Source organism: Dryobates pubescens, chromosome 8 (genome assembly GCF_014839835.1).
Source record: "Dryobates pubescens isolate bDryPub1 chromosome 8, bDryPub1.pri, whole genome shotgun sequence".
Classification (NCBI taxonomy): Eukaryota; Metazoa; Chordata; class Aves; order Piciformes; family Picidae; genus Dryobates; species Dryobates pubescens.
In genome coordinates, this window is record NC_071619.1 from 40675314 (window position 1) to 40816707 (window position 141394).

The following is a 141394-nucleotide window of genomic DNA, read 5'->3' on the forward strand; positions in this document are numbered from 1 at the left end:
CACAAGGCAAAGTCTAAGAAAGTGAATGGAAGTGCTGAACCTGCACCACTACTTTCTCCCACAGTAAAAGACCACTTCCAAGGAGGAAACAAAAGCAAAGTCAATGCATGTTAAACACCAGACAATGGAACCACTGGGTGCAAGCTCACAGCAAACCTCAGTTCCTTAAATCCACCACTTCAGAAACTACTTATTTAGCTTAGGAGAAGTACAATACATGAGCTATCAAGGGATAAGTAAGTAGTTCTGAAAGCACTACAAAAGAGGCTACTGTAGAAATTTAGCACTGACCACCCAGCAGAAATGGGAACCAGATTTCCAAGTAATTACTTTGCAGAGGTCTGAAAGGAATGGGTAATGGGATGGGACAGGCTGGATGTGAGGAGGAAGTTCTTCCCCATGAGAGTGCTGAAGCTCTGGAATGGGTTGTCCAGGGAGGTGGTTGAGGCCCCATTCCTAGAGGTGTTTAAGCCCAGGCTGGATGAGACTCTGGGCAGCCTGATCTAGTGTGGGGTGTCCCTGCCCATGGCAGGGGGGTTGGAACTAGATGATCCTGACTGATACTATGATCCTGCAAGTCCCACTTCATTGGAAAATCATTCCACACAAACTACAATGCCTTTCCTCCATCTGCTTTTCCTATCATTGTCTGAAATCACTTGCCTGTTGCCATTTGAGACTGAAGAGGGACCTGTGATTTGTGTCCCTTAGCAAGGGACAGCACAGTTCATTTTTCAAGCTAATACAGACAAGGTCTTCCCATCCCTGCCCAGAATAAAACAGAAAAGCCACAGACAAAGTGACTGAGATAGACTGTGACACCTCTTGAGACAATTTACTGCTAGGACTCTTGCTAACTTGCCAATACCTTATTCCAAAAGTCATGCTTTCATTAGTACCAGCTGCAATGAACTTTAAAAACCAAACAGAATCATAGAATCAATTAGATTAGAAAAGACCTCAAAGATCATCAAGTCCAGCCTGTCACCCAAGACTTCATGACTAACTAAACCATGGCACCACACATACTCTGCCCACAAACACAACCAAACAAGTGAAGATCATCTATTCCAACCCTGGCCTAGATCATCTAGAGTAAATATCTGTACTGATGATCTGGATGAGGGCATTGAGTCCATCAGCAGTAAAGCTGCAGAGGACACCAAGTTGGGGGCAGAAGTTGATCTGTTAGAGGGTAGGAGAATTCTGCAGAGGGACCTTGCCAGGCTGGACAGATGGGCAGAGTCCAAGGGCATGAGATTGAACACATCCAAGTGCCAGGTTCTGCACATTGGCCACAGCAACCCCATGCAGAGCTACAGGCTGGGGTCAGAGTGGCTGAGAGCAGCCAGGCAGAGAGGGACCTGGGGTACTGGTTGATGGTAAGCTGAACATGAGCCAGCAGTGTGCCCAGGTGGCCAAGAAGGCCAATGGCATCCTGGCCGGCATCAGGAACAGTGTGGCCAGCAGGAGCAGGGAAGTCATTGTGCCCTGTACTCAGCACTGGTTAGGCCACACCTTGAGTCCTGTGTCCAGTTCTGGGCCCCTCAGTTTAGGAAAGATGTTGAGTTGCTGGAAGGTGTCCAGAGAAGGGCAACAAAGCTGGGGAGGGGTTTGGAGCACAGCCCTGTGAGGAGAGGCTGAGGGAGCTGGGGTTGCTTAGCCTGGAGAAGAGGAGGCTCAGGGGAGACCTTCTTGCTGTCTGCAACTCCCTGAAGGGAGGTTGTAACCAGGTGGGGGTTGGTATCTTCCCCCAGGCAAGCAGCACCAGAACAAGAGGACACAGTCTCAAGCTGCACCAGGGGAAGTTTAGGCTGGATGTTAGGAAGAAATTCTTCATAGAGAGATTGGCCATTGGAATGTGCTGCCCAGGGAGGTGGTGGAATCACCATTACTGGAGGTGTTTAGGAGGAGACTGGATGAGGCACTTGGTGCCATGGTTTGGTTGATTAGATGGTGTTGGGTGATAGGTTGGACTCAATGATCTCAGAGGTCTTTTCCAACCTGGCCCATTCCATTCCATTCCATTCCATTCCATTCTATATCACATAAGAACATATCTAGGCAGGTCTGGAATGCCTCCAGAGTCAGAGACCCCACAACCTCTCTGGGCAGCCTGGTCCAGTGCTGTCACCCTCAAAACAAAGAGGGAACTTTTTTGTTTAAGGTAAGCTTTCCATAATACCTTTATGGTGCTTTTAGGAGCATCAGCAGCCTAAAGAGAAAAGTGATCTCCTCATGGCACTGCCTATCAGAGCAATGACTTAGGTGTTCAAGAGGGGATTGGACGTGGCACTGGGTGCCATGGTCTAGTCATGAGGTCTGTGGTGACAGTTTGGACTTGATGATCTTTGAGGTCTCTTCCAACCTTAGTGATACTGTGACTTTCAGATCACAAGATCAGAGGAACCTGCATTTAGGCCTAAAAGTTAATAGATCCATACTCAGACAATTCCAGCTTCAGTAGGGATGGACCATGTAGAAGTTACTTTGATAGCAGACTACTGGCATAATTGAGATGTGCACTCAGATGGCATTGGTCTCATTTCATGGCCTTCATCTCAGTCAATGAACCTGACAGAAGTTCATACTAAGGTACTTGCTAGCAGGAAGCACGAAACACTGCAGTCTGGTCCTGTCTGATCTGAATCACATCGGCACACAGTGTGGCTGATGTAAAAGATGTCATGGTTGCAAAAGCCACTCACCTCAGAAGACTAATGCCATAGCTTGTGCTGCAGGAAACAAACCAAGTGTACACACAGCTGGTCAATCCTGTGCATACAGCACAACCACTTCTGTGCTTACTCAAACCATGACAGCAGTGCTGCACTTGTGCGGTCAAACCAAAGTACACTTTTGACACGTGACATGCATATATAAAAGCTGGAATTGTATTTTAACTGGCAAGTTAGGTCAGCATTATATAACCTGGGCACTGCCCAATGTTTCTTAACTGGGGACTGGTGACCTTTACACCTTTTACTATCACCTTACACAAAGGAAGCTCTACTGCTCAACCACGCAGCTCGGAATGGGCAACAAGGTTGGTGAGGGGTTTGGAACACAAGCTCTATGAGGAGAGGCTGAGGGAGCTGGGGTTGCTTAGCCTGGAGGAGGCTCAGGGGAGACCTCATTGCTCTCTACAGCTACCTGAAGGGAGGTTGTAGCCAGGTGTTGGCCTCTTCTCCCAGGCAAGCAGCACCAGAACAAGAGGACACAGTCTCAAGCTGCCCCAGGGGAGGTTTAGGCTGGAGGTTAGGAGGAAGTTCTACACAGAGTGATTGCCCATTGGAATGTGCTGCCCAGGGAGGTGGTGGAATCACCATCACTGGAGGTATCACAGTATAACTAAGGTTGGAAGAGACCCCAAGGATCATCAAGTCCAACCTGTCTCCACAGACCTCATGACTAGACCATGGCACCAAGTGCCACGTCCAATCCAGGACAAGACTTGCTAGAGTGCTTGGTTTAGTTGATTAGGTGGTGTTGGATGATGGGTTGGACTCGATGATCTTGAAGGTCTCTTCCAACCTGGTCTGGTCTATTCTATTCTATTCTATAAAGTGACAGGCAACAGAATCACAAATCATTTTGGTTGGAAAAGACATCTAAGATCATGAGGTCCAACCATGACCTAACTGTACCAAGACTGCTCCTAAACCATGAGTCTCAGCAGCCCATCTCTGTGTCTCTGAAATACCTCCAGAGATGGGGATTCAACCACCTCCCTGGGGAACCTGTTCCAGTTAAGAAGTTTCTTCTAATATCAAATCTGAGCCTCCCTAGGAGAAACTTGAGGCCATCCTGTCACTCCATCACTTGTTACTAGGGACAACAGACCAACCCCCACCTCACTACAATCTCCTTTCAGGTAGCTGTAGAGGGTGAGGTCATCTCCTCTCAGCATTCACAACCCTAGTTCTCTCTGCTGCCCCTCACCAGACCTGTTCTCCAGACCCTTCACCAGCTTCATTGTTCTTCTCTGGACCCACTCCAACACCTCAATGTCCTTCTTGTAGTGAGGACCCCAAAACTGAACCCAAGACTCAAAGTGTGGCCTCACCAGTGCTGAGACAAGCCCTTCCCTGGTCCTGCTGGTCCCACTATTTCTGATAGGGGCCAAAATGATGTTGTCTTTCTTGGCCACCTGGGCACACACTGGCTTGTGTTCAGCTAGCTGTCAACCAACACCTCCAGGTCTTTATTGGCTGGGCAGCTTTCCCACCACTCTGCCTCAAGCCAGGAGTGTTCATGGGGTTGTTGTAATTCAAGTGCAGGACCCAGCTCTCAGCCTTATGGAATCTCATACCACTGGCATTGGGCCATTGATCCAGACTGTCCAGGTCCCTCTGTAGAGCCTTCCTACCCTCAAGCAGATCAACACCAGCTCCCACCTTAGTGTCATCTGCAAACTTACTGAGGGTGCCCTCAATCCTCTCATCCAGATCATTAATAAAGATATCAAAGAGAACGGGCTCCAGTACTCAGCCCTGGGGAACACCACTTGTGACTGGATCTAACAGAAAAGCATCCACCCATCCAAGCCATGTGCAGCCAGTCTCTCCAGAAGGATGCTGTGAGACAGAGTGCCAAATGCACTATGCATCCCTATGTATTGATTTCTTCCTTCTACCCTGCACAATATCCAACTGCAGTCCATACACTGTGTTAATTCACATCCAAACTGGACAGGGCTGGCTACAATGCCACAGCACACTCTGCAAACTAAAAGCATGCTTCATTATTTGGAATGCACTTTCCAATATCTCTTTGTTGCCCAATCTGTTGTACTTCAGTATCTGGAAGTTAGAGATCTTATGATTTCAGCACATGGGGGAGAAGGTAGGGAAAGGCCAAGGACCACCACCACCACCAGAACAACCCACATAAAGGTATCTCTTTGATTCCTCCCTTTAAAGAACCCAGAAGTATTCTCTACATTTACCCAGGAAGACACAAGGTGAAAAAAGCTGGAGCAGCCTGGTCAGCAGTGTTGGCAGAACACCTTCACTCAAATTTTGTCCTCATACAGGCATCCTGGCCTGTATCAGGAACAGTGTGGCCAGCAGGAGCAGGGAGGTCATTCTGTCCCTGTACTCAGCACTGGTTAGGCCACACCTTGAGTCCTGTGTCCAGTTCTGGGCCCCTCAGTTTAGGAAAGATGTTGAGCTGCTGGAAGGTGTCCAGAGAAGGGCAACAAAGCTGGGGAGGGGTCTGGAGCACAGCCCTGTGAGGAGAGGCTGAGGGAGCTGGGGTTGCTTAGCCTGGAGAAGAGGAGGCTCGGGGGAGACCTTCTTGCTCTCTCCAACTACCTGAAGGGAGGTTGTAGCCATGTGGAGGTTGGTCTCTTCTCCCAGGCAAGCAGCACCAGAACAAGAGGACACAGTCTGAAGCTGTGCCAGAGGAGGTTTAGGCTGGATGTTAGGAAGAAGTTCTTCATAGAAAGAGAGATTGGCCCTTGGAATGTGCTGCCCAGGGAGGTGGTGGAGTCCCCATCATTGGAGGTGTTTAAGAAGAGACTGGATGAGGCACTTGGTGCCATGGTTTAGTTGATTAGATGATGTTGGATGATAGGTTGGACTTGATGCTCTCAAAGGTCTCTTCCGACCTGGTTAATTCTATTCTGTTCTAATAATGATACATCTAGGTAGAGCCTAACAGAAGGTCAGACTATTATGTGAAAGCAAAAATGAAGATGTGTGATTTTCTATGTAGTTGTGGTCAGTGAATCAATGCATCACTGTTCATTTCTTTTTCATCTTACTTCCACTTTTCCCCTACAAGCTGCCCTGGATAAATGGCAGCATGTGCTCCAGCTGCATTCAGCCACGTGTATGCTGATGGACTAAGGTGACCCCATGGTACCTGCAACAAGGAGAGGGATTCGAGGGGTCTTGTCCTTATTGTGAGCAAGAATTACAATCTTCTATGTTTTGTCAGGTGTTGATTTTCATGGAACTAAAGACTTCAGTCACTGGAAGAGCTCTGTAGTTAGCACACTTGACTGAAATCAGCCAGGGAGGGGAAAAGAAACAGACAGAGCACATCCATAAGCCTTCTTTCTTTAGATCAAACTGCAAACACACCCAAGAGGAAATGGCAGTTTACAGGGACCAAATTCTAATTTAAAGAGCTGCACTTTCACACTCTACTCTGAAGCTGACTAACTTCCAGGTGGAGATGTCACACAAGTGCATGCAGAGGTGATGCACAGCACGTTCCCTATGCTGGACTACACTGGAAAGATGCTCCAGTAGCAAAACAGTGCCCACCTTTTGCTCTTACCAAAGCCAGCTTTCCCAACAGCCATTCATAGCCAATTGTCTCACATCATCAAGATTTCACTCTCCAAACCTCAGACACCTTCATCTTTATGCTCTCCCCGATTACATGCACCAACACTTCGGGACCTTACCAGCGCAGCTCGAGGAGATCCTAACCCTCACAACTGAAGCAACAAAAACTTCTCCAGAGCAGAACCTCGGCCATCCTCCCTGTGGTGGTGCCCGCAGAGAACCCATGGGGCAGGCACCAGCCGCACCACAAAGGGCCGACCGTCCCCTTGCGGGGCTGCAGGGGTCCGGACCGTTCCGGCTACGAGGTCCAAACCCCAGCAGGAGGACCCAAGGCCCACGGGGAGGCCGGGCCAGGCACACCTGGACACACCGAGCAGCACCAGCAGACAAAGGGGCGCCGGCTGCCCTCCACAGTGATGCCGCCACGGACAGCCCAAGGGAAAAAAGGGGGGGGAGCGGCCCCCGGCCCAGTCCGGCTCCCCGTTCTCCCCTCACGGCTCCGGAACCGGCGGGGCGTAGAGGCCAAAGCTCCCCAGGGCGCTGCGGGCCCGCGACCCCGCCGTCGCTACAGCGACAGGTCCGAAGCCCCGGGCGCGTCTTTTGCCAGCCGGCTTCTCATAGCAACAGTAGCCCCCAGGGAGGGGAGGGGGAGCTGGGCCGCGACCGCCTCCAGCCCCGTCCCGCGCCCCCTCAACCCCGGCACCAGCTGCAGCGCCACGGCCGCTCCTCGGCCCACCCCTCCTCCTCTTCCCCCCTCCCGCTCACCAGACTCCGCTCCGAGCGCAGGCAGCGGGTCCACCCCCGCGGCAGCGCTCGGCACTCACAGGGGGGGTGAGCGGCGGCAGCCCCACGGCGGGGACCATCCTCCGAGCGGACAGCCGGTGTCAGCGCCCCGCCGCTGCCTCCGCTTCCATACCCCCGCCTTTCCCCGACCTCCCGCGCAGCCCACCCTGCTGCTCGCACGCGCGGCTCGGGTCAGCCAATCCCAGCGCAAGTGTTGCGCCCCCCAGGCCAATCAGGAAGGGCAGAATGAGAGGAGAAGGCGTTACTTGCAGCAACTGGACGGGGCGGAGCCGGCACGGACCAATCGCCAGCACAAACATTGGCGGGGCGGCCCAATCAAAAAGCAGGGAGGTTGAGACTGGCGTGTGCGCCATCAGTAAGTTGAGGTGGCCGAAAGAGGAAGTGCCGGAGAGCGGCACCTCAGCCGACCAATGGAAGCGAAAAGCCGAGGGTCGAGAGGCGGGCGGGAGTTGTTAAGGGGAAGCAGCCGCGTTACTCAGCGCCGGCTGGAGCTGCCTTTTCCCCGGCCGCTGATGATCCGCCCGCTCTAGCCCTCGCAGGCTGCCAGCGCTCCTTCACTGGTGGCCGGGCCCGGTCTTGCTGTCCTCCTCGCTTGTTCCTTCCCCGGGGGCCGCAAGCCGCCCTGCCGGCGGCCGTCTGAAGCCGGGACCTCCCGTCGGGGATGGAGCTTTAAGGAAGTCCTGCCGCGGCCCCGGGTGACCTCTGGACGGCTTAAGCTCAGCGACGGGAGAAGAGGCAGGAACGGGCAGGGCTGGCCGGTAAAAAAACCCAAACACACACCCCCGCCCCAGAAAATAAAACAAGAAAGCCACTAGACAGCGGTGCAAAGTTCAGGGGTAAAATGTCATTCTTTCAGAGCAGCAGCGTGACAGAGATGGGATTTAAGGAGAAAACTTCACCAAGTGGCCGGCGGTGAGGGCTGAACGTTGAATGCAGCTACTCAGGCGCCGAGGAAGCATCCACAAGAAGCTGATCTCCGTTTTAGCTCCTGGATAATAGTACAGTCTCCCTTGGAGGCGTGGGTAGGTGTTCAAGAGGGGATTGGACGTGGCACTTAGGGCCGTGGTTTAGTAGTCAGGTCGTCTTGGGTGACAGGTTGGATCTGATGATATTTGAAGTCTTTTCCAACCTTGTTTAATCTATGATCCTCAAAGATAAATGTTACTGTTAAAAGCATTTATGTTGAAGGGGGGCAGGGTCAAAACATTTGAGAGAAAACCAAACACAAACAAGAAAACCCCACAAAGCAGCTAGCTAAAGATTGTCCAAATCTTGAGAGCAGCCAGCTGTTTATTAGGAGGAGCTGTAATTGATTCATTAACAGCAGCAGCTGTTCTCAATGCAAGCTTTGGGACACACTGTGCTCATTTACGTTCTAGCAAGTAAGACTCCTCATTCTTCTTCCTCATAAAGTAAATGAGAGCTTAAGCAAAGTGTTATTCCTTGGCTAAATTAGGGACTCCATCACAGGTTGGACTCAATGATCTTTGAGGTCTCTTCCAACCTTGGTGATACTGTGATAAAAAAAATTCCCAGTGCCTGAACTGGTATTTCACTCTAACTCCTCTGTAATTCAGGTGCAACTCCTGAGGTAGGTTCCCATTTGCAAGCTCAATAGTTCCTTCCATATCCATTCTGCAACAGGTACTTTGTGGAACTCCTCAGACATATTTTACATGTACTCTGTAGGTGATGTTGAGCTTGCAAAGCTTTTTCTCTCCACAAGAGTCAGAGCTGTGATGTTCAGGCTTTAAAGCAAAACATAGCTACCTTTTCCCTCTCAGCACCCTGAATCAAAACACTTTATTAAAATACAACTCAGAGCAGGGACAAGTTTCTGAAGCAGTGTAAAGAGAACCTTTCTGCTGCTGAAGTGTGTCACAGTGCCAGTTAAAACACAACCCCTCACACATTTAATTTTGGATAGCTGCTGCTTCCCAGATAATCTTGTACCTGACATAAAGTGGAAGACCCCTGGGAAGAAAGCTGAGTCTGTGGCTGTTGTGCAGTTGCTGCAAATACCAACTTCACACTGTTAAAGTATAAATGTAAATGCACATTTCTCTAGCAATCATTTGTTCTTTCAACCTGACATTAGACAATCAAACCAGAAGACAAATCTGACATACCTGCCCTGTGTCAATGTATTCAAACATCAACCATGCTTTGTAAGTCTTTTTCTTCTCCTTTTAAAGGAGAGTGTACTTTTTCAGTGTAAATTTTGACTAATAAGTTACAGCCCCTGCCCAAAGCAGCCAAACTAAATTTACCTTCTGCCACCCTCCTCTGCTCTGGCCTGTTTGAGCTCAGTTTTTCAGATTACTAGTACAGTGTTAGATACTTGAAGATCTAATTCTAACCTCCCCTCCACCTCCTCAGGCAGGGACACCTTCCACTAGATGAGGCTGCTAAAGGCCTCATTCAATCTGGCCTTGAACACCTCCAGGAAAGGGGCATCCAAAACCTCCCCTGACCACCTGTTCCAGTGTCTCACCACCCTTACTGTAAAGAACTCCTCCCTAATATCCAGTCTAAATCTACCCTTTTCAAGCTTCAATCTATTCTCTCTCATTCTATCACCATGAGCCCTTGGAAAAAGTCCCTTCCCAGCTTTCTTGCAGGCCCCCTTCAGGTACTGGAAGGCTGCTGTAAGGTCTCCCCCAGAGCTACCTATCCTCCAAGACGAACAGCCTCAACTCTCAGCCTGTCCCCATATGAGAGGTTCTACAGCCCTCTGATCATCTTCAGGGCAAGACAGCTTTTTAAACAAACAAAACCCCCAAAATAAACAAACCCAACCAAACAAGCAAGCAGGTTTTGCACAAATATTGACATGAGCTTTAAACTGACTAGCTGAGATGTTCTGCTGCTTAGTGTGACAGCTGAAGAGGAAGAGCTTCTGCAGCTTCATTTTACGTTGTCTTAACTATTTGAGAGTCTTTTTTGAATGAAGGCATTAATCTACCTGGCTGCAGCACAGGTTTGGATTCAGATTTAGTGGACAGCAACAGCCTAAGCCTGTGCACAGCAGCTGTTAGGACAGTGATCAGAAGACTGGTCAGTGCTGCTTTCCCCATGTGCAGAGGTTTCTTGGACTACAGGCCATACACTCAGAAAGGGCAAAAGGGTAATAAAACTGAATGCTTTTATAGCACTGGGGGGGGGGGGAATTAGCACTGGAGGAGGAGGAAGTCAGGATAAAAAGATATGGAAAAGGTGACCTTTCCATTGCCTAGTTTCAGTGATACTTTTCTAGAGGCAAAAGCACATAAGCAATACTGAGCTTCCATACAAAGTATGTTCCATACAATGCATCTGGACTAGATGCACTGAACAGACTTGGAGAACTGTTACAGGGGGAAAAAAAATATTGCCAGGAACAGAGTTCCAACACCCAGGTCACAGACAGGTTGGACAGCTATTCAAAAGGACTTCAAATAAAAGGTGCCTGTCCCAAAGCTCTTCAGTAATCTAGGCTACTACAGGATCAGAGGACAGCATCCACACAGGGATAGAGTGCTGATAAGAGAGAAATCACAGGGAAGGGGGCAGGGAAATAAAATATCAGTCTTCACACTAGGGGAAGGTCAACCATGGAGTGAAAGACTGGGGCTGGGGTCTATACTCTCAACAGTGCTTTATTAAAAAGGAAGTAGTGAGAGGAAAATTAGCTGGAGATCAGTCAAGATAATGAGGAATAACCTGTGACCTGTGTGTAACTGCATATTTTATCTAGTGCAGGTAAACAGGGTGATTTACACACTGGGGAAAAACCCCACCATCAACCCCAGTGAATGAGTTAACTTGCCACTCAACAGATCCTGGCATTGTAACTGTTCTTTAAATAATCATCTCAATAAGATAAAGCAGACTTTTAAGTAACAGACAGTAGCTCATCCTAAGTTATTACATGGATCCCATAAATAACCAACTTCAGAATACAGTGAGAGGAATGGAACAGCCAGTCTCAAAACCCTATTAGGACCAGCAAAGCTTTGGGAAAGGGCAACAAGAACAGTCAGGGGTAATCTGCTAGTTTCCCTATGAAGGAGTAACTGAATTGCCTAAAACTGTAGGTGTGACTGGGATGGAGGTGAAGAAAAAGCAACATGAGAGATCTATGAAAGCTGAGTGGTTTGGAGAACAGCTGTGGCAGTTTAAGCACAGCAGAAGTTTTCCAGCTTCTACAGCTGCTTGTGAGGCCAGGGTGATGAAGGCTGCACTCCTGGTAGCAGTTCTCCAGCTGTTCCTTCCAGGCCTTCCAGCAGAGGTCACAGAAGACTGATGGCAGCAGCAGTTTAAGACCACAGTCAAGTATGAAGAGCCCAAGCTCTGCTTTTGCATGCTGTCCTAATGAATGCAGTAACTTCATCTATTGATAAAACAGCTTCCAGAGCATTTTCAATAAGCTGATAAATATGCTACAGAATACTTAAGGCAATGTATCTTTTTCCCTGGAAACTGTATCACAGTGTGAATTTATCACTTCATAAACCACACTTCCAAGCAGGACTGGAGCAAAGAGAAACTACAGACAAAAAGAAAGAAGATTGAAACAGAAGAGATTGAAAGAGAACTAAGTTTTACTTAAATACCCTTCTAAGGAAAGCCAGCATGGAAGAACACTTGCACATTTAACACCAATTACTTTTACAGTATCACCACGGTTGGAAGAGACCTCAAAGATCATTGAGTCCAACCTGTCACCACAGACCTCATGACTAGACCATGGCACTGAGTGCCACATCCAATCCCCTCTTGAACACCAAAATAAAAAGCATAGTTTTTCAAAGACTCTTACCAAGATTTGCAACAGGGAGCAATTCATTTGAACACTTGGAAAGAGCATGTGAAGGCCAAAACACAGGGCTCTTGATGATGCATCTGTTTGAAGGCTGCTCACTAGCTGAAGCAAAAATATTTCAGGACAGTTCACTTTACTCTCCTCCCTCCTTTACACAGAATCACCCAGGTTGGAAAAGACCTTTCAGATCGAGTCCAACCCATCACCCAATACCATCTAATCAACTAAACCATGGCACTAAGTGCCTCATCCAATTTCATTTTAAACACTTCCAGGGGTGGTGACTCCACCACCTCCCTGGGCATCCCATTCCAATACCCTACAAGACAGAGGACCTCTGAAAAAAGGCTCCTAACTTCAGGGAAAACAGATGGACCCCGGTCTCCTCAGCTGTCAGACACCCACAGCATTCATCGCAGTGGCCCAACTCACAGTTCATGTCAGACATCTTTTGAGTTACAGTTTAGGAAGCATCTGAGGAATTTTCTAGATCTGATTTCAGAGGGCTGCAGCTGGACTGCCAAAACCAAAAAGAAGCAGCACATGACAAGTCGTAACTGACATAACTCAAATAGTGCACGTTTATTCGGAACGGTATTTCTAAAGAGATTGAGAAAAACAAACCCATGCTCCTGATGTACAACAAGGGCAATGAGAGAGATCAAAAACGGACCATCTTGTTGTTGAAGAATTTGCTCCCCCCCTGCAAATGAGCTTACAACACTGAGAATGCATCTGTGAACTGCGTACAGCATACCTTCCACTAAACCTTAAAGAGACCAGGGGTGGTTGTAGCCAAATTAAAAATCAGGAAGCAGCTGCAGATTCAAAAGAAACACCAAAAAGTCAGCAAACACTTTACAGAACACAGACTTTGTGCATAGCAGCTGACCCTGGATTACAACAGAGGGGGAAGGAAAAAAAAAAATAAAACAAACCCAAACAACGTGGGGGATCAAATTTTTACTGGACACAGGGCACCATCAAGACTTAAGGAAATATCACATCAGTTTGTTTGGATTGTAACAGTACATCCTATTCAGTTGGCAGGTTTAACCATTAGCTGCATCATGTAAACTCAGCCAGTTTCTGCATACACAAAATAAAGTCTCTCCCTTCCCCTTCCCAAAAAATGAGGGATCCCTTTCCTGGATGATTCTTTTTTTCCACCCCACCCCCCTGTACCATGGTTTCCTCTAGTAGGAGTCTTTTTGTAGATGCTATCTTCATACTTCAACAGATGTATGACCAAAAAAAAAAAAAAAAAAAAAGAAAGGAAAACAAATCAGTGGCAGAGATTCAGGAATAACTCTTATATACACAATTTAAACTCTAAAGCCTGTTAATTGCATACAGTTTTCTTGCTAGATCTCCATCCAGAACAGGAAGCGATGCTGGTGGTTTGGTTTGTTTGTTGTTGGTTTTTTTTCCCCCCCACTGAAGCTCTCAACTCTAAAATAAAAAAGAATAATTAGTTGCTCCTAAGATGATGTTTCCAAGCTAAAAGGAGGTCCTGCTGCAGCAACAACCAAAAGTAACTGAAGTTCTCTGCAGTAACTTCATACTTCGCACAATCTCCGTGTCTCTGGGGGGAGCGCTGCACTAAGATGCAGCATTCTCCTCCCACACTCATAGCTGATAGATGAATAAAATACAACTCTGTCACTGGGAACTACTGTCCTTCACTGTCTCTCATCCATGCACAGGGAACAGAGCTTTCTACAAGATCTAGGTTAAACCTTGACTCCAAGATTCAACAACCGTTCTCCAGGATTAATAGTCTGGGGAAAGGAGTCTCAGATTTGTGGTGACTCTCTTCCACCTCCTACAAAACACTTCATCAGAAGGTACACCGAGGCAGGTTTGCTGTGAAACAGGAGCTTTAAGAACTGTTTTCAGGGATACATTCATAGAATGATGGCAGCCCAAAGCAAAAAAAAGAAAGAGACAACATAAACAAAGGTTAATCCAAGTAAGTTCAGACATCAGACTTGTACTTTTAAACCTGAAGGAAAACTGTCTGTGAAACACACTGATTTGTGGAAGCCTACGACAACAGCAAATCCTAAGAGTTCATATCCCCACACCCATCTACCCCACCCAAACATTTACCACTTAGTTCTAGAAGAATGAAGAGCACTTTGCTTGGCACCAGAGGCAGCTATGGTCTGAGTTACAGCTGTGCTGCATGAACATCCCGGGATACAAATATTATCTCTCTCCCTCCACATACTTCTCTCGGTCTACAGATGGCCAGGGAAACTATGTTGGCATATGACAAGCTAATTGTGCTTCAACACATCCCCCTTCAGAAGGATGCTGGAACTGACAACATAACCAGCACGAGCCGGTCCTAGCAGTACTGAAAAGAAGCTTTTGTCAAAACTAGGCTGCCTCTGGCTGAGGAAACCGTTTGCACCTTTCTAGCCAGAGTCTGCCACTGAGTGTTGCCAACAGAGGTGCTCAGGCCATGCAGGAGGGCTTTTGTTGTTAACGATCTGCCCATCTGCAAGACTCAATTAGTGCAAACCCAGCAAATAAAGTAACTGTTTTCCAGCATAGGTCTGTCGAGATGCACTCCAACAAACACTGGGTAAGGACCAGTAATTCTGGAGCAGCTCATATAGTCACCCCTAGGGTATCCAAGACCACATAATGTGCAATGAGGGGTGCCATCACTTGCCTCACCACAACTCCCACCTCGAAATCCTTGGTTCCCGAGTCACCCTCAAACGACTGGACAGCACCTACTAACCAGATGTGCACTGCAATGCGCTATAGGTTGGAGGCTTTCAAAACAGATGAATTCAAGGTGCAGATTGAACTTGAAAAAACAAACCAGGAAAGGAATGCAGTTCAATATCTACTTGGGGGATGGGGAAGCTTGGTGTTGTCTCAGCTCAGTGCACTTTCCCAGGTGCTTGGAGAAGAGTCCCAAGCTCGAGTTGGTATTTGTATTGGCATACATAAAAATCGCTGGCAACAGTGCCTAGAAAGGAGCACTGATATGCAGCAAACAAAGCATGAAAAGATGCAAAGCAGAGCTTAGTAGAGTTCACTGTTGCTTTGAGGTTACAGTACCAGGAAGCAGCCAGTCAGCCTATTTCCCAAACTCATAAAATGCTCTAATATATTCCACTTTCTCTGGTGCTCCATGGACACCCTCTCATGAGATGAGAACTGCATTGTTACCATTGAACGAGGAAAGGGAAAATAATCAAAAGGAACAAACTGTGCAGCTCTTCACCACCTCCTCCCAAAGGAGCACATAAACACAGCAAACCAAAGCCAATCCCAAGCAGATCCAGGAGACCCCTGCAAAACTATGTGATTAGGGGGTCAGATTCACGTTTGCCTTTTCAGCCTTGCTGCCTGGTTTCCTCAACCCTTGCCTCATCTCAGAGGTGTCACAACAGATTTAGGAGCTGTTAAAATTCATCTGGAGATAGGTGCTTGCCCTCTGTAATCAAAACATGTAAGGTGGTCACAGTCACTTTTCCTACCCCAACAACACCTAAAAAAAACCCCTAACTCTCAATGAGCCCTACAGCATTTCACCCATTTTTAAAGCAAGGCTCTTGCCTCAGGATTCCTATTTTAACCATGTTACTCATGCCAACACCAGGTCTAGCTCTTACTCTGGCAGAAGTCTGCTGGGAGTTAAGTAAATGAAAAAGAAAACAAAAAAATCAAAGACCACTCTAAACCCTCCTCTCAGTCAGTTAAGAAGTGTAGCACCAGCTTGGGTGAGGAGTATTTAAGAACAACAAAAAAGCATTCAAAAAAGTCAGCCCAGGCAGAGTGAAAAGGTGTGGTAAAGTAGTCCACCCTTCTCGGCAAAAGATAGAGGGGGGGGAAAAAAAAAAGCCATACTCAAAAATATTGGGAAGAACTAAACATACTTCTTTGAGGCAGGGGAAAATGAAAAGGAAGAGTGGGAAGTACTGAAGCAACATTCAAAAGATGGGGGGGGGGGGGGTAAAGTACCCTGTAGGTTATAAAAAAAACAAACACACTCAATGTAGGAGTCAAAGGACAAGATATTGCTGTTCCTTTTTGCCCCCCACTGGATTTACATTCTGCTTACCGAAAGAGATCGTTCGGAAGGACGCTTGTCGTCAGGACACCCTGCTCAAGCCCTCCACACCTCAAACTTAAAAGTTCTCTCCACACCTCTTCCCACCCCATCAGAACCACAAAAAAAAGAAAAGCCCCCAAAATAAAACCAAACCCCAACAGAACAGAAAGGGGAACTCGAAAAGAAAGAACAAACCCAAAACCCCCAACCACGATTGGACAATCCTTGGAAGAAGCGTTACATTGTTGGAGAGAGGTAAAGAAAGGAGGAGGAAAATAATCAAAACACAGAGGATGAAGGGGTGGAGTTAAAAAAAAACAAACCAAACCAAAACATAAAAGAACAAAAGTCAAGAGGCCTCTCTTTCCTTATTTGGCGACAAGCAAGTGCAAGAAAGTGTTCGTTGGGGTTTTGTTCAGTTGTCGGTCTTTTGCACCTCTGCGTTCTGGCCGAGACAAAGGGCTTTGAGGTTCTTCTGCAGCACGTGAGCGTCCGCCGGCTCTATCCGCTTGTAGTAGTTCTTCTTCGTCTCGATGATCTCAAAGCCAAACTTCCTGTAGAAGTCAATGGCGGACTCGTTGCTGATCTGGACGTGCCTGGAACAGAGAGACGGGCGTCAGCGCGTTCCGCAGGACAGGTGTTCCGCCTCCACACTCGGAACGGTTAAAGACAAGATAAAAGGAGCCATCTAGACAGAGACAGCAACAATGCTGTAAGCTCGGGACTGGAAATTTTAGTCTGCCCAAATCAATCCTGAGCTAACACAGAATAGAATTAACCAGGCTGGAAAAGACCCCAGAGATCATCAAGTCCAACCTATCACCAACACCATCTAATCAACTAAACCATGGCACCAAGTGCCCCATCCAGTCTCTTCCTAAACACTTCCAGTGATGGTGACTCCACCACCTCCCTGGGCAGCACAATCCAATGGCCAATAGAATAGAATAAACCAGGTTGGAAGAAACCTTCAAGATCATCATGTCCAACCCATCAACCAATCCAACCCACCTAAACAACTAACCCATGGCACCAAGCACCCCATCAAGTCTCCTCCTGAACACCTCCAATGGTGGTGACTCCACCACCTCCCCGGGCAGCCCATTCCAATGGGCAATCACTCTCTCTGTGTAGAACTTCTTCCAAACATCCAGTCTAAACCTCCCCTGGCACAGCTTGAGACTGTGTCTTGTTGTTCTGGTGCTGGTTGCCTGGGAGAAGAGGCCAACCCCCTCCTGGCTACAACCTCCCTTCAGGTAGCTGTAGAGAGCAATAAGGTCTCCCCTGAGCCTCCTCTTCTCCAGGCTAAGCAACCCCAGCTCCCTCAGCCTCTCCTCACAGGGCTGTGCTCCAAACCCCACCCCAGCTTTGTTGCCCTTCTCTGGACACCTTCCAGCAACTCAACATCTTTCCTAAACTGAAGAGCCCAGAACTAGACACAGGACTCAAGGTGTGGCCTAGCCAGTGCTGAGTACAGGGCAGAATGACTTCCCTGCTCCTGCTGGCCATACCGCTCCTGATACAGGCCAGGATAATGCTGGCCTTTATCAGCACAGCTCCTGGATGACCAAATGCCATCATTTGAAGAAGTGGCAAATGCTTCCCCTCAGTAAAGCTCTTTTAAGGAACAGCAGAGACAGTGAAGCATTTTCAGATCAGCAGTTTCCATTTTTCTTAATCAGAGTGGTAAATGTTTTATGGAAACATATAGCAAAATTACACTGTAGAGATTTTAACTTCCTGTAGTGACACTTCTCAGATGACCATATGATCGAACACAATGTTAACTCCTTGCTCACTTTTAACTACACCTCTCTCCTCACAAAAAGCTACAGCAGCAGAAAGAAGCTCGATGAGCTCTATAGACTTATGACGTTGGTCAGTTAGAGGGCAGAAGGGCTCTGCAGAGGGCCCTCGACCAACTGGACAGATAGGCAGAGTCCAATGGTATGGCATTCAATAAGTCCAAGTGCCAGGTGCTGCACTTTGGCCACAGCAACCCCATGCAGAGCTACAGGCTGGGGTCAGAGTGGCTGGAGAGCTCCCAGACAGGGACCTGGGGGTGCTGATTGACAGCTGCCTAAACATGAGCCAGCAGTGTGCCCAGGTGGCCAAGAAGGCCAAGGGCATCCTGGCCTGTATTAGGAATAGTGTGGCCAGCAGGAGCAGGGAGGTCATTGTGCCCCTGTACTCTGCACTGGTTGGGCCACACCTTGAGTACTGTGTCCAGTTCTGAGCCCCTCAGTTTAAGAAGGACATTGAGACACTTGAACGTGTCCAGAGAAGGGCAACAAGGCTGGGGAGAGGTCTTGAGGCCGAGGGAGCTGGGATTGTTTAGCCTGGAGAAGAGGAGGCTCGGAGGAGACCTCATTGCTCTCTACAATTACCTGAAAGGTGGTTGTGGCCAGGAAGGGATTGGTCTCTTCTCCCAGGCAACCAGCACCAGAACAAGGGGACACAGGCTCAAGCCGTGCCAGGGGAAGTTTAGGCTGGAGGTGAGGAGAAAGTTCTTCCCTGAGAGAGTCATTCGTCATTGGAATGGGGTGCCCAGGGAGGTGGTGGAGTCACCGTCCCTGGAGGTGTTCAAGAGGGGATTGGATGTGGCACTTGGTGCCATGGTCTAATCATGAGGTCTGTGGTGACAGGTTGATCTTTGAGGTCTCTTCCAACCGCAGTGACACTGTGATGAAGGCCTTTTGCCCTTATGTCTGTATGTGCCCCGCTGCCCAGTTTCACAGATCCTGCTAGCATATTCCAAGAGTTTCAGGGCCTCCAAAACAAACAGTGACTAGTTCTTCATTCTAAGTGACTAGGGCTTTTTTTTTTTGCACAAGTTCTATCAAACAGAGGAAAAAAAAAGACAAAAAAAGATGCTTGCCTCAGCAAAAGGCATTCATTACACACTCAAAATTCAGGGGATGCTGCACAAGCTTATGAATCACTTTGTCATGACAACATACTGCATAACCAAAGTAACTCTGGAAGCAACAGCAGAACAAAACAAAAGATCTTAGTGTTAAGCCCCACAAGCAGCAAATAGCTCAAAGGGTACTTCATGGTAATGGCAAATGTAAGCACCGATATCAAATCGGCTAAGCAGCACAAGCCACTCAAATAGAGGATGCACAAGCAACAGATGCAGTAATAAATTCAATAGGCCACTAAAAGAGCTGTGTTATAGCCAGCTTTGTGGGCTATTTGTCATCTCAGAATCCTGCTCTGGGAAGTGGAAAGAAAAACTACAAAGGAAATGTTTTCTGCTTTAACACCAGCCAACAGTTCCTTCACTGTGCACACAGTATGTGCAAAAGTGAAAAGGAAAGCTTCTGCCAACTAGCAGACATCTGAGAGGGAGTTTATTACTACCTCTTCTGAGGCAGAACAAATACAAGTTAAAAGCAGCTTCATGCAAATTCCTCTTTAAAACACCTCTTCCTCCTGCAGGGACAGAACAAAGCTACAACATACAGGGCTTGGAAGAATTTTTTCCTCCTTGGCAGAAGTGGGCTAAGCTTGAGGAGGAAGTCACTCCATTTATAGTTACATGAGTGTGTGAAACTCACTAAGCATCTTCAACGGTCCTGGCAGGGTGCAGTTCTATAGCAGCATAAGTTCATCCAAGCTGTACCTGCTGTGGGAGTAACCCTAACAGTGTGCTGAGCTTGCACTCGTGTAAAGCTGCATCAGCTCACTTAGTAATCACAGACACTAATGCACAGGAGGAAGTGTGCAGCCAGCAGCAAGGGGAGGCCAAGCTTTAGTATGTGTGGATTTCAAGCTCTATTTCCATAGGATTACAGTGCTCCTTAAAGCAGCCCTGTCTTCTAGCCCAGTGCTTGTTCCGATGCCTGCCAAGTCCTTATGCAGTTGATTTAAAACAAACAAAACCCCAAACAATCGCACATGAAGCCAACCCCTGTCCCTCTCACCCCTCCAAAACAAAAGAAACAAACAGGGAAAAAACCACCACAAGAAACCAAAGCCACAACAGGGAGAAAAAAACAACAAAGACAGACCCACAAGAGAACAGCCAGAAACAAAACTGAGAACACCTTCTCCAGCTGAGTCAGGTCATTGACCTAGTTTACTGTGTTGCTGCACACAGCTGACCTGGCAGAGTGTAAGAAAGGGAGTAAGCACCAGAACAAGAGGACACAAGAGGAACAAGCTGTGCCAGAGGAAGTTTAGGCTGGAGGTGAGGAGAAAGTTCTTCACTGAGAGAGTCGTTCGCCATTGGAATGTGCTGCCCAGGGAGGTGGTGGAGTCACCATCCCTGGAGGGGTTCAAGAGGGGATTGGACGTGGCACTTGGTGCCATGGTTTAGTCATGAGGTCTGTGGTAACAGGTTGGACTTGATGTTTGAGGTCTCTTCCAACCTTGGTGATACTGTGAAGCAGTTGGGCCTTGCTACTGGATGTGAACAAAGTACTTTCAAGCACCTCTGATCTGATGTTCTATCCCACAAAACACTATTGTAGAAACACAGCAAATGCATCAAAACTGCACGAAAGACTTGGTGTCATTTCCATTCTGAAGATGTCACTATATGGACAAACCCCAAAACCACCCAAAGCCTTGAACAATTGGGGTTTTTTTCAGTCATATTGTTTAATTCTGCTGTGGAACATAGTTTTCTAACTAAACTACTTTCAAATGCAGCAAATTTGCAGGAGTCCTAAAACATGCAAGCTTTTGGTTTTCTGAGCATCACACCACAAGCCCAGGACATCATAGTATCAGTCAGTGTTGGAAGGGACCACAAGGATCATTTAGTTCCAATCCCCCTGACATGGGCAGGGACACCCCACATTAGATCAGCCTGGCCACAGCCTCATCCAGCCTGGGCTTAAACACCTCCAGGGACAGGGCCTCAACCACCTCCCTGGACAACCCATTCCAGGGCTTCACCATTCTCATGGGGAAGAACTTCCTCCTCATGTCCAGCCTGAACCTCCAGCTTCATTCCATTCCCCCTAGTCCTATCACTGCCTGATATCCTGAGAAGTCCCTCCCCAGTGTTCTTGTAGCCCCTTCAGATACTGGAAGGCCACAATTAGGTCACCTTGGACTCTGGACACGAGGCTCAGCTTTCTTCCTTGTACTTTACAAGAGGTCCCATGACCCCACTGAAACACATACTTAAATGTTCCTGGATCCCCCTCCTTTTGCTCCCATGTATTCCTCTATGATCTCTCCAAAAGCAGATGAAATTTGTTTACTTACAGATAGATGTTGTCAAAAGTGCCATCTTTTTCACAGATGTTTAAGACATGATTCAACATTTTAGTTCCTGCCAAAAGGTAGAGAGATAGTTAGGAACACAAGAAATGCACAATCAAGCCTGTACTTAGCTAATGGCTTTCTGTAGGAGAAGCAGGCTGGCCACAGGTAAACTAAAATGACAGAGCCTGTGAGAACTAAGAATGGTAAATAAAACATGGTGTGGAAGTATTTTGCCATCTTTCCAACTGCTCACACAGTTTAATTCATTCTTTCTTTGGAGGGGAAAAAAAATTAATAATCCAATGGGCCAGAAGCATAAAGCAGCTTATTTAAGTACTACCTAGTAAAATAGCTTTAAACTGCTATCTTTTCATTCATTAAAGCAAATAGGTGACTGTACTGTCTTGATTAATCTGGCCTGTGGGTTTGCAAAATGAAGAGAAGTGATTGCAGCATAGCCAGAAAGCAGGTCCTACCTTTGTGCAACAGAAATCAGTAGTGAGAAAGACAAAAATACATTGCTCTCTACAGCTACCTGAAGGGAGGCTGTAGCCTGGTGGGGGTTGGCCTCTTCTCCCAGGCAACCAGCACCAGAACAACAGGACACAGTCTCAAGCTGTGCCAGGGGAGGTTTAGGCTGGATGTTAGGAAGAAGTTCTTCACAGAAAGAGAGATTGGCCATTGGCATGTGCTGCCCAGGGAGGTGGTGGAGTCACCATCCCTGGAGGTGTTTAGGAAGAGCCTGGATGAGGCACTTGGTGCCATGGTTTAGTTGATTAGATGGTATTGGGTGATAGGTTGGACGTGATGATCTCAAAGGTCTTTTCCAATCTGGTTAATTCTATTCTACTCTACATGGAATACCAGGACATTTAGAAGAGTAAAGTGATAACCCAATGAAAGAATGTTGTGTTCTACTTATCCATGACTTGCACACTGGCTGCATGCCTCTATTTCCTATCTCTGTGCATCAATTCTCACATCTATGGAAGCAGAGTATTTCCATCCCAGATTAAAATAATCTGAATTAGAAACTCTACAAGAAATGCATTTCTAAAAGGCAGGTTAAAAACAGTGAGTGTGTCATCAATGACATTCTTTCCCCAGAGTCCCTTCCAAACAAATAAGTGGTGTAAAAGTGCACCAGCTTGGTTAAAAATCCAAAGAAGAGCATTTAGAAGGCTGCACAGAAATGTGGTTTCTTGCATGACCTGGATACAAAAAGGTCTTCCTTACCTATTCCTAGCCTTCGGTAAGGTGCCAGGCATCCAAGTGTCATGATGTACAGTCTCTTCTGGTTCTGGGAGTGATCCACCCTACAGCACACTGCTCCCACTGCAATATCATTGAAATAGGCTGCCAGGGAGGGAAACAAAATGTTACCAGTCAAGTCTCAAACTGTACATAGAGCTTCTTCATTTACACCCTATACCTTCCTTCCCTCTTGCCAATTCTCCCATCCAGGTAAAATATCATCTATTGTGGCTTAACACAACATGTGCTCTGACACAGTGGTTGGCTTACTGTGACTGAAACCAGCTAGCAAAGACATCAGGAGGTAAACTGGTAGCACACATTTCAAGTTCCCTGCTGTAACAAAAAACATGCCTATTCTCAGTAAAATGGAGTCCATTTGGAAGACAAACCCTGAGTTTGGGACTGTGGTTTCTGAAGTTCCCAAATAGTTATTTTTGATTATACAGAGCAAGAAAGCAGAAGGATCTGCTCTCAAGCTGTGCCAGGGGAAGTTTAGGCTGGAGGTGAGGAGAAAGCTCTTCACAGAAAGAGTGATTGGCCGTTGGAATGTGCTGCCCAGGGAGGTGGTGGAGTCACTGTCCCTGGAGGTGTTCAAGAGAGGATTGGATGTGGCACGTGAAGCCATGGTTTAGTCATGAGGTGTTGGGTGATGGGTTGCACTTGATGATCTTTGAGGTCTTTTCCAAGCTTACTGATTCTATGATTCCAAACCATTCTGGCTAGCAAAGATGAGCACTTCTGTCACCAAAGCCCACAGTTAGTGGCAAGAACATTTGTACCTAATTTGGCTAGCTCGCCAACCTCCAGTACATCCTTGTAGAACTTGTCATTGTAGCTGACAGGGAAAATGACCTGGTTTAGCCTCTTCAGCTGCTTAATGTTGTGTGGTGTCACATCTCCCAGCTCGATCCGGCTACTGGAACAAAGCAAAACATGCTTAGCATCTGACACATGGCAAGTTGTGAAAGGACAACCACCTCACCCCACCCCCCCCAAATGTAATTTCATTCATGCTTAGAGAACCATAGTGTTCAACCCACAGAATAAAGTCTTCTGCTGGTAGCTGATTTAACTCCCAACCCAAATTTCAGTTGGCACTACACAGCTGGAAGTTTCTCAGGCCACACCAATGCCTCACCACAGCACGTGTGCTGTTTGATTGGAGGGGAGACAGCAGAACACAAACCTGTGTAGGAGTATAGCTTTAAATTTTACTCCACTAATTTCTGCACCAATCATCAAGATCAGAAGGGAGGGGGAGGGAAGATGGGAGAGACAGGTGAGTAGGATAGAATCCCCCAGAATGAAGCCCTTATCCATGCTTTAAAGACAGGCCTGCTTTTACCACCTATCAATACAAAGCTTATGCTCAAAGACTAAGTCATTACCAGACATCTGTCTCTAGAACGCAACAATACTGTATGCAAACTCATTAACAGGCTTAATATGCAAGAGAGCCACTGTCAAGGTGATATCCACCTCTGTTGTGATCATCACTGAAATCATTCTTCCTGCTGTCTAAACAGAATCACAACCTTAAATCACCAGTACTACACTGAATCCTACTGAAAAGAAATTGACCAAGCTTCTCCCTTTCCTAAGGCTAAGTTCCTGGCAGAAACAAAAAGCTATTAGGTATTCATCTTCCCTACATCAGTTTCTTGGGTGCACATAGTTTTAAGGATGACTACAAGAATGCAAAACTAAACCAAACAAACCCAAGATAATCAAAATGCTTTCCCAAATGTCACCAGAACCAGCAGGCACAAAGCCAATGCACATTTGAGCTTGAAACACGAATGCCAGGTTCACCTCAGCCTTCTTTTACCAAATACATGCAGACAACCAGATTGTTTTCTGCCCAAACGCTGTGAAGACAATGCTTGCTTTTTTAAAGACAAACACAACAACAAAAAACTGAAACAAAAGAGGTCGACATTTTGTTTTCAGATTGGCAGCTTTCTACAAGGGTAAGTCAGGCTTCAAAGTCTGTTACTGTAACATGCAGGGGCTGTTCTCTACCAGCAGTGCCACTCATACCTAGGCAGCTTGTTTTCACAACTAGATTTGATTCCTAGGACACAACTGCTCAGTTGTGCTCAGTTATTCTGAGAATAACTCAGAATAAGAGAGAACCACCAACTTTTTCTTGAAGATCTGTACCAGACAATGTGGAGTATAACCTGTCTCTGCTTTGTTAACTGAGCTTGATTATATACCAACCCCCCTTAAATTATTAATACCCCAAATACTGTATCAGTTTATCCCTGCCAGTAAAGGGCAACTGCATACAATGCTTTCTAGGCATTGTATTGTGGCCAGCAAAGCTACCACAGAATCACCCAGATTGGAAGACACCCCCAAGATCATCAACTCCAACCAATCACCCAACCCTAACTAATCAACTACATCATGGCACTGAGTGCCTCTTCCAGTCTTTTCGTAAACACCTCCAGGGACATCAACCCCAATGCCTCCCGGGGCAGCCCATTCCAATGGGCAATCAGTTTCTGTGAAGAACTAAGATTAAGCCTAAACTTCCCCCTACATAGCTTGAGGCTGTGTCCTCTTCCTCTGTTGCTGGTTGCCTGGGAGAAGAGACCAACCCCCACCTGGCTACAACCACCCTGCAGGTAGCTGTAGATGGCAGTAAGATCTCCCCTGAGCCTCCTCTTCTCCAGGTTAAACAACCCCCCAAAAAAACTAAGAATGCAACCTTTAACATTTACTTCAAGAAGCATAACTTGCCCTCACACTTGCTCTTTCTTCCTTTTACAGCCTTCAGGCCAGCAAGGACATCAAGAAGCACCATTGCCCCCTCTCCGGTATGATACAGATCAGATAATCCACCTGGTAAACACTGAAGAAGTTAAAATGTCAACATCAATTGACAGCCAGCTGAACATAAGCCAGCCATGTGCACAGGTGGACAAGAAGGACAAGAGTTTCCTGGCCTGCATCAGGAACAGTGTGACCAGTAGGAGCAGGGCAAGGATTGTCCCCCTGTACTGCCTCACCCCCCCACTGGCGAGGCCATATCTTGAATCCTGGGTTCAGTTTTGGGGCTCTCACTACAAGAAAGATCTTCAGGTGCTGGAGTGTGTCCAGAGAAGGGCAAAGAGGCTGGTGAAGGGTCTGGAAGGGTCTGTGAAGAGCACCTGAGGTCATTTAATCTGGAGAAAAGGTGGCTGAAAAGAAACTTCCTTGCTCTCTACATGGAGGAGGCTGGATCCAAGGGGGTGCTGGTCTCTCCTCCCTAGTAACAGCAGGAAATGGCCTCAAGCTGCATCAGGGGAGATTTAGATCAGCTATTAAAAGAAACTTCTCAGCTGAAAGGGTTCTCAAACCCTGGAACAGGCTCCCCAGGGAGATGGTTGAATTCCCATTCCTAGAGGTGTTTCAAAGAGGCAGAGATGTGGTGCTGAGGGACATGGTTTAGCACGAGGCTTGGTAGAGTTAGAGAATGCTTGGACTCAATGACCTTAAAGGTCTCTTCCAACCAGAACAATTCTGTGATCCCACAATTCTAAACAATTTGTAAAGAGGGGCTACCTTCTAGAGAAGCAGCTAGCACTAACTAATGAACTACCAATGACTTTAAAATTCTGTCTTATAATACCACACTGAACATATTGATCTTTTTCATCTCTCACTGCAGAGGCAACTGCCAAGCAATAAATCCCCTGAGCTCTGCCCAGTTCTACAGAAACCTCTTGAGACACCCTTCACTAGAGCTTTCACAGCATGTACCCCAATAGTGATCCCAAGAATGACAGAAGCAGCAACAGTCTACATATGGGCAGTGGCATTGAGTGCACCCTCAGCAAGTTTGCTGATGACACCAAGCTGTGTGGTGCAGCAGACACACTGGAAGGAAGGGATCAATCCAGAGGGACCTGGACAGGCTGGAGAGGTGGGCACAAGCCAACCTCATGAGCTTCAACAAGACCAAGTGCAGGGTCCTGCAGCTGGGTCAAAGCAATCCTAGGCACAAATCCAGGCTGGGCAGGGACTGGCTGGAAAGCAGCCCTGAGGAGAGAGCCTTGGGGGTGCTGGTGGAGGAGAAGCTCAACAGGAGCTCTCAGTGTGCACTTGCAGCCCAGAAAGCCAATCAGATCCTGGGCTGCAGCAAGAGAAGTGTGGCCAGCAGGGCAAGGGAGGGGATTCTCCCCCTCTGCTCAGCTCTGCTGAGACCCCACCTGCAGTACTGCCTCCAGTTCTGGAGCCCCTATTACAAGAGGGATCTGGAGGTGCTGGAAGGTGTCCAGAGAAGGGCCACGAGGATGAGCAGAGGGCTGGAGCACCTCTCCTGTGAGGACAGACTGAAGGAGTTGGGGCTGTTCAGTCTGGAGAAGAGAAGGCTCCCAGGTGACCTCATTGTGGCCTTCCAGTATCTGAAGGGGGCTACAAGAAGGCTGGGGAGGGACTTCTCAGGCAGTGCTAGGACTAGGGGGAATGGAATGAAGCTGGAGGTGGGGAGATTCAGGCTGGAGGTGAGGAGGAAGTTCTTCCCCATGAGAGTGGTGAAGCCCTGGAATGGGTTGTCCAGGGAGGTGGTTGAGGCCCTGTCCCTGGAGGTGTTTAAGAGCAGGCTGGATGAGGCTGTGGCCAGGCTGATCTAGTGTGGGGTGTCCCTGCCCATGGCAGGGGGGTTGGAACTAGATGATCCTTGTGGTCCCTTCCAACCCTGACTGATACTATGATATTTCTGCATCTCATCCATGTCAAGATACTCAGGCATACTACAAGCAACATAAAGGGATATATTTCCAAGTTTCCAAGCTGTAAATCATTCTATCATGCTTAAACAGTCTGCAGTGTCTCTCTTCCACAGCTTCTACCTCCACCAGCCCTTTGTTTGACAGCCCTTTCTATCTTGTACATTATTCTTGCTCTCAGCGTTCCTTTCTTCATGCATCACAAGTCTCTTTGATTCTGTTTCCAACACAAAATAAATAATGGGCTAGTACAGATGATCTCCTCACACCACAGAGCTACACCCACTGTAAACAAGCACACTATTCAAGTTACTAGACTGTGGGATAGCTGTACTATTTGTTTTACACCCATCTTAGCAGAGCTATTCAGCCTAGCATGGCAGGACTTCTTCAGCCTCACAAAAAGCAAGTCATGCCCTTTTCTAATCCCAGTCAGACATGCTGCTAGCTCTGCCTCACAAAGAGTAGGTATAAAACTGTGGCATGTGGGATCACAAGTTTATTTGTGTCTGGGAAAGAGTTTTGCTGGACTAAAGCACCTCAGTAATCTCAGGCAAGAAGCGAAGACTCAGCAGCCTCTTACTCTGCAGTCTGCATCGAAGTGGAAACACAAGGGAGCAGCTCTCAACTGCCCAGTTAGAGCAAATTAGCTACAGAGTAGGATGCTTAAGAGTTGAGAAGAACAGGAACAAGAAGGAGGACAACAGTATCCCGGCCTGCATTCACACTTAGTCCCTTGAAAGCCTAGACCTTGTTCCATAGTATATTAAGCTGAGTGATATTTTCTTTTGATCAGTAGATTTCAGCTTCGGTAGATCAGTAGCATTAGCACAAACATTTACCATCAACCAATCAGCAAAAGCCTCCAACAGAGTATTACCAGGTCCTTTATTTCCTAAGATTATCTTTCAATCAATTAGTTACTAATGAAGCAAGAAATCAGGCATTAGAACACAATCACTATGGAAGGTTTCTGATGGCAATGCAGTAAGACAAGGATATATTGGAAGGGGCAGCCAGGACAAGATGTCTGAGAAAGGGCTCATGGCCAGAAGATAGACCTTCACCAAGAAGATTTCAGACAGGGAATGAATAAGTGCAGAAGCAGAGTCTAAGCCTGCTCATAGTTGCTCAGCCAAGACATCACCTCTGGCAGCTGGCGTTAAGCCAGAGAAACAAGTTCCAAGTAGATGGATAAAAGGTGTTGAGAGATCTCCTACAGCCCTTGGGCTCCTCCTCTCTCTCTCACCGCTTGCACATTCATTGCTGCTTCCTGCCATCTCCTGGTGCACTGTCACTAACTGTTTTCTTATTGCTTGAGAGCTGCACCAGGGCCAGCAATTTATCCTGGAGGATAATAGGAAAGAAGTTTGACAAACACTGCAGGCAGCATAACTCAATATGCTAAACTTGTCTTTTTAAAGAGCACGTACTCAAACCATAAATTAATGCATAGCACTAGCTGATTAAATCAGTACCACATCTATTACACAAAGATATTGACTAAGTAAACTAAATGAGGATGTGAAAAGCAAAACCCACATCATGAGAGTTCATCACTGCCTGAGGACAGCAGGGCAAAAAGTGCCACTATGGCCTTGAGTGAAAAACCATCGGAAAGCCAGCATAAAGGAACTGTTTCCAAGCCACTTATTGCCACCCTCTCGCTGGCACAAACAGTTGTGCAACAATGTGGTGAATCAACCCAAATTAAAGCTAACCTTGACAAAAAAAGGGAAAGTTTAATTTAAACCCACATCAGTCCCCTGATTGAGTTCACCACACAAGTCTTCTGCCAGCACAAAGAGAAGGAAAAACATTGCCAGAGGCAGAAGCAGTTGGTTCTTAAGCAGAGGTGCCAGCCTACCCCAGTTTAAACTGGAAGTACTGTGCAAGAGGAGGAGCTCAGGGATCAGAGTTGAGATGATTTTGTGCTACACCTTCTTACTTATGGAACCCAAGGACTTAAAACCTAGCCTCTAAAGATGTAAGATAAAGCACCTGTAACAGAAGACACAAGATGGTCACTCCTTTCTTTTAGCTGGAGTAGTGGAAATAGAATAGAATAGACCAGACCAAACCAGATTGGAAGAGACCTTCAAGATCATTGCATCCAACACCATCTAATCAACTAAATAGCTTTGGGGGTCTTTCTTGTTTTGTTTAATAGTTCCATGGTTTAGGCATGAGGTCTGTAGTGACAGGTTGGACTTGATGATCTTTGAGGTCTCTTCCAACCTTGGTGATTCTGTGATTCCTCATAACTAGACCTGCTTTTGCAAGTTACCTCTCAGCCATATCAGTAACATAAGTTCACTGTATCAGCTCAGATCTGTTAGGCCAGTCCTGTGCATTCCAGCTCATTACAGGCTGTACCAGAGAAACCCAGCCCCTGCTGTTGCAAATGGAAAGCAAAAACCTTTTCAAATCATGAGCTCAAATTACCAGATGAGAGAACATAAAGATATGCAAAGAACCTGAAGTGCCCTTCATTAACAGATTATTATTCCAATAATGCTCTCTAGAATATACATCTTACTGACATTCTACTTTGCAAATAGCATTCCATGGAGCACACTATTCAGCTCTACTCAGATGTGAAAACCCCTGGACCTTGGGATGGAGTCAGCCACCCCATCCAAGGCAACTGTTTTAAATATGGCAGGGTGAAAGACTCTTGGCTCTTACTACTACAGTCTTCTACAAAACTGAGATGGAGAATCAGTCCTCTGAAGTCGCTTAAACATATTCCATTGCAAGGTTATTCCCAATCTGTCATTTTCATAGTTAGGCTTTCTTCTGATTTCAAGCCCAAATGTACTCAAGTCTACACACATGCCGCCTCCTGCTGCTCACGAGCTTTGGCAGTTGATGGGTACCACTACAGCCTATTCCACATGCCTTTTCAGAGAGCTGCATGACTCTCCTAACTAAAGCCAAGCTCTTGACCTCCTCCTTTAAGACAGGCTCTTAATACCTACTATTGTCATACTATTGCCTTCTTTCCATTCCTTCAGATTAATTTTGCTAACCCAAACTGCGTACAGTACCCTAAATACTCCTGCCCTGTACAAAGGCACTAAGTTTTTCCCCATCTCTTCTGGAAGCCTTTTCCTGACATATCCTACAGTTATGCTTGTGTTTCTCACAACTGCAACACACCGTAACTCAATTGCAGGTGAAAAAAAATGCCCTAAACCTTCACTGATTAAGAGAAATGGTTTGTGTTGTGTGGGGGTGCTGTTTGTTAAAAGCACACAGTGATGCTGCCCAGCAATGTAAGAGCGGAAGAGAAAAGAGTGAGCCACAAAATCTGGATGGAAGTGGGACCTTACTGAGGTGACATGCATCAGTTATTGAAACTGGATAAATGCCCAGAATATCAGCATTAACACTCCTGCTCTTGCATGCCAGTGCCCTAAGATACTTCAGGCAGTTGCCAGAAAACCCCCCTCACGTTTTCTGTAGGACCAAATGCAATCCAGTTAGTCCTATTGCAGCTGCATTCCCAATCTGCTACAGCACTGCAATTAGCTCTGTGTTTCCCATAATGTCTTAAATTTGTTCTAGTGAAAATAACAGGCTAAATGAGACACAGCTAAGGCTGTGTTTTGCCCCTCATGTACTGAAGGAGCACTGCTACACACAATGAGACCTCAAGAGGAAGCAAATTCCCAGAGTTACACAGTTCAAGAGGAACACAGATTCAGTCCCAGGAAACAGCAAGTGTTGGACACTAGTTTAGAACCAACACCAAGGAGAAAAGGGGGTGAATTTGCAGTTTGACACACTAAGAATCTCAGTCTCATTCAACTTTAAATAGTGCAAGCCTCTCCCCAGAGGGATGTGCCTGGCTGAAACAGATCTCAGTGTAACCGATAGCTGAGCTCAGGCTTATTGAAGGCATCTGGCATGCTAAATTTATCAGAGCTGTATTTGCAACTCACAAAACTTACCAAGGTAGCCTCAAACACGCAGGAGAGAGAAGAGGGAAGAAAAGGGTGACAGCAAGTCAGAGGACTTCAGAGAAGATTTGTCACCCACTAAGCAGCCAGCTCCCTTTATTGCTTCTACTTTGGCTTCCAAGTCAATGCAGGAGTCTAGACAGGATAATCCACTCATAAAATAAAACCAAACCAGAACTATAGACCTGAAGGGTGTGGCTTTGTTTAGATTCAATTCCTAAGCCAGAAGAGTCTCTATTTTTTTGGGATTGGAGTTGGTTTTGTGTGTCTTTTGGTTTCTTTTTAACCAGATGAGCTGTCTTGCTAAGCACACAAGTTAATCTATTTCTTGCGGGGAGACCGTTATGTTTTCAATTACCTCGAAGATCTGTGGGCTGCAAATCTACTCTGCTTCACTTGTCAGAAACCCAGAAGGATAAACACAAGCCTAGCATGCAAAAAAACCTTACCAACTTGCTTCTGAGCCCGCCTGATCTTCTTCAGCTCCACTTGCTACTGCAAACCTATTTGCCTGACACCTGATAGCCTGCTGGAAGTTCTCCCCAGCTGTGTGCTTCACTGCAGATCTGCAGTGGTGTACAACACTAAACAATTTTAGAGTCATCGTTAACACAAGACTGGAGATTCAAGTGGATCTGAGCATGAACAGGTTTCACTGGCATGCATCATAACTTCAAGACATACTTCTGGCTCTCCTTTGTAACAAAAAGTGTCTCTCAATCAAGGTTTCTTCATTATATTCAGGTAATTCATTCACTCTGCTTCAACCTGGAAAACCTGACCATTGCACAAAAGTGGCCAGTCTTCATATATACAAAGGAAAGTTATGCTGGCATAGCCTCACAATTTGCCCAACTCCAAACTGCCAAGTTGCACTAAACCTGAAATCCAGACTCAACTTTGAACTTAATAAAAGGCAACCCTAAAGCTAAAGTAGCAGTACAATCACCAAGCATCTCAGCTGATTATGCAAGGGCACGGGGGGAGGCAGTGAGGTTAATTTCAACAAGTGTCTAATACAAATAAACTTTCCCAACGACATTAAAAGCTATCTTATTTTGCAGCTGGACACAAACATCAGGAATCCCCAATGCCCAGCTGACAGGATTTCCAAATTCCAGAATACCAGAAAGGGATAGAACAGGGAAGCATCCATACACGCATTGCTTAGCAGACTGCAACACTTTGGTGCTTCAAAGCACCTCACTGAGGTAATGGCTTAGATATTAGATCTGCCTATCCCAGGTGCTTCAAAGCCAGGCAAGAGGAAATAAACATGCCCATGATCAGACAGCAGATAAAGAGCTGCCAGAAATCTTAACTCTCCACTGCTGGTCTAACCACTTTTCTTTATTAGTCAAGTAACCTCAAAAGAACATTGGGATTTTGAGCCATGATTGCAAAGAAGTACTTCACCAGAACGAAGCAGCTTAGCTCAAAACCACTTTTGTGCCTCCATCACCAATATCCTGAGACATCTTACAAGTTACTGCCCCTTTCCCTATCTCCAATTTCCCCTCTGTAACTATTCACAGTTATGTCCCCAAATACAACAGCTGCAACCCTTAATTGCCTCCCGGGAGATCATGAACCTTTGCTAATTAATGTTGATGAAGTACCTGATGATCCTCAGGTGAGGAGAGAGGCTTACCTTCAAATTCAAAATACAAATGACACTGGGTTCACAAAGTGCCTTATTTACACAAATCTATACAGCTCAAAGGCACTTCTTGTACTTGCATTAAAATCTGTGCTGAAGAGCTACTTATTAAAAAGCAGATCTCCTTTAATTTCAATTTTCAACCTCATTTGTGACCTTTACTGACAAAAAACTTCAAGTGCCATGTAGCGAACTCTCACAAGCCTTCAGTTGCTGCTCTGGGTCTCACCCCATACTCTCAAGAGAAGTTAAGTACAATTGTCAGATGATGAGAACAGGAAACGTTTTCAGGGATTGAGATTCCAGTCTGCCCAGGGCCAAAATTCACATGGACCCTGGAAAAGCACAGGGAGAGGGAGGAGGAAGAGGAAGGCCAAGTGAGTTCAGGAAGTACTTCATGCATCAAGGTCTTACCATGAAGCATGGTACTGTCCATACATTAATAAAAGTTCACTTCTCCCCTTTAGGGAAGGATAAAATAATCTTGATACTGCTGTCCTCACTGAGGGCACAAGAGATGCAAGGAAGCATGGCACTTCTTTTATTGATTCCAAAGCAAAGATGCAACTTGTCCTGTTCTCTCCTCCTCCTCCCTGTAAAAATACCTTCTCAGATTATTGGTCTGAACACTTCTAGTGCTTGCCAAATGGCAGGCTCTTCAAGGTTTAAATCACTTCCACTCGAATAAAAGTATTTTTCTGGCTCAACCATCAGCCATTATTCCACATTTCAGAAGAGATTTCATGTAGCAAAGGAGGATGTATCATTTATGTCATTCTCAGGAGATGGCAGCAGAGTCTGGCTTTTGGTGATACTACCATTCTTCACAGAAGAAATGTCCCAACCCAGCAAGCCAATCTAACAAGGCACACATACATGCAGCAAGAACTGGATGTCCAAATACCACCCAAAAGCAGGTTCTACAGCATTTCAATAAAATGGCTGCAATCCCTATGCTACCTTCCTGTTCTCCCAATCCTACTTCCTGGAATGTCTTAAATCTTGTTATGGCATTAAACTCAAAGTGGTAAGAGTTATAAACCAGGTTAAAGTCCCTATAGTAAACCACACTGAGTTCTTATAAAATAGACACTACTAAGCCATTTGTAAGTATGGATATAGGCAAAGTCTAAATTTACTATCCATTAATGCAGGAAGTAGAGCTCATGCTTTAACATTTCTATGTTCAGAGAATTCCTAAAACCAAACAGGAACTTTCAAGCTCAGTTGCCTTTTCTGCCTCACCACCAGCACGTAAAACAATTCAGCAGTTCTCAAACTTGGAACTTCCTCCCATACACGTTAAAGCTTAGCTCTCTGCCTTGCAAATGGAAACAAACCAAAGGTTCTCTACAAACTCTGTGCTACTAACTCAGAAGTGGAGAGAAACTTTCCTGTTCTCCTAAGAAACACACACAGCTTCAGAACTCTGAAGCATTTATTTAACAGAATTAACCAGGTTGGAAAAGACCTTCGAGATCATCGAGTCCAACCTATCACCCAGCACCATCTAATCAACTAAACCACGGCAACAAGTGCCTCATCCAGTCTCTTCCTAAACACCACCAGGGACGGCGACTCCACCACCTCCCTGGGCAGCACATTCCAGTGGCTAATCACTCTGTGAGAAGCTTCTTCCTAACACCCAGCCTAAACCTCCCCTGGCACAGCTTGAGACTGTATACTCTTGTTCTGGTTACCTGGGAGAAGAGACCAACCCCCACCTAGCCACAACGTCCCTTCAGGCAAAACAAGCAGAGACATCAGAGCTTGCTTAACCACACTTTAAAAACACTATTGTTATATCTCTGTGCTCAGCATTCCCCAACTGTAACGTCTCTTCTACAAAGGCAGCTAGAATAGCACCAGCCTGCAAAGTCTCTGGGTTCTGAAGTGCTCTGTGGCAGCAGTTACCCTGTTGTGTAGCACCTAGTCTGGAGGGCTTTTCCACAGCAAGTCAGGACTCTTAAAAACTACAATGCATAAGACTTAACTGCAAATCCACAGACGTTTAGAAGAGTTTCCTGGAAGTTTCTTACACAAAAGCAATGCACATTGCTGTCTAAGCAGTGTAACACAGCACTCTGCTCCCTGTTTCGATCACTTCATCATGTGGCTCAATTTGTGCCACCACCTGACAATGCCACAGGTGTTTCCCACCGAAACTGGAGAGGTGTTTGATCAACTTGACAAAACACAATGTACAGGCACTGCTCTCTACTTAGGCCAGAATACAGAATTAACCAGGTTGGATAAGACCTTCAAGATCATTGAGTCCAACCTATCACCCAACACCTTCTAATTAACTAAACCATGGCACCAAGTGCCTCATCCAGTCTCTTTTTAAACATTTCCAGCGATGGTGACTCCACCACCTCCCTGGGCAGCACATCCCAATGGCCAATCTCTCTTTCTAGGAAGAATTTCTTCCTAATATCCAACCTAAAGCTCCACTGGCACAGCTTGAGACTGTGTCCTCTTGTTCTGTTGATGGTTGCCTGGGAGAAGAGACGAACCCCCACCTGGCTACAACCTCCCTTCAGGCAGTTGTAAACAGCAAGAAGGTCTCCCCTGAGCCTCCTCTTCTCCAGGCTAAGCAACCCCAGCTCCCTCAGCCTCTCCTCACAGGGCTGTGCTCCAAACCCCTCCCCAGCTTTGTTGCCCTTCTCTGGACACATTCAAGCAACTCATCTATCTTAAACTGAGGGGCCCAGAACTGGACACTTGTACTGTGCACTACCCTGTATGATACACACTCTATATACCAGATATTCCCAGATACATAGCAAGTAAAAGCATATGATGTAGCATGCATGCTCTGCATCACACCCCAGAATAATGTGGGGTTTAGGCAAGAGCACCACAGAAAGGCTGAATGAGCTACTCCCACAGGCTTCATCTGAAGTGAAACAACTTAGAAAAGCATCGTTACTGCAAGGCAGCAAACGCTTAAGAACAAAGGCATGATTTTGTTTTCTTTCTTTAAAGCCAGTAACAACTATGTTAAAGAGACAAACCCACCGAGCTGCAAGTGAAAACACTGCTAAAACAGTAAAGCACAGGGAGTATTGTTTACATCTGCTCTACAAGAGCAGGCAAATTATCACAGACAGTAGAACCAGAGTCCCTCCCACCGCTATTTTTCCTAGTGCAAAATCGATTTTCAAGGTCCAGAACTAACAGCAGCAACATTTAGGAATACAATAAAAGATATTAGTTGCTAGACAGTCATGAAGTTCACCAGCAGAACCACGCATTAGCTCATATTTAAGGAAAAGAAGTGAAATAGAAGCATCTAAACTATTAAAATCACTCAGAAGACAAGGATACAGTGAACATAAAGCCACGTCTCACGAAAGTAGGTAAGAGGTAATAGCAATAGCAAGTTCAGAAGCTGGTATTTAAACCACCACAAAATTTTAAGCAGCTGAGAAAGTGATTAAAAAACACCCCAAACAACACACAACCAAGAACACAAAAGACCCCAAAACTTTCACCACTTCTGAAGCCAGAGGTCCTCTGTAAAACGAGTCGCCTGATTTCTAACACCCTGATGACACACTACATCACCCCGTGCTTTAAGCCACTTTGAATTCAGAGGGCGAAGAGAAGGCTGCAAGCAGTGAACCTTGAATCCTTCACCTCTGAAATCTCAAAACACAGTTGAACTCAGTAGTTTCTTTTTAAATCCTCCCCCTGCCAAAGCAGGCTGTTCATAATTACAGACGATGTTACAGGTCTTGGTGCTCCCAAAATGAGCTCTGCACTTTGTGGTGTGGGTTACTATGCAACACACACTCCGCCAGAAAAAGTACTCAGATGGAGTCATTTTGTTCAGAAGAACTGATCCACAACTTGTATTCAATACCAAAGAAGGATCAAATCCCTTCAGACACCACACTAGTTTCTGCATGGCGAGAGTTGAAGCTTTAGATCTATTTTAAGACCTATCTTCTGACGGTACTTGTTTTTTAGGGGATCTTCTCCAATCTTTGTAGCCTGACAAACAATTTGATTTTGTTCCAGAGCACCTCTATGTAACTTAATATATTCCTTATGAAATCTTTGTTTAGACCTTTGATTCTCTCATTGTACTTAAATCAGGTTATTTCTCAATTTGACTTCTATTGGCCTGTTTGCCTCAATCAGAATTTTTAGAGAGCACCTGGATTCAATATGAAGATTTTATTCTGCAAAAGAACTTGCTGCATGGCACTCTCAGTGCTTTGAAAAAAAGAAATATGCCGCTCTTCAAAGAGAAATACACAAGAACAGAACCCAAAGGGATCAGTAAAGCTGTCTCTAAGTGAAAGAAAAGTAACAGAACTGAAGTTTGCTGTTCTCCAGAAGCAGAAGAGGGGTATATGGATTTGTTGTGGGGGTTTTTTTGTTTGTTGTTTTTGGTTTCTTCCCCCACCCCCCCTTAAGAAAAAAAAAATTACAAGAAGTAAAAACTCCCCACAATGAGAACTCCTTCCCAGCACAAGCAAAGCCAGGGGTCAACCCTTCAGGGAGTGCCACAGCACGGTGGACAGCTCAGGCTGTGTGACCTGTCAGGAGACTTCCACAGCTCTAGCCTGACACGCCTGGGCTACTTTCCACCTCATGCATCCAGGTTCCAGTGTCCCTACTACTCAACTCATGCCTGGCATACATCCAAAGCAGAGCTAAGCTGGAGAAAACCACAGAACAGTCAACACAGTATAAAAAGAAATCTAAGCTCATCAGGAGCCCTGCTGAAAAACAATCATAACCACTGCCACTTCATCGTGGACTGATCACTGCCATCAGCCTTCCTGCAAATTCCGTCAGTCTCACTGTAGAGTGACTAAGAGGTGGGGTGCCCTGTTTCATGTACAGGCAAAGAGAAGATTGGCTGACACCCAACACACCCCTATTTAATGTCTGAGAGTCAATGCCTTCGCAATCAGCAGAGTCTCTACAGACACCTGCCAGCCTCTCACGATGCTTGAAGCTGGTTACATATTGTAAGAAACAGCTAAGTATATGTTATAAAGCAGTCTTGCCATGTGACCTCATCCCAATTGCTAATGAGCTAAACCCCTTACCATTTCTTAGTAAAAGCTTAAGTGCTTCAGCTTCCATTCACACTGCCTTAAGCTGCCAAACTGGAATAATACCACCCAGCATTGCATAACACCAGTTTCAGGAGGACTCACTTCACACTCCTTTGAGAAACAACCGTAGAAAACTTCTCTTGTAAGCAGGAAGAAACTCAAGCACGGGGCAGAAAGCTCACATTCTGTGACACCGAAATCAATAAACATTAGGTGATTTAACCAACTCTGAAAAACCTGTTCCGAAGTGACCTGTGCAAGGTCAGGCAGGTCATCTGCCTCAAGAGCCGAGCAGGCACTCCGAAGGCCTTTAGTCTTCTCTTCAAACACTGCACCACGTTGCCTCCACCACGCAGGAAATCCGAGTGTCTCAGCCAACCACACCTGAAATCTCTGGCTTTTCCAGAGCCACTGAGAAGTGAAGCCAGGCCCAGAGCAACGTGCTACAGAAAGCAGACACGAAACACAGCTCCTTTTCATCTCTCCTCACCGTACAGCCTCTATGTAGACAAACGCTTAAAACACACCAGAACAGCGTGAGGACGACATCACGAATAAGAGCGCGCAAAACCACGCATCCGAGGCCGGCATTTTTGTTTCCTCACAGACTAAACAGTGCTGCTTTACTTTCACCAGGCAAGCACGACAGGCCAGCCAGCATCCCCACAGCCCGCCGCCTTCTCCCTTGGCTTTACCGGCTCCGCTCACGAGCAGAAGCCCCTCAGAAGCACCAAGAGCCGCCACGTCCCGCGTCCTCCTGGCTCAGCGGAGCAAGGCTCAGCGCTGACAGAGTTTTGGCTCCGGCACCAGAAAACATTTTCCGGTGAGGAGGGAAACTCCTGCAGGGAGCTTCTGCTCAGCTGAAAGCCATCACCGGCTCCCCACCCCCTCGGCCGCCAAGAGATCTCCCCCAACACCAGACTCCACAGACCCTCTCCCAGAGACGCAGCAACATCCCGCAACAGTCGCTCCCCACCAGCAACTCTCACACAGCGGCGGCACCGCTCAGCCCCCTCCACCTCCCGCCGAGCCGCGGCACCGCCCGCCCGGCCGCCCCGCTCTCAACCCGCCGCGCCTGGGCTGGGCCGCGCCGCCCGGGCCCGCCCCGCTCCCCATACCACCCGCCGGCCAGCAACGAGAAGGCGCGGCCGAAGTGGGCCCCACCGTTCTGACACGACCGGGCCCGGGCCAAGCCCTCCGGGACGCGCCAGGCCCCGTACTCACCCCTTCATGGTGCGGCCGCGGCCTGGCCAGTATCCGTGCCGGCTGCGTACAGGACCCGATGATGCGGTTCCGCCTTCCCTCTCCTCTGCCCGGGCAGCACAGCCTTTTACTCCCGCGCCCGCTCCACATGGGCCTCCGTCCGCCCTCCCGCCCGCTTGTCCGTCCGCCTGCCGCCCCGCCCCCGTGACCCCTCACCTCACGCCGCGCGCGCGCCCCCGCCTGCTGCCTCAGCGCCATGACTCCCCACCCCCCACCCTCCCTCTGCCGCGCACGCCCCTCGCCTCACCGCGTGACATAGCGGGAAGGCAGGGCACGAGGGAAAGAGGCGGAGGGCTCTGATCACGTTGGCGCGGTCCAATCGCGCGGTCCCTGGGCCCTGACGGGCAGCTAGAAGTAACTAAAGGCCGGGGGAGGGGTGGGCGTTAAAGCGCCCAGGAGGGGGCACTTCCGGTGTGGGCTGTAGTGCATGCGTGCGTGTGGCCGGCATCAGCTGATCCAGCGCCGCTGCCGGGGAGGGAGGAGAGCTTCGGGTGTGCCGGCGCCGGACAGGTTAAGACATCTCGTTCCCCTTTTTCTCTTGCTCAGCTGTGCTCTGCTTCATCTCCCTTTCTTCTTCCTGAGGCACTGCCCGGTGAATCGCGATGTGATGGCGGCGTGGGGGCGGGGGGGGGAGAGGTACCTCACGTTCCCCTTTGGCAGTTCCCTGCCCAGGAGAGGTGGCGGTCTCGTCTCTGGGGTGGCCCTCAACGGCCACACGCGCCGCGCGGTGCGCTGGGGGTCGGAGGAAAAACGACAGTTAGTAGTATTTCTTGGGCGGCGGACAGGGCCCCTAGGGCTGCTGGCCTTCATCTCCCTCGCCGCCTGCCCCGGCCACAGTAAGGGCAGGAGGCTGCGATACGAGCGGAGACTGCCTGCCGCCTCTTGGGCTCTGGCTGAAGCGCAGCGCTGCGTGCGCGGTCGGTGCGGAGCCGTTTCACAGCGGGAGAGCCCGCTGACAGCGGCCATGACCTTCCTGGGCTTATTTCCCAGAGAAAAGGCCTGGAAAGCAAAGCAGTGCCCCCTGAATAGAATCATAGAATCGCTGTGGTTGGAAAAGACCTTCATGATCGAGTCCAACCATTATTTGACTCTGTTAAGGCTGGTGCTAAACCATGGCCCTCAGCACCACATCTTTGCGCCCTTCAAACGCCTTCAGGGATGGGGATTCAACCATCAGCCTCGGGAGCCTGCTACAAAGTCTGAGAACCCTTTCAGTGCGGACGTTTCTTCTAATGTCCAATCTAAACCTCCTCTGGTGCAGCTTGAGGCCATTTCTTCTCATCCTGTCACTTGTTACTGGGGAGAAGAGACCAGCACGCACCTGTCTTCAGCTTCCTTCCAGGGGGTTGCAGAGAGCAAGGAGGTCTCCTCTCAGCTTCCTTTTCTTCAGACTAAACAATCCCAGTTTCCTCAGCTGCTCCTCACAAAACCTGTTCTCCAGACCCTTGATAGGCTTCCCCTTCCTGGATCTGCTCCAGCACCTCAAAGCCTTTCTTACAGTGAAGGGGTTAAGAGTTTTGTCGAATAAGAAACCTGCTGAGCAGTCTGAAAGATGCCCAGTGAGATATGCTAGGGATATGCCAGAATCTATTTTAAACAGAAGTGGTGACAGTGGCTCAGTTCCTGTATTGGGTCACTCCACCATCTTGAGCTGGTGGAAATGAAGCTTTGTCTTCACTGTATCCTTGCAGTGAGCAAGCAGTGAGGCTGTAACACAGGAATGCTGCTATGGGCTTCTAACTGCAACTCTTCTGTAGTGAAAGGGCCCAGCTGTTTGTTTGGGGGTTTTTTTTTTGCAGGTGAAAATACTAATGGGAAATTAAATGTTTCCTGTTCCTGTAGCCAGTGACAAAATCTTGATGTAGAAGAGGTGTTCCAAAGGTCACACTTAGAATTGGAGTGAAAGGCAAGAAAAATTTAGTGTGACTGGGTTCTGGATGATACTGTGTGTGTTCTAGATGGCTGTGACATTGGAGTATATGACACATGTCAAGAGCTATCCATTCAGTACAGTTGCCCAAAGTCATTTCTTCTGAAGATTTTACTAGCTTCACTCAAAGCATTTGCACTCCAGCTGGGAATAAAACCAATTTGGTGATAATTTTATTCATTGTAATGCAATACTTCAGCAAAGTGCATTGGCTATTTGATCTAGCACGGTATTTCAAATGCTAATACCATGTCCATGAAGTGGAGAGCAGGTGGAAAAGGAGGAAAACCTGCTCATAGCCTGCTACAGGTTGGTTTGTTTGCCCACCCGTTTGTAGCACTTAAGTATGTGCCAAGGGTAGGTTGGCATTTGCTAGTGGAAGTTTGAATGAGACAGATCCTTCATATGTATTGTAAGTTGCAAAAGCCCTACAAGGAGAGGCTGAGGGATCTGGGATTGTTTAGCCTGGAGAAGAGGAGGCTCAGGGGAGACCTTATTGCTCTCTACAACTACCTGAAGGGTGGTTGTAGCTAGGAGGGGGTTTGGTCTCTTCTCCCAGGCAACCAGAACAAGAGGACACAGTCTCAAGCTGTGCCAGGGGAAGTTTAGGCTGGAGGTGAGGAGAAAGTTCTTCCCAGAGAGAGTTGTTAGCCATTGGAATGTGCTGCCCAGGGAGGTGGTGGAGTCACCATCCCTGGAGGTGTTCAAGAGGGGATTGGACGTGGCACTTGGTGCCATGGTTTAGTAGTCATGAGGTGTTGGGTGACGAGTTGGACTTGATCTGTGAGGTCTTTTCCAAGCTTACTGATTCTATGATTCCAAACCATTCTGTCTAGCAAAGATGAGCACTTCTGTCACCATAGCCCACAGTTACTTATTGATTCTATGAATCTATGATTTGCTGACTTGGGCACTCTGCAGATCAGCACCTGAATGTTTAGCTTCCCTGTGCAGTGCTTTTCAAGAGGTAGCTAATCACAAACTATATAATACTATCTATATTTTTGTTTTTTCTACTTAAGAATATATGAAGTGAGATCATTGTCTCCAGGTCTTTGAATGACCAAAAATATTACAGATTTTTTTTTTATGTGCTTGTCAGTTTATTGTGAAGTCCTCTTAAAAACACTTCTACACTCTTACATAGGCAAAACAATAGTCTTAAATCTGTAATCAGGGGGCAGAGCATGGCATTCAGAAATAATAAGCTGCCATAGACATCAGCTTCAGAGGAAGAGGAAGGAGAAATTAAGGCAGTGCTGGAAAATGACTGCTAGCATCAGCTGACTGTTCAAATGCAGGCTGAAGTCTTGTGTTGCAAGAAGTAACACAAGAGCTCTTGTTTCCTGTCAATGTAACTTTTCCATTTTCCAAACCAACAACGATTTTCTAGTGGTAGTGCTAATGTTGGCTTTGAAGCCTGAAGGATTAGTACTGCTTCCTTAATTTTTATCCAGCATTAACTTAAATTTAGGGGTTTGGAGGGGTGTTGTTTTTTGGTTTATCTTTTGTTCTACATATACATATTCAGTGTTGTATTCCTCATTCATCCTGACTTAGAGTCTGCAGGCTTCGGTGTGCTCCTGTTGTCTAAATTTTTTTCCCCTCAATGTGACTCTGTGCATTTATCTTCCAGACACACATGGCTACTGGTATTGCACATTATCACCCAAAGCCTCTATAAACTAGGAGATTAGTGGATGATTCCCCTGGAGATACATTTAGAGGCACTGTGCTGCACCTCCGGTGTTTTGATACCATAATACTTCTTTTATTCCAGAGCCCTGGAAATTCCTACTGGAGTTTTTCCCTTGTGCTTTTAATTTGCTTGTTTGTGAGCTAAAGCTGTGTTCCTAAGTACTCTTTGTAAGAGCAGAAAGATTGCAGGGTAACCTAGCTGATGTCTGTGGTTACTTTGATGTTGACCACAAAGTATTGTCTGCTATTGCTGGTCAAATAATAGTCCCTCTTCTTCATTCTCTTAAAACAAAACCAACAACCAACTCTTATCATAGAATCAGTAAGGATGGAAAAGACCTCAGAGATCATCAAGTCCAACCTATCACCCAACACCTCATGACTAACTAAACCATGGCTTCAAGTGCCACATCCAATCCCTTCTTGGACACCTCCACCGACAGTGACTCCACCACCTCCCTGGGCAGCACATTCCAATGGCAAATAACTTTCTGAGGAGAACTTTGTCCTCACCTCCAGCCTAAACCTCCTCTGGTGCAGCTTGAGACTGTGTCCTCTTGTTCTGGTGCTGCTTGCCTGGGAGAAGAGACTCCTGGCTACAACCTCCCTTTAGGTAATTGTAGAGGGCAATGAGGTCTCCCCTGAGCCTCCTCTTCTCCAGGCTAAGCAACCCCAGCTCCCTCAGCCTCTCCTCATAGGGCTGTGCTCAAGGCCCCTCCCCAGCCTCATTGCCCTTCTCTGGACACATTAAAGTGTCTCAATGTCCTTCTTAAACTGAGGGGCCCAGAACTGGACACAGGACTCGAGGTGTGGCCTAGCTAGTGCTGAGTACAGGGGGAGAGTGACCTCCCAACTTTAACACAATGCTACACTGCCTAGAACTGAAACAGATTTTCTTTCCTTCTTACTTCTCTCATTGGTTACAAAGAAAAGTGGGAGATTTTAAGCCTGGAAATATTGAGATGATGTTGACCAATGGTATCCACATGATTATTACTTTTTTTTAGACTGGAGCTGTACCAGAGATAACAGGCAGTGTAGTCAACTGGAATATCATGCTCATTCACACTTTACTCACCACCCTAAAACATATGACGAGAAGCTCAACGGGAGCTCTCAGTGTGCACTTGCAGCCCAGAAAGCCAATCAGATCCTGGGCTGCAGCAAGAGAAGTGTGGCCAGCAGGGCAAGGGAGGGGATTCTCCCCCTCTGCTCAGCTCTGCTGAGACCCCACCTGCAGTACTGCCTCCAGTTCTGGAGCCCCTATTACAAGAGGGATCTGGAGGTGCTGGAAGGTGTCCAGAGAAGGGCCAGGAGGATGAGCAGAGGGCTGGAGCACCTCTCCTGTGAGGACAGACTGAAGGAGTTGGGGCTGTTCAGTCTGGAGAGGAGAAGGCTCCGAGGTGACCTAATTGTGGCCTTCCAGTATCTGAAGGGGGCTACAAGAAGGCTGGGGAGGGACTGCTCAGGATCTCAGGTAGTGATAGCACTAGGGGGAATGGAATGAAGCTGGAGGTGGGGAGATTGAGGCTGGAGGTGAGGAGGAAGTTCTTCCCCATGAGAGTGGTGAAGCCCTGGAATGGGTTGTCCAGGGAGGTGGTTGAGGCCCTGTCCCTGGAGGTGTTTAAGGCCAGGCTGGATGAGGCTGTGGCCACTCTGATCTTGTGTGGGATGTCCCTGCCCATGGCAGGGGGGTTGGAACTAGATGCTCCTTGTGGTCCCTTCCAACCCTGACTGATTCTATGACTTTTTTAGCTTCCCGGCTGGTCAGGGAGAAACGGGGACCTACTGCAGCAGAGCAAGTGGACTGAATCTAAACTTTTCAACCTTTTGTTCCTGTACAGGTGAAGCCAGTAATCACCTCAAGGTCCCCCATGCAAAACTGTGTTAGACTAGATCTTCTGGTTGTCATCATTGTGCCTTCTTTCATATTCTGAGGAGGTTCCTTTGTTCTTTCTGTTGTGTTCTCTCCTTCCTCCCCGCTGAAAGGGAACAGTTTAGGAAGGGAGACCATTTGCTGCTAGTTTTCTTAACTCCCATGTATTATGGCTGCTATAACAAACTTTGGCTTATAAGGTCTGTTTTTACTGAAATAATGAGATGATGACTTGGAGAACTTGCAAGAGGTATATGGATCCAGTTTTATTTTCTTGGTTCATTATCTTGATTGTGCCTCTGAGCTTGTTGAACAGTAAGTTTCAGTGTTGCTGCTCCCTTCAGAAATGGTCTGACAGTGATCCAATGCTTGCATGGTGCCTGTTGATAGGTCTTCAATTTTGTCATAGTTTACAGCATTTTGGAGAGTCCACTGTGGCTATCTTGAACAATGTTCAGATCTGAAGTCATCAAGAAATACTGAAACTGTTGTGGAGAGCTGCTGTTGTCACCACATTTTTATAGTGCTGGGCTTCCTGTGTTAGATGTCTGAGACATTCATTGAACCCTGAGAAGAATAGTCTTGAAGGTCATTGCTCTCCCAGTTAACCAAGACTCATCCTGCCAAGTTGAAATGTGGGGGTGCTGGTGAGTTTTAGCTGGCCACTTATGCCAACTAACTCTGCCAGAGGAATGCCAGAACCTGCACTGTGAAGATGCAGTGTTACCTGTGCTGTGTCCCATCTTTAGGATGCTCTAAGCTGTGCTTGCTTGCTGAAGTGGAGGAGGTGTTCAGGAGGAGGCTTGATAGGGTGCTTGGTGCCATGGTTTAGTTGATTAGGTGGTGTTGGATGATAGGTTGGATGTGATGATCTTGAAGGTCTCTTCTCCCTCCCTCTTCTCCCTCCCTCTTCTCCCTCCCTCTTCTCCCTCCCTCTTCTCCCTCCCTCTTCTCCCTCCCTCTTCTCCCTCCCTCTTCTCCCTCCCTCTTCTCCCTCCCTCTTCTCCCTCCCTCTTCTCCCTCCCTCTTCTCCCTCCCTCTTCTCCCTCCCTCTTCTCCCTCCCTCTTCTCCCTCCCTCTTCTCCCTCCCTCTTCTCCCTCCCTCTTCTCCCTCCCTCTTCTCCCTCCCTCTTCTCCCTCCCTCTTCTCCCTCCCTCTTCTCCCTCCCTCTTCTCCCTCCCTCTTCTCCCTCCCTCTTCTCCCTCCCTCTTCTCCCTCCCTCTTCTCCCTCCCTCTTCTCCCTCCCTCTTCTCCCTCCCTCTTCTCCCTCCCTCTTCTCCCTCCCTCTTCTCCCTCCCTCTTCTCCCTCCCTCTTCTCCCTCCCTCTTCTCCCTCCCTCTTCTCCCTCCCTCTTCTCCCTCCCTCTTCTCCCTCCCTCTTCTCCCTCCCTCTTCTCCCTCCCTCTTCTCCCTCCCTCTTCTCCCTCCCTCTTCTCCCTCCCTCTTCTCCCTCCCTCTTCTCCCTCCCTCTTCTCCCTCCCTCTTCTCCCTCCCTCTTCTCCCTCCCTCTTCTCCCTCCCTCTTCTCCCTCCCTCTTCTCCCTCCCTCTTCTCCCTCCCTCTTCTCCCTCCCTCTTCTCCCTCCCTCTTCTCCCTCCCTCTTCTCCCTCCCTCTTCTCCCTCCCTCTTCTCCCTCCCTCTTCTCCCTCCCTCTTCTCCCTCCCTCTTCTCCCTCCCTCTTCTCCCTCCCTCTTCTCCCTCCCTCTTCTCCCTCCCTCTTCTCCCTCCCTCTTCTCCCTCCCTCTTCTCCCTCCCTCTTCTCCCTCCCTCTTCTCCCTCCCTCTTCTCCCTCCCTCTTCTCCCTCCCTCTTCTCCCATAGGTGGTGTGAATGTCTGTGCTGCTGGTCTGCATTCTGTGTCCAAAGTGTGAAGAGCAATCCCAGTTGTGGTTGTGATGGTAAAGTCTGATGGGGCATATAAAGGTCATAGGAAAGATCCTAGTTTTGGAGAGAGAAAGAAGTGCTTTTATTAGAATATTTTTTCCATAACTGGACAAAAGCTTTCAGCTGTGGAAGTTTCCTTTAACAGCCTGAAGAGTGACTGGGCTGGTTTTTAATACTCTACCCAAGAATTAGCTATTTGAAGAAGGTCAGTGAGTGGGACACACTCTTGATCCCTCTCATTACCACTCTACCATTGTTTTGTTTCTCACTAGGAAAGCAATACCTTTAAAAAGCAGCTCTTCTGAGAAACCTAAAGTGCTGTTTCTGACTAAATGCAGATAGCATGGGGAAGGACTTCTAAAACCAGGCAATTCTGTTCTGTGAATTTCCTCTGGATCCTTTAAGTCCTGAGGGTTTGTTGTAATGAGATAAATTTGCTTCACCTGGTAGATATTTGGGCAGCTACCACAGTATGTGGTTTAAACAATGTTAACATTTAATATCTTGGAGTGGTTCTGGCTATTCCAGAAAAGGCTGTAAATACTTCAGGTAATTGAACACAAAATCTCCAAATGTGGCTTAACTTGCTTTTAAACATGAAGGTGAAGTTTTCCATCACAGGAAAAGCTGACTTCACCTTAATTTCCTTTTATGAGAACCCAGTGCCAGCATGTGTGGTGATTCCAACCAGGTGTTTCATTATGCCCAAGTGCTGTAAAAGAGTGCTTCTATCTGCTAGGGATATTAGAACTTTCTCAAAGACTTTCATACAAGCTTCCTCCTGGTGCAGTTCTTCAAACTATCTGTGAAATACCTCACATAATAAACTGAAGATTCCATAATATCCCCCCTCTCCAGACTGCTCTGAGGTGAAGTGTAAAGTCGAAATGCTTCTTCCACAGTCATGCTGTTGCTTAGGGACAAGGGGTTAGGCAGTGGTGGTGCTCAGGGAGGAGCCAATGTGCTTTCATGAGCCCAAATTAGTAATATGTGTCTGCATGTAAAACTGAGCCTGTCTTAACAAATCACAGTCTCACTGTATCACCAAGGTTGGAAGAGGCCTCAAAGATGATCAAATCCAACCTGTTACCACAGACCTCATGACTAGACCATGGCACCAAGTGCCACATCCAATCCCCTCTTGAACACCTCCAGGGATGGTGACTCCACCACCTCCCTGGGCAGCACATTCCAATGGCCAATGACTCAGTGAAGAACTTTCTCCTCCCCTTCAGCCTAAACCTCCCCTGGCACAGCTTGAGACTGTGTCCTCTTGTTCTGATGCTGGTTGCTAGAGAGAAGAGACCAACCCCTTCCTGGCTACAACCACCCTTCAGGTAGTTGTAGAGAGCATTGAGGTCACCCCTGAGCCTCCTCTTCTTCAGGCTAAGCAACCCCAGCTCCCTCAGCCTCTCCTCACAGGGCTGTGCTCAAGGCCTCTCCCCAGCCTTGTTGCCCTTCTCTGGACACATTCAAGAGTCTCAATGTCCTTCCTAAACTGAGGGGCCCAGAACTGGACACAGGACTCAAGGTGTGGCCTAACCAATGCAGAGTACAGGGGCACAATGACCTCCCTGCTCCTGCTGGCCACACTATTCCTAATGCAGGCCAGGATGGCATTGGCCTTCTTAGCCACCTGGGCACACTGCTGGCTCATGTTTAGGTGGCTGTCAGTCAGCACCCCCAGGTCCCTCTCTGTTTGGCAGCTCTCAGCCACTCTGACCCCAGCCTGTAGCACTGCATGGGGTTGCCGTGGCTACACTTGTGCTGTGAATGCCTTTTGTCTGTCGAGGTAAGAATCTGAAGCTGTTCAGAAGTGACTCTGCTGGGACTGCTCTAATTGCTTACAGCATTGCATTCATCTTGTTTTGGTATCTGCCATCTTCAGGGTTACAGCAACAAGAAGTATTTCAAGTAATGATGCCAAATACTCCTAAAAATAGAGTGACTTTTGTTAAACAACAAAAACAAGGGTGGGTTTTAGCTTTGTGGTTACAAAAATATCATAGAATCAGTCAGGGTTGGAAGGGACCACAAGGAGCATCTAGCTCCAACCCCCCCTGCCATGGGCAGGGACACCCCACACTAGATCAGCCTGGCCAGAGCCTCATCCAGCCTGGGCTTAAACACCTCCAGGGATGGGGCCTCAACCACCTCCCTGGACAACCCATTCCAGGGCTTCACCACTCTCATGGGGAAGAACTTCCTCCTCACATCTATTCCCCCTGGTCCTATCACTCCCTGAGATCCTGAGAAGTCCCTCCCCAGCCTTCTTGTAGCCCCCTTCAGATACTGGAAGGCCACAATGAGGTCACCTGGGAGCCTTCTCTTCTCCAGACTGAACAGCCCCAACTCCTTCAGTCTGTCCTCACAGGAGAGGTGCTCCAGCCCTCTGCTCATCCTCGTGGCCCTTCTCTGGACACCTTCCAGCACCTCCAGATCCCTCTTGTAATAGGGGCTCCAGAACTGGAGGCAGTACTCCAGGTGGGGTCTCAGCAGAGCTGAGCAGAGGGGGAGAATCCCCTCCCTTGCCCTGCTGGCCACACTTCTCTTGCTGCAGCCCAGGATCTGATTGGCTTTCTGGGCTGCAAGTGCACACTGAGAGCTCCTGTTGCGTGAGATTGATGAAAATGTTGCTTTCTAGAAGAAATAACCAAATACTGCACTAGGTAGATGGCTGCAGGAGTTTTCAGCCCTAGCAGTGGGGTGACAAGATAAGGATAAGAAGAGAAAGCTACCATGGGGCACAGAAATGAATGCTGTGTTAGTATTCTCTGTTCTTGGCTGCGTTTGAAAAGCTGTCAAGCCAAGTGAGGGGCAGGATGTGTAGCAGGCTGAAAGGAACAGAAACACAGAATCACCAAGGTTGGAAGAGACCTCAAAGATCATCAAGTCCAACCTGTCAGCACAGACTCCATGACTAACCCATGGCACCAAGTGCCACATCCAATCCCCTCTTGAACCCCCCCAGTGATGGTAACTCCACCACCAACTTCCTTGGCACATTCCAATGGCTAACAACTCTCTCTGGGAAGAACTTTCTCCTCACCTCCTGCCTAAACTTCCCCTGGCGCAGCTTGAGACTGTGTCCTCTTGTTCTGGTGCTGGTTGCTTGAGAGAAGTGGCCAACCCCCTTTTTCCCTGTATGAAACTTGTGAAACAGTGTAGCCTGTGAAAAATAAAGGGAGAGTCATCCACTTCCACCTCTAGAGCTCGTCTGGGGAAGCCAAGTGGAAAGAATTGGTGATGAAAGCTCTCCTGTGGAAAACTCCATAACATATAGCCAGTCATCTGATGAAGATTTTTTTTTCACATGAACAATGTGATTTTTATCTAGCAATAGGAGTATTGTAATTGATAAAACTGTAATCTTTATCAGCATGCCAACTGTGTTTACAGTTAGAAGGCCAGTTATCTGCTGAGCTCATCAAATCTTCACTGTGTCAAAGCAGCCATGCAATGAATGCCTTGCCAGCCTTTCTGTCTGGTTTTGTTGCTGCAGCTAGTTTCTCAGTCATGTTAGAATAGAATAAACCAGGTTGGAAGAGGCCTTCAAGATCATTGTGTTTAGGTGGTGTTGGATTGGTTGATGGGTTGGACAACTAAACCATGGCACCAAGCACCCCATCAAGTCGCCTCCTGAACACCTCCAGTGATGGTATCACAGTATCGCCAAGGTTGAAGAGACCCTGAGGATCGAGACCAACCTGTCACCACAGACCTCATGACTAGACCATGGCACCAAGTGCCACGTCCAATCCCCTCTTGAACACCTCCAGGGATGGTGACTCCACCACCTCCCTGGGCAGCACATTCCAATGGCTAACAACTCACTCAGTGATGAACTTTCTCCTCACCTCGAGCTTAAACTTCCCCTGGTGCAGCTTGAGACTGTGTCCCCTATGGTGACTCCACCACCTCCCTGGGTAGCCCATTCCACTGGGCAATCACTCTCTCTGTGTAGAACTTCTTCCTAACCTCCAGCCTGAACCTCCCCTGGTGCAGCTTGAGACTGTGTCCTCTTGTTCTGGTACTGGCTGCCTGGGAGAAGAGACCAACCTTTGCCTGTCTACAACCTCCCTTCAGGTAGTTGTAGAGAGCAATAAGGTCACTCCTGAGTCGTCTCCTCTCCAGGCTAAGCAACCCCAGCTCCCTCAGCCTCTCCTCATAGGGCTTGTGTTCCAAACCCCTCACCAACTTCATTTCCCTTCTCTGGACTCATTCCAGCAAGTCAACCTCCTTCCTAAACTGAGGGGCCCAGAACTGGACACAGGACTCGAGGTGTGGCCTAACCAGTGCAGTGTACAGCGGCACAATGACCTCCCTGCTCCTGCTGGCCACACTGTTCCTGATGCAGGCCAGGATGCCATTGGCCTTCTTGGCCGCCTGGGCACACTGCAGGCTCATGTTCAGCCTACCATCGACCAGCACCCCCAGGTCCCTCTCTGCCTGGCTGCTCTCCAGCCACTCTGACCCCAGCCTGTAGCACTGCATGGGGTTGTTGTGGCCAATGTGCAGAACCTGGCACTAGGATGTGTTCAATCTCATGCCCTTGGACTCTGCCCATCTGTCCAGCCTGTCGAGGTCCCTCTGCAGAGCCTCTCTACCCTCCAGCAGATCAACTCCTGCCCCAGCTTGGTGTCGTTCACAAACCTACTGATGATGGACTCAAGCACCATTTCTTTTAATCCTGCTGTGGGCTAAGTGAATGATTCCCCCACACTTCTGGATAAAAGCATGGGTGCTTGAGTAACAGTTGTTGTTGGTGGTGCTTCCTGCATGGACTGGCCAGTGTGACCTTTATGGCTACATTTCAGTGTCTGAAGGGGACATACAGGAAGACTGGAGAAATACTGTTCAGAAGGACTTGTAGAGACAGGACAAGGGGTGATGGTTTGAAAGCTGAGCAGGCTACATTTAGGTTGGACACATGGAAGAAGTTCTTTACACTGAGAGTGGTAAAATACTGGAACAGGTTGGCCAGGGATGTGGTTGAGGCCTTGTCACTGGGACATTGAAGATCAGACTCAATGTGGCCCTGGGCAGCCTGATCTGGCTGGAGGTGTCCCTGCTGAATTGCAGGGGTGGTTGGACACAGTGACCTTTGAAGGTCGATCTATCTGTGACTTTTCTGTGCTGTGTTATAGTAAAATTATAACTCTGCATAGTAAGGAGGAGCAGCTTTCCTCAGAGTAGTATTTTGCTTCTCTTCCAAGTGAGCAGTGTTAGAGGTCTGGACCTGCTGGTTTGTTGGGGACCATATCCCAAATATTAGATGCAGAAATGCTTCCCAACTTCTGCATTTGTCCAGTAGCATAGGCACTGCAGACTCTTCATACTTCCTCTTGAAAATATCTGTTGGAAGGGGAAGTATGAACTGTCCAAGTTACAGGAAATGCCTGGTGGTGATTATCTTGTTATTTATGAGAGCCTTGCAGCACATCCTCATGCAGCTGAGCACTGCACACTGTACCAAAGTCTGCTCAGGTGAACACAGTGTATGTTGGCAGTCTTGATTCTGAGTCATCTCAAAGGTGGTGCAAAACTGGTTGTCCAGTGTGGGTTGTGAGCTTTACTATCCTGTAATGTCTAGGTTTTTACTGTGGGGGGGATGTGCCCAGAGGAGGGCAGCGAGGCTGGGGAGAGGTCTGGAGCACAGCCCTGTGAGGAGAGGCTGAGGGAGCTGGGGTTGCTTAGCCTGGAGAAGAGGAGGCTCAGGGGAGACCTTCTTGCTCTGTACAACTACCTGAAGGGAGGTTGTAGCCAGGAAGGGGTTGGTCTCTTCTCCCAGGCAACCAGCACCAGAACAAGAGGACACAGTCTCAAGCTGTGCCAGGGGAAGTTTAGGCTGGAGGTGAGGAGAAAGTTCTTCCCAGAGAGAGTTGTTAGCCATTGGAATGTGCTGCCCAGGGAGGTAGTGGAGTCACAGTCCCTGGAGTTGTTCAAGAGGGGATTGGATGTGGCACTTGGTGCCATGGTTTAGTTAGTCCTGAGGTGTTGGGTGACAGGTTGGACTTGATCTCTGAGGTCTTTTCCAACCTTATTGATTCTATGATTCTTTGGAAAACTTTATTTGATTACAGTTTACTCTGTATGCCTGTTGAGCCTTCCTGGATATCAAATGCCAGGCCCTGTATTCTAACTCCATATTTCTACCCTAGGAAATCAAAACACTAGTCTGTTTCAGATATGGTGAAAATCTGTGACCCTAGTTCAAAGTTAGCAGAAGGAATCCTGGCACTGGTGACTTATCAGTGTAGTGCTGCTGCTTCTGAATTGCTGCTCTTGTGCTATTTACTACAGTTTTGGAGAGTGTATTTCAAGTTTTGAGCCATTTTGATGTGTTGCTAATCCTAGAACTTGCAAAGATAGTCTTGAGAAGTTGTGAAGGCTGCAGGGAACTCATTCAGCTTCCTGAGGGAGAGACTGCAGAGCTGCTTGCCTTCTATATGACATAGAAGGTTATGTCAGTGCCTGTAGATTTTCAGCAAGAGACTCCAGCAGCTGTGACACGTCAGTCTGCTATGCTAAGGTGTTGGATATTGTGCAGTTTTCCTAGATTCATAGAATACCAGGTTGGAAGAGACCTCAAGGGTCATCTACTCCAACCTTTCAGGGTAAGAATATAATCTAAATGAGATGGCCCAACACCTTGTCAAGCTAGGCCTTGAAACTGCCTAATGTGAGAGCATCTACCACTTCCCTTGGGAGTTTATTCTGATGTCAAACATGCTTCTGCTGACTGGGGGAAGGAGTTCTTTGCTCTCTACAACTACCTGAAGGGAGGTTGTAGACAGGTGGGGGTTGGACTCTTCTCCCAGGCAAAGCTCCAGAACAAGAGGACACAGTCTTAAGCAGTGCCAGGGCAAGTTTAGGCTGGAGGTGAGGAGAAAGTTCTTCCCAGGAGGAGTGATTTGCCATTGGAATGTGCTGCCCAGGGAGGTGGTGGAGTCACCACCCCTGGAAGTGTTCAAGAGGGGATTGGATGTGGCACTTGGTGCCATGGTTTAGTTAGTCCTGAGGTGTTGGGTGATAGGTTGGACTTGATGATCTCTGAGGTCTTTTCCTTCCTTATCGATGCTATGATTCTGAAGCAAGCCCCCAAAGATGCTCTGTTTTGATAAGAATCAATTCCTGTTCCACGTACTCAAGCAATTAGTACTCTGGTGTCTTCAGGGCCTCCCCGTGCAGCCTGCTGTGGAATGGTTGCTCTGTTAAGCTCTTCAGAACAGAGCACACGCTGACATGAAGGACTGCTGGGTATCACAGTTATCACCATGGTTGGAAGAGACCTCGAAGATCATCAAGTCCAACCTGTCACCACAGACCTCATGACTAGACCATGGCACCAAGTGCCACATCCAATCCCCTCTTGAACAACTCCAGGGATGGTGACTCCACCACCTCCCTGGGCAGCACATTCCAATGGCTAACAACTCTCTCTGGGAAGAACTTTCTCCTAACCTCCAGCCTAAACTTCCCCTGGTGCAGCTTGAGACTGTGTCCTCTTGTTCTGGTGCTGGTTGCCTGGGAGAAGAGACCGACCCCCACCTGACTACAACCTCCCTTCAGGGAGTTGTAGGGAGCAAGAAGGTCTCCCCTGAGCCTCCTCTTCTCCAGGCTAAACAACCCCAGCTCCCTCAGCCTCTCCTCACAGGGCTGTGCTCAGGGCCTCTCCCCAGCCTCATTGCCCTTCTCTGGACGCGTTCAGGAGTCTCAATGTCCTTCCTGAACGGATTCCAGCAGAAAGCAGGCATCCTGATGCGAAGGATTTGTATGCAGTAGAGCAGCCCCTCTTGGGACCCTGGGATGGTTTGCTCTGTAGGAGCCCCTTCATGCCAAGGCTGAGTGCTGCTTTTGATTTTTCCCGCTGGGCTGCGTGCGGCTGGGAGGGCGCCGCTGGGAGCTCAGCTGGGCTCTGGGTTGCTGGAGCTGCTATTGCGGCATTCCTCGGTGCTGGTGGGAGAGAGAGAGACAGACTGATGACTCATCAAGTCAGGTGGTTATGCCTCTGCTGTGTGTCAGAAATTTCTTTCCCCTCTGCAGCAGGCTTTCTCATCCCTCTGTGCAGGGACAGAGGAAGGGCAGTTGTTTCCTAAGTGGTGCTGCTGCTTAACTGCTGAATTCTGGCTTTGCTACCTTGGGCCTGGGGATTGTGTTTTTGTTGCTCCCTGCTGCTGCAGATTAAGGTAAGAATCTGTGTTTGTGGGATAAAACAGTCTTGTATTTTCTTCCTTGCTGGAAGAAGGCTCCTTCTGAAAAATCTCCCTGGAGCCTTAATCTTGAAGAGATCTTTGTGGCAAGGCAGTTCATTTGGTGAATTCTTGGTCTGACCAAATGGTTGAAGCAGAACCAAACAGAAAACAGGCTTCTCCAGCATTGAGATCAGGACAGTGTTTGGGATTAATGTCTAGCTAAAATTGCTGTGCTGGGGAGAAGCCAGGACAGAAAACTCAGGGTCCTTGGTCCTTTCTTGTTTGATTATGACTGAAAAAACCAAATCCTTTAATAAATCACCTTTCAGGAAGAAATAGTTCTGCAGCATGTAATATTTGGAGGGGTTTGTCACTGTTAGGCAGTATACAGCAATGTTAGAGCTTAAGAGCATGTTGAAAATCAGTTGGTGATCTGTTTAAGATGAGGAAGATTCCTGTATATAAACTGTAACGGGTACAAGATGCATCTTTTCTCCCAAGGGGATAAAATTAAGGTAATATCCTGTCTAGGCATGCTAGTGGACTTTTGAAGGAGGGGGTTTGCATATCCTGGCTTATATCCTGTGTAGGCAGGAGGCCTCTGCAAAGATGTAGAAGCTCAGAGGTTTCCAAAATGGCTAGCTGCCCTGGCCCCTGGGCTGAGTGCATCCTGCCTGCACACACTGCATGTCAGTGTTTGCTAAGGGTAACATCCTTTAGGGGATTTAATTTTATCTGAGCACTGATAATGAAAGTCTGTAACAGAGTGGGTAGGTAAGGCAACATTTCTGCCCTCAAGGACTTTTCCCTGTAAAATCAAAATGCTTCATACTCAGTCATGAGACAACTATGTAGAGATAAATAACAGGGGTTTAATTTCCCTTTCCTTAATTTGTGTTCCATGTTAAGAGATGCATAGCCCCTTCAAGAGTTTTGCTTGGCTGGGTGAGCAGTGGCTTTCTAGGCTGTGTATACTTTGCTTGGGAGCATACAGGAGATGGAATAGAGAAAAGGGAGGAAGACTTCATCTTCTAAGCTTGGGATAGTTAATAGGTATATGTTTAAAAGCAGTTGATGCAGGTGCTAAAGGTCAGGACAAAGACAAGATTTATTGGTGTGTTGCTGGGTGGTCTAGCAGAGTAATCCTGCTCTCTTTTAGAACAGAATAGACCAGGTTGGAAGAGACCTTCAAGATCATCATGTCCAACCTATTATCCAACACCACCTAATCAACTAAACCATGCAACCAAGCACCCTATCACGTCTCCTCCTGAACACCTCCAGTAATGGTGACTCCCCCACCTCCCCAGGCAGCACATTCCAATGGGCAATCACTCTCTCTGTGAAGAATTTCTTCCTAGCCTCCAGCCTAAACCTCCCCTGGTGCAGCTTGAGACTGTGTCCTCTGGTTCTGGTGCTGTGAGAAGAGACCAACCTCCACCTGTCTACAACCTCTCTGTGGGGGCTGTAGTAAGAGAGAGGGAGTAGAGCAGGAGAGGCAGGTGCTGGGTGTCAGGATGCAGTTTTAACTGTGGAATGCCTGTGCTGATCTCCTGATTTGTGTCCCTAGGAAATCAACAGTAGCTTCAAGTGGTGGTCAGCTGAGCTGCAGGGTTTGGATATGAGGTAGAGTGAGTTTGGTACAAAGCTGGGCACTGTGCTTCCTGCTTGTTCTTACCTTTGTGAGCTGACTTTCATGTGGTGGGACCCTGTGCTGCCTAATGTCCTAACAGCATTGCTAATTGACTTACAGGAAACTGGTTTAGCTCTATTGTGCTTCTATGGAAGATTTTGGTAGTAGTGCTCTAGGGATCATTCCTTTTGGTGTGTTGAAGGAAATGCTTTGGGTGGGTTTATAAGACTGCCTGCTTTTTCCAGTGTGAACAGTAATTGTGCTTGAAGGAGTTAGGTTAGTCTGAGCAGAGCCAGCTCAGGAGCAGCAGATTGGTTTGTGAGGACCTCCCCTCTGCCAGATGAGACTGTGGAGAGATGAGCAGTGAAATTGAGATTGTCTTCTGAGCCTAAACACCAGGCAGCTTAAAGGATAAACTGTCTTTATGGAGAGTAGAGAGATCTAACAGAGCCTTTGGGCTTAAGAGCAGTTAGCAGTTCCACTTCAGGCTGCTGGTGACTGAGTCACGATCAACTGCTCGGGCGGCTGTTGTGAAGTGAATCAGTGGTAGCCATGTTACACAATCCACTCCAGCGAGACATGGAGCCTGGAAGAATCTGTTCCTTCAGGTTGAACAGGAGTTTGGAATCATCAGAGGCCCTTTTCTTACAGGGCAGAGACACCAACTGAAAACATTCAGATGAGTAACGAGGCCAAGGGGTAGAGGACTTTTAGTGTATGGAAACAATGCAAAGCTATAGTAAGATTTTTTGGTAAATAGCAGATCTCAGCTACCTTCTGCTGCAGAGGAACAGGCAGGAAAGCATCCTCTACTGGTTTATAGTAGGCTGAACATGAGCCTGCAGTGTGCCCAGGCAGCCAGAAGGGCCAATGGCATCCTGGCCTGCATCAGGAACAGTGTGGCCAGCAGGAGCAGGGAGGTCATTGTGCCCTGTACTCAGCACTGGTCAGGCCACACCTTGAGTCCTGTGTCCAGTTCTGGGCCCCTCAGTTTAGGAAAGATGTTGAGTTGCTGGAAGGTGTCCAGAGAAGGGCAACAAAGCTGGGGAGGGGTCTGGAGCACAGCCCTGTGAGGAGAGGCTGAGGGAGCTGGGGTTGCTTAGCCTGGAGAAGAGGAGGCTCAGAGGAGACCTTCTTGCTGTCTAAAACTACCCGAAGGGAGGTTGTAGCCAGGCAGAGGTTGGTCTCTTCTCCCAGGCACCCAGCACCAGAACAAGAGGACACAGTCTCAAGCTGTGCCAGAGGAAGTTTAGGCTGCATGTTAGGAAGAAGTTCTACACCGAGAGAGTGATTGCCCATTGGAATGGGCTGCCTGGGGAGGTGGTGGAGTCACCATCATTGGAGGTGTTTAGGAGGAGACTTGATAGGGTGCTTGGTGCCATGGTTTAGTTGATTAGGCCATGTTGGGTGACAGGTTGGACTTGATGATCTTGAAGGTCTCTTCCAACATGGTCTGGTCTATTCCATTCTATTCTATTCCTTAATAATGATGGAAGGGCAGGCAATGTAGCTGTTGTCTTCCTCATTGTGCATGGGGCAAGTTTTCAAGCCCAAGTCTGCCTCTCGTCTCTCTACAACCACCAGAAAGGAGGTTGTAGTGAGGTGGGGGTCAGTCTGCTCTCCCAAACAACAAGTGATAGTGCAAACCAAAGTGTCCTCAGGTTGTACCACGTTTAGAATGGATATCAGGGGGGGAAAACATCACCAGAAGGGTTGTTAAGCACAGGAAGAATCTGCCCAGGGAAGTGGAGCCACCATCCCTGAAGGTATTGAAAAGCTGTGCAAATGTGGTGCTTGGTGACACGGTTTAGTGGTGGTGGACTTGTATTTGCTGTCTTGCAGAAGATGCTGAGTTAGGTTAAGCTGCTCACAAAGACTGCCAACATCAACAGATGCCTTGCAGAGTTCCTGTCACTGAACCATGGACGTGCTGGATAGGCCCTGTTGGTACAGAGAGCGTTGTATGCCGGGGCTGCCATTCAACACCTTCCACCAGCTCTGTGTGTCAATACAGTAGGGATGGATAGAGAGTTGCCTTTAGTGCTCCAACACTAACCAGTTTCCAAGGTAACACTAAGGATGGTAAGGCCTGACAAAGCAAAACCATTAAATACTCCAGAAATGCACCAGGAGCAGCACAGCCCAGGACAAACATGGATTGAAGAGGTCTGTCTCTGTAACAGCTTTTCCTGTGCCAGTTCAGATGCTCTAAGCGGTTGCAGGCAGGAAATGTCCATCTGCTGTGTGACTGTGGCAAGTTGAGGGGTTTGGCCATTTGTCAGCACAACTCTGCAACGCTCCACAGGTTTCACAGAGAGCTGAGATTGTGTAATATCTGTCTGTGAGGCTATAGGAAGGACTGCCATGCCTGTGTGCTGATGCTTGTGAAGGGGGGTGTGTGTTCCTCTGAGCACTCTGCTGCAGCAGCTTACAACAGCAAACCAGAGTTTTCCCAATTAATCTTTGCAGGATTGCTTTGCAGTGACTGGTGCAAAGGAAGCAGTCCCACAACACTCTCTTGCTCACTCAGAATCATGGAAAATGCCACATTTGGAGGGAGGGTAGATGAGATGTGGAAGGCAGAAGAGATTCTCCCTTATTTAAATACCCTTGAAAACAGTATCATGGTGTTATGGCACCTTTGGAGGGCAGTTAGAATAGAATAGACCAGACCAGGCTGGAAGAGAACTTTGAGATCATCAAGTCCAACCTATCATCCAACAACATCTAATCAACTAAACCATGCAACCAAGCACCCTAACAAGTCTCTTCCTAAACACCTCCAATGATGGTGACTCCACCACCTCCCTGGGCAGAACATTCCAATGGGCAATCACTCTCTCTGTGTAGTATTTCTTCCTAACCTCCAGCCTAAACCTCCCCTGGTGCAGCTTGAGACTGTGTCCTCTTGTTCTAGTACTGGTTGCCTGGGAGAAGAGACCAACCCCCACCTGGCTACAACCTCCCTCCAGGTAGTTGTAGAGAGCAAGAAGGTCTCCCCTGAGCCTCCTCTTCTCCAGGCTAAGCAACCCCAGCTCCCTCAGCCTCTCCTCACAGGGCTGTGCTTGAGGCCTCTCCCCAGCCTTCTTGCCCTTCTCTGGTCATGCTCAAGTGTCTCAATGTCCTTCCCAAACTGAGGGGCTCAGAACTGGACACAGGACTCAAGGTGTGGCCTAACCAATGCTGAGTCCAGGGGCAGAATGACCTCCCTGCTCCTGCTGGCCACGCTATTTCTGATGCAGGCCAGGATGCCATTGGCCTTCTTAAAATCAACACTTAAAACCAATTTCAAGCTGATGCAGCCTTGCTTTCCTGAGAAGTGGGAAAATGTAGTTTTGTATAAATGTGTGAACCTTGTGTGCAAGGCTGGTGTAATAGAATATATAGGATGTATATATAGAATATAATAGAACATCTATTTGTATGGAGAATATAATAGAATATATATATCAAATTGTTCCAGACCCCTCCCCAGCTTTGTTGCCCTTCTCTGGACTCCTTCCAGCAAGTCAACATCCTTCCCAAACTGAGGGGCCCAGAACTGGACACAGGACTCAAGGTGTTTCACTCAGCAGTGGTTTGCAGAGTGTATTATCTTCCACTCCTGTGTTTCTGCAGTAGGGGCTGTTAGTTCTTCTGTTTGTTTAAATTAGTTACTTTCAAACTTTTTACAGCTTTAAAAACAGTGGAGTGATGGTGTTTTGGGCTGTGTGGGTGCAGAATTCGTTCCAGTTGGGAGCACAAGAGGGGAGGAAGAGGAGGAACTTACTACATGGGTCTGTTCTTCAAGGCTGACTCTCACTTTGTTTCATTCTCTACAGTTGAACAGGCAAAATGGACTTCTCCAAGCTACCCAAAATCCGTGATGAGGACAGAGAGGCCTTTGTTGGCTATGTCCATGGAGTCTCTGGACCTGGTAGGTGGTGGTTTTTTTGAAGGAAATCATGGCTTCTGTTTCATCTAGTGTCTCATTAATCTTCTTCACTTGGAAGGGAAATAACAGAGCTCTGGGTGGGACTTGCACTTGGTGCCATGGTCTAGTCATGAGGTCTGTGGTGACAGGTTGGACTCAATGATCTTTGAGGTCTCTTCCAACCTTGGTGATACTGTGATTCTTACAATTTTGGAGGGGAGAGGCTTTTTAAGAAGCATCACTGACTTGTAGTCTAAAATATGAATAGAATAGAATAAACCGGGTTGGAAGAGACCTTCAAGATCATCGCATCCAACCTATCATCCAACACCATCTAATCAACTAAACCATGCAGCCAAGCACCCTATCAAGTCTCCTCCTGAACACCTCCAATGATGGTGACTCCACCACCTCCCTGGGAAGCCCATTCCAATGGCCAATCACTCTCTCTGTATAGAACTTCTTCCTAACATCCAGCCTAAACCTCCCCTGGTGCAGCTTGAGACTGTGTCCTCCTGTTCTGGTGCTGGGAGAAGAGACCAACCTCCACCTGTCTACAACCTCCCTTCAGGGAGTTGTAGAGAGCAAGAAGGTCTCCTCTGAGCCTCCTCTTCTCCAGGCTAAGCAACCCCAGCTCCCTCAGCCTCTCCTCACAGGGCTGTGCTCCAAATCCCTCCCCAGCTTTGTTGCCCTTCTCTGGACCTTCCAGCAACTCAACATCTTTCCTAAACTGAGGGGCCCAGAAGTGGACCCAGGACTCAAGAAATACACTAACAAGATGTTGCTGCCAATTAATCTCATTTAAAGATGTAACAAGCAGAGGTAGGCTGATGAGTAGTAATAATACCAATAAACCCAAAAGCTAGTCATCCTTCTGGGTGAGATAAAGCCCCTTGGTCAGAAATCTTCAGGCCCAGTGTATTAAGCTTTTCTGAAAAGGTGTGAGATACACAGTCCATTCTCACTGAAGTGCAGACTGACCCTGTGCCTTCTGGAGTACTCAGTGTCCCCTGCCAGTGTCAGTCTGTTCTGTAGTACTGCACCATGTGCTGGAGGAGCTCAGCAAGGAGCTGCTAGAGTCAGAGAAGCTGGTAATGCAGCTGGGAGAAGGACTCTTCCTCCTCCTTCTCCTCCTCCTTTATCAGCTTACCTTTCTTCAGGCTCTGATGGTAACAGCTGTTGAATATGTGCAGACTTTGCCAGCTTTTCTGCTTCCTCCTGCATTCTCTTCAAGAGCTGAAGGGAAGGATGGGAATGCAAGAACAGATTTTTGGTTAGTGCAGCTTATTTGATGAATAAGAACCTCTTTGAGTAAGATCCTTGGCTTGTGTCTGCCTAAATAAATACCTGTACTTTAACTGCCAGGCCCTTAACTGCACAAGTAATAGAATCACAGAATCAATAAGGCTGGAAAAGACCTCAGAGATCATCAAGTTCAACCTATCACCCAAGACCTCATGACTAACTAAACCATGGCTTCAAAAGCCACATCCAATTCCCTCTTGAACACCTCCAGGGATGGTGACTTCACCACCTTCCTGGGCAGCACATTCCAAAGGCCAATCTCTCTTGCTGGGAAGAATTTCTTCCTAACATCCAGCCTAAAACTTCAGCTTGAGACTGTGTCCTCTTGTTCTGGTGCTGGTTGCCTGGGAGAAGAGACCATCCCCCTCCTGGCTACAACCTCCCTTCAGGGAATTGTAGACAGCAATAAGGTCACCCCTGAGCCTCCTCTTCTCCAGGCTAAGCAACCCCAGCTCCCTCAGCCTCTCCTCACAGGGCTGTGCTCCAAACCCCTCCCCAGCCTTGTTGCCCTTCTCTGGACACCTTCAAGTGTCTCAATATCCATCTTAAACCGAGGGGCCCAGAACTGGACACAGGACTCAAGGTGTGGCTTAACCAGTGCTGAGTCCAGGGGCAGAATGACCTCCCTGCTCCTGCTGGCCACACTGTTCCTGATGCAGGCCAGGATGCCATTGGCCTTCTTAAAAACAAAACTTAAAACCAATTTCAAGCTGATGCAGCCTTGCTTTCCTGAGAAGTGGGAAAATGTAGTTTTGTATAAATGTGTGAACCTTGTGTGCAAGACTGGTGTAATAGAATATATAGGATGCATATATAGAATATAATAGAACATATATTTGTATGGAGAATATAATAGAATATAAAATATATATATATGGAAAATATAATAGAATATATATAAAATATATGTAGATATGGAGGATATCATAGAATATATATAAAATATATGTAGATATGGAGGATATCATAGAATATATATAAAATATATGTAGATATGGAGGATATCATAGAATATACATAAAATATATGTAGATATGGAGGATATCATAGAATATATATAAAAATTATATATTATATACTTAATGTAATATATATAACAGATTTCAGCAGGCCTAGCAGCTTTAGGGCAGAATTTAACTGAAACCAACAGGTGTCAGGCCCAAAATGTGCTGTAAACCACTCTTCATCTGTTTCAACTGAAGTGCCCTAAGATACACATCACTGTTATGACAAGTGAAATATTAAAGTACTGTTCCCTTGGGAGCTTTGTGGGCGTCTGTCCCTCAAGGTACAAGAGCATGTGTTGCCTTTGGCAGGTGCCTTGGCTTGCTCTATGTATGGCAATAGTTTGCTGTGTGAGCTTTCAGGTGCTGCCATGGTTAACAGAGGTTTGAGGGCCTTGCAAATGCTGGTGCCCAACCCCAGGGTTTCATGCCTGCCAGGTATCAGGTGGGCTTTTGGCATTTTCTTGTATCACAGTATCGCCAAGGTTGGAAGAGACCTCGAGGATCATCGAGTCCAACCTGCCACCGCAGACCTCATGGCTAGACCATGGCACCAAGCTTTACTTAACTGAAATGGAGATGTGCCAATGGGTCATGTGTCAAAGTTCACCCTGTTTCTCAAACCCTAAGCATTTGCCATCTGCCAAGAATGTCTGCATGAATTGTCTGTGAGCTAAGATGTTCTGATAGTGTCCTCTTTAGCCAGATGTGGCGACCACGGAGGTTCTTGGAATCAATGTGGCTGACCAATATGATCGGTACTGATCCTTTATTGTTCCAGCATTGCAGGCCTATGGCTCAGGCCTATGGCTCAGGCCTATGGTGAAAGCATGGCACAGTAAAGCATGGAAGGAAAGGAGATAGGACAGGCAGGAAAAGAAGTGCGTAGCAAGGAAACTGCTACAATTTATATAACCTTGGTATGCCTTGTTGGCATGGACTCATTGGTCCCCTATGAGTGACCACACATCACACTGTTATAGATTATTGGTCCACCTACTGATGACACACGAGGTTTGTTGATGCAGGTGCATGTCCTGTTGTCCCAAGATAACTTGCTATGTTTCTAGCTATCAGTGTCTTGTTTTAGTTACAGTGCTGCAAGACAGCACTGTTTTGGCATAGTGGTAGCTGGCTCTGCACTTCTGCTGAGCATGGCCTACCACCATGTCAGGCTCTAGGCCTGCACTGCCAGATTGCTCACACTGCTCGTAGCTAGCATTCCCACAGTCCTCCTGTTGAGCCCTGCAGAACAGTGTGGAAAGCATAGGGAAACTTTTCCTGTTGGCTTTGAGATGAGAAATAGCAGCAAGAATAGAATAGAGTAGAATAGAATAGACCAGGTTGGAAGAGACCTTCAAGATCATCATGTCCAACCTATCATCCAACCCACCTAATCAACTAACCCATGGCACCAAGCACCCCATCAAGTCTCTTCCTAAACACCTCCAGTGATGGTGACTCCACCACCTCCCCGGGCAGCCCAATCCAATGGGCAATCACTCTCTCTCTGTAGAACTTCTACACAGGATTTATGACAGCCTCTGCTCTGAGTGAATATTAGGCTTATGCTGTGCAGCTCTTACTGACATCTGTCTAGTAGATTCCCTGAGGTACAGGATGAATGTTCACCTTTTGCCTGTCTCTCGCAGTGGTCACGGCATGCAACATGGCAGGAGCTGCTATGTACGAGCTGGTGCGAGTGGGCCACAGTGAGCTGGTGGGGGAGATCATCCGCCTGGAGGGAGATTTGGCAACTGTCCAGGTGTATGAAGAGACATGTATCCTTTCCACTGATCCCTCTGGGGCTGCCAGGCCATGCACTGGTGATTAGGGTGATGACAATGAGCAAAGCTGACTGTAACCAGCGCTTGTTGCTTCCAGTGCCAGCAGGACGTGGTTTCTGCATGCCTGTTTGTAAACTCTGGTGGCTTTGAGGTAAATGGTATCTCCATGGCTGTTCCTGAGGAGACTGCTTCTGATTATGTACTTTTTCTTAAGTGAAAGTCAAATAATGTGTACTTTAGAGTTTAAATTAATCCTATTTTCAGTATTTTGTTAAGAAGTTGTTTGACTAATGTCAACCAGGAAATGGCAAAACTACCCAAAGCAGTATTTGTGGCATTTTTTTCTTTGCCTTTGAAAACTCTGCTTGTAGAATCATAGAATCAATAAGGTTGGAAAAGACTCCAAAGATCATCAAGTCCAATCTGTCACCCAACACCTCAGGACTAACTAAACCATGGCACCAAGTGCCACGTCCAGTCCCCACCTGAAGACCTCTAGGGATGGTGACTCCATCACCTCCCTGGGCAGCACATTCCAATGGCTAACAACTCTCTCAGTGAAGAACTTTCTCCTCACCTCGAGCCTAAACCTCCCCTGGTGCAGCTTGAGACTGTGTCCTCTTGTTCTGGTGCTGGTTGCCTGGGAGAAGAGACCAACCCCCTCCTGGCTACAGCCTCCCTTCAGGTAGTTGTAGAGAGCAATAAGGTCTCCCCTGAGCCTCCTCTTCTCCAGGCTAAGCAACCCCAGCTCCCTCAGCCTCTCCTCACAGGGCTGTGCTTGAGGCCTCTCCCCAGCTTTGTTGCCCTTCTCTGGTCATGCTCAAGTGTCTCAATATCCTTCTTAAATTGAGGGGCCCAGACTGGACACAGGACTCAAGGTGTGACCTAACCAGTGCTGAGTCCAGGGGCAGAATGACCTCCCTGCTCCTGCTGGCCACACTATTTCTGATGCAGGCCTAAGAAATGTAAAGTGAGCAGAGTATTTTGCCAGACATAACAGATTACATTCTTGCTTCTCCTGTGACTTAGAGTGTTGGTCCAGCTAGAATAGGGCATGCATTCTAAAATATATGTAACTTAAAATGTATTTTCTATTACCCATGTATGAGAGAATGTCAGAAGAGAAGTCATAAAACTTCAAGGCTTGAAGCCAGACCTTCTCCTTTTTCATATTCCTTTAAACTTAAAAGTTGGCTCTGTGTGTCTGTAGAGGCTATGGAAAAGCCTGTGCTGACTCCCAAAGCATTGTTCTGAGGAGCTGGATGGTAAACTGGTGACAAACCCCTCAATGTACCTAATAATTCATCATTTTAGGTGTCATCATCATTGTAGTATCTATTAACCTTCTGTTGGTACATGAAACAAGTCTACTGAAGTGTAGTTTACTCTTAGGTTACTGATTAAGAGGTCTGTCTTACAAGGCTCTTTGAAGTCAGCTTGCATTTAATCTCTTGACTCTTGCAGAGGGTTTTGGAATTTACTGTGTTCTGGCAGGGCTTTTTGCCAAACTGCTGCCTCTTTGCAGAGAAGTCTGCTGCAGAGAAGTCCAAAGCATCTTTGGAGCTTACATAGTGCATGGACTGAACAACTTGATAGCAGCGAGGAGGGAAATGGTGGTCTTGGACAAACTGCCTTTAAAATTAGATTATGTCAAAAAAGGCTCAAGGTCAAAAGTTATATTCTTATGTTAATTTTGAAGTGCAAAATTACATATTTCACACCATTTTCCAAGCTTAACAATCAATCCTGCTTTCTGGGTTTGAACACTTAAGAAATGTCTTGATGCTTTGTCATCCCAGTGGCTGGCACTCCAATCAACTCATCCCCATAGCTGGCCTGAGCTGATGATAGTGTAGCAGAATATTCACCCCTACTTTGCCTCTCTGGAGGATGAGCAACTTTGCTTTAGCAATTTCAGATTGAGTTTAGGCTAAAGCCTACATGCCTCTCATATGATGTATAATATAGTAATAGTAGAATAGAATAGAATAAACCAGGTTGGAAGAGACCTTCAAGATCATTGAGTCCAACCTATCATCCAACACCACCTAATCAACTACACTATGCAACCAAGCACCCTATCAAGTCTCCTCCTGAACACCTCCAATGATGGTGACTCCACCACCTATCTGGGCAGCCCATTCCAATGGGCAATCACTCTCTCTGTATAGAAATTCTTCCTAATCTCCAGCCTAAACCTCCCCTGGCGCAGCCTGAGACTGTGTTCTCTTGTTCTGGTGCTGGCTGCCTGGGAGAAGAGACCAACCTCTGCCTGTCTACAACTTCCCTTCAGGTAGTTGTAGAGAGCAATAAGGTCACCCCTGAATCTCCTCCTCTCCAGGCTAAGCAAGCCAAAATACTATCTTAAGGTCAGAGAGGTGGTTTAAGGGCATGGTGTTGTGAATGTGATGCCTTCTGCCTTGTTTCCTTCCTGTTCTCTGGCTGAAGTTTTTTCCCTCAGCAAATCTGTAGCTGGTGTCTCTGTAGGAGATCCTGTACTCCGTACTGGCAAACCACTGTCAGTGGAACTAGGGCCTGGCATAATGGGAGCTATTTTTGATGGTATCCAGAGGCCTCTCTCAGACATCAGCACTCTGACCAAAAGTATCTATATCCCTCGAGGTGTCAACGTGTCAGCGTTGAGCCGAGATGTCAAATGGGACTTCACACCTTCCAAAAACCTGCGGGTAGGTCCTGGCAAGCCTCTTTCACCTCTTGCTCCTCTTTTCCCAGAGCTTAGGGCTGGAGTAGAATGCCAAGACTGTGACTGCTGGGAGCTATGGTGTGGGAGTGAGAGAAGTTCAGTTCTCCCCCACTACACACACACAAACCACAGCTGTCCGGACTCAGACTGAAACAGACTGAGACTGACTGCACAGAGCAAAGCCTTAAAGCTACCTCCCCACTAATCTACCAGTGAAATTCCTTTAGAATTATCTTTGTTTTCCTGTTTACACCAAAACATTCAGCTAGAGTGTTTCAGTAACTGTCCCTTTCTTAAAGGCACAGCCTAAAACTGTCACACTGTGGTTAATGTGAGAAGGGCTGCTAGGAGGACCGGATCACCAGCACTTACTCAGTGTGACTTGCTCTATGTTGCTGCTGCACTATGAGAAACTTGCTAAGTTTTGATGTAGTTGCAAAAGCATAAAGAAGCTGGTGGAATTGCACTAAGCATTAGCAGGAGCAGGTGTTACCTCAGCAAAAAGAGTGGCTGCAGCACACATTTCACAAACTGAGGTAACTTCAGAGCTGGAAAATGTTACCCCTTTGGTCTTTGGTGGCATCTCTTTTCCAATCCTGACGTTTAGCATATGCTGTCCTTTCTTTACTTAACATGCTGAGCTGAGAGGAAAATGCCTTGCATCAGCCTGAGCCTTGGAAACATAGAATCAATAAGGTTGGAAAAGACCTCAAAGATCATCAAGTCCAACCTGTCACCCAAGACCTCATGACTACTAAACCATAGCTCCAAGTGCCGCATCTGGTCCCCTCTTGAAAGGTGCCTGAATCATAGAACCAATAAGGTTGGAAAAGACCCCAGAGATCATCAAGTCCAACCTATCACCCAACACCTCATGACTACTAAACCATAGCTCCAAGTGCTACATCCAACCCCTTTTATGAACACCTCCAGGGATGGTGACTCCACCACCTCCCTGGGCAGCACATTCCAATGGCCAATCTCTTTTTCTGTGAAGAATTTCTTCCTAACCTCCAGCCTAAACCTCCCCTGGTGCAGCTTGAGACTGTGTCCCCTTGAGACTGTGAACCCAGAGAGTGTTGCTTGCAGCGTGCTGGTAGTGTAATGAGCTATGCAAAAGGGCTGCTCTGCTCTGCCAGTGAATTTATAAAGGGAGTAATCAGTGCTAGATGTAATAGATAGAGTTGTTTGTCAGAATGCATGCAGGGACTCCCTTGTTGGTGAAGCAGGAATCGTTTATTGGTACAGAACAAGCAGTTTATAGAGGAAAAATCGAGCAGGCTAAGCAATTCCCTGACATCCTTGCACCACTGCTGCTAACTGAGCTTTCTCCTTTGATATGCAGCTGTCCATTGTTATCTTCATCCCATATCAGGTTGAGCTTCTCCAGCACGGAGGCAGTCGCCCTCCTGTCTCGCACCGCAGGTTGTTTAGCACGGTCAGCTCTTCTCTATCACCAGGCCATCCTTCCAGTATCAGCAGCCTGTTGTTCTTTCTTGTCCTGAAACCTTCCATAGATACTTTCTGCTTTCCTACAGTTGTTTTGCACAGTTCTCTTCTAAAACTGGAATTTTCACTTACAAATAATAGTCCTGTTGTGATTTTAGGTGGGCAGCCACATCACTGGTGGAGATATCTACGGCGTGGTGAACGAAAACTCCCTTATCAAGCACAAAATCATGCTGCCCCCACGGAACAGGGGGACAGTTACATACATAGCTCCACCAGGAAACTATGACACTTCAGTAAGTCACTCTAAACAGCAGTTGCTGGTATATGCCATGTCCCTTCCATGATGTTGGTGTGGTATTTTCCATGCTGCATGATGGCAGCTGGAAGGTGTTTCATGCAACAAGATGTCTGAGTTAGTGATCATTCCTGCTACCCTGCCTGCAGGGATGACACAGTTATCTTGTGCAGTTACTTTCTGTGGACGTGGTTTCCCAGTGTGACTTCTGTGATGATCTCTAGTACCTTATGAATAGGTAAAATTCAGTTGCTTCTCAAAAGCATATTCTTAACTGAAGCTTTGTCTTGAACTTTTCCACCCCCCCCCCCCCCCCCCCCCCAGTATTATTGTAAGTAAGGGAAAGAGTTACAGTCTCACAGTATCACCAAGGTTGGAAGAGACCCCAAAGATCATCAAGTCCAACCTGTCACCACAGACCCCATGACTAGACTATGGCACCAAGTGCCACATCCAATCCCCTCTTGAACACCTCCAGGGATGGTGACTCCACCACCTCCCTGGGCAGCACATTCCAATGGCTAACAGCTCTCTCTGGAAAGAACTTTCTCCTCGCCTCCAGCCTAAACTTCCCCTGGCACAGTTTGAGACTGTGTCCTCTTGTTCTGGTGCTGGTTGCTGGAGAGAAGAGACCAACCCCTTCCTGGCTACAATCACCTTTCAGGTAGTTGTAGAGAGCAATGAGGTCTCCCCTGAGCCTCCTCTTCTCCAGTCTAAGCAACCCCAGCTCCCTCAGCCTCTCCTCACAGGGCTGTGCTCAAGGCCTCTCCCCAGCCTTGTTGCCCTTCTCTGGACACGTTCAAGTGCCTCAATGTCCTTCCTAAACTGAGGGGCCCAGAACTGGACATAGTACTCAAGGTGTGGCCTAACCAATGCAGAGTACAGGGGCAGAATGACCTCCCTGCTCCTGCTGGCCACACTATTCCTAATGCAGGCCAGTTGAGGTGGTAGTATCAAAGACCAAGCTGTGCAGACTGGTTGAGATGGGGATTTGCCCTGCTGGTCCAGTGTGCAGCTATTGCTACGAAGTAAGCTTACTTCATTTGTCTGGTGCTGTCTCTTAGGATGTTGTCTTGGAACTGGAGTTTGAAGGTGTAAAGGAGAAGTTCACTATGGTGCAGGTCTGGCCTGTACGTCAAGTTCGTCCTGTTACTGAGAAGCTGCCAGCCAATCATCCTCTGCTGACTGGCCAGCGGGTCCTGGATGCCCTCTTCCCGTAAGTGCCACCTTTTACTTCCTAGTATGCAAGAAATCTCCCTTTTAGGGGGGGAAGGAGAAGGAGGAGGCCTTAATTTCTTTCTAGGGACAAATCAACCCCAAGCTTTCATTGTCACACCATGATCTCAAAAAATACTTAGTAGAATTGCTCAGCTTGCTTTGTTTGACAGGAGAACCTAGTGGTGGTAAAAGGAAGATAGTTACAGTGCATGAATCCAGAAAGGAATGGACAAGTTAACACAGCCATGCCAAATCCACAGAAAGGCTAGAACTTCCAAGCTTGGTAGAATAGAATAGAACAGAATAGACTAGAATAGACCAGACCAGGTTGGAAAAGACCTTTGAGATCATCCAGTCCAACCTCTCACACAGCACCATCTAATCAACTAAACCATGGCATCAAGGGCCTCATCAAGTCTCCTCCTAAGCGCCTCCAGGGATGGTGACTCCACCACCTCCCTGGGCAGCACATTCCAATGACCACTCTCTCTTTCTATGAAGAACTTCCTAACATTCAGCCTAAACCTCCCCTGGTGCAGCTTGAGACTGTGTCCTCTTGTTCTCATGCTGTTTGCCTGGGAGAAGAGACCAACCCCAACCTGGCTACAACCTCCCTTCAGGGAGTTGTAGAGAGCAAGAAGGTCTCCCCTGAGCCTTCTCTTCTCCAGGCTAAGCAACCCCAGCTCCCTCAGCCTCTCCTCACAGGGCTGTGCTCCAAACCCCTCCCCAGCTTTGTTGCCCTTCTCTGGACACCTTCCAGCAACTCAACATCTTTGCTAAACTGAGGGGCCCAGAACTGGACACAGGACTCAAGGTGTGGCCTAACCAGTGCAGAGTACAGGGGCAGAATGACCTCCCTGCTGCTGCTGGCCGCACTGTTCCTGATGCAGGCTGGGATGCTGTTGGCCTTCTCTGCCACCTGGGCACACTGCTGGCTCATGTTCAGCCTACTATCAACCACTACCCCCAGGTCCCTTTCTGCCTGGCTGCTCTCCAGCCACTCTGACCCCAGCCTTCATTTGAACACATAAGTAAGATCTCTTTCTCTGGTCTTGAGGGTATATAATCTCCAATGATTTTGGGGTCAGCACTTTAGAAAGCTGTTGCACTTAACTGTAACACAAAATGCTCATTTCAGCAGCTGATGCCCAAGAGGCTGAATTCTGTAGTTTTGGTCCTAAAAACTTGTGCTGCTTATTCTTACAATGCACAGCTGTTCTTTTCTTAGCATTTGCATTCCATCAGTGCTTCCAGCTGTGAAAACTGTGCTGTTTCAAGCCTGAAAGTCATATACTTCAAGGGCAGCAGATGAAAAGAATAGCTTATTCCCTCAGTCTCTGGGTTTAGTGAAATACCTCTGTGCTTCTCACCCAGAACACTGAGTGTGACTCCTGTTGCTCTGCTTTTAAGATGAGGGAGGTTTTTTTGGAAGGCATTCTAGAATTGAATAAATCAGGTTGGAAAAGACCTTTGAGATCATCAAGTCCAACCTCTCACCCAACACCACCTAATCAACTAAACCATGCAACCAAGCACCCTATCAAGTCTCCTCCTGAACACCTCCAATGATGGTGACTCCACCACCTCCCTGGGCAGCACATTCCGATGGCCAATGTCTCTTTCTGGGAAGAACTTTCTCCTCACTTTCAGCCTAAACCTCCCCTGGCACAGCTTGAGACTGTGTCCTCTTGTTCTGGTGCTGGGTGCCTGGGAGAAGAGACCAACCTCTGCCTGTCCACAACCTCCCTTCAGGTAGTTGTAGACAGCAATAAGGTCACCCCTGAGCCTCCTCTTCTGCAGGTCAAGCAACCCCAGCTCCCTTAGTCTCTCTTCACAGGTCTGTGTTCCAAACCCCTCCCCAACTTCGTTGCCCTTCTCTGGACACCTTCCAGCACCTCAACATCCTTCCTAAACTGAGGGGCCCAGAACTGGACACAGGACTCAAGGTGTGGCCTAACCAGTGCTGAGTACAGGGGCAGAATGACCTCCCTGCTCCTGCTGGCCACACTGTTCCTGATGCAGGCCAGGATGCCATTGGCCCTCCTGGCTGCCTGGGCACACTGCTGGCTCATGTTCAGCCTACCATCGACCAGTACCCCCAGGTCCCTCTCTGCCTGGCTGCTCTCAGCCACTCTGACCCCAGCCTGTAGCTCTGCATGGGGTTGTTGTGGCCAATGTGCAGAACCTGGCACTTGGATGTGTTCAGTCTCCTGCCCTTGGCCTCTGCCCATCTGTCCAGCCTGTTGAGGTCCCTCTGCAGAGCCTCTCTACCCTCCAGCAGCTCATCTAAGCTGGGAGGGAGCTGGCTTTGAGCCCCTTGCAAATGAGAGTCCTCTTTCCTTCCCTCAGGTGTGTACAAGGGGGCACGACGGCGATTCCCGGGGCGTTCGGCTGTGGGAAGACTGTGATCTCCCAGTCGCTTTCCAAGTACTCCAACAGCGATGTCATCATTTATGTGGGCTGTGGGGAGCGAGGCAATGAAATGTCTGAAGTGCTGCGAGATTTCCCTGAGGTTAGTATGGAGAATTCATGGAGGGTAAACCTGCCTGGGCAGAACTGAAATGTTACTGCCACTGAGTGAAATACCATGGTGGGACAGGGACTTGAAATGATCTTCTTTGCCTCACCGCTCTGAGTTCTGGCTGTAGTAGCAGAAGTCTCCTTTGGCTCATTCAAGAGTGGTTGCAGTGCTCCCTCCATAGACATCTGGCTTAGTTTTTGGGTGTGCAGTATCACAGCATCACCAAGGTTGGAAGAGACCCCAAAGATCATCCAGTCCAACCTGTCACCACAGACCCCATGACTAGACCATGGCACCAAGTGCCACATCCAATCCCCTCTTGAACACCTCCAGGGATGGTGACTCTACCACCTCCCTGGGCAGCACATTCCAATGGCTAACAACTCTCTCTGGGAAGAACTTTCTCCTCAGCCTAAACTTTCCCTGGCACAGCTTGAGACTGTGTCCTCTTGTTCTGGTGCTGGTTGCTTGAGAGTAGAGACCAACCCCTTCCTGGCTTCAACCACCTTTCAGGTAGTTGCAGACAGCAAGAAGGTCTCCCCTGAGCCTCCTCTTCTGCAGGCTAAGCAACCCCAGCTCCCTCAGCCTCTCCTCACAGGGCTGTGCTCAAGGCCTCTCCCCAGCCTCATTGCCCTTCTCTGAACACATTCAAGTGTCTCAATGTCCTTCTTAAACTGAGGGGCCCAGAACTGGACACAGGACTCAAGGTGTGGCCTAACCAATGCAGAGTACAGGGCACAATGACTTCCCTGCTCCTGCTGGCCACACTGTTCCTGATACAGGCCAGGATGCCATTGGCCTTCTGGGCCACCTGGGCACACTGCTGGCTCATGTTTAGGCGGCTGTCAATCAGCACCCCCAGGTCCCTCTCTGTCTGGCTGCTCTCCAGCCACTCTGACCCCAGCCTGCAGCACTGCATGGGGTTGTTGTGGCCAATGTGTAGAACCTGGCCCTTAGATGAGAAAGGCAAGCTGAGGTTGCCATGAAAAACAAAGTTAAATGCCAGGATATTTGTAAGTGGAGTTGTACAGCAGTGTCAGGATATCCATTCTGTTGCCCAGGTGCCTGTGAGCCTTCCCCAGGGTTATGTATATGGGTGTATGTCCTGTTGCCAAATATGGAATTGGGTCAGTGTAGATGGAGTGTAGGTGGCCTCTCTGGTCCCTAGTGGACTTACCACAGGGAGCTAAGATTTTTTGGGGTCTTCCTGTCTAGTAACTTGATCTGCCTGATTGCTGATGCAGTGGATTTGCCATTCCTCATTTGAATGGGATCAATATTTACCACTTGCACAAGATGGGGCTGAGGCATGTAAGCTGAAGAGTGCAGTCTGGAAGTATCCTGAAGTCTTGAATCTAGTCTCTGTTCTTGGTAAAGTAACTATGGGGAGAATATCCTGAGTCAAGGCAAGTAATACAGTGAAAAACCAAACAACAAAAACCACATTAAAAAGAAAATCTTGCTAGTCTTACCTTCCTTTTTTTCCCTTTTCTTGCATTTTAGTTAACAATGGAAGTTGATGGCAAGGTAGAAAGCATCATGAAGAGAACAGCTCTGGTAGCAAATACCTCCAACATGCCTGTTGCTGCCAGAGAAGCCTCTATCTATACTGGTAAGATTTCCAGGAGGCTGGAGAAGGCTGTGTGTGGAGAGAGAGCCAGCAGGCTCTGGTATTCTCAGTTCCTGAGGTGGTCACTAATAAGAAACTTGCTTGATTTTAGAAGTCAGCCCTTTGGGGCCTTGCCTGCACAAAGGCATAGTATCTCCCTGAATCTGGCTCTTGAGCAAATTGCACTTACAAGATGGCCTGGCTGCACTAGCTCTCATGGACTTACTCTCTTTGTGCTAAGCACATAAGCTGTTGTTCCTGAGTAGCTTTCTGTTCACAAGTACAGGCATGTAATGGGCAGGAATCATACAGTCACAGAATGTTAGGGGTTGGAAGGGACCTCCAGAGATCATCTTGTCCAATCCCCCTGCCAAAGCAGGACCACCTGATGCAGCCTGCTTCAGGGATGCAGCCTGCTACAGGGCTCCAGTACCCTCCCAGTAAAGAGGTTTTTCCTCATGTTGAGATGGAACTTCCCTGTGTTCCAGCTTATACCTGTTGTTCCTTGCCTACTGGTCACCACTGAAAGGGAGAGACTCGCCTTCATCTTGACACTCACCTCTCAGATATTTATAGACCTTGATAAGATCCCCTTAGCCTTCTCTTCACAAAATTAAACAGCCTTACTTCTCTCAGTCTTTACAGAATCACACAATCAGTCAGGGCTGGAAGGGACCACAAGGATCATCTAGTTCCAACCCCCCTGCCATGGGCAGGGACACCCCACACTAGATCAGGCTGGCCACAGCCTCATCCAGCCTGGCCTTAAACACCTCCAGGGATGGGGCCTCAACCACCTCCCTGGACAACCCATTCCAGGGCTTCACCACTCTCATGGGGAAGAACTTCCTCCTCACCTCCAGCCTCAATCTCCCCACCTCCAGCTTCATTCCATTCCCCCTAGTCCTAGCACTACCTGAGATCCTGAGCAGTCCCTCCCCAGCCTTCTTGTAGCCCCCTTCAGATACTGGAAGGCCACAATTAGGTCACCTGGGAGCCTTCTCTTCTCCAGACTGAACAGCCCCAACTCCTTCAGTCTGTCCTCACAGGAGAGGTGCTCCAGCCCTCTGCTCATCCTCGTGGCCCTTCTCTGGACACCTTCCAGCACCTCCAGATCCCTCTTGTAATAGGGGCTCCAGAACTGGGGGCAGTACTCCAGGTGGGGTCTCACCAGAGCTGAGCAGAGGGGGAGAATCACCTCCCTTGCCCTGCTGGCCACACTTCTCTTGCTGCAGCCCAGGCTCTGATTGGCTTTCTGGGCTGCAAGTGCACACTGAGAGCTCCTGTTGAGCTTCTCCTTCCCCAGCACCCCCAAGGCTCTCTCCTCAGGGCTGCTTTCCAGCCAGTCCCTGCCCAGCCTGGATTTGTGCCTGGGATTGCCTCCACCCAGCTGCAGGACCCTGCCCTTGGTCTTGTTGAAGCTCATGAGGTTGGCTTGTGCCCACCTCTCCAGCCTGTCCAGGTCCCTCTGGATGGCATCCCTTCCCTCCAGCTGTCTGCTGCACCACACAGCTTGGTGTCCCCAGCAAACTTGCTGAGGGTGCAACTTACATCAAGTCCAACCTGCCAGCCAAGCCCTCATGACTACTAAACCATGGCACCAAGTGCCACATCCCATCCCTTCCTGAACACCTTAAATAAATCAGTGTGTTTGTGTCTTTGTGACAATGTGCAAGCATTGAACTGCTTTGTGATCTGTATGCTGCAGCACACTTTGCTCTCTCTGTTCTAGGCATCACCCTGTCTGAGTATTTCCGGGACATGGGCTACCATGTCAGTATGATGGCAGACTCCACCTCCAGGTGGGCTGAGGCCCTCAGAGAGATTTCAGGGCGGCTGGCTGAAATGCCAGCTGGTGAGTAGTCTTTGTCTCAGTCCAGTGTTGTAAATGCATTCTTTTGAAGTCTTGAGTTTGGGCCTCAATGTCTCTGTGTTGCTGTTTGCAGACAGTGGTTACCCAGCCTACCTTGGTGCCCGTCTGGCCTCCTTCTACGAGCGAGCTGGCAGGGTGAAGTGTCTGGGCAATCCTGAAAGGGAAGGCAGTGTCAGCATCGTTGGAGCGTGAGTGTTGCACTTCTTTGCCTTGGCTGCAGTTCTTGCTCTGTGTTTTTGTATGTCACAGTATCACAGAATCACCAAGGTTGGAAGAGACCTCAAAGATCATCAAGTCCAACCTGTCACCACAGACCTCATGACTAAACCATGGCACCAAGTACCACACCCAATCCCCTCTTGAACACCTCCAGGGATGGTGACTCCACCACCTCCCTGGGCAGCACATTCCAATGGCCAATTACTCTCTCTGGGAAGAACTTTCTCCTCACCTTCAGCCTAAACCTCCCCTGGCACAGCTTGAGACTGTGTCCTCTTGTTCTGGTGCTGGTTGCCTGGGAGAAGAGACCAACCCCCTCCTGGCTACAATCTCCCTTCAGGGAGTTGTAAACAACAATAAGGTCTCCCCTGAGCCTCCTCTTCTGCAGGCTAAGCAACCCCAGCTCCCTCAGCCTCTCCTCACAGGGCTGTGCTCCAAACCCCTCCCCAGCCTTGTTGTCCTTCTCTGGACATGTTCAAGTGTCTCAATGTCCTTCTTAAACTGAGGGGCCCAGAGCAGCAGTGTGAACAAAGCAGAGCATAATGAATTGTGATTCTCTTGCTTAAAGAGCAGAATTACATGGAGCAGTGTATCTCAAACTGATGTGCTGTGAGAAGCAGGTGGTCCCCAGACATTCTTCTGGGCTGTCTGGATTTGTATATCATACTGTGGGGAAAAGTGAATTGCCCCCCCACCAATTTTCAGGAGGTGGTCTGGCATCTGCAAGCACACCTGGAGTCCATTCTTCACAGAGTCACAGAGAATGTTAGCAGCTTGAAGGGACCATGAAAGATGTCTAATCCAACCCCCCTGCCAGAGCAGGGTTCTCTAGAGGAGGTCACACAGGAAAGTGTCCAGGCAGGTTTTGAATGTCTCCAGAGAAGGAGACTCCACAGCCTCTCTGGGCAGCCTGCTCCAGTGTTTGTTGCTCTCACTGTGCTTCACTTAGTTCTGCTGTCCACAGTGGAGACACACTGCCCACAAATGTGTTGTGCTTTTGAGGCTGGAAGATCTTTCTAATCTCTGGGAAGGCATGCATTAGGGTGCCAAGACCAAATGAAGTGGAAGTGGTTACTGGGTAGGTGACTCTCTGAAATAATGTCTCTTTGGGGTATTGTTCTCTGTAAAATAAGCATTGCACTGTTTAGCAGTTGCTGAATCTGTTCCACTTGGGATAGGTTTAGTAGTCCAAGCTGCAGTTACTACCTGGGGCCAAAGTGCCTGGAATCATGGAATCCTAGAATCAATAAGGTTGCAAAAGACCTCAGAGATCAGCAAGTCCAACCTGTCACCCAGCACCTCATGACTACTAAAGCATATCTTACCATGACTCTGTCAGTCAGTCCCCAATGCATGTCATGGTTTGGTGGGTATTACACCTCTGCAGACATGCAGCAAACACTTCCTGCAGTGGAAGCTTGCAGTCTGTTACTTGCTTGAAATTGTGTGCTGGCTGTTCTGTTGTCTGTGATCCCATGTTCAGTCCTGCAGTGGAATCAATTCTCATGAATTTTCCTTATCTTTTCCTGCTCAGTGTCTCTCCTCCAGGCGGTGACTTCTCTGACCCTGTCACATCTGCGACTCTAGGCATTGTTCAGGTATGTTCCTTAATGTTGCAGCTCCTTTAGCCACTTGGTTAGACATAAAATGATTTGGCTTCAGTGTCTTTGTGCCAGTGGCTAGGCTGTGAGAGCTTGGATTTGACACAGAGATCTGTAGGATGTTCTGGAAAATATTGTATCACTGTGAAAGGCAATCACTTGGGGATATAGACCTACAGCTGGCTGAATGTGAGCCAGCAGCATGCTCAGGTGGCCAAGAAGCCATGGGCAGCCCATTCCAATGGCTAACAACTCTCTCTGGGAAGAACTTTCTCCTCACCTCCAGCCTAAACTTCCCCTGGCACAGCTTGAGACTGTGTCCTCTTGTTCTGGTGCTGGTTGCCTGGGAGAAGAGACCAACCCCCACCTGGCTACAGCCTCCCTTCAGGTAGTTGTAGACAGCAAGAAGGTCTCCCCTGAGCCTCCTCTTCTCCAGGCTAAGCAACCCCAGCTCCCTCAGCCTCTCCTCACAGGGCTGTGCTCCAGACCTCTCCCCAGCCTCTTTGCCCTTCTCTGGACACATTCAAGCGTCTCAATGTCCTTCTTAAACTGAGGAGCCCAGAACTGGACACAGGACTCAAGGTGTGGCCTAACCAGTGCTGAGTACAGGGCACAATGACTTCCCTGCTCCTGCTGGCCACACTATTCCTGATGCAGGCCAGGATGCCATTGGCTTTCTTGGCCACCTGGGCACACTGCAGGCTCATGTTCAGCCTACTATCAACCACTACCCCAGGGCCCTTTCTGCCTGGCTGCTCTCCAGCCACTCTGACCCCAGCCTGCAGCACTGCATGGGGTTGTTGTGAGCAAAGTGCAGCACTTGGACTTGTTGAATGCCATCCTGTTGGACTCTGCCCATCTGTCCAGCCTGGCACAGTCCCTCTGCAGAGCTCTCCTATCCTCCAACAGATCAACTCCTGCTCCCAACTTGGTGTCATCTGCAAACGTACTGATGGCTGACTCAGTGCCCTCATTCTGATCATCAATACAGATATGGAACAATATCCAGTCTAAATCTACCCTCCTCAAGCTTCAACCCATTCCCTTTCATCCTATCACAACAAGCCCTTGTAAAAAGACCCTTCCCAGTCTCCTGTAGGCCCTCTTTGGGGTTTTCACCTGTGATAGCCTTTGCCCTGTTGTATTCACTCAAACTTAACTGTATTGGGATTTGTTTCTTTTATTATTGCCTTCAGTGGTTCTGGTTTCTGTGTTTTTTGGAACCCTTGTTGATCTCCCTGTCCCCTGGCAGGTGTTCTGGGGCCTGGATAAGAAGCTGGCCCAACGCAAGCACTTCCCCTCTGTCAACTGGCTGATCAGTTACAGCAAATACACCCGGGCCCTGGACGAGTACTACGACAAGCACTTCACAGAGTTTGTCCCCCTCAGGACAAAGGCCAAAGAGATCTTACAGGAGGAAGAGGACCTTGCAGAGATTGTACAGCTTGTGGGGAAGGTGAGTAATGAGTCAGTGAGCCATCCTTCCATTTCCTTCCTGTCACTGCAGGCTTTTGACTGTGGCTTAGGCTGGGCTGGATGGATACTGTATAGTGCAGAACAGGTGACTGCTCCTGGAGAGGTGTCAGACTCTCCTGCATCTAACTCTGCTTTCTTCCCACTTCCTCCTGTGTTGTTTGACTTCCCATGACACATGCTTTTTTGAGACTTGATAAACCTTGGCTTGGCACTGCTTGTTTCATGTAAATTAGAACCACAGAACCATTTTGGTTGGAAAAGACCTTTAAGGTTGTTGAGTCCAGCCATTAACCCAGCCCTGCCCAGTCTGCCAGTGAACCCTATCCCTCAGCAACCTGTAGGTGTCTCTTAAATACCTCCAGGGATGGTGAGACAACCACTTGCCTGGAGAGCCTGTTCCAAGGCACATTTGGTGAAGAAAGTTCTCTGAATTTCCAATCTAAACCTCCCCTGGTGCAACGTGAGGCCACTTCCTCTTGTTCTGTTGCTTGGTAATAGGGAGAAGAGGCTGACACTCGACTCTCAACCTCCTTTCAAGTAGTTGTAGAGAGTGAGGTCTCCCCACAGACCTTTTAAGATCTATGAGTCCAACCATTAGCTAACTCTACCAAAGTGGTGCTAAACCATGTCCCTCAGCACCACATCTCTGCCTCTTTGAAACACCTCCAGGGATGGGGATTCAGCCATCTCCTTGGGGAGCCTGTTCCAGTGTTTGAGAATGCCTTCAGTAAAGAAATTTCTCTCAATCACAGTATCACCAAGGCTGGAAGATGATGAGAACGGAGACAGGGACGACAGGACTCAATATGAGTGATAGAAATCATCCAACTTCATTGTTCCACACTTCATTATTTATAGTCGTATACATAGTTAATTCTATTCTAATTTAACACTATTGGTTCATCTCTAAAAGCTTACATCATTACTTCACTACTCTGTGGGGTTTTTTCTACTCAGTCTAATTGCTCTTCTTCCCAGATCTCGCCTCCTCCTTATCTTGTTTGCCTCTTCTCAGGGGCAGCTTGACCTGAGCATACCAGGCAATCAGCACTTTTCCACAACTCCTACTCCATTGCTGTATTTTCAACAGAAAGTCCTTCAAGGCCTAAATTGCACAGATGTTCCTGGGACCCATGTCCTTTTGCCCTAAGCCAATCCTCAACAGGAAGAGACCTCAAAGATCATCAAGTCCAACCTGTCACCACAGACCCCATGACTAAACCTTGGCACCAAGTGCCACATCCAGGCTCTTCCTAAACACCTCCAGGGTTGGTGACTCCAGCACCTCCCTGGGCAGCACATTCCAATGGCCACTCCCTCTTGCTGGGAAGAATTTCTTCCTAACATCCAACCTAAACCTCCCTTGGCACAGCTTGAGACTGTGTCCTCTTGTTCTGGTGCTGATTGACTGGGAGAAGAGACCAACCCCACCTGGCTACAACCTCCCTTCAGGGAGTTGTAGAGAGCAAGAAGGTCTTCCCTGAGCCTCCTCTTCTCCAGGCTAAGCAACCCCAGGTCCCTCAGCCTCTCCTCACAGGGCTGTGCTCCAAACCCCTCGCCAGCTTTGTTGCCCTACCTGAAGAAGGGAGGTTGTAGCCAGGTGGGGGTTGGTCTCTTCTCCCAGGCAACCAGCACCAGAACAAGAGGGCACAGTCTCAAGCTGTGCCAGGGGAGGTTCAGACTGGGTGTTAGGAAGAAATTCTTCACAGAGGGAGTTGTTAGCCATTGGAATGTGCTGCCCAGGGAGGTGGTGGAGTCACCATCCCTGGAGGTGTTCAAGAGGAGGTTGGATGTGGCACTTGGTGCCATGGTTTAGTCATGAGGTCTGTGGTGACAGGTTGGACTTGATGATCTTTGAGGTCTTTTCCAGCCTTGGTGATACTGTGATTCTGAGACCATGAAGATAGAGACAAGTGAGCTGGGGTGCCAGGAGCAGCAGCACACAGCATGGCTGTGGCTGTCCTGCAGACTCTGACAGGCATTTTCATCAATTCCTTTACTTTTGAGAGCCAGAGAGGGAGATCTCATTGGCAGCTCTGGAGGCTAGTGTCAGATCCTGGAGGATTACTTGCTGATCTAGAGTGCTAGCTAAGATCTAGTTTCCCTTCCATGGATAGAAGTATTGAAGGTAAAAAATAATTTCCCTCTTCATGTAGGAGGGTGGTGTTTTGACATACCTCATAGGAGAGCTGTCTGCATGTCTGGCTGGCAGCTTTTCCATCATCCTAAAGGAAATTTCCTTTCAGTTTTTTGTCATCAGAAAGACTTAGACTTGCTGATTGTTTGACCCACTTTCATTTGGGGATCAAATTGGCTGTTCTGTAGCAGGGAGTGAGAAACACCCATAAGGCAGAATTCTGTTGGAAGAGGGTAGGAGGAGAATAGAATAGACCAGACCAGACCAGGTTGAAAGAGACCTTCAAGATCACCGTGTCCAACCCATCATCCAACACCACCTAATTAACTAACCCATGGCACCAAGCACCCCATCAAGTCTCCTTCTGAACACCTCCAATGATGGTGACTCCACCACCTCCCCAGGCAGCCCATTCCAATGGGCAATCACTCTCTCTGTGTAGAACTTCCTCCTAACCTCCAGCCTAAACCTCCCCTGGCGCAGTCTGAGACTGTGTCTTCTTGTTCTGGTGCTGGTTGCCTGGGAGAAGAGACCAACCTCTGCCTGTCTACAACCTCCCTTCAGGTAGTTGTAGAGAGCAGTAAGGTCTCCCCTGAGCCTCCTCTTCTCCAGGCTAAGCAACCCCAGCTCCCTCAGCCTCTCCTCACAGGGCTGTGCTCCAAGCCCCTCCCCAGCTTTGTTGCCCTTCTCTGGACATGCTCCAGCAACTCAACATCTTTCCTAAACTGAGGGGCCCAGAACTGGACACAGGACTTGAGGTGTGGCCTAACCAGTGCAGTGTACAGGGGCAGGATGACCTCCCTGCTGCTGCTGGCCATGCTGTTCCTGATGCAGGTACTGAAAGATAATGGTTCTTGGCCAGGAGGTACCATGTTCTCATGGGCTTGAGTCCTGCCCTAACAGTGCACCTTCCTTTTTCAGGCTTCCTTGGCAGAAACAGATAAAATTACCTTGGAGGTTGCCAAGCTGATAAAAGATGACTTCTTGCAACAGAATGGTTATACACCTTATGACAGGTAAGACCTACCTGGCCCCTGCCCTCTCAATCCTGTGCAGTCTGGATTAAGACTGCTGTTTTATTTGGAGCCAGATCAGTGCAGAAATGGATTTCACTCAAAGTAACCAAATGGGAGGAGTGAGCAGAGTCTGTTCAGGTTGTCTTACCCAAGATGTGCACACCCCCTCCAAATGTGTTCTCACCCTTGGAGTTCCTGGGGCCCTCATCTGTTGTTCAGTTAGCCAGTATTTCTGCAACAGCATCTCTTCCTGAGGAGGGGGAGGAGGAGAAGAGGAGCACTTCATTGTCACTGTCCACACCCAAAGCCTTTCTGTTTGCTCTAGCATGGAGAGCTGCAGGAATCCACTTCAGTTACTGTGGTGTAGTGAATTTGATCCTTCAGCAAACCTCACTGAGTCTCTTGTTATCCACATCTGCTTTGTTTCTTTCCATGCTATCCTTGTGTTTGGACAGCCTCACAAGGGGCCTTTTGTATTTCATCTCCAGTAGATCAGGAGGTCTTGAGTGCTTCATCACTACAAATGCAGGCATGCATCGTTCTGTAACGGGGTGTGCCCTTCAGTAGGGCACTAGGGCAGGGGTACCTGGGTGCAGTAGGGAGGCACAGGAGGTGCCACCATGTGGTGTGTAAAGAGGCCTTCCACAGCAGTCATTTTCATAGTATCATAGTATCAGTCAGGGTTGGAAGGGACCACAAGGATCATCTAGTTCCAACCCCCCTGCCATGGGCAGGGACACCCCACACTAGATCAGGCTGCCAGAGCCTCATCCAGCCTGGCCTTAAACACCTCCAGGGACAGGGCCTCAACCACCTCCCTGGACAACCCATTCCAGGGCTTCACCACTCTCATGGGGAAGAACTTCCTCCTCACCTCCAGCCTCAATCTCCCCACCTCCAGCTTCATTCCATTCCCCCTAGTCCTAGCACTTCCTGAGAAGTCCCTCCCCAGCCTCCTATTAGAAGTGGAGGGGTTTGTGTGCAGTGCTCCTGTGACAGTGATCCTTGTGAGCAAAGAAACGTGCAGAGCCGTCAGGTCATCCCAGGCTGCCTGGAGGAAGCCTGCTCCTGCAATGGGCAGAACAGGAGGGAGGGATCCTGCTGGCTGCTCTGCTCTTTCCCCTTTCTCATTAGTCTTGGCACAGATTGACATGTGAGACACTGACAGTAATGGTTCCTCTTCTCCCCTGGTTGCTCAGTGTTTGGGTGCTGCTTCAGAAATCTCACTTCAGGAAGACTCTCTGAGCCTTTGATTGATTTACCTGTTTCAAAATGCCAGAGGCAGTCTCTCTCTTGGTAGTGTTTGTCACAAAGGGATGGAGTAAAGCAGGCCAGCAGCATTTCCAGGTGAAAACACAGAGTTGTGGTGAGGGCAGGAGCATCCCGTGTAGCAGGGTGTCATGGTAAGCCCCTCTCAGATCTTCAGAGTTATGGAGAAGTTCAGGAACTCATCATGATGACAAAAGAAGCACTGCAAGCATAAATATTACTTTGCATATTTTTACTGCTTCTTCCCCTAAGTCTGAGGTGACACTGGGGTGGCATTTGTTCAGACCTTGTCAGCACTGGGTCTGTTCAGGGATGAAAATGATCATGAAAAAAACCCCCTTTGCTCTTGTGAGCCTCACCTGGAGTGCTGAGTCCAATTCTGGTGCCCCCAGCATAGAAGGAACATGAAGATGATCAGAGGTCTAGAGCACTTTCTGAGGACAGCCTGTGAGAGATGAACCTGCTCAGCCTGGAGAAAAGAAGGCTCCAGGGAGACCTTGCAGTGGCCTTCCAGACCTGAAAGGGGCTGACAAGAAAGCCAGGAAGGGACTTTTTACAAGGGCTTGTAGTGACAGGATGAGAAGGAATGGATTGAAGGAGGGTAAATTTAGACTGGATATTAGGAAGAAATTCTTTATAGTAAGGGTGCTGAGACACTGGAACAGGACACCCAGGGAGGTGATAAATGCCCCCTCCCTGGAGGTGTTTAAGGCCAGGCTGGATGGAGCCATGAGCAACCTGGTGTAGTGCAAGGTGTCCTTGCTCATGTCAGGGGGTTGGAACCGGATGATCTTTAAGGTCCCTTCCAACCAAAGCCATTCCATGGATCTATGAAAAGCTAAGCCTGTTACAATTGTTCCAAGATACCTGATGGCTCCTCCTGTGTTCCCTCAGGTTCTGCCCTTTTTACAAAACAGTGGGAATGCTTTCCAACATGATTGCGTTCTATGACATGGCACGGCGGGCCGTGGAGACCACCGCCCAGAGCGACAACAAGATCACCTGGGCCATCATCCGGGAGAACATGAGTGAAATCCTCTACAGACTTACCTCCATGAAGTTCAAGGTATGCTCATGGGGAATGGGGTAGTGCTGCTGGTGGTGAGCTTCCAGCGCCTCTGGGTGCTGCACTTTGGCCACAGCAACCCCAGGCAGTGCTACAGGCTGGGGTAGGAGTGGCTGGAGAGCAGCCAGGCAGAAAGGGACCTGGGGGTGCTGATTGACAGCTGCCTAAACACACAGCAGTGTGTCCAGGTGGCCAGGAAGGCCAATGGCATCCTGGCCTGTATCAGGAACAGTGTGGCCAGCAGGAGCAGGGAAGTCATTGTGCCCCTGTACTCAGCACTGGTCAGGCCACACCTTGAGTCCTGTGTCCAGTTCTGGGCCCCTCAGTTTAGGAAAGATGTTGAGATGCTGGAAGGTGTCCAGAGAAGGGCAACAAAGCTGGGGAGGGGTCTGGAGCACAGCCCTGTGAGGAGAGGCTGAGGGAGCTGGGGTTGCTTAGCCTGGAGAAGAGGAGGCTCAGGGGAGACCTTCTTGCTCTCTACAACTACCTGAAAGGAAATTGTAGCCAGGAGGGAGCTGGTCTCTACTCTCAAGCAACCAGCACCAGAACAAGAGGACACAGTCTCAAGCTGTGCCAGGGGAAGTTCAGGCTGGAGGTGAGGAGAAAGTTCTTCACAGAAAGTTGTTATCCATTGGAATGTGCTGCCCAGGGAGGTGGTGGAGTCACCATCCCTGGAGGTGTTCAAGAGGGGATTGGATGTGGCACTTGGTGCCATGGTTTAGTCATGAGGTCTGTGGTGACAGGTTGGCCTCAATGATCTTTGAGGTCTCTTCCAACCTTGGTGATACTGTGAAAGGCAGTGACTCGAAGGTGGTCATCAGCTGCCTTAGGTAAAGCTCTGTGAACACAGACTTTCTGCAGTAATTTTGAATGCCCTTAAAAATTAGTTTTAATTTGTGAGCACAGGAATAGCTGAAATTTAGTTGGGCCATGCTGGCTGCAGAGCCTTGGCAACTCCACGTTCAGAGTCTCTTTTATGTTACAGGCATTCTTGGTAGGGTAGGGTAGGGTAGGGTAGGGTAGAATAGAATAGAATAGAATAGAATAGAATAGAATAGAATAGAATAGAATAGAATAGAATAGAATAGAATTAACCTGGTTGGAAAAGACTTTCAAGATCATGCAGTCCAACCTATCACCCAACACCATCTAATCAACTAAACCATGGCACCAAGTGCCTCATAGAGGCTCTTCCTAAACACCTCCAGTGATGGTGACTCCACCACCTTCCTGGGCAGCACATTCCAGTGGCCAATAACTTTCTGTCAATAACTTCTTCCTAACCTCCAGCCTAAACCTCCCCTGGTGCAGCTTGAGACTGTGTCCTCTTGTTCTGGGGCTGGTTGCCTGGGAGAAGAGACCAAGCCCCACCTGGCTACAACCTCCCTTCAGGTAGTTGTAGAGAGCAAGAAGGTCTCCTCTGAGCCTCCTCTTCTCCAGGCTAAGCAACCCCAGCTCCCTCAGCCTCTCCTCACAGGGCTGTGCTCCAGACCCCTCCCCAGCTTTGTTGTCCTTCTCTGGACACCTTCCAGCAACTCAACATCTTTCCTAAACTGAGTAATAGTACAAGCAGCTTCCCTGTTTGTTTTGAGGCTTTTGTGACAAGATTCTGTTTTAAAAATAAAGCAAAACCCAAGCAGAACATGTTCTAAAGGAACTACTAGCAGATAAAAGCAGCTGAAAGTTCAAATCCAGTGATGAGCTAAAAAGTGAACAATAGAAATGTTGATCAGGCTGTTTAAATAAGTTGAGGAAATATATGATGTGCTTTCTTGTGTTTGGCTTCAGGGCCTAAGGTACTTAGGAGAGGATGGGAGGAGTAACTTAATGTGGGCTAAAGAAAAATCAGATGGCTTAGTGTCTGCCCTGGGCAACAAAGCTGGGGAGGAGTTTGGAGCACAGCCCTGTGAGGAGAGGCTGAGGGAGCTGGGGTTGCTTAGCCTGGAGAAGAGGAGGCTCAGGGGAGACCTTCTTGCTGTCTACAACTACCTGAAGGGAGGTTGTAGCCAGGTGGGGGTTTGCCTCTTCTCCCAGGCAACCAGCACCAGAACAAGAGGACACAGTCCTCTTGTCCACAGGGGAGGTTTAGGCTGGAAGTTAGGAAGAAATTCTTCCCAGAAAGAGTTACTGACTATTAGAATGTGCTGCCCAGGGAGGTGGTGGAGTCACCATCACTGGAGGTGTTTAGGGAGAGCCTCTATGAGGCACTTGGTGCCATGGTTTAGTTGATCAGATGGTGTTGGGTGAGAGGTTGGACTCGATGATCTCAAAGGTCTTTTCCAACCTGGTTTATTCTCTTCTAACTTCAGTAGCCATCTTTTTGGTAGTACTGAATAGTCTCCAAATCCAGTGAAGTAAGCACTGCTCCTAAAGCTTCTCAGCCCAGTACCCATTCTGCCTGCTCACTGAACATGTAAAGAGGAGGAGGTTATAGACAGACAGATGTTGGTCTCTTCTCCCAGGCAAGCAGCACCAGAACAAGAGGACACAGTCTCAGGCTGCGCCAGGGGAGGTTCAGGCTGGATGTTAGAAAAAAGTTCTATACAGAAAGAGTGATTGCACATTGGAATGGGCTGCCTGGGGAGGTGGTGGAGTCACCATCACTGGAGGTGTTCAGGAGAAGACTTGATGGGGTGCTTGGTGCCATGGGTTAGTTGTTTAGGTGGTGTTGGATTGGTTGATGGGTTGGACACGATGATCTTGAAGGTCTCTTCCAACCTGGTTTATTCTATGTATAAAGCTCGTGGCTGTTGGTGAGGCAGGCAGAGGTGGAGGTATACAGCTGGCTCTGCAGTTAGCAAGCTTCATTGTGAGCACTGACAAATGACAGCGCTGGCAAAGGGTTGTCCTAAGAACCCCAAGCTTTTCCTGGTGGATCTGTTCATTTGCTGTGTTGTCTTTCAGGACCCTGTCAAAGATGGTGAAGCAAAAATCAAGGCAGACTATGCTCAGCTGTTTGAAGACATGCAGAATGCATTTCGCAGTCTGGAAGACTAGACTCGACTCCTGTGACCACTCCAGTTTGTCCTCTCGATTTCTCATCTCAACTCCTCTGCTTCCCTACCTTACAAGAATGATGCAACAGTACTTGATAAATAGCCCTGTGTTTTCCCTGTTCATACTCAAGAGACTGTCCTTATAAAACATTCCTCTTAGTTGTGTTTGGCATTGCTTTGTGTGTCTGAACGGGTGAGTGATGTGTGAATGGGCCCAGCTGAGTGAGGAAACGCTGTTGTACACTTCTAGGGTGGGAACATGTTCACCTTGCCTCTCCCAGCTCTCTTGGTAACTCATCTTTCACCTTGAGGTGTCACCAGTTGAGCTGTAGTAGCAGAGGAGGTGCAGATCTGGCTGCAGTCACACGGTACGTTCGGAGCTGGCAGTGGTGAAGGCATTTCCAGCTGGCACTTTGCTAAGTGACTATCATGACACACAATTCCCTCCTCTCAAGCAGGATTTTGGACCATAGTCTGATGACATGTTGATACAGCCACAAATTCTTCACTACTCTGCAGTGCTCAGCTGAGTCTCAATAAAATGTGGTAGTTCTGGGTCTCCCCAGGAAGGGACTAGCTGGAAGCTGAGCACCTACATGCAGCCACTAAGCTTTTCTACACTGGAGAAACAGAATCTTACTTGCCTACTTCTGACAGAGAGGACTCCTGGCATCAGGTGAATTCTAAGCCATAGGTGCTCAGCTTCCAGCATCGTTTTACCTTCTTGCCTCCTGCTCACCCCGTAACATTTCCTGACACTCAGTTGCTTTAGTTTATGCTGCCTTTGAGTGTTGCTGTGTAGTGCAGGACACAGCAAGCGGCGACGCCACGCAGGCGTCCTGGGAGCGCGCCCCTTGCTCTGGTGCTCTGTGTCCCCACGCAACGCCTGCCTCACCTGTGCTCAGCCTTCCTCCTCCACCTGTGCTCATGGGGCCTGTTTGGTGGTGGCACAGAAGGTCCCCAGTTCTTGCATAAGATGAATGTATGATACTAAACTGGGGGTAGGGGATGAACAGGGGGAAGACTGACAAGTTCAAAGTCTATTTACTTCTACCTTAATTAGGATGCAAGAAAACCCAGTGACTCCGGTCTAATGCTCTTGTGCTCTGGAAGGGCTGGGTATCAGTCTAAAACGTGTGAGGATTTCAGTGTCCTGCAGTCTGTGTACTTGGGAGAGATAATGAAGAGGCAGTGCATCCACACATCTAAGTCCTCTGTGTTTCCCAACAGTTGCACTGATCAGAGGGAGGTAGTGCTGCGAGGGCAATGGAGAGGACATTGACCAGATTGCACAGCCTGGCAGCTCATGCCTTCTACCTTATTAATTAGGATGCAAGAAAACCCAGTGACTCTGGTCTTCTGCTCTGTGCTCTGGAAGTGCTCTTCTGGCTTGGGATTGTTTATTGGCAAAATCAGTATGAGATGAGGAAGGAGCACGGGGCAGTACTCAGCCCTCACACCACTGCTGCAGCAAGAGAAATGCTGGGGCATGCTCTCCTGTCTGTCCCTCTCATTGGTGTCAGGGGGCACCCTGTGCTTCTGGGTTCCAGCTGGCATCTGCTGCTCTTTGTCACAGCCAGGAAACAGTAACCCTTGTAGGTGACACTGTGGCAGTGAGGTGGCTAGATGAGCATTCATGTGTGCACTGAATCATTTCCACCAGCCGCCAGCTTTGAGCAGAAGTGATGCAAAGGGATCTGATGCTATGGACCAAACGCTGCCACTTCCGTTACGGTGATCACCTCGCTGTTTGCCAGGGAGAAACCTTAAAGGGACTGACTATCTTTGGCTTTCCCAAAAGAAACTCCTCCTCCAGCTGATATCCTGGTAGTGAATGGTTAAGTTTACAGCTCACTAAACTCTTGGTGTATGCTGCTTGTTTTACCAATGAGCATGTGTGAATGAGTAGTCACTCTCCAAGCCCTTGCTGGACTCTTCATGGTTCATACCCTTCACCACTTGTACTATGTAGCATTTCATGCTAGAAACCAGATGTTCTATCTCTTTAAATAGAGGATGTTATAAACTTTACAGATGTTTTAAGATGATGCAGTTCTAATATTTATTGTGCTGTACCTGGCCCTGAAGTGTGACCAGTTCAACCAGTTCCAGAGATTTGTCTCCTTTTGTTTTGTGTCTGTTTTCAGTGTTGAGATTCTGATGTTCACTGTGTCTTGCAAGTCTTCCCTCCACAGCTCGGGGAGGAACTGAAAAGAGGGGCAGAACTCCACCACCTCCTTTATCTTGTATATTTCATAATGTATGTTGCTGGAAATTGTGTAAAAAAGAAAAACTTTAAAAAATTTGTTGAAGTCAATGAAAATAAAACTGATTTAAAGTAGGTCTTCTCTCATTTTCTTGTGTCAAACCAGCCTTCTGCCACAGGAGTGCACACAGCACACCCCCTGGAAAGATCAAGCTTGCTTCAAGACCTACTTCTTCATCACTTCAGACACTTCTTTAAACCTGGAGGCAGTAATTTCATAGTAGTATCATAGTATCAGTCAGGGTTGGAAGGGACCACAAGGATCATCTAGTTCCAACCCCCCTGCCATGGGCAGGGACACCCCACACTAGATCAGGCTGGCCACAGCCTCATCCAGCCTGGCCTTAAACACCTCCAGGGATGGGGCCTCAACCACCTCCCTGGACAACCCATTCCAGGGCTTCAGCACTCTCATGGTGAAGAACTTCCTCCCCACCTCCAGCTTCATTCCACTCTCTCACTCTGGTACAGCTTGCCTAACTTTACATGGAAGAGTTATAATGTAGGTAAATGTTCTGGGGGCAGATATTACTAGGACTATTCTTCTGGTAATGACAGCGTAACTGGATAGGAGCATTTCACTGCTGGTGGCCGCCAGCCATCCTCATGCAGCAATGCTAATTGTCCTGTTTTATGGCACTTCACTAAGCTTCAACATCCTTCCCTGCTGTGTACCTTGCATTGTAGGAATATACCTCCTGAAATCTCAGCTGTGTTGTTTCAAATGAATCTGTTAGAACTCCTGGCTCTGAAGGTAAGCAGCAGTGCTGGAGAAGCCTGAAAGTAACACATCGGCATTCTTTTTAAAGGGGGAGTTGAGCCCTGTAAACAGCAGCAGATGAAGTGAAAAATACACTAAACCCATCACATTGAGGCATTGTTGTATGTTGTTTGACCCCTGTGCAGCACTCTTGGATGGACTGGGTTGGTGTTTTATAAATACTAGAGATACATAAGCAGATGTTTAAGGAATCCTATCGCATGGCGCAGTGGTGGAAGGCACAAGCTCCCTCCTGGCGACTGCAGACTAGCCAGCAGTCTTCTGCAGCCATTAAGCATCCCATGGAGGGCAGTGACAAGTTCAGGTTTCGGCAGTTTGGAAGTTCCCAACTGGAAGTGTCCTCACTTCATCCACTCGACTCTTGTGGATCTGGAAGGCAGGCGTCACCCAGCGGCCGCAGGAGCACTGATCGCCCCGCCAGCTAAAGGAGCCCAGCTTCGACGTGCATTTGGGACACAGAAGCTGCAAGACAAAAACATGACTCAGTCCAAGGCTTGTGCAGGTGTAGCTCTATTTGAAATGTATTTCTGTGGCACATTACACAGCAGCAGTTCCTTCTCTTGTGCCAAACCAGGTCCTTCTCTTGTAGCACTTCACAGAAGAAAACCAGGCAAGAAAAGCTGAACTGGCGTGGATGTTTAGAGGGGCAGTGCTGCAGACAGCTCTGCTGGCAGAAAGGAGAGGGTGGAAAGGCAGATGCTCAAACCCAGCATGGGTCTAGTGCCAGTCTGCAGAAAGCTTCAGCTGGCCTGCAACTGCAAGTTGCAGCTTAGTGCCACTGGTTTTCTTATCTCTTGCAGAAGCTGTGGGAGCAGCCTGGTTGCCCAAGGAAACCACCAGCTGGTTTCCCTTGGGAATGTGTACTTTGTGAAAAGTCAGGCTAGCTCTCTCTTGCCCCTTAATCCCTTGCTCACCTTCCTCTGCAAAAGCTGGTGCATCTTGTGGCCAGTGTGATGGTCAGACAGCACCTAGTGCTACACAGCTGGTAGCAGACCCAAGCGGTACCCAGTCACTTCCTGGCAGTGTCAGCACCGACCTTGCTCCTTTTCTGTTCAGCCTCAAGTTTCTGTTAAGCATCTGGGAACTTAGCTTTGAGATGCTTTGGTTAGGGCACTCAGGGGCCCCAAGAGTGGTTTTGGACACAATGGTAGGGGTTGGAAGGGTGTAATAAAAGATGTTTAGGCTGGAGAAAGAGTAATTGGCCATCGGAATGTGCTGCCCAGGGAGGTGGTGGAGTCACCACCCCTGGAGGTGTTCAAGAGGGGACTGGACGTGGGACTTGGTGCCATGGTTTAGTTAGTCATGAGGTGTTGGGTGACAAGTTGGACTTTATGATCTCTGAGGTCTTTTCCAACCTTAGTGATCCTATAATTCTACAACAGGTTTTGTAAATCCCACAGACTTCTAGTCCCACAGCACTGCCCCTGGACAGGGCAGATAAACCCTGTCCAACACCCAGGCTAGTGTTCTCAGTCCAACAAGGGGACCAGCTCATTTCCTTCTAAAAGGATACTTTACACTTAAGAATACATTCTTAAGCTGAAAAAAATTCACACCAGAAAGGCTGGGAGACATAGGTCCTTGTGCAGGGGTGTTAGAATAGCATAGACCAGACCAGGTTGGAAGAGACCTTCAAGATCGAGTCCAACCTATCATCCAACACCACCTAATCAACTGAACCATGCAACCAAGCACCCTATCAAGTCTCCTAAACACCTCCAGTGATGGTGACTCCACCACCTCCTCAGGCAGCACATTCCAATGAGCAATCACTCTCACTGTGTAAAACTTCCTCCTAACCTCCAGCCTAAATCTCCCCTGGTACAGCCTGAGACTGTGTCCTCTTGTTCTGGTGCTGGTTGCCTGGGAGAAGAGACCAACCCCCACCTGGCTACAATCTCCCTTCAGGTAGTTGTAGAGAGCAAGAAGGTCTCCCCTGAGTCTCCTCTTCTCCAGGCTAAGCAACCCCAGCTCCCTCAGTCTCTCCTCATAGGACTTGTGTTCCAAGTCCCTCACCAACTTTGTTGTCCTTCTCTGGACACGCTCCAGCAAGCCAACCTCCTTCCTAAACTGAGGGGCTCAGAACTGGACACAGGACTCAAGGTGTGGCCTAACCAGTGCTGTGTACAGGGGGAGAATGACCTCCCTGCTCCTGCTGGCCACACTGTTCCTGATGCAGGCCAGGATGCCATTGGCCCTCCTGGCTGCCTGGGCACACTGCAGGCTCATGTTCAGCCTACCATCAACCAGCACCCCCAGGTCCCTATCCACCTGGCTGCTCCTCAGCATCAGGAAACAAAAAGTTCATTCTGCCTTTGCAAAAAACCAAAACCCAAAGCAAACCAAGCAACCACAAGAAAACATCCAAGCAATGAAGCAGATGCTCCCCTTCACCTGTCCTTCCATCACTCCCAGCAGCGCTGGCTCCATCCACTGCACAGGCTCAGTGAAGTACGAGGTGCACTTCTCGCGGCCGTCTCCGCAGAGCTGAGCGGAGTCTGTCATCCTCTTGTGGGCAAAGGCCCTGGGCCCACCTCCTGCTGCGTGGGACAGAATGCTGGAGCTGCGGAACAGAGCACGCCTGTCCTCCCCAGCAGAGGCAGGGAAAAAAGGAAGGACAAATAGTTGTGTTTTTTCCCACTGGTGTGATGGTTTAACCCACCCACGTCAAACAGAAGCTCGGCTGAAGTCAGTGGGAGAAGCAAATGAAGGAGCTGTATGGTACGAGCAATAATGGAACGCAGTGAGTGTGTACCAAACACACAGCATTCACATGATACAGGCATTTACAGAGAGAAAACAGCACACCTCTTCCTAACCTCCAGCCTACACCTCCCCTGGCACAGCTTGAGACTGTGTCCTCTTGTTCTGGTGCTGCTTGCCTGGGAGAAGAGACCAACCCCCACCTGGCTACAACCTCCCTTCAGGTAGTTGTAGACAGCAAGAAGGTCTCCCCTGAGCCTCCTCTTCTCCAGGCTAAGCAACCCCAGCTCCCTCAGCCTCTCCTCACAGGGCTGTGCTCCAAGCCCCTCCCCAGCTTTGTTGCCCTTCTCTGGACACCTTCCAGCAACTCAACATCTTTCCTAAACTGAGGGGCCCACAACTGGACACAGGACTCAAGGTGTGGCCTAACCAGTGCTGAGTACAGGGCACAATGACTTCCCTGCTCCTGCTGGCCACACTGTTCCTGATGCAGGCCACCTGGGCACACTGCTGGCTCACGTTGAGCTGGCTGTCAACCAGTACCCCCAGGTCCCTTTCTGCTTGATGTCTTTTATAGGAATCTATTTCTAAGCAGCTCCTGCCTGCAAAAACTTTATGCTCATATGCTTGCTGAAACCTACACCCAGGAAACAGCAAGATGATCAAATTTCACTTTAAGACACCCACAAAAGTTAGTTAAAATACAGCAAACACCATGGGATCTATCAGAATTTTCTCCTAGAGAATCAGACTGTCAAAAGCAAACTAATAGTCAGGGTTTAGAACCCTTTTTGTTGGAAAAGACCTTTATGATCATCCACTCCAACCATTATCTAACTCTACTAAGTGTGGTGGTACTCCATGTCTACTACTACTCTGCCTCTTTGAAACACCCCCAGGGATGGGAATTCAACCACCTCCCTGGGGAGCCTGTTTCAGGGTTTGAGAAGCCTTTCAGTGAAGAGGTTTAGGAGGTTTCTTCTAATATCCAACCTAAACCTCCCCCGGTGCAACTTGAGGCCTATTTTTCTCATCTTATTGTTTGTTAATGGGGAGAAGAGCCTGACCCCACCTAGCTCCAACCTCCTCTCAGAGTTGTAGAGAGTAAGGTGGTCTCCCCTCAGCTTCCTTTTGTCCAGACTAGAACACCCTCATTTCCCTCAGCCACTCCTCCCAAGACTTGTTCTCTAGACTCTTCACCAGCTTTGTTGCCCTTTTATGAACCTGCTCCAGCACCTTAATGTCTTTCTCGTAGTGAGAGCCCCAAACCTGCAGGTATACTCAAGTACAAGGTGAGTAAACAATTGCATAGAGCCAGGTGCCTGTAGAACAAGGTAGGTTTGACAAGTGCTGCACAACTCCAAAGAACAAAAAGTTGTCTCCTTCAAAAGAGACTTTTGTCTCATTCTTTGTGGCACACATGGTACAGAAACTTAAGCAAGAGCTCATCCCTGTCCTTATTATGATGAGAGGCCCACTGATTTGCACAGGGTCTATTCCTCTGGAGTCAATTTGAAGATTACTCTTTATGGAGAAACACAGAAGGCTCAGTACCTGCATTTCCTGCACCTGTAGAGAACCTCTGGGTGCGGAGTTTGACTGACATTGGTTGGATCAACAGCAAAGACTTCTCGGGGCAAGTCTTGAAGTTCTGCAGAGGGTTCAATAGGAAGGTGTAAATAGAATACAACAGAACAGAATAGAGTAAACCAGGTTGGAAGAGACCTTTGAGATCATTGAGTCCAACCTATCACCCAGCACCATCTAATCAACTAAACCATGGCACCAAGCACCCCATCCAGTCTCCTCCTGAACACCCCTCCAGTGATGGTGACTCCACCACCTCCCTGGGCAGCACATTCCAGTGGCCAATCACTCTCTCTATGAAGAATTTCTTCCCAACCTCCAGCCTAAACCTCCCCTGGTGCAGCTTGAGACTGTGTCCTCTTGTTCTGGTGCTGGTTGCCTGGGAGAAGAGACCAACCCCCACCTGGCTACAACCTCCCTTCAAGTAGTTGTAGACAGCAAGAAGGTCTCCCTTGAGCCTCCTCTTCTCCAGGCTAAGCAACCCCAGCTCCCTCAGCCTCTCCTCACAGGGCTGTGTTCCAGACCCCTCCCCACCTTTGTTGCCCTTCTCTGGACACCTTCCAGCAACTCAACATCTTTCCTAAACTGAGGAGCCCAGAACTGGACACAAGACTCAAGGTGTGGCCTAACCAGTGCTGTGTACAGGGTGAGAGTGACTTCCCTGCTCCTGCTGACCACCCTATTCCTGATACAGGCCAGGATGCCATTGGCCTTCTTGGCCACCTGGGCACACCAGATCATGCAGCCATGCTTCAGGTCTGTGGGACACAACAGCACTGCCCCAGTCACAACATGTAGAAGCCACCTTCTTTACATGTTTTTCCACTCACTAATTCCATTAGATAAGCCAAAACTTAAAGAGCTTCATTCCACCATGCCTAAGATTGGGAGTCACTTAATGCAAGGAAGAGATCTTAACAGTAAAATAGTTACATTTTGGTTTATGTTCTTACTTGAACAAAAAGTAAAGGCTGAGGGCAAGTTAGAACAGTTCTGCCAACCTTACAGTGCACACTATACAGAAAGTCAGCTTACAAATGGGTACTCCTAAGGAGGAGGACACATGAAGGAAGACAACACTGTCATGCTGAAATTGCAACCCTGAGATCTTGCAAAGCTGCAGATTATTAAAGGTACACATGTGCACATCTACCTGCTACAGTCACCCCTGCAAATTAAGCTGTGAAAGTTTACTCCATATCCTGATTTCTACTTCTTCTCTGTATTTTACATTTACCTTTTGAAGTCATTGACTTCTTTCAAGAGGATGTTCAAGTTTGCTCAGCCAGGTGCATGCAAGTCAGGAAACATAACAAATTGACCTTTACCATGTCTGGATCTCGCTGAAGAGAACAATTCCTTACCTGTCTCACCTCTCCCCTCTCTCTCCAAACCACACTTTCAGCCCCACTGATGCGCTCGAATTCCTTGAGGCCAGTACGGTGTGAGCGTTTGTGTCGCCCACTCGAGGCTTGGCTGCTTTGCGGGCAATACTCAGTCAACCACCTCTGACATAGCCTTCTGTGTTCATTTCAGGAGAGACTGGTGCCAGCTGGGACCAGCCTCCCTGGAAGACTGCCCCAGCGTGCACTCCGAGCAACCCCCTCGGCTCCAGGTTGACGCTCCAGCCCAGCTCGGCCCCGCCACTCACCGGAGTACTTCTCCGTCAGCATCTGCAGCCGGTACCGCTTGTAGAGAGCGCTGCTGCTGTCCACGGCGCAGCCCATGGCCTCGTAGAGCTTCAGCTGCTCCTGGAAACCCGGGTTCACCCTGCGGCGGGGGCGAGAGAAGAGCGGGGTGAGGGGGCACTGTGCGGGAGGGAAGCGGGAGGCAGGGGGTAGGGGCCAGACACCCACTCGGCGTCGGGTTTGGCAGCTCTGACGGCGGCGTAGGCCTGCTCCCAGCCGAGTCCCTCGGTCTTCATGAGGTAGGCGGTCACTACAGCCACGCTGCGGCTGACCCCGGCCTGACTGCGAGACAAGGACAGGCCAGGCGAGCCGTGAGGAGAGCCGCCCGGAGGGCCGGCCCCTCAGGCCCCCGCCGCCCAGGCCCTCACCAGCGCACGAGTGCGGCACCGCCGCCCGCCCGCGCCGCGCCGATGAAGGCGGCGCAGTCATCCAGGTGGCTCAGCAGGTCAGCGCCGGGCTCGTCCAGCGCCCGCACGTGCATTGCGCGCACCCCTGGCACCACCGGCGCCTCCTCTGCGTCTACCGTCAGCACCGCCACCACCTCCGCCGCCGCCAGCGATTCCGGGGACGAACACGACTCCGCACCGCCAACGTAAAGCCCCGGTAGCACCGCTACCATACCGCCGCTCGGCGCCGCCGACATAGCTGCCGGCCCCCCTGCGCCTGGGCAGCTCACTGCCGCTCCCAACATGGCGGGGCGACGACGGCCACTCCCAACATGGCGGCGGGCCTCAGCGGGGCCCCAGGGCGCCATGGGAAGGCTGTTGCCACGGAGACGGCGGGGCCCGCTTTGTCGCCGGGCGGTGGCACGCCAGAGACGGCTTCTCAGTTCCCCGCGGACCCGGACCCGGCTCCGGCTCCGCCGGCAGGGGACAGCCAGAAGCCGTCTCGGGAGGGCGGCGGGGCTCCGCTTGTGTGCCGCCCCGCGATGGCTGCAGCCATGACGGCTTTGGAAGGTCCCGCAGGGAAGCACTGCAGGCCGACAGCCTTGGCAGGCACAAGAAACCTTGGAACTGACCTCACGGCACTATGTTCTCTTTCCCTCGCCGGTATTTAAGTAACAATTAACAATAATAATCCTCACACATCTTGAGAGTACCGGCGCCATCCGTAGAATTAGAAAGGTTGGCAAATACTTCTAAAATCATCAAATCCAATCGTCAGCCCCACACCACCATGCCCCCCAAGGGACATGTCTACAGGGCTTTTTGGAACACTTTCAGGGATGGTGACTCCCCTGCCTCCCTGTGGAGCCTGTTCAAATGCTTGACCCTTCTTTCAGTAAATAAATTCTTCCTCATACCCATTATAAACGTCCCCTGGTGCAATTCGAGGGTGTTTAATCTTACCACTTGTAAATACAGAGAAGAGACCAACACCCACCTGGCTCCAGTCTCTCTTCAGGGGCTTGTAGGGAGTGAGAAGGTCTCCTCTCAGCCTCCTTTTCTTCTGACTAAACAATCCCAGTTCCCTCAGCCACCCCTCACAAGACTTTGTTCTCCAGACATTTCCCTAGTTTGGTTGCCCTTCTCTGGACCCTGCTCTAGCACCTCGGTGTCCTTGTTGTAGCTCTCCCTGTGTCCACATGCGTCTGTCTCTCCTCATCCTTTGTAAAACCAAGGGGTCTCCTGGCTCTGTGTCCTGTCTCCTTACCAACCTTCAGAAAACAAATATATATCATTAAAGAATCTCCCAACAGGTTGTCATTAAAATCCTATTATTTTTTTAAATCAATTCTGTGGGTTTGAGTCCCCTGTTTGCTGCTGGGTTTGTGTCTTGCATTGACAAAACAGAAGGAGAGTACTGGCCCACTCTTAAAGAGGAGAGGTGAACTAGTCATCAACAACACTGAAAAGGCAGAGGTCCTCAGCACCTTCTTCACCCCTGTCTTTAGCAGCACTCTTGGGTCCCAGGTCAGGGGAACAAAAATCCAAACTGATATGGACATAGACTTGCCATCAGTGAAGGAAGAGTTCATAGAATCACAGAATCAATAAGGTTGGAAGAGACCTCAAAGATCATCAAGTCCAACCTGTCACCTAACACTTCATGACTACTAAACCATGGCACCTAGTGCCGCATCCAATTCCCTCTTGAACACCTCCAGGGATGCTGACTCAACACCTCCCTGGGCAGCACATTCCAATGGCTAACAACTCTCTCTGGGAAGAACTTTCTCCTCACCTCCAGCCTAAACTTCCCCTGGTGCAGCTTGAGACTGTGTCCTCTTGCACTGGTGCTGGTTGCCTGGGAGAAGAGACCAACCCCCTCCTGGCTACAACCACCTTTCAGGTGGTTGTCGACAGCAATAAGGAGTTGGTGTGTCAACTGTTACAAGGGCTTGACCTGTAGAAATCAATGGGTCCAGACACCATCCACCCAAGGGTGTTAAAAGAACTGGCTGGTGGCATTTGGGAGGCTGCTCTCCATAATATAAGAGAAATTGTGGAGGTTGGGAGATGTGCCTGAAGACTGGAAGAAAGCTAAAGTCACCCCTATCTACAAAACAGGTTCCAAGGAGGACCCAGGTAATTAAAGATCCATTAGCCTAATGGCAATCCCTGGGAAAGTTATGGAGCATATCCTCCTGGGGACTATTACGAGTCAGCTGAAGGTGGTGATAGGGAAAAGCCAACATGGAGTCACCAGAGGCAAGCTGTGCATGACAAACATGATTGCCTTCTATGACAAGGAGACATGCACAGTTGATGCAGGGTGAGCGGTGGACATTGTCTGTCTGTATCTCTCCAAGGCTTTTGACACAGTGTCCCACAGCCTCTTCCTTGAGAAGCTGACACGCTATGACCTGGACTGTGCAGTGGGTGAGGAACTGGCTGACAGGCCATATATAGAGTGTAATAATAAAGAGCTCTTTCTTGGATTGGGAACCTGTCACTAGTGGGGTCCCCCAGGGATCAATATTGGGCCCAACACTGTTTAATATCTTCTTTAATGATTTAGATATTGGAATTAAGAGCACCCTGATGAAGTTTGATGATGACACAAAAATATGTGGGGAAGTTGACACCCCAGAAGGGAGAGCCACCCTCCAGGAAGACCTTGACAGGCTGGTTGAGGGAAAGAAGGAACTGTATGAAGTATAACAAAGCCAAGTGTAGGGTCTTGCACCTGTGAACACATAACCCACCTGGCTTGAGAGCAGCACTGTGGAGAGGGACCTGGGGGTCTTGGTGGACAAAAGGCTCAGCATAAGTGAACAGTGTGCTGCAGGGGCAAAGAAAGCCAACAGGATGCTGAGCTGCATTAATAAAGGTACCACAAACAGGGATAAATGTCATTCTCCCACTCTACTCAGTGCTGGTCGGGCCACACCTTGAGTACTGTGTACACTTTTGGTCTCTGCTATACAAGAAGGATGTGGACAGGCTGGAAAGGATCCAGAGAAGTGCCACAAGAATGAGCAGAGGAAGCCCTGTCATATGAAGGAAGGCTGAGAGAACTGGGTCTGTTCAGCCTTGAGAAGACAAGGCATAGGGGAGACCATAGATTAAAGCTATCTCCTCATGTAGGACTTGTAACCTTATCCTACCTCCTCTCTATAAGACAAACAAGCCTGAAAGTCCTGATTTCTGTCACTGGGAGGACTGTTGTAGTGCAGTTCTGTGTAAGACAGCTGTAGATAAAACTTGTGAAAATCATCTGCAAGGGACTCTTGGATCCTTGCAGGATGCTGGCTGGCCACAGAGGAGGTGAGACTGGCTGTTACCTCAGACCTGTTGGGGTGAGACTGAAACCTGGTGGGAAGAGAGATTGTTATCCCCTTCCTGCATGAGAGGCAGAGGGAGCTGTGGTACTGGGGAGCAGCTGTCATGCTGCAGAAGAGATGGGCCAATGCATGGATCCTGCTGGGGATATCTGTGTGCTTTTCAAGGGCTTCCTCACAAGTTGTCAGCCTCGCTGGGAGATGGACAGTGGAACAGCAGTTAGAGTTTCTATGCCTACTGAACAGACCAAGACTGTTCTTTGTAGTGGAGATGAGCCCCAAGGCTTCTGAGACTGCCATCCCACAGCATCTCAAAGTTCTCCGTCATCCTAGAGACTTTCAAAACCCACCTGGATGTGTTCCTGTGCAACCTGATCAATGAAAACCTGCTGTAGCAGAGGGGTTGGACGGCATGACCTCTGGACCACTTCCCTACCATTCTGTGATTCTGTCATCCTGCCTCACCTTCTGTGCTTGCCCTAGTGCCTGTGTGACGTGGGGGCCTGGCTGGCAGTTTGCTTCAGCCAAAGGCAAATCCCCAAGAATTAACTAGATATCACATAAAGGAAAGTGGGTGACTGTGGGATACCTGAGAGCTCTCATTTGTGTTATTTTAAGCTACATAAATGCATTATCTATCCAAACCCTCCTTTTCCAGTTGCCATTGTCACCAGCTAGAAATAAAAGCTGCACTGAAAAACCATTAAAGAATTTAGACAACTTTGTTTATAACTATGTAAAGGGTGAGGGCCAAGAGGGTAGAGCCAGGTTCTTCTTGGTGCCCAATGACAGGACAAGGGGCAATGGGTGGAAGTTGAGGCATAGGAAGTTCCTAAAGATGAGGAAAACTTTTTTCACTGTGAGGGTAACAGAACACTGGAACAGGCTGCCCAGGGCGGGTTGTGGAGTCTCTCTCTCTCTGGAGATATTCAAGACCCATCTGGATGCATTCCTGTGTGATCTGGCAGGGGCAGTGCACTAGATGATCTTCTGAGGTCCTTTCCAGCCTTTCCACCACATTTGGTGATTCTTTGAATCTAGCAGGGGAAAATAGCATACTGAAAAGAAAGACAGGTGGAAATTAAACCCAAGTCAAGTTGTGTAAGGACCTCTAACTGTGAAAGCAGGAAACAAATGCAGCAAACTACCACGGTGAAGCTCTAGATTATCCATCTCTTGAGCAATCTGAAGGAAATCTGCAGGCAAGCGCAGGTTATGGAAGGTGCAATTTGTTTTATGGGGGGATTGTGTTATCCAGGGAGCATCCTGGCATGTATCAGGAATAGTGTGACCAGCAGGATCAGGGAAGGGATTGCCCCCCTGTACTCAGCACTGGTGAGGCCACACCTTGACTACTGTGTTCAGTTTTGGGGCCCTCACTACAAGAAAGACACAGAGATGCTGGAGTGAGTCCAGATGAAGACAATGAAGCTGGTGAAGAGTCTGGGGAACAGGTCTTCCGAGGAGCAGCTGAGAGGACTGGAGTTCTTTAGTCTGGAGAAAAGGTGGCTGAGGGGAGACCTTCTCACTCTCTACAAGTAACTAAAAAGAGGTTGTAGTGAGGTGGGTGTCACTCTCTTCTCCCTAATAACAAAGGATAGGAGAAGAGGAAATGGCCTCGATGCAGACTCCCAAAGGGGTCGGTTGAGTTGTGATGTGACCACTACACTCCTCTGCACTGCTTCCTAGAGACATGGGTGACAAGGGAATGAGAAAAAAACAAGTGCTTCCAAAGAGAAAACCTGTGGTGGGGGAAAGAACAAAACCTGTGCTGCAGAACCTATTGGCAGCTCAGCACTTAAGAGCTTCAAACGACCCAGGCTGCACTCCTGAAACAACCTCGCTGTTTCTCTGTACCCATTTTGTGAGTTTGCCACCTGCAGCCCGAGGCAACGTGTCCCCAGTTTACTCACAAGTCCAAAATTAGAGGAAATATCTTTTCAGTTTGACTTGCAAGCCCTTGTTTTTCCCCCACCTCTGCATCTGCCCATCAGCCTTTGTCTTCTCCTGCACCACCAAAAAATTTTGACAGTTCATTCTTCTTCAGGTTCCAGGAAACCCTGTGACTAATTAAGCACTTGGGGTGAGCTCAGGTGCAAGGGAAAAACAAGTCAGATGACAGACTGCTGCCCACTCATTCCAGCAAGCGCATTCCATCTCAGCGTGTGTCTACCCTGCTACTTTGTAAGGGAAAGGAAAATGCTGAGCTTCCCTGGGGAGCCTGCTCTGGAGCCTCATGGCACAACCGGATTGGCAAAACCGAGTCTCCTGCTGTGGAAGCAAAAGCGCCGGCGGCGTGGGCAGAGGTGTAACCGCCTCTTCCCTACTGGAAGAATTTGGCTTGACTACTTTGTCACAAATTCGAGTGGCTCTGTTCTTTTCAGGCCTTTAAGCAGTGTGGGGCACATACATCAAAAGGCTTGTGAGAAGGGTTTGCAGCCCACAGTTCAAACTGCCAGAGGTGGCACGCAGCAACAGATGGAAAGGCTAATGACATCTTCAAAAGGACGTTTGTGAGAGACAACAGCTCTGGGGTTCTGTGTGCTCCTCCTGTCTAAACACAGCAGGAGCTTGGACCTCTCACTTTGCAGGGGTGCTGCTGGTGGTGGGGCCTGGCAGCATTTCTTGCCTCTTGGAGGAACGTCTCTCTTGGATTTTGCTGAACTTGCAGCTTGGTGACAGCTGTGAAGCCCTCCATGGTATCATCTCAGCCCTTGGAGCAGGAACTTCCCAGCTGTTGCTGTGCTTCCGGCAGCAAATTTAACCTCTGTATTTCTGAAAGAGTGCTGTTCCCTGCACTCTGTATGTCTATACTGGACTTCATGTGTCTACTTTTATCCCTGCATCTGGAGGAAGGATTGCTGCATCTCAAGGGTAGTCAAAGCAGCCAGAAACAGAGAAAGGGGCTCACGCTTGATACTCTGCAGGAGGATGTCACTGTAGTCCCGTGTGGGTGGGATGTTCCTACCTGTCTCCACGTTCTCAGCATCTGCAGACATGCAGTTACTCCACATGTCAGACAAAAAAGAAGTTTCCCAGAAATAGATTTGATGCTCAATTACAGAATGAAACTTGACAGCTACTACTACTCCTCCTCTTTCCTTTACGGCTTAAACAGCTGTAGCAAGCGAGATTTATAACGACATGTTACATTCAGCAGTGCATCGTGTAAGGAAGCTAAACTGACAGTGCCAGGTCACTGAGCTGACTTACAAGTTTTTAAGTGTGTTTCTTCTGCCAAATTTACTGCCCTATTTACTGGATCAAAATGAGTAAGTTACACTGTGTTCATAAAACCCTGTACTTGCCTCTGTTTTGGCATCTCCCAGACTGTGTTTTTCCCTGCTGTCACGCTGCCATTCCGGGAGTAATTTGGTCCTTCTTCCTTCCCCATACTCTCTTTGAAAACCCTTTGAAACAGGTCCCACAGTGTGTATCCCAAAGGAGGGTGCACCATGGGATTGGAGAGGAGGGTCTGTAGCTGAGAGGAGGTGCTGGGGACACAGCAAGAGATGAAGGATGGAGTGGCTGTGGAGGGCAAGATGGTGTTGTCCAAGGGCAGAGGGGAACTGTGGCTGCCACCTCTCAGCAGACATTTGTTGTCTGTATCCCAGTTACTCTTGCAGAAAGCAATGCTTGCAAAGATTAGGATCATCTGTTACTTCTCCCTAGACTCAGCATTACAGATGACAGTGCCAAAGTCATTCCTAAATAAAGGTTAAATGTTAAGGCTGTACCCTGGACCTGGGTCTGGGCCCATGTCAGAGCCACTCCACCAGCCACGAACCCAAGCACTAATCCACACTTCTGAATCCCTTGTCTTGCCAGCGGGCTGTGAGTTTCCACATTCTCTATCCTCATGGCACAGTAACTCACTGTGCAGACGCAGGCAGATGCACAGCAGAAGGCTGGTGTCATCAGGGGGGAGTGAGCTCATTCTCCTAGCCATACATTACTCAAAGAAGCATTTCTCACTATTCCTGCAACCTACCCAGGAGGTCCAGCAGGATTTAAATGGCATTTCCAAACCCCATCCCACAAACCCCTTTCTGCAGGACCAATAAACAATGTATTGAAAGGAGGTCTAAACTTACTGCAGAAAGTGCTGAGCTTCCCCTGTCAAGTACTCAAGGCCTGCAAGTCAGGGGAGGCACAATTCACCTCAGTTATCTGATCTTTAAGACAGAGTACAAATACCTTTGTTTTTACAAACGCTTTTGTGCAGGAAGAATTTCTAAACAGCTCATGTAAAGTGTGACCCTTCCATTAGTACTTTAACATCTGTGACAGCAGTACATGCTGCAGCTTATCTTTGCCATTATTGGTATAGAATGAGTATCACAAGTAGAAAGTATTTGTCAACATGTAATTCATTCATAGACTCATAGAATCAATAAGGTTGGGAGAGACCTCAAAGATCATCAAGTCCAACCTATCACCCAACACCTCATGACTACTAAACCATGGCACCAAGTGCCACGTCCAATCCCCTCTTGAACACCTCCAATGATGGTGACTCCACCACCTCCCTGGGCAGCACATTCCAATGGCTAACAGCTCTCTCTGTGAAGAACTTTCTCCTCACCTCCAGCCTAAACTTCCCCTGGTACATCTTGAGATTGTGTCCTCTTGTTCTAGTGTTGGTTGCCTGGGAGAAGAGACCAACCCCCACCTGGCTACAACCACCCTGCAGGTACTTCTAGACATCAAGGTCTCCCCTGAGCCTCCTCTTCTCCAGGCTAAGCAACCCCAGCTCCCTCAGCCTCTCCTCACAGGGCTGTGCTCCAGATCTCTCCCCAGCCTCGTTGCCCTTCTCTGGACACTTTCAAGAGTCTCAATGTTCTTCTTAAATTGAGGGGCCCAGAACTGGAAACAGGGCTCAAGATGTGGCCTAACCAGTGCTGAGTACAGGAGGACAATGACTTCCCTGCTCCTGCTGGCCACACTATTCTTGATGCAGACCAGTTTTAAACACTGTTTGTTCATGGGGCAACAGAAAGTATACTGTTCAAAGTTATTATCACAAGACTACTGTTTGAGGCAGAAACATTGCTGAAGAAGTATTCTTATGAAGGCAAGACCATTCACTATTCTAACCTCCAAGGGCAACATTTCCTTACAGGTGGTTCTATGCCTCTGTCATCTCTGCTACTACTTCTTTTTGAGTTCTCTGTTTCTCTTTCTTCTTTTAGAAACATATCAACAATCTGTAGAGAGAGCTCTGAATCTTTGCATTCAACTCCATACCACCACAATCGTATTACGCATTGTCTTTTTTATATCTATGTTGCAGTGTGCCCAGGCAGCCAGGAGGGCCAATGGCATCCTGGCCTGCATCAGGAACAGTGTGGCCAGCAGGTGCAGGGAGGTCATTCTCCCCCTGTACACTGCACTGGTTAGGCCACACCTTGAGTCCTGTGTCCAGTTCTGGGCCCCTCAGTTTAGGAAGGATGTTGAGTTGCTGGAAGGTGTCCAGAGAAGGGCAAGAAAGTTGGTGAGGGGTTTGGAGCACAGCCCTGTGAGGAGAGGCTGAGGGAGCTGGGGTTGCTTAGCCTGGAGAAGAGGAGACTCAGGGGTGACCTTCTTGCTGTCTACAACTCCCTGAAGGGAGGTTGTAGCCAGGTGGGGGTTGGTCTCTTCTCCCAGGCAACCAGCACCAGAACAAGAGGACACAGTCTCAAGCTGCACCAGGGGAGGTTTAGGATGGAGGTTAGGAAGAAGTTCTACACTGAGAGAGTGATTGCCCATTGGAATGTGCTGCCCAAGGAGGTGGTGGAGTCACCATCGCTGGAGGTGTTTAGGAGACTTGATAGGGTGCTTGGTGCCATGGTTTAGTTGGTTAGATGGTGTTGGATGATAGGTTGGACGCGATGATCTTGAAGGTCTCTTCCAACCTGGTCTATTCTATTCTATTCTATTCTATTCTATTCTATTCTATTCTATTCTATTCTATTCTATTCTTATTCTATTCTTCTCTGCTCTACTCTACTCTACTCTACTCTATTCTAATAAGTTAATTTTATTTCCCTCCCTCCTTCCTGTGATGCTCTGAATTCATCATTATCTCATTGGACATAAACATGGTTAACTTGCCTCGAATCTGATTCTTGTGTCAATGTTATCCTTTAATTAAAATACCATGGTTTACTTCCTGCTATTTATCCTAATAGGGAGCTGTCAGAGAAAAATAAATAAAGCAATCCACCCGACATTTGTGCTCAGCTTTGGCTTTGTTGGTGAAACAAGGCAAGTCTGTTTGTGCTTGCTTGGCCAAGAGGATGTTTCACTTTTCTCTTACAAGGTCAGCTCTTCTCTCTCTGTGTGCAGATTTTGATTTATCTTTGACTCTGTATGACCAAACAACTTAACAAACATGTCAGTTTTCCCCACCCTGATGCTTTCTAAAGACGTTTTTAACTCCACTAGAAATATAGCAACTGGCCTGTCCCAGAATAAGATTTTTTCCCCCCTCTACTGAGAGTTGATAATTCAACAAAAGACAAGTATCCCAGGTCCTTTCTCTCTTTTCCCTGAACATTGAAGGTTTACAGCAGAAATCATAGCTTTTACCCTTACCCTTACATAGCTTTTACCCTTGCACCATGTTCTATTAAATGACAGCCAATATTTATTCCTCCGTATTTCCCCGGTTATTAATTGCTTCCTAACACTCCTGTCCACTTCCATGTACTCCAGTGCATCCCAGAGATCATCAGCTGAGGTTTTAGGTAGCACACTGTTTCATGACATTTGCTAAGCCCTTGTGAGCACAGCCCTGAGGGTTTTGTATTAACTTCTAGTCTTCCCATTTCTGATGTGGTACCCTAGTAGAGAAGTGGTGACATTTTGGATCAAAGTTCACAATTGTTCTCTCCAGGATGAAGTACCCATGGGAAAGCCATAGAATGTTATGGGTTGGAAGGGACAGAGGGGGCTGCTCTTGCCCCTTGGAGTTTGCAGTCCAAAGGAGTACAAGGCACCCAGGATGTTCTCTAAGTGGGAGGTGGTGGAGTCACCATCACTGGAGGTGTTTAGGAGTTAGTCATGAGGTGTTGGGTGACAGGTTGGACTTGATGATCTTTGAGGTCTTTTCCAACCTTATCAATTCTATGATTCTATGAGGTGGCCAAGAAGGCAAACAGCATCCTGGCCTGTATCAGGAGCAGAGTGACCAGCAGGAGCAGGGAAGGGATTGTCCCCCTGTACTTGGCACTGGTGCAGCCACACTGTGAGTCCCGGGTTCAGGTTTGGGGCCCACACTACAAGAAACACATTGAGATGCTGGAGAATGTCCAGAGAAGGGCAAGGAAGCTGGTGAAGGGTCTAGGGTCTGTGAGGGGCAGCTGAGGGAACTGGGGTTGTTTAGTCTAGAGAAAAGGAGGCTGACAGGAGACCTTTTCACTCCTTACAATTACCTGAAAGGAGGTTCTAGTGAGGTGGGGGACAGTCTCCCTATTAACAAGCAATAGGATGAGAGGAAATGTCTTCAAGATGCACCAGGGGAGGTATAGATTGGCTATTAGAAGAAGCTTCTCGACTGAGAGTATTCTCAAACAACTGGAACAGACTCCCTAGAGAGGTGGTTGAATCTCCATTTCTGGAGGTGTTTAAAATAGGCAGAGATGTGGTGCTGAGGGACATTGTTTAGCACCAGCCTTGGTACTGTTAGATAATGCTTGAAACTGATTACCTTAAAGATCTTTCCCATCCAAAATGATTCAATGATTGTATGATTCTAAGAGAAGCCTTTGGGGAGACCTTCCTGTATTCTCTCAGTACTTATGAAGGGCCTTATAAGAAAGGTGGGGACAATCTTTTTAGCAGGGCTTGTTGTGACCATGGGGTGATGGTTTTCAACTAAAAGAAGGTGTATTTAGACAAGATATAAGGAAGACATTTTTTATAGTGGGAGTGCTACCCAGGGAGGTGGCAGATGCCCCATCCCTCGCAACATTTCAGCTCAGGTTGGACTGGGCTCTGAGCAAGCTGATCTAGTTGTCTCTCCTCACTGCAGAGGGGGGAGGGAAACTGGCTGAGTTTTAAAGGTTCAGAGAGACACTTAGAACAGAATAGAATTAACCAGGTTGGAAGAGACCTTTGAGATCATCGAGTCCAACCTATCACCCAACACCATCTAATCAACTAAACCATGGCACCAAGTGCCACATCCAATCCCCTCTTGAACACCTCCAGGGATGGTGACTCCACCACCTCTGGGGGCAGAACATTCCAATGGCTAACAACTCTCTCTGTGAAGAATTTCTTCCTAACACCCAGCTTAAACCTCCCCTGGTGAAGCTTGAGACTGTGTCCTCTTGTTCTGGGGCTGCTTGCCTGGGAGAGGAGACCAACCCCCACCTGGCTACAACCTCCCTTCAGGTAGTTGAGCAAGAAGGTCTCCCCTGAGCCTTCTCTTCTCCAGGCTAAGCAACCCCAGCTCCCTCAGCCTCCTCACAGGGCTGTGCTCCAAACCCCTCCCCAGCCTCGTTGCCCTTCTCTGGACACATTCAAGAGTCTCAATGCCCTTCTTAAATTGAGGGGCCCAGAACTGGACCCAGGACTCAAGGTGTGGCCTAACCAGTGCTGAGTACAGGGGCACAATGACCTCCCTGCTCCTGCTGGCCACACTATTCCTGATGCAGGCCAGGATGCCATTGGCCTTCTTGGCCTCCTGGGCACACTGCTGGCTCATGTTCAGCCGGACCTCAGCACGTTGCTGGCTCATAACTGATCAGGCTGCTCTCCAAGCTGAACAGCTCCAACTCTCTCAGCCCCTCTTGGTAGGGGAGGCTGTGTTTCAGTCTGCTTTTCTGTAGTCGGCTTCCCCGTTTTCCATCATTCCCTGGAAATGTTCAGGCCGTTGCTTCCCTTTCCATGTGCAGCTTTACACACAGCAAGCAGGGGCAGGCGGGGGGCAGGCGGGGGGCAGGCGGGGGGCAGGCGGGGGGCAGGCGGGGGGCAGGCGGGGGGCAGGCGGGGGAGGCTGCGACTGTCGGCAGCCCCTCGCCGCCACCGAGAAGGAGCAGGGGGCTGTGCTCCAGGACACACCTCAGCGCCGAGGGGAGCTCGGGCTCGCTGGGGCGGCGAGCAGCCTCACTCTTTTCCAACACCCCCACCCCCTCGGGCTGCCCGGCGGCCGGAATCGCCGCCTAAACCAGCCCCCACAGCAGGAGGGCTTGTGGAAGGAGAGGGTGGTGAAGGGGGCGAGCTCCGCCACCGTAACCATTGCCGGTGCCACCGCCTCACGCCCCGCCCCGCGGTTACCTCACGGCGGGGCCGGGCGGGGCGTGGCGGCGGCGGCGATAAAGGGCGGGAGCCGGGGCGGCGGGGTGCGCGCGTGAGGCTGGCGTGGGCGCTGCGGGTGCGTGGCGGGGCCGAGCTGCCTGGTAAGCGGCGGGAGCGGGGACGTGAGGGGCTCGGGGCCGCGGCACGCCCCGGGGCCGCGGCACGTCCCGGCTGCAGGGTGGGGTCCCGTAGGCGAGCAGCTGCTCGAGGCGAGGGCAGCGGCGGCGCTTTTGCAGCCGTGTCTGTAGCTCAAAGCGTCTGAACTGCCGCTTCGGCGGGGCTCGGGCGCGCCCTGCGTGGTGCCTCGGCTCCGCTCTCCGGAGCTTGGGGTTTGGAGGGAGCTCGTTGTGGGGTAGTGTCACAGGGGTATGGCTTCCTGCAGGTGCAGTCACCCAGGTCTCTTTAGGTGTCGTGTCAGATTGTGTGTCTTGTAAGGGAGGAGCTGCTGCAGTCAGGTACTCAGTGGTGATGGAGGTGAAGGGATATTGTCCTTGCTCCCGCCTCAGGTTGGAGGCAGTGAAGTTTCCAAGAGAAGCTGCAGCTACTCTTTGTACTTCTGGGAGGCAGGCAGTGCTTGCCCTGGCTTCTGTTTGCTCCTCTGCACTGAACGACTGACTTCAGATACTAAACACTCTGCTGATGGAAAGTATTGGCAGTGAAACCGAGTACTGGGTTCAGTTTTGCAGACCTCCGTGTAGGGAAGACATTGAGGTGCTGGAGTAGATCTGGAGAAAGGCAGTGAAGCAGGGGAAGGGTCTTGTGAGGGCTGGCTGGGGCAGCTGCGTCCAGCTCTGGGCTCCCCAGTTCAAGAGGGACAGGGCTCTACTGGAGAAGTGCCCAGCGGTGGGGTACAGGGATGATTCAGGGACTGGCACCCTTGCCTTTTGAGGAAAGGCTGAGAGACCTGGGGCTTTTTAGACAGGAGAAGAATGAGGGGAGATCCCATAAATTTATGAGTATTTGAGGGCTGGGTGTCAAGAAAGAAGGGGCAGCCTCTTCTCATTTGTGCCCTGTGATAGCACCAGGGAAAATGGATGGAAACTACAGCATAGAAAGTTCCACCTCAACGTGAGGAAGAGCTCCTTTTCTGTAAGGGTCACAGAGCACTGGAACAGGCTCCCCAGAGAGGTTGTGGAGTTGTCTTCTCTGGAGACTTTTAAGACCTGTCTGTATGTGTTCCTGTGCAACCTGCACTAGATTCTATGGCCCTGCTCTGGCAGGGGGATTGCTCTTGAAGATCTCCAGAGGTCCCTTCCAACCCCTAACATCCTGTGAACTGGGATTGCTCTATCTGAAGGGGGGGCTGAGAGAAGACCACCTTGCTCTCTAAAACTCCCTGGAAGGAGGTTGGAGCTAGGTGGCTGTTAGTTTCTTCTGCCTACTAACAAGTGGCAGGACTAGAGGAAATGGCCACAAGTTGCACCAGGAGGTTTAGATTTGGTATTAGGAAGAAACCTTCATGACTGGAATAGACTTCCCATGGAGGTGGTTGAATCCCCATCCCTGGAGGTGCTCAAAATATGCTGAGATATGATGCTAATGGAGGTGTTCAAGAGGGGATTGGACGTGGCACTTGGTGCCATGGTCTAGTCATGAGGTCTGTGGTGACAGGTTGGACTGGATGATCTTTGAGGTCTCTTCCAGCCTTGGTGATACTGTGATGTTTTAGCATCAGTTTTGGTGGTGTTAGATGACGGTTGGGTCTATCTTAAAGGTCCTTTTCAACCAGAATGGTTATGTGAAACATGATGCATGCAAACTGCTAACATCCCAAGTAATTTAAAGTTGATGAGATCCTGTTGTCACTAACTTAAATCTTGCAGAGGAAACATATGAGGAAAATCTTGCAGGAAAACATATGAGTGGTTTGGAAGTGGGAGGCTTCATAGGCTGGCAGCCTGAAAATTTAACTCTTCCCTTGAACTGGAAATGAAATACTTCCATCTTCCTGCCACAAAGACAGGGGTGTGTATTATTCTTCTAGGTGAGGATCACCAAGCAGAACCAAGTGTGTGGTGGGGTGGGAAGCACTGCTTCCAGTCCTTTCTGGTTGCTGGGTGGGATGTCTGTGTTTTCCTAGCTGCTACAGAAGAAAGAGAGGGAAAGCTTTCAGAGCTGAAAGCACTTGCAGCTTAAGGTAGAAGTCATGGAAGACTCTTGTGTTATTTAGTGAGCTGAAGAATTTAATGATAGTGCAGTGTTTTTAAGATGCAGATGTACTTTACTGTGTTTGAAGTGCTTGAGGACAGCTGCTGGCAAGCTTGATGCCTTTGGGTTTATGTTGCATTGCAGCCTTAAGGATTGAATTTGAAGAGTCCCTTGATTTCTTGTAGATTAATTATCTTCCAAATCATAGGTTTGTCTTGTGCCTGCTGGAGTTGATGTGATTCACAGCAGCAGGGCTTATAATGCAGCAGATCGTGCTCAAGGGCAGAAATTGCTTCCTCAGGGCCATTATTACCTTGCTATATCTTTTGTCCAGGCTTTTATGTCCTTCTGTAAGAGAAGGTGACAGGTCAAATGAGCTGTTCAAAACCTGGAAACTGGAGGAGGACAGCCATGAAATGATAACAGCTGCTCTTTGACTCTTGCTTGAAAAGTATTCCATGCACTATATTGATGCATGTTGGGAAACCATATGGTTGAGTTTATGGTAGGTAAGAGTTAAGTACATTAACTTTGACTAGTCTGGTCTTGGCAGCTTCAACCTTCACAAGTACTGGAGGCAAAAGGTGAGGCATCCCTTGGTCTGTAGCTTTCAGGAAGCACCTGTCCACAACAGGAACCTGGAACACTTAGGAAAGTATAGTAATGCCCGTTGGAGCTGTGTGACTGAAGAACATATCTTAGTATATACTGTGTGCTTCAAAACACAAGCCACTTAAACACAAGAGAATGACCTGGTCAGCTGTGACAAGACTCTTAAAGTTCAGACAAGGCTGTGACCAAGTCTGTCCAGTGAGGCTTTTAAGTCTTTAAAGTGCATCATTAACATGATGTGTGCCTTAACCTCATCTGAGTGCATGCCACCTCTTAAAAGCTTGTTTGCCTTCTACAAATGACGTAAAAGGTTGGGCCAAGCATGAATAGTTCATAAAGGTAGTCTATGCATTGTCTGAAGAAGAGTAAAGAGTTGCTTACAAAGACTGGAGCACAAATGGAGTAGTTGTGTTACCTGACCTCATAGCTGAAATTCTGTCCAGGGTGCAGAAGTGCTGTAGCTTTTTGGGGGGAGCAAGATCTACTTCAGCCTTATGCCATGGGTGATGGGTATTGGATAGTTAAGAAAGGCAGGAACTTTTACGAAGGGGAAGGAGCCTCTGTAGTTAAAGCACTTTCAGCAGATTGGATGTCTCTCTTGAAACTAACATCTGAATGTCTTTTGCTGTTGTGTTAGTTGGAGAGACTGAGCTTTAGGTATAATGAAACAAGTTCAAAACTTAACTTTTGGAAGTGCTTTGTGCTTATGCATAGCTCCTCTGACATCTTCTGGTGCTGCAGATAGTAAATTTAGGTAGAGTTTTTACCATCTTCATTGACAGAATAGAATAAACCAGGTTGGAAGAGACCTTCAAGATCATCGTGTCCAACCTATAGACTAATCCAACACCACCTAATCAACTAACCCATGGCACCAAGCACCCTATCAAGTCTCCTTCTGAACACCTCCAATGATGGTGACTCCACCACCTCCCCAGGCAGCCCATTCTAATGGGTAATCACTCTCGCTGTGTAGAACTTCTTCCTAACCTCCAGCTTAAACCTCCCCTGGTGCAGCCTGAGACTGTATCCTCTTGTTCTGGTGCTGCTTGCCCGGGAGAAGAGACCAACATCCACTTGTCTACAACATTCCTTAAGGTAGTTGTGGAGAGCAAGAAGGTCTGCCCTGAGTCTCCTCTTCTGGAGGCTAAGCAACCCCAGCTCCTTCAGCCTCTTCTCATAGGGCTTGTGCTCCAAACCCCTCACCAACTTTGTTGCCCTTCTCTGGACACATTCCAGCAAGTCAACCTCCTTCCTAAACTGAGGGGCCCAGAACTGGACACAGGACTCAAGGTGTGGCCTAACCAGTACAGTGTACAGGGGGAGAATGGCCTCCCTGCTCCTGCTGGGCACACTATTCCTGATGCAGGCCAGGATGCCACTGGCCCTCTTGGCTGCCTGGGAAGATCATTTCTCTGACACAAAATTCTTTGTTGAAGTACTTAACTACCTCATTAAAAAAAAAGACAATGACAACTAGAATTTTGTGCCTGTAGCAGGAGAGGAGCTGAGTATCCTTTCAGGTGGAAGGATTCCTGGTAATCATTTTTACATGCAACTATTTGTGTGTGTAAACAGGGAAGCAGAGCATAGAACATATCTGGGAAGCATGAACTAATTGTGACTCTTTTATTCCACCTTGCTGCAGTTCCTTTGGAGAAGACAAACATCGAGATGGCAAGTAAGCGACGCAACACAGACTGCATGTCGTGCAGTGTCCTGAACTGGGAGCAGGTCAGCCGTCTGCATGAGGTTCTTACCGAGGTGGTTCCGATCCATGGGCGAGGTAACTTCCCAACACTGAAGATAACTCTGAAGGACATCGTTCAGACCGTTCGGAGTAGGCTGAGTGAAGCTGGCATTGTGGTACATGATGTCCGTCTGAATGGCTCTGCGGCCGGCCATGTCCTGGTCAAAGATAATGGGCTGGGATGCAAGGATCTGGATCTCATTTTCCAGGTTTCTCTTCCGAGTGAGGCAGAGTTTCAGTTAGTTCGAGATATGGTGTTGCGGTCCCTCCTGAATTTCTTGCCGGAAGGAGTAAGCAAGCTGAAAATCAGTCCGGTGACGCTGAAGGAAGCCTACATCCAGAAGCTCGTCAAAGTGTACACAGAGTCTGACCGCTGGAGCTTGATATCGCTCTCCAACAAGCACGGCAGGAACGTGGAGCTGAAGTTCGTAGACTGCATACGGCGACAGTTTGAGTTCAGTGTGGACTCCTTCCAAATCATATTGGACTCCCTGCTCTTTTACTATGACTACTCGGAAACCCCCATGTCAGAGCACTTCCATCCGACTGTGATCGGGGAGAGCATGTATGGAGACTTTGAAGCGGCTTTTGATCACCTCCAGAACAAGCTGATAGCTACCAAGAACCCCGAAGAGATCCGAGGCGGTGGTCTTCTGAAGTATAGCAATCTCTTGGTGCGAGACTTCAGGCCCATGGATAAAGATGAGATCAAAACCTTAGAGCGCTACATGTGCTCCCGCTTCTTCATAGACTTCCCAGACATCCTGGATCAGCAGCGCAAGCTAGAGACCTACCTCCAGAACCACTTCTCCAAGGAAGAGAGGAGCAAATACGACTACCTCATGATTCTGCGCAGGGTGGTGAACGAGAGCACAGTCTGTCTCATGGGACATGAGCGAAGGCAGACGCTCAACTTGATTTCCCTGCTAGCACTCAAAGTCCTGGCAGAACAGAACATCATCCCTAATGCCACTAATGTCACCTGTTACTACCAGCCAGCACCTTATGTTAGTGATGTTAACTTCAGCAATTACTACCTTGCCAGTGCCCCTGTGTCTTACAGCCAGTCTTACCCCACTTGGTTGCCTTGCAACTGATTGTTCCACTTGACTGTTGAGTGGAGGCTACTGAAGGCCAAGATGCTGAGTGTATATATAGACAAGCAATAACTGTCAGATGGAGGCTTTCTAAAGGAAATATGACTGCATTGGACTGTCCATTTCCTGGTGTGCAGGAGGAATATGCAACCAGATGACCTGCTATGAACCTTTCAGTATGTCTTTACAAATGCCAAGAAGCCTTATTACCTCTTCATTAGGAGAAGAGAACCAGCAGCCAAATGTTGTATTTACAAAATGGAGTAGTTACAAAACTCTCCACTAGTTCTGGAAGCAGCTGTTAGTGTGTGTGTTAAGTGGAGTGTTCAGTAAACTGGGTTAGTTAATAGAAGAAAGACTAAAATGTCTTGAGCCAGGCAGAAGCCAGTCCTGGAATAGCAGCTAGAAAACTCTGCTTTCTATTGCTTAACCTCATTACTCTACACTTCCTCACTTCAAGTGCTGGCCAACTTTCTATTGAATTAATTGTGCAAGAGTGGGCTCATGTCATGCTTGGGCTGCTTCTGCTTTCTGGCTGTGTAGAACTGGTAACTGTTTGGATACTGTCTGTCTTGTAGAGGGCCTAAATGTTGTATCCTGTTTTACCTAGGGATTTATGGGCCTGCCTCAAGTTCAAGATTAATTTCTTGGCAGTTGAAGATGAATTAAGTCTCTCTCTAAAGCATAAGCTGGCTATTTTTTTGCCTTGAGTACAAAAAGTTCAATTTGGATGGTGGGATCTCTAAACATGCCCCCAAACACAACCTAAAACATGCTAATGTGAGAAGCCCTTGAAATTAGGGACTGGAACCACAGTTGGAATAGTTAGGATGGGAAAACTCTTGAGTGCAGGCTCAAGATAAAACCTTTCTTAGTGCATCTTTCAAAACAGTTTTTGGCACACTTGTTGACAAAGCACTGCAGCTCTTACACTGAGGTTTGATGCAACTTTTCTCACAAGTCCACCACAAGAAGAGAGGTTAAAAACAAAAGCCCCACAAGAACAAAAAGCAAACCCACAAACCTCCCCTAAGCCACTGTAAGTAGCAGGATGATGTGCATTCCTCCCACAGTATGAATTCCTGAAGTGCATCCTAAAAAGTCAGGCAGGTCCTGAAGGTTTGTCTCTCTGATAGCACTTATGGGTTGAGCTTACTAGTTTATCACTATCACATGGTCACTGAGATGGTATTTTGAGTGTTTAAAGTCTAGATTTTCCTCCTTACTGGTGTTAACCCTCACTTTGAAGAGGTATATAGACCCTAAGCAGAGCTCTCCACAGAGGTCCTATGGATGAAGGTCTGTCCCTGTTTTCAGAATAGCCTCTGGAAGAACATGTACTCCTTTGGAGGTGTAGGGGGGCTGAAGTTCCCCAAGGGTATGTGCTGAACTTCCTGCTTTGAAACTCCTGATTTGCCTTATATGGAAGGTTACAGTTTCCCCACTTACATGTATGTAGCAGTACTACTTATTAACTGGATAATTACCACTGAATTGCAGTAGTAAAATACATGCAGCAAATGATCTTGAGTTTCCTCTGCTTAACCAGAGAAGCAGACTAAATAGGGGAATCTTGGAGCTATTTAATCTATACTGGTGCAATGTTTAATGCTTGTTTGCTGAACTTGTTGTGACTTCTAGCTGTCTCTGCAAGCTTGTGAGCCCAAAGTGACTGACCAAGTGAATGATTTCTGCTTAGAAGGTAAAGCCAAACCTGGCCAAAACACCAATATGTAGTTGCTGTTCAAGGTGGAAAACAGTAGCAGTGCAGCACTTAAATGGCAATTAAAACCTGCCTGTTGCTTGTAGGACCAACACCTAGTTAGATTGTAGGTTCCTCTCACTTAACTACTTAACGTAGACTGGCACAATAGTGAAGCTACTCTTCTGTTCAGATTTCATTTAGCTCAGGAAGGCAGGGAGTGATCAAACACCGAAAGCAAGACTATTGCCAACCATGCTTTAGCTCAATGTTGTGTTTGTTTGGAGCAGTCTTGTAAACAACTTCAGTTGCAGTTAGAAAAATAATTTGGTGTCTTCTGTTTGTGCTTTTTTCATTAAAGGCTTCCTGAGTAGTCAGCCAAAGTAGCTAAAGTTGAGAGTGAGCTCAGCCTTTTTTATTAAGTGTGGTTTGGACTTGACATAGCCAACAGAGAAGCCATCTCTCACCCAAGACTTTGACTGTTTGGAAGGCTCTTTAAAAGCTAACATGATGCCAGCATTGTCAGTGCAGGCTTACTGCTGGAATGCGAAGCTGGGCATGAAGAACTTCTGCATGCAAAGCAATACTTGGCTTAGTGCAGACTGTCACTAAAGAAGAAAGAATTTTGCTTAAGAGTTTGTAATTCCAATTGTCTCTTTAGTAGCTGTTTTTAAAGCCAACCTAAGCTACACCCATTGCAGAAGTGAACCAGTGCCTAGATAGATGTGCATTATTTGCATATCAAATAGCTCAGACTTGTGCATCTGTCTTGTGCAGTCCTGAGGCTGGTCTTTAGAAACTGTTCCTGTGCATGACCTTGGGTGGAAGAAATGGTCAGATGCTCAGGAGGAGTCTTTGCAAGCTTGAAACAGGCTTATATTTTACTAGCCTTTGCATGCCTTGCCTGCTGAACACCAGGCCAGGTGCCTCTGTTGGAAAAGGGCAGTATTAGATGGAAGGCTCTAATGTATTCCTACTGAGATTGAGCTATGGAGAGTTTAAGCTTCCTGCCATAAAGGTTGTGGCTTTGCTGGTGTAACATTGCTCAGGCCTCTGAGGGAGCTTTATGTTGAATGACTGTTTTCTGAACAGCTGACTTGCTAGGTTTAAGCTTTGCAGTACTGCTATGTGCCCTGCCTGCCTGTTAAATTGCTCTAGTGTGTTGGAAATCTCAATGTTGTGGCCTGGATGTCAAGCTCTTGCATAGTTAAACTGCATGCTGCAGCTGCACACTACCTTCTGCATTGGCCCTTCTGTATAAGGAATTGGTGGGACACTTGGCCTTCTTGCCTTCAAACAATCCTGGCTTGACACTGAGAGCTGGAATACTCAGTAGCTTAGCTTCACTGTTGCAAGCAGTCTACCCCTTTCTGGTTTAAGTTGTCCTAGCAGCCTGATGTTGCATGTGACAGCAGCTTAACTTTGATGTATACAAGCTGGCTTGAGTTCAAATTTATGGTAGCCTCTGTAACAAGGAGTAACATGAGAATGAATGCCAGCTTAAAGTTAGTAGTGACTTTGGGCTGAGTCTAGGGTGCCTGCTTGATTCTGTTTCCCATTACAACTTAATGCTGCAGCTGCAAACCTGCTCTGTGCTCTGTTGCTCACTTGTGCTAAGTGGAGATTAGAGGAAAAACTGCTCCACTTCAGACTGTTACCCTAACACATTACCTCTAGGCAGTGGCATCAGATCCAAGCTGCAGTAACACTAGACTCCAAGTCTTGTATCACAGCATCATTCCTCAGGACTAGGCTTCTACTAAACCAGACTGTGTGGTGTACAATAGTTATTTTCTTCCTGTGGCTTTAACTTCTGGTGGGCTCAGCCAGTCTGAGGCTAAGCATCTGTTGTCAATATTTATTGCCAAGTTCCTCTTGATTTGCAGTTTATTGGACTAACTTCCTCATAAGATTTAATTGGATAAAGAAGCTACTGAGGAGATGTAGCAGTAGACTGGGTTTTAGCCACCTTTGTAAAAATCCCTGTGTTGATCCATGGTCACTCAGAAAAGTTGTAAGGTTAAAAGCATACTTTATACTCCCTTGGCTCAAGATTCAGTTGTTGCTGTGTTTTTCCTCAGCTGGTTCAGTCAGTCATTGAGTCAGGGGCTGAAGACCACTGCTTGCTTTTGAGTAACCATTTTTTGGGGAACCTCTTCACAGTTTTAACATTAATATCTTCTCTACCAAGCAGTAGGTCAAATTTAAGTCTAATCTATTTGCCTAAAGATTTTTACTGATGTGTAAAGACTCATATTTGGGGATTGAGTTCTAGGGTTAAACACTTGGTATGTTTTGTGTCTAGACTTTGTGGGTTTCTGATCACTAGAATAACTACCAGTTTTGGTAGTAATCTTTCCCAAGCTTGTTGCTTGGGAAAAGGCCTCTTAGGTAAGAGAACTTGGACAAATTGCTTCCATTTTGAGATGCCAGTGTGCTGATAGGCCTTGCCTACTATCCTTCTCACTCAACCAATTCAATCCAGGGTGCTTCCTTCTGTGCAGGAATAAGCAGTAAGCTGACCATGGTGACTGGAAAGTTTGTCTAGTTTGGGCACTGGGAAGGCCAGATGGATAGTAATAATTCTAGCACTTGCATCTAAGTTGTACTCAACCAGCTGTTAAATATGGTGAAATACATTTTGTGGTGGTGAATTTCAGTGGAGCTAGTTACACGGTGGAATGCTGTGCTGTAGTTGCAGAAGCTTTGTGGGGAAGCCACTGGAGCACTCTCACATGTATGGGAAGAGGCCCCTCACTGCTGTGTCTGAGTTGGGCTTGTCTTTCAGATTAAAATGGTACTTTCTGTTGAAATGTAGAAGGGTTTCTTCTGTTTCTTTTGTTTGATTGTTAAAAGAAATTTGTGGAGGAACTGAGTCTTTTGTTTTGCCAACTTAAACAACCTAGAAACACTTGGATTTGTGATGAGCCCAAGTATGAGACTGGTCACAGTGATCTTATCTACTGATCTGCACTGTGGTGATCACTTACTGTTCTTGGGAACTGGGGTTCAGGCTTCAATGAATCTGAAATTCTTGTGCAAATAAACTTATGCTAAACATTGCTTGCCTCAAGTAATTCTTGCATCAAAATAGTGCTGACAAAGGATTTGTGGAGCTTATTGGCCAATGTGTTTGTAGATGCACTGTGGGGGGACAAATACTGATGGAGTACACAGTAATGCTTGGGTTTAGAGGTTATTCAAGGTACTTTTTCTTCATGAGTGTGCACACCTGCCTTGACTTAATGAATATTAAAGGATGATGATCTTTGAGGTCTCTTCCAACCTTGGTGACACTGACTGTGATACATGATTCATCATGATTCCAGTGACAGTCTCTAGAGGACTATTTTTGCCATCTGACCATTACCTGGTCTCAGCTTGACTTTAAAAGCCCTAGGTCTGTTAAGTAGTTTCTGGTCTGACTTAGAGCCTGCCAGTTTGTTCTGTGATGCAGTTCAGTTTATGCTACTCCAAGTGAGGGATCTCTGCATACCTCCATTTACAAGCCAAGGAAGTGAGAAACAAAGTCAGCAATTGCTCAAATTATTTGCAGGTTGAAATCCTCATGGTTTTGCTCCAGCCTAAAACCTGATACTTCTATGTACCAATGGTCAATGGAGGTTGAGCTGGTCAAACCTCAATAAAAACTAGGGGGGTGTGGCAGTCTCCTCACTGGTGATCCTGCTCCAGGATCAAGAAATAACAGGCAGTAAACAGTGTGATTGCTTCTAGTTCCCTCCAGAGCTTGGACATTCAGTTAAGCTGGAGAAATTCCAGCCCTCAGGACCTTGTAACACCTGCAGTGGCAGCTTGCAAGGAGATTAGCAGAGGCACTGTGATCCTGTGGAAGTAATCATGAAGCTTGCGTAGTTTGTTTTCAAGATGCAATTATTTCCCTCAGAACTTAAATGGAGAACTGATAAAGCAGCTGGGCAGCATGAACCATCTGTCTGTCACCTGAAACTCCTTACTTCAACTCCCCAGTTTATCTCATCTGAGTTATTTTGGGCAACACACTGAAGTTTCTAGAACACCCATCTTAGCTTTGTGGGGTCAGATACCAAAAGAGCAATACTTAAGCAAGTGGTGATAGGTACTTTTGATTCCACAAGGAGCTTACATAGTGGTGGAGAGTGAGAGGAGCTAAGAAAGATGTTCTTGCTCTGTTGCTGTGGTGTTGTTAATGAATGTTGTCCTGTTCTGTTGTACTGCTGGAAACCAGTCTAGTCGTGCCATGCAGGATGAGCTCAGTCTTGTAACGAGGGAGTGGGAGGCATTAGACAAAAGGTTCTCTAAATTGCTGCCATTGTTTGGCAGATACACTTATTTTCCTCTTTCCTTCCAGGATGGCATATTTAACACCTTCAAGAGTACTCAGTGTGCCTTTACAGAGACAAAATGGATGTTCTTGAGAGAGAGCTTTTTCTCTGTATGCTTTGCATTTCTTTGCCTTTTTTGACTCTTGCTTACTACATATTTAGAGCATGAATAGCCTGAACACCTGAAGCTGCTATCTTCAGCAATAAAGCAGGATTTGTATTTATCCACCTACTTAAAAGGGAGAGATATCAAAGGGTGTAATATGCCACTGGAGCAGGGGTGTTACATAGAGTGGCCATGTAGTAGCAGTGCTGTCATCTGTTGAGCTTCATCTCGAGGAAAAGATGAGTGCTGTATCCCACAGGCAAAGGGAGCAGTTAACCTACCAAACCTTAGTAATTTTCCTGGTAGGAAAGAGTTGCTGGGAAAGGAGTCTTGCCAAGAGCTGTGCCCAAACCAGCTGCTAAATGCTGAACTGGTAGTTAAGGAAAGCTTTACTACCTATTCTGCTGTTTATGCATTGATTCTCAGTTTGGTTTAGTAAGCCAGGAGAGACTAGTTTCCTAGGCTGGCTGGTCCCACAAAATGCCATGCTTCATCACTGGTAAGTAGAGCAGGGCAGCCCATGCCAAACCCCTGTTCAGAAAATGGCAGAGTGCAGACTGCTGGAGTGGTCAGGCCAAGATGGAGCACAAGGAAGCTGGCCAGCCAAATCTGTAGCAATAACTCTATTGTAATTGATAGACTCCTGTGGCTGCCCTGCTTATTTCAGCAGTGTCCATATGTCAAGGCATGAACTGCTTTAGGAAAGAATCTGTCCCTCTGTACTCCCAACAAGCTAGTGATGGTTTGGTTCTGTAGAGGCAGTTTCACTGTCAAAGCTAGAAAATGCCCTTCTGATGTTATGTGCTTGATTGTGCTCTGTTGTAGCATGAGTGCTACAGACAAAGAATGTGCTCTTACACCCCTGAAATGTTAACTTTACCTCCCCAGCTAGCAAATGTGCTTCAGAGTATAGGGAAGCTTGTGCCACTCAGGGTTTATATGGATTGCATCTCAAAGTGAAAATCGTTTCCCCTGCAGGAGAATGGTTGAAGTGTGAGCCTTGTGATTCAGTCACCACCTTCATGCAGCAAAGCAAGCCTTCTGGGCCTGTTTGGTGTGGGGTATGTGACAGGCTGGCCCCTTTGTGGATGTTTTTCATGCCTCTGAATCCACTGTCCACCTGCAGCAATTCCCCTCTCTACCCACTCTGTATTGCTTATCTGAATAAGCTATTCTGAAAGCTGTATCTCGGTGTACCTCCTGGAAAGTTCCCAGTCTTGCCCTGAAGGTGCTCAGTAATGCAAACTGTGTACTTGGAGAACCTGTTCTAATATTTGATTGTGGTTGTCACTGTGAACTTCATTTACATTTCCACATAGGTCTCTGAAAGTCATCTTTGACCTGGGGATTACTGCATCCTTATCAAAGTCCCAGGCTGTGCCATGCTTTCCACTGATCCCTTCAGGTTCTTGTATAACTGGTGGGTTCAGAAGCTGGAAGGGTTTTTTTCTTGTGAGCCTTTGTGGTTCCTGCACATCTCATGAACAAGCACCAGTGGCTTAGCCCACTGCTCTGTACACCACAGATAAATAGTCCTAAGTGGCATCCCAAGTGCTCATCCTGATTTCAAAGTCCATCTGCTGCTTCTCAGGACAGCCTCTCCCATCTGCTGTTGACAACATCTGTGCTCCTGGTCTCCAGATGTAGTATTTTGCAGTTCATGAGAGTAGAAAACACATTGTCTGAATCCTGTGGAGAAATAGTCACAGTGTTGATGGACAGATGCCACTAAGCTGGGAGGGATCATTGATCTGCTTGAGGGTTGGAAGGCTCCAGGGTAGGACAGGCTGGATCAGTGGGCCAAGGCTAACTGTATGAAATTCAGCAAAGTGCTTGATTCTGCACTTGGGTCACAGCAACCCCATGAAACGCTCCAGGAAGCTGCCCAGCAGAGAAAGACCTGGAGGTGTTGATTGACAGCTGGTTAAACATAAGCCACCATGTGGCCAGGAAGGCCAACAGCATCCTGATCAGCAGGAGGAGGGAAGTGATTATCTACCTGGCCTTGGCACTGGTGAGGCCACCTGGAGTACTGCTTCAGTACTGGTGAAGAGTCTGGAGAACAGCTCTTGTGAGGAGCAGCAAAGAGGATTGGAGTTGTTTAGCCAGGAGAAAAGGAGGCTGAGGGAGACCTCACTCTCTACAACTCCCTGAAGGAAAGTGTAGCCAGGTGGGTGTTGGTCTCTTCTCCCTAGTAACAAGTGATTGGACAAGAGAAAATGGCCTCAAGTTGCACCAGGCCAGGTTTAAGTTGGCTATTAAAAGAAACTTTTTGACTGGAAGGGTTCTCAAAGACTGGAAGAGGCTTCCCAGAGAGGTGATTGGATTCCCATCCCTGGAGGTGTTTCTGAGATGTGCTGGGAGACACGGTTTAGCAGCAGACTTGGTAGTGTCACATAATGGTTGGACTCTGATCCTTTGAGGTCTTTTCCAACACAAATGATTCTATGATTCTGGGACAGAGTAACTCATCTTTGCTATTTACTACTTTATTAAGTGTTTCCTAGTTCCAGGAGTGCTCAGTTTTGCATTGTTCTTGCATTCTGAAGGGTACACAAGGTTGTTGAGGGCACTTTGAAACCTGCAGGTGGTTTAAAGGCAGCATCAGCACGAAGTCCACAATGGTACTGGATGCAGATGATTTGGGGTGATGGTGTTTTTTCCTTCTACAGATTCAGAGTAGAGAGCCAGGCAAGCTTGTGTCCTGTCACTGCTGAGCAGCAGCTCCTTAGTCCTTTCCACTGCACTGCCCCACCTGAAACACTGATGCCAAGTATCCTTGGGACACAAGTTCACAACGTGACTGAAATGAGGAGCTCCACTTTTTTCCTGCTCTTGCCATCACAATCATCTGCTCATGTAGGGCTCTCCAAGTGTTGTGTAGCCCTGTTCCAGGACTAATGTAGCTCTCTAGACCTCCTGAGTTTCCTTCCACTTTTTTCTCCAGGACAGCTTTGCTTAAGAGTAGGGACAAGTAAGTTGGTTTTGGGAGAAGAGCCTGCCGTGGGTGCCACTACCCAGATTCCTTGCAACGCTCATGGGAGTTTATCAAATGGTGTGGGAGATTTGCTAACTGTCTGGCATGTGCTGGTGGCTGTGACTGTCCTGCTGTCCAGCTGCACTGGAATATGTGCCTGTGGCCCTGCTCCATCAGTGGAAGCAACATGTGTGCATGGGGCTCAGCCTCTCACAGCAAGTTCAGGAAATGATTCCAGAGAAATGCTGCTTGTACAAAGAAGTGTCTGTTTTGGAACAGAGGAAACTTTGAATGGAGTAGTATTCCAGCTTAAGTGTGTCAATGCTTCACAGGGGTGGTTGGCTTCCTTTCTTGCAGAGTTGCTCTGACAGCAGGTTTGTGTGTACTACCATTTCCCAGACCAAAACATCACAGAATCACCAAGGTTGGAAGAGACCTCAAAGATCATCAAGTCCAACCTGTCACCCAAGACCTCATGACTAAACCGTGACACCAAGTGCCACATCCAGTCCCCTCTTGAACCCCTCCAGGGATGGTGACTCCACCACCTCCCTGGGCAGCACATTCCAATAGTCAGTAACTCTTTCTGGGAAGAACATTCTTCTCACCTAGAGCCTAAACTTCCCCTGGTGCAGCTTGAGACTGTGTCCTCTTGTTCTGGTGCTGGTTGCCTGGGAGAAGAGACCAACCCTCACCTGGCTACATCCTCCCTTCAGGTAGTTGTAGACAGCAATGAGGTCTCCCCTGAGCCTCCTCTTCTCCAGGCTAAGCAACCCCAGCTCCCTCAGCCTCTCCTCACAGGGCTGTGCTCAAGGCCTCTCCCCAGCCTGAACAGGGGCTTAGGTAACACAGGGATGTGCTGGCAGGGTCAGAAGCAGGTGTTTTGGAAGACCTGCCTATTGGTGGAGTGGGCAGGGAAAGGGGATGGACAGTACTGGGACATCTCAGAAACCGAATAGTGTGCAGGTGTTTAAGAAACCCCACAGGCGAACTGGGGCACCACAGTTGTGAAGCAGAGGTGCCCCATCTTCTTGCAGGCATGTCTGGCTTACAACTGCAGCAGTGTGCAGCAGAACCTGCAGGGTGGCTGTGTTACACCCAGGTTTGGGCTGTAGTTTGCATGTAATTTGGAACTTGTTGCAGTAAGTGCAGCACAGAACCAGGGAGTGTCCAAGTGCTGCTCTGCTGTTGTGTGCTACGTGTGGAGTTCTCGGGGAGCGAGCTCTGGCCTTCGGTGTTCTCAGGCAGATTTTTGTTCTCTGGTTGGAAGGAAAAGAGGGAGGAGAGCTGCTCTCAGCCTACTGACCACACCCTTCCACTACACCCCAGGATGCCATTGGCTTTCTTGGCCACAAGAGCACATTGCTGGCTCACGGTCAACCTTCCATCCATTAGGACCCCCAGGTCCTTTCCCTCTTCCCTGGTATCATAGTATCAGTCAGGGTTGGAAGGGACCATAAGGATTATCTAGTTCCAACCCCCCTGCCATGGGCAGGGACACCCCACACTAGATCAGGCTGGCCACAGCCTCATCCAGCCTGGGCTTAAACACCTCCAGGGATGGCACCCCATCCACCTCCCTGGACAACCCATTCCAGGGCTTCACCTCTCTCAGGGTGAAGAACTTCCTCCTCACCTCCAGCCTGCTCTCCAGCAGGCCAGTCCCCAGCCTACACTGACTCATGTGGTTGGACTTGATGATGTCTGAGGTCTTTTCCAACCTTACTGATTCTATGATTTGAGGAGAGTATTTCTGTCCACAGGCCGAGGTGGAGAGGACCCCGGGGCGCTGCCGAGAGCTGAACAGCAGCATGGGGCCCTCTAACCTCCTGCTGTACTGGCTGCATGATGATGTGAATTAAGCATGGAGTTAAACCTTACCTTGAAATTGAATCAGGCTCCATAGCAACCTAACATGCCCTTTTTATTTTCCCAGTGCTTTAATTTCCTTTTAATTTCCGTAGTGATGGATTCTTGGGAATCCAGACATGCCTCAGTGCTGGCAGCTTACCTAGACTCCAACCAGATCTCCTTTTTCACAGGATGGAGTTAGCAGAGAGCTCAAGCACTGTGAAAATAAGGTGTAAATGCTGTGTGGCCACTGTAAACAAGCTTGGAAAAAGCTGGGTTTAACTTCCAGAGACCTCTCATTACTTAAAATGTGTGGCTTTTAAAACCTTACTTCTATTATACAGTTGCAAGTTTATGTATCCTTTGGGTAAGTGCCAGGTGGAGCCTGGCTCCCAGATATAGAATCAATAAGGTTGGAAAAGACCTCAGACTGGGTTTGCCAGGGGGAAAACGCCCTGCAGGGAGGGCAAAGCACTCACAAGGCAATCCCAGGCACAAATCCAGGCTGGGCAGGGACTGGCTAGAAAGCAGCCCTGAGGAGAGAGACTTGGGGGTGCTGGGGGAGGAGAAGCTCAACAGGAGCTCTCAGTGTGCACTTGCAGCCCAGGAAGCCCATCAGATCCTGGGCTGCAGCAAGAGAAGTGTGGCCAGCAGGGCAAGGGAGGGGATTCTCCCCCTCTACTCAGCTCTGCTGAGACCCCACCTGGAGTACTGCCTCCAGTTCTGGAGTCCCTACGACAAGAGGGATCTGGAGGTGCTGGAAGGTGTCCAGAGAAGGGCCACGAGGATGAGCAGAGGGCTGGAGCACCTCTCCTGTGAGGACAGACTGAAGGAGTTGGGGCTGTTCAGCCTGGAGAAGAGAAGGCTCCCAGGTGACCTAATTGTGGCCTTCCAGTATCTGAAGGGGGCTACAAGAAGGCTGGGGAGGGACTGCTCAGGCTCTCAGGTAGTGCTGGGACTAGGGGGAATGGAATGAAGCTGGAGGTGGGGAGATTGAGGCTGGAGGTGAGGAGGAAGTTCTTCCCCATGAGAGTGGTGAAGCCCTGGAATGGGTTGTCCAGAGAAGTGGTTGAGGCTCCATCCCTGGAGGTGTTTAAGGCCAGGCTGGATGAGGCTGTGGCCAGCCTGATGTAGTGTGGGGTGTCCCTGCCCATGGCAGGGGGGTTGGAACTAGATGCTCCTTGTGGTCCCTTCCAGCCCTGACTGGTACTATGATGACACACCCTGTTTTCTGGACGGGCTTTAACCCATCACAACCCAACACAACGAACAGCATCTTTTACCTTCCCCAAAGCTTATGGTCCTCACACCACATCACCCTCAGCCCATGCATACTACACCAGCCCCTTCTAGAAGCAATGACATTAACTGGAGGCTCAGTTTGGACTCCAGATAACCTGAAGCCAAAGTGTCAATGAGAGAGGAGGGGGAAAAAAAGCACCAGCCAGGTTTTGAAGCCAGGCACCAGCCTGGACTCCCTGTCACCTCCTGGGGCACAGGACAAAATGTTCTGTGAAATCTTACAAGCCATTGTTTTAGTTCTTTTTAAGGTGGCCATACATCAGGAAGCTCCTGCCAAAACAAAGCCTTGCTCTAGTGCATCTGCTTTTAGAAGACAAAAGTTTACATAAGTGATCTTCCATGGAAGAAAAACATTGTTGTGGAATATCTCCTCAGGGGGGTTTTAAGGGGGAAAAAAAACCAAAAACCAAGGTCTACACCCAGGAGGACAGGAAGTGAAACTTTAGCCTGAGGAACAGTCATGCCTATGTCTTGCTGTTCTTATCACCCATGACAGGAATCTCCAGGTGATATTCCATGCAGTGCTACAAGCTGGGGACAGAGTGGTTGGAGAGCAGCCTGGCAGAAAGCTACCTGGGGGTACTGGCTGACAGCAGCTGAACATGAGCCAGCAGTGTGCCCAGGTGGCCAAGAAGGCCAATGGCATCCTGGCCTGCATCAGGAATAGTGTGGCCAGCAGGAGCAGGGAGGTCATTGTGCCCTGTGCTCAGCACTGGTTAGGCCACACCTTGAGTCCTGTGTCCAGTTCTGGGCCCCTCAGTTTAAGAAGGACATTGAGACACTTGAAGGTGTCCAGAGAAGGGCAACAAGGCTGGGGAGAGGCCTTGAGCACAGCCCTGTGAGGAGAGGCTGAGGGAGCTGGGGTTGCTTAGCCTGGAGAGGAGGAGGCTCAGAGAAGATCTTATTGCTGTCTACAGCTACCTGAAGGGAGGTTGTAGCCAGGAGGGGGTTGGTCTCTTCTCCCAGGCAACCAGAACAAGAGGACACAGTCTCAAGCTGTGCCAGGGGAAGTTTAGGCTGGAGGTGAGGAGAAAGTTCTTCACAGAAAGAGTAATTGGCCATTGGAATGTGCTGCCCAGGGAGGTGGTGGAGTCACCATCACTGGAGGTGTTCAAGAGGGGATTGGATGTGGCACTTGGTGCCATGGTTGAGTTAGTCATGAGGTGTTGGGTGGCAGGTTGGACTTGATGATCTCTGAGGTCTTTTCCAACCTTACTGATTGTATGATTCTATGACTTGTCACTTGGCCTTGTTGAGTCAAGTTTGATGTAGGGAGGGGCTGCTGAAAACCAACCAGCTACATTTTTCCTTAAAGAGAATGGGGAGGTGTTTCTTTTTTTGGAACAAAACTTAGTGTGTGGGGGGCCTACAGCCTTTGGGGTTTTGGAATTAGGGCTGTTAATAAAGGTTAAAAAGATGGAGCCATGTTTCTGATGAAGGAGCTTGTCCTGCTTAGACGACAAATGACTTTTGAGAATAGAATAGAATAGACCAAACCGGGTTGGAAGAGACCTTCAAGATCATCGTGTCCAACCTATCATCCAACAACATCTAATCAACTAACCCATGGCACCAAGCATCCTGTCAAGCCTCGCCCTGAACACCCCCAGCGACAGCGACCCCACCACCTCCTCAGGCAGCCCATTCCAATGGGCAATCACTCTCTGTGTGTAAAACTTCCTCCTAACCTCCAGCCTAAACCTCCCCTGGCGCAGCCTGAGACTGTGTCCTCTTGTGCTGGTACTGGTTGCCTGGGAGAAGAGACCAACCTCTGCCTCACTACAACCTCCCTTCAGGTAGTTGTAGAGAGCAACAAGGTCACCCCTGAGTCTCCTCCTTTCCAGGCTAAGCAACCCCAGCTCCCTCAGTCTCTCCTCACAGGGCTGTGCTCCAAGCCCCTCACCAACCTTGTTGCCCTTCTCTGGACACCTTCCAGCAACTCAACCTCCTTCCTAAACTGAGGAGCCCAGAACTGGACACAGGACTCAAGGTGTGGCCTAACCAGTGCAGTGTACAGGGGCAGAATGACCTCCCTGCTCCTGCTGGCCACACTGTTCCTGATGCAGACCAGGATGCCATTGGCCCTCCTGGCTGCCTGGGCACACTGCAGGCTCATGTTCAGCCTACCATCAACCAGCATCCCCAGGTCCCTTTCCACCTGACTGCTCTCCAGCCACTCTGACCCCAGCCTGTAGCTCTGCATGGGGTTGTTGTGGCCAATGTGCAGAACCTGGCACTTGGATGTGTTCAATCTCATGCCCTTGGACTCTGCCCATCTGCCCAGCCTGTCGAGGTCCCTCTGCAGAGCCTCTCTACCCTCCAGCAGATCAACTCCTGCCCCCAGCTTGGTGTCGTCAGCCTACGAGCAAGAGGGGAAAATCATTAGAAAGCAGCAAGCTGTGAGAGAAACTGGCTGGAAGAGCATTCTGCTATGCAGATCTTAGTGTTAATGCTTGAAATACTGGGTAAATTCCAGGAGAATGAAAACATGCAGCCTCTTGTCCAAGAGTGGAAGAGGGGATCTGGGAAGAGCCACATTAATCCTCATTCCTGACGCTGATTTTACAGTTTAGAGGAAGAAATGCCTCGTCCATGGGTGGCAGTGATCCTGGCTTGTGAGGTGACTTAGTGAACACTTTCCCATAAGCTTTTGAAGATAATATGAAGTGAGGTCCAAGGGGAAGCATGATGCTGACTGTAAAAGTTGAGAATTGGAAAGCTTTGCCTTTTTTTTCAGTCTGCCATGGGCCACACCTCGAGTCCTGTGTCCAGTTCTGGGCCCCTCAGTTTAGGAAGGAGGTTGAGTTGCTGGAAGGTGTCCAGAGAAGGGCAACAAAGCTGGGGAGGGGTTTGGAGCACAGCCCTGTGAGGAGAGGCTGAGGGAGCTGGGGTTGCTTAGCCTGGAGAAGAGGAGGCTCAGGGGAGACCTTCTTGCTCTCTACAGCTGTCTGAAGGGAAGCTGTAGCCAGGTGGGGGTTGGTCTCTTCTCCCAGGCAGCCAGCACCAGAACAAGAGGACACAGTCTCAAGCTGTGCCAGGGGAAGTTTAGGCATCACATTTAGATGTTTCCCTCGCTACACCGTGGTGGTCACTGTTATCATGAGCAGGCCCAGTGAAACAGTCACCTCTGAAGCAGCAGTGCTGAAATATTTCACAACTAGCAATAAGCTTTCAGATCAAACTGCTAAAACCAGACTTTGGGGCTGCCCCCTGCAAAACCCACTGCTCCCTCTACAACCACCTGAAGGGAGGTTGTAGCCAGGTGGGGGTTGGTCTCTTCTCCCAGGCACCCAGCACCAGAACAAGAGGACACAGTCTCAAGCTGGTTTATTCTATTCTGTTCTAATTTATTCTATCCTTGAGAGTGTTGTTTTGGCTGAGGGCAGGGGTGGTGAACTCCCTGTGTCACTGCAGACTGTGGGATGATCCAGGCTCAGACCTGCAGCTGCAGGTACCAGGTTTGTTTGCATGTTTCTGCACTGGCAGCACAGGAGAGCAGTCCCCACTTGCCTCAGTCACACATGAGAGGATCTGGACCCAAGCTGAGGAGCCCTGATACAAGACATGCCTCTTCATCTTGCATCACCAGTGTAAGGGGCTCAGGAGCTACCACTGGCCTTCTCCAGACTTAGCTAGCAAACACCTTCACAAAGGCAAAAATCACTTTTCTCTGCCAGTCCTGTGTCAGGACTATAGGAGACTTCAGGAAACCAGCTGCTCTATCTTCATGGAACCACAGGGTCCTTCTATGAGTATCCTTCACCCTAACCACCAGAGCCATCCTGATGGTCACTAATGAATGAAAGTCTTTCAGAGGGACCCTCTTGAAAGAAAAGGTAACATCTGAGGACCCTCACAAGTGTCTTGATGAAGCCCAGGCTTTTATGTGTGAGCGATGGTGGTGCAGTATTTGCTGCCCCAGATGACCATTCCAGTTTTGAAATCCAGTTTTGGCTTGTAAGAGGCATGTAAGAACCACCTGGACATGGTCCTGGGCAACTGGAGGCCCTGCTTTACCAGGGCAGTTTGGACCAAGTGATCACAGAATCATTGAGGTTGGAAGAGAGCTCAAAGATCATCAAGTCCAACCTGTCACCACAGACCCCATGACTAAACCATGGCACCAAGTGCCACATCCAATCCTCTCTTGAACATCTCCAGGGATGGGGACTCCTCCACCTCCCTGGGCAGCCCATTCCAATGGCCAATCACTCTCTCTATGAAGAATTTCTTCCTAACATCCAGCCTGAACCTCCCCTGGCACAGCTTGAGACTGTGTCCTCCTGTTCTGGTGCTGGTTGCCTGGGAGAAGAGACCAACCCCCTCCTGGCTACAACCTCCCTTCAAGGAGTTGTAGAGAGCAATAAGGTCTCCCCTGAGCCTCCTCTTCTCCAGGCTAAGCAACCCCAGCTCCCTCAGCCTCTCCTCACAGGGCTGTGCTCCAGACCCCTCCCCAGCTTTGTTGCCCTTCTCTGGACACCTTCCAGCAGCTCAACCTCTTTCCTAAACTGAGGGGCCCAGAGCTGGACACAGGACTCAAGGTGTGGCCTGACCAGCCCAGGGGGTCACCCCTCTTGTTGCTTTTTGTTGGTTTTTTTTTCAGTGGGTAAGGTAGGGGGAGGAAGTTCTTGCAGTGTTTTCTTTTGCCCTCTGCCTCCAGCCTTCACCCAAGGAGCAGACACTTTCCCCTTGCCTGGCAGTGTCCCTCAGTGCCCCCGGCCAGCCCTGGGCTCAGCACCACGGACAGCCCTGGAGTGGGATGAAAATTGGGGTGTGGCAGCCATCCATGGGTTAATTAACTCTGTTCAGAGCTTCCTCTCCTGGTGGAGAAATATCACCCCCCCAAAAAAAGAGGCAGAAGCTGCTGCAGGGATAGTTAGCCAGTGAGTAAGAAGAGGGGCAGGTCAGTGAGTTAAGCTGCCAAGGTCCTTGTGTTCCCAGTCTGAATAAAAGGCTCTAGAGGGAGTGCTTATTCTGCAAGACCTTTTCCCCACCAGTGTTTCTGAAGACAGCCTCCTCCTTGAACTCAGGGACTGATCAGGCAGCAAGTGTTGGAATCTGAGTCTGTCCTCCCTGACCCTACAGCTACTGAAAGGACTGATGAAGGCTCGTATCGAGTCCAAAGAGCGGCGGTCAATGACGTCAGGTCCAGCTGCAGAGCTGGCACTAGAGGAGTTCCCCAGGGATCAGTGCTGCATCCAGTCCTGTTCAACATCTTCATCAACGACACTGATGAGGGGACAGAGTGTCTGCTCAGCAAGTTTGCTGATGATACCAAGCTGGGAGGCTTGGCTGACACACCTGAAGGCTGTGCAGCCATTCAACGAGGCCTGGGCAGACTGAAGAGCTGGGCAGAGAGGAACCCAATGAGGCTCAACAAGGATCAGTGCAGGAAGGAATAATACACTGCCCCAGTACAGGTTAGGAGGTGAGCTGCTGGAGAGCAGCCCTGTGGAGAAGGGCTGGGAGTCCTGGTGGATAACAAGCTATCCATAGGTCAGCAATGTGCCCTTGTGGCCATGAAGGCCAATGGGATCCTGGGGTGCATTAAGAAGAGTGTGTCCAGCAGATCCAGGGAGGTTCTCCTCCCCCTCTACTCTGCCCTGCTGAGGCCTCTCCTGGAATATTGCATCCAGTTCTGGGCTCCCCAGTTCAAGAGGGACAGGGATCTGCTGGAGAGAGTCCAGTGGAGGGCTATGAGGATGATGAAGGGACTGGAGCAGTGCCCTATGAGGAGAGGCTGAGAGCCCTGGGGCTGTTCAGTCAGGAGAAGAGAAGGCTGAGGGGGGATTTGATAAATGTTGATAAGTATCTGAGGGTTGGGTGTCAAGAAGGAGGGGACAGGCTCTGCTCTGTTGCACCCTGTGGTAGGACAAGGGGCAATGGACATAAACTCCGGCACAGGAGGTTCCACCTCAACATGAGGAGGAACTTCTTCACTGTGAGGGTCACAAAGCACTGGAACAGGCTGCCCAGAGAGGTTGTGGAATCTCCTTCCCTGGAGGCTTTCAAGACTCATCTGGATGTATTCCTGTGTGACCTGTGCTGGATTCCATGGTCCTGCTCTGGCAGGGAGGTTGGACTCAATGACCTTCAGAGGTCCCTTCCAACCCCTAACACCTTGTGAAGGGTGTGACACCAGCATGTAAAGGACAGAAGAGGAAATATGTAACTAAGAATGGAGAAGCCAGGACTAGAGCAGCCTGACTATGGAAATGTCAATGGGAGGAAGGAGATAGATAAACAGATGACTTGGGCTGCTTGTAAAAGCTCTGTCTTGGGGATGTGTCCCACCATGCTGGTGCACCTAGTCAAAGCAGACTGAACTGCCTGCTTCAGCTGCCTCCCTCCAGTATGTCCCCTCTCACTGGGCAGAAAAAGGGTGGGAGGGCTTGAGGGCTGACTTCAAAACCTGAGTGAGTTTGAGTGATCTTTGACTCTGGGGGCAATCACAGAATTATAGGGGTTAGAAGGGACCTCTGGAGATCCTGTAGTCCAACCTCCCTGCTAGAGCAGGTTTGCCTAGGTCAGGTTGCACAGGGATATGTCACAGTATCACCAAGGTTGGAAGAGACCTCAAAGTCCCACCTGTTACCACAGACCTCATGACTGGACCATGGCACCAAGTGCCACATCCAATCCCCTCTTGAACACCTCCAGGGATGGTGACTCCACCACCTCCCTGGGCAGCAGATTCCAATGGCTAACAACTCTCTCAGGGAAGAACTTTCTCCTCACCTCCAGCCTAAACTTCCCCTGGCACAGCTTGAGACTGTGTCCTCTTGTTCTGGTGCTGGCTGCCTGGGAGAAGAGAACAACCCCTTCCTGGCTACAACCTCCCTTCAGGGAGTTGTAGACAGCAATAAGGTCTCCCCTGAGCCTCCTCTTCTCCAGGCTAAGCAACCCCAGCTCCCTCAGCCTCTCCTCACAGGGCTGTGCTCAAGGCCTCTCCCCAGCCTTGTTGCCCTTCTCTGGACACATTCAAGTGTCTCAATGTCCTTCCTAAACTGAGGGGCCCAGAGCTGGACACAGGGCTCAAGGTGTGGCCTAACCAATGCAGAATACAGGGGCAGAATGACCTCCCTGCTCCTGCTGGCCACACTATTCCTAATGCAGGCCAGGATGCCATTGGCCTTCATGGCCACCTGGGCACACTGCAGGCTCATGTTTAGGTGGCTGTCAATCAGTACCCCCAGGTCCCTCTCCAGGTGGGTTTTGACAGTCTCCACAGCCAGGCTGGGAATTCTGGCCCAGTGCTCCATCACCCTCCAGGTAAAGCAGCCTACACCCAGCCTGGGCTGTCAGCAGCTCCTCTCAAGTTTCTGGTGTGTGCTGGCATGGTGGTGGTGTAGAAAGCCTGAGGACAGCATTTGCTTTGTCCCCAGGAGCCTGTGTCCCTGCAGCGTGAGAGGATCTCGGGCAGCTGTGAGTGCTCCCTGGCAGCTGGAGGGGGGCACGTTGTGTGCACAAGAGTGTGTGAACTCAGTCAAACTTCACAAACAAGGATAAGAACAGAGCCAGGACACAATCAGTGCTCAAATATAGCAGCTCAAGGTTTCTTCAGAGAGGCAAGCCAAACAGTGAGGCAGAGCAGGTGTCATGGTCTCTGTGGCTTTCACTTCCCATTACCTTGGCTTCTCAGCAGTGAGGCTGGGGCTGGCCACAGAGCCTGATTTAGCCTATGAGCAGTAAAATAGCACTGCACAGGCAGCTCTGTTGCTGTGCAGGACAGGAAATGTACTGTCCCCTGCATGGTGGTGTCACCTGGCACCATGCAAGTCCCTCACTTCTGGCAGAGTTGCTACATCTAGCCCCCACCTTCTCATCTCCACTGCTAGCTCCAGTGCTGCTACCAAATCAACTGAGCCTGATCCCAGCCAGCAGTTTTGCACAGCCTCATGGCTGGCTCATGGACTAACAGTTAAGGGGCTGTGCCCCTCTTCTTCACAGCCCAGAAGTAACTGGCAGAGCCACAGAGCCAGCTCCTCATATCACATGAGATTGCAGTGCCTGAGAAAGGTTTGCTGGATTGAAATAAGGCTCTGGAGCCTTGCCTCTAGAACGAGCCTAGGCAGCTGGAGGTCTTCTAAACGTTGATACCAGAGTTTCATCCAGTCCATTGCTGCTCCAGTGAGAAGATGAGTAACACTGCTTGCAACTCTGGTCAGATTCAGCTCAGCTTGGCCCCTCTGGCAAGTCTGGCCACAGCTTTCAGGTGGGGGAAGGATTGTCTTGGTGAAATATGATGTGCACCAAGGGGGCTTCAGTCTCTCAGTCCCTGGAAGACATTATAGGAAGGGTTATAGCTGGCCAGCAGCCTTCTCCTCAGCACTGTGAGATATGCTGCTTAAGCTTTCCCCAGGGAGAAGACTCATGCTATGGCAATGTGAAGAGGAGAAACCTGTCTCCTCACTGGTGTGCCTTGGTGTGCCGAGCTAAAGTGATTCTTGTGGTTGCAACCAATGAATCGCTGCCCCTCTGAGCCTGCAGTGAGCTGCCATAGCAGATCACAGTATCACAGTATCACAGCATCACCAAGGTTGGAAGAGACCCCAAGGATCATCGAGTCCAACCTGTTCCAACAGACCTCACGACTAGACCATGGCACCAAGTGCCACATCCAATCCCCTCTTGAACACCTCCAGGGACGGTGACTCCACCACCTCCCTGGGCAGCACATCCCAATGACGAACGACTCGCTCAGTGAAGAACTTTCTCCTCACCTCGAGTCTAAACCTCCCCTGGCACAGCTTGAGACTGTGTCCCCTTGTTCTGGTGCTGGTTGCCTGGGAGAAGAGACCAACCCCTTCCTGTCTACAACCACCTTTCAGGTAGTTGTAGAGGGCAAGAAGGTCTCCCCTGAGCCTCCTCTTCTCCAGGCTAAGCAACCCCAGCTCCCTCAGCCTCTCCTCACAGGGCTGTGCTCAAGGCCTCTCCCCAGCCTTGTTGCCCTTCTCTGGACACCTTCAAGTGTCTCAATGTCCTTCTTAAACTGAGGGGCCCAGAACTGGACACAGGACTCAAGGTGTGGCCTAACCAATGCAGAGTACAGGGGCACAATGACCTCCCTGCTCCTGCTGGCCACACTATTCCTAATACAGGCCAGGATGCCATTGGCCCTCTTGGCCACCTGGGCACACTGCTGGCTCATGTTAGGGCGGGTGTCAATCAGCACCCCCAGGTCCCTCTCTGTTTGGCAGCTCAGAAGATGAGCTGGTGCTCCCTGGCTGTCCCAGGCAGCCTGCGTGTGGAGATCCTCCTGTAGCTGTCTGTAGGCTTGGGCATGTCTTGGGATGAGGGAGCTGTGTTGGATGTGTCCTGAGAAAACAGAAAAGGGAGCCTGTGGACTTAGGGCTCTCCTGGGGCTGGATCTAGGGCAGAGATGGCTCTGGGGGCCACCAGAACTTCAGCAGCCTCAAAAGAAGACTCTCTCTGTTGGAGGTGTTGTGCATGCTTGGCTTTCCCATTGGCACAACAGGAGCAAAGGGTGGCAGCTCTTCGTGGCCCTGCCATTGCCTTGGGGGAGATGCCAGGTTTGCTGGGCAGCCAGAAACCAAAGGGAAAATGTTCAGAGGGAGACCTCCTGGTTGCACTGAAGCCAGGACGCCGGGGGGCTGGCCCTTCCCTGACCTGCTCTGTCAGCCCCGTTGGCTGACGTGGTGCAGCAGGGCTTGTGGCTGGAAACAGCTGCTCTCTCGGTGCCCTTTTCTGACTCGAAAGAGCAGCTCTTGTGAGAGAGCAGGGCAGCTGAAACGGGATGGGGGTGGAGAGCCAGGTGCAGCCTGCGCAAAAGCTTTCGTCGTGTGCCAGCTGCTGCTGACGTACTGAGCAGGGCAGGGAGGAGAGGGAAAGCAGACACATCCCCTGCCTGCACACAGCAGCTCAGGGGCCTGGCTGAAACCTGAGCCAGGTGTTTGTGGGGTACATCAGCAAAGGGGCGTTTTTGCAAGCCACTTGGATCTCCACCTTCCTCCTCCTCATCTCCTGTCGTATCTAAGGACAGCAAGGGATATGTATTCTATCCCCGAGATGAGGGCTGTTCCATTGCTTTCCTGCACTCCTACACCCTGTACCTTGACTCCTGCCCCTGGTTTTCTGCTCTGACCCAGGCACCAGAAGCTTCAGGCTCTCTGGCCAGCAGAGAGCCCAGCACAACAGGGCTCTGCTCTGGCTCCATCGGTCTCCATCAGTCACTGTGGTTGCCTGCAGCCACAGGGTTTGACACAGGCAAGTGGAGGAGACCTGCACCCAGGTGGCTGGCTGAGTTGAGCAAAAGCCTTTCAATAGAGATGTCATGTGATGCCTTCAAAAAGCTGGTGGTTGACTTGCAAGCAAAATGCCACACACTGGTGAAGTCCCCCGTGTGCTCCTGTATCCGTGGTTCAGCCTGGTGATGGATCGAGTCGCCATCCCAGCACCAGCTTGGTGCCTGCTGCCAGAGCAGTGGCCTGCAGCAGGGTCTGGGGCTTATACAGCAACTGCTCCATGCACAGCTCTTCAGTGACCTGGCTGTGCTGTTTCCCAAACCTGAATCCAGTCTGCTGTGTGCCCAGTGCCACCCACACTCTTCTCATGCTCATCTCCATCCCATCCTGGGGAGCCTGGAGCTGGTGGAGGGGCTAGGGGGGGATGTTCCTGGAGGAGCGATGTGTGGGTGTACCTAGACCACAGCTTAGGAAGTTCCTAAGCTGTTCATAGTCCATCCCAGTAACCAATCTGACAAGTGGTGTGTGTGGTCCCTGGGAGCACTCGCTCCTTTGGGCAATACAGACTGGCCCCCTCTGTGGGCCTACCGAAAGGTCTCTGTGATGCCGTGAGGGTTCCTGCCCCTGTTTCTGAGCAGTGCAGTGCAGCAGACAGGGTGAGTAACGTGCTCACTTGGCCAGCTCCTCTGCTTTGCAACAGGGAGGGACTCTCTGAAGTGAAGAGTCCTTCAAAGACTTTGGCAGCTGCGGATGGCAGCCGTGGTGCATCTGATAGAGTCCACAGCGCCGGCTGAGCCCCTTGGCTGCTCTGCCCCTGCCAGGTGCCAGTCCTCTGGTGTTTGCGCCTGGGCCAGCACACAGGACCCGGGAAGCTGCCTCTCATCTTTGCAGAGGAGCCAGTGCTAGTGCTAAGGACATGTCATAACCCCCATGCTCACTCACTGGCCTGCAAGCTCCGCAACGCAACATCCCTGCCAGGCAGTGATCCCTGCCCGGCAGCGCACGCTGGAGACACAGCGGCGGGGGCAGACTAAACATCAGCTGCCTGAGAGGTTGTTGATGTTTTCTCGGGAGGAGAAGGCTTGGAGGAGGCAGTGAGGCAAGGTTCCATGCCAAGATGGGACCCTTTCCCCAGCTGCAGCCTTTTTGGAGAGCCTTTGTGCACACATGTGCCTGCTGGCCGTGCTCACTGCCCCGGCACACGACCCCAGGCTGATGTGACTGGGCCTTTATCCCAGGAGAGGGGAGGTGAAACCAGCCCTGAGCTTGTGCCCTACCTGAAGAGTCACACTGTGATTTGGGATGCTGCAAGAATAGAATAGAATAGAATAGAATAGAATAGAATAGAATAGAATAGAATGGAATGGAATGGAATGGAATGGAATGGAATGGAATGGAATAAACTAGGTTGGAAATTACCTTTGATATCATCAAGTCCAACCTATCACCCAACACCATCTAATCAACTAAACCATGGCACCAAGCTCCCCATCCAGGCTCTTTCTAAACACCTCCAGTGATGGTGACTCCACCACCTCCCTGGGCAGCACATTCCAATGGCCAATCTCTCTTTCTATGTAGAACTTCTTCCTAACCTCTAGCCTAAACCTCCCCTGGCACAGCTTGAGACTGTGTCCTCTTGTTCTGGTGCTGGGTGCCTGGGAGAAGAGACCAACCCCCAACTGGCTACAACCTCCCTTCAGGTAGTTGTAGACAGCAAGAAGGTCTCCCCTGAGCCTCCTCCAGGCTAAGCAACCCCAGCTCCCTCAGCCTCTCCTCACAGGGCTGTGCTCCAAACCCCTCCCCAGCTTTGTTGCCCTTCTCTGGACACCTTCCAGCAACTCAACATCTTTCATTGCTGTCTACAACTACCTGAAGGGAGGTTGTAGCCAGGTGGGGGTTGGTCTCTTCTCCCAGACAACCAGCACCAGAACAAGAGGACACAGTCTCAAGCTGTGCCAGGGGAGGTTTAGGCTCAAGGTGGGTAGAAGGTTCTTCACAGAGTAATTGGCCACTGGAATGTGCTGCCCAGGGAGGTGGTGGAGTCACCATCCCTGGAGGTGTTCAAGAGGGGATTGGATGTGGCACTTGGTGCCATGGTTTAGTTAGCCATGAGGTGTTGGGTGACAGGTTGGGCTTGATGGTCTCTGAGGTCTTTTTCAACCTTACTGGTTCTATGATTCTGTTCTATGATGTTTCAAACAAAAGGTGTCTGCCATCAGGGAAGTGAATGCTAAAGGAAAACAGCATCATCAAACTGTCTCAATCAGAAAGGACCTTTTAAGATCATCCAGTCCAACCATTATCTAATCTCCCAAGCCTGCTGCTAAACCATGTCCCTCAGCACCACATCTCTGCATCCTTGAAACCCCTCCAGGGATGAGGCTTCCACCACCCCCTTGGTGCTTTGAAAAAGTTAAATATTTATAATTTGAGAAAAAGGAACAAACCAACCCCAAAGCACGAGTATCACAGCTCAGGCCAAGAGATTAACATCTCCAAAGTGCATTCTTTGCAGAAGTTGTGCATTCTCTGAGGAGGACTCTGTGTTTCTGGTTTGTTTTCCAGGCAGTCCCAAGAAGCTGCCCAGGCCCTGTCTACCTGTGCCACGCAGCACTGTGGGTGCCGTGCCTGCCCACACTGGGGGCAGGTGGGTGTCTGTCCTAGCACACCACAGTGTGTCAGAACACAGCAGCCTGCACAAGACAGGACTGAGCCTAGCTTAAAAAAAACCCCAATGAACCTTTATTTTTTGGGACCCTGGGAAACAAAGCCCCCCTCCCTCAGCTTCCCAAAGGAACCAAGAGGTGCTCTGCAGGCATTGCCTTTCGCCGGGGGGAGCCGTGCCAGTGTTGGCCCTGTCCTCCCTGCCATTCCTCCCTGTGTGAGGTTGCTCAAGTGTGTGTTTGAAAATAACTTGTATGTCCAAGTTTATTATTTCTCCTAAGCAGATGAGAGGGTTGGAGGCTGATCAGAGCAGAGGATTCTCCTGGTGAGTTTGTTCTTCAAAAGCTCGGGTGGGCTGCTTCTCATTAGGGCTTGTTCCAGAGCCAAGAGAAAAGAATATTTCTCTCTGGATTAATGTGCATACCCCTCTACTGCTGTCCTGGAGCTGCTACAGCTGCTCTTCTCTTGGGATTTGCTAGACAGAGCAAAGGCAATGCTGTTTAGACTGCTCAGTGGTGCTGGCAGCTGGAGGTGGAGGGCTGTGAGCGGTGTGAGCTCCCAGCTGTGCAGCGCTGCCGTGGGCACAGCACCCATCTCTTCTGCAGTGCCTAGGTGCAGGCACATGCTCCATTCACAGAACCATGCTCCATTCACACATCAAAGAATGACTGAAATGTCTAGGGGGATGCTTTGTTTCTCTCTACCCAAAACACCCCATGCCAAACCCCTCCAAACCTCGGGGAGAGTCTGGAGTCAACATGTTCAGTTTATTGATGATGGTTTATGAACTGCACTGAT

The 141394-nt window shown here is 48.8% G+C and overlaps 4 protein-coding genes across 5 annotated transcripts; 2 read left to right on the top strand and 2 right to left on the bottom strand.

The window, feature by feature from the left end:
• Positions 1 to 16259: 16259 nt before the first annotated feature.
• NAA50 (N-alpha-acetyltransferase 50, NatE catalytic subunit) lies at positions 16260 to 39272 on the bottom strand. Of its 2 annotated transcripts, none has more exons than XM_054163749.1 (5): positions 39111 to 39272; positions 23245 to 23378; positions 22445 to 22564; positions 21209 to 21275; positions 16260 to 16581 (listed from the first exon to the last, which is right to left on the bottom strand). In XM_054163749.1, exons 1-5 carry the CDS (start codon positions 39116 to 39118, stop codon positions 16401 to 16403), a joined length of 510 nt encoding a protein of 169 aa, XP_054019724.1. In that variant the 5' UTR covers positions 39119 to 39272; the 3' UTR covers positions 16260 to 16400. The 2 variants fall into 2 exon arrangements, with proteins under 2 accessions (XP_054019724.1, XP_054019723.1); XM_054163748.1 differs by having other exon boundaries at positions 23245 to 23381.
• Positions 39273 to 39575: 303 nt separating this feature from the next.
• Positions 39576 to 88928, top strand: ATP6V1A (ATPase H+ transporting V1 subunit A). Its single transcript, XM_054163486.1, has 15 exons — positions 39576 to 39659; positions 60184 to 60278; positions 64237 to 64365; positions 66844 to 67058; positions 68683 to 68820; positions 69887 to 70038; positions 72390 to 72552; positions 74065 to 74173; positions 75903 to 76025; positions 76117 to 76231; positions 77797 to 77860; positions 79116 to 79319; positions 82398 to 82492; positions 84656 to 84827; positions 87732 to 88928. The coding sequence occupies exons 2-15, from the start codon at positions 60197 to 60199 to the stop codon at positions 87822 to 87824; spliced, it is 1854 nt and encodes a 617-aa protein (XP_054019461.1). The 5' UTR covers positions 39576 to 39659; positions 60184 to 60196; the 3' UTR covers positions 87825 to 88928.
• Positions 88929 to 90744: 1816 nt separating this feature from the next.
• On the bottom strand, positions 90745 to 97470 carry DUSP12 (dual specificity phosphatase 12). The gene is made up of 6 exons (XM_009903462.2): positions 97217 to 97470; positions 97017 to 97130; positions 96812 to 96930; positions 95128 to 95224; positions 93265 to 93451; positions 90745 to 91332 (listed from the first exon to the last, which is right to left on the bottom strand). The coding sequence occupies exons 1-6, from the start codon at positions 97465 to 97467 to the stop codon at positions 91171 to 91173; spliced, it is 930 nt and encodes a 309-aa protein (XP_009901764.2). The 5' UTR covers positions 97468 to 97470; the 3' UTR covers positions 90745 to 91170.
• Positions 97471 to 114274: 16804 nt separating this feature from the next.
• Positions 114275 to 116154, top strand: TENT5C (terminal nucleotidyltransferase 5C). The gene has a single exon (XM_009903463.2). It carries the CDS (start codon positions 114292 to 114294, stop codon positions 115462 to 115464), a length of 1173 nt encoding a protein of 390 aa, XP_009901765.1. The 5' UTR covers positions 114275 to 114291; the 3' UTR covers positions 115465 to 116154.
• Positions 116155 to 141394: the final 25240 nt, after the last annotated feature.

Excerpts from the sequence above, each read along its gene's own strand:
- NAA50 (XM_054163748.1), bottom strand. Across the intron at positions 22,565-23,244 it reads TGGCGAGCTAGCCAAATTAG|CCTATTTCAATGATATTGCA; the intron begins GTACAAATGTTC and ends CCTCCCTGGCAG. Across the intron at positions 16,582-21,208 it reads ACTTTTGACAACATCTATCT|GCACGTCCAGATCAGCAACG; the intron begins GTAAGTAAACAA and ends TCTCTGTTCCAG.
- ATP6V1A (XM_054163486.1), top strand. The coding sequence starts at position 60,197 with ATGGACTTCTCCAAGCTACCCAAAATCCGTGATGAGGACAGAGAGGCC. Across the intron at positions 76,026-76,116 it reads GCTGGCTGAAATGCCAGCTG|ACAGTGGTTACCCAGCCTAC; the intron begins GTGAGTAGTCTT and ends TGCTGTTTGCAG. Across the intron at positions 79,320-82,397 it reads TTGTACAGCTTGTGGGGAAG|GCTTCCTTGGCAGAAACAGA; the intron begins GTGAGTAATGAG and ends TTCCTTTTTCAG.
- DUSP12 (XM_009903462.2), bottom strand. The coding sequence starts at position 97,467 with ATGGTAGCGGTGCTACCGGGGCTTTACGTTGGCGGTGCGGAGTCGTGT. Across the intron at positions 97,131-97,216 it reads GGTGCCGCACTCGTGCGCTG|TCAGGCCGGGGTCAGCCGCA; the intron begins GTGAGGGCCTGG and ends CTTGTCTCGCAG. Across the intron at positions 91,333-93,264 it reads TGGGAGTGATGGAAGGACAG|CTTCTGTGTCCCAAATGCAC; the intron begins GTGAAGGGGAGC and ends TTTGTCTTGCAG.
- TENT5C (XM_009903463.2), top strand. The coding sequence starts at position 114,292 with ATGGCAAGTAAGCGACGCAACACAGACTGCATGTCGTGCAGTGTCCTG.